This window comes from Phoenix dactylifera, unplaced genomic scaffold, assembly GCF_009389715.1.
Source record: "Phoenix dactylifera cultivar Barhee BC4 unplaced genomic scaffold, palm_55x_up_171113_PBpolish2nd_filt_p 000319F, whole genome shotgun sequence".
In the NCBI taxonomy this organism is placed as follows: domain Eukaryota; kingdom Viridiplantae; phylum Streptophyta; class Magnoliopsida; order Arecales; family Arecaceae; genus Phoenix; species Phoenix dactylifera.
Window position 1 is genome coordinate 229109 of NW_024067788.1, and position 144179 is coordinate 373287.

Genomic DNA, 144179 nt, shown 5'->3' on the forward strand with positions numbered 1-144179 from the left:
TCTTAAATCATTAAGATTAAAAACATATATTTCCAAAATATTATAGCACATTCAGAATCTTTGTAGTTAATATTGAATTTTGGTACAAATTAGAGCAATTTATTATGTACCAATGTTAGGCAAGATGAAGGATAATTCAGAAATAATTCATTCTGCCTAATTTGCAAATTCAGATTATTCTTTTCTTTTATTTTTCAGAATATATTCACTAAAACACATAATTCAAAACATCATGTCACATGCAAAACATAATATGCATTAAGTCATAACATCATGTATTAAAACATTAAGAGCAAGCATGTCAAGGATTAAAATCAATTCTTTTCAAATAAACTCTTCCTATTTATATATAATTCTATACTGATTTTATCCTTAAGGTGTGTTTTCAAGTGATCGAAACTTCATTTGGCTTTTCACAAGTTTCTTATATACTTTCATTTATCTTGTCATTCATTTTCTCATTTTTGAATTTCTTCCTTTAAGCACTCAGTGAACATTCTGATCTTCATTTTTTTTGGTTTTACTTTTCTATGCTCTATACTCTATTTGCTCCATATCCGGTGGAGTTGGAAGGGCACGAGGTACTACCACTAGCCTCCCTCTTATGCCATCCCTAATATGTCCTACACCGAATAGTTGGGTCAAATAGTGCCGGATACTACCACTAGCCTCTCCATTGACACCATCCCTATGATGAGCAATATAGAAAGGTTAAACTGTTCCTTTTTTTAAAAAAAATGTTCACTTCAAACTTTTTCTGTTTACATGTAATTAATTACGGATGTTATCCCTTCCAAAAGAATGCTCACACAAGTCTCACAAATATGCCGAATATATTATGCTTGTTTTGCTTTCCTTAAGATTGGAGTTTTTGCTTTTACTTAGCTTTTACTTCACTTAAATAATGTTTATTTTTTTTCTTTATCTCTCTCTTTTTGTTATTCTCAAGTAATTTACATGAAAGAGCAGAATAAAGAAATAATCTAATATATCATATAGATGTATATCATGCAAACAACATTTTCATTATGCTCAAGGATTCATAGCTTCTCACAAGTTATTTTAAATTAAAATTTTAAGCATTAACTTGTGTATTTCATGGTTATGACATAGGCAAAAATATATTTTAGTTTGGACAAACCATGAAACAATTTCTAAAAGCATAAGTCAATCAATACATATATAGACATGATATCAAGAAATTAATAATTAAAGACTTAATCATGCCACAATAAGATTTAAGTTATTGACTTTGTTCAGCTAATTTATGAGAGAGGTATCTAAAATTACCGATTCATTTTACATTCTTTAAGTCAAATACCTACTAGATTTCGTATGTGTAAACTTTTGGCTGAAGAAGGTCCCCTCTCTTGTTTGCATGTGAATGCTTATTGTATCTTACATGGAGGTGTCCTTCAAGTTGAAATCTTTCATTTTTTTGCTCAAGGATCCTGCATTATTAATAAAATATTTTTCTTTCTTGAAGAAAAGTTATTAGTTTCTTCAAGATGCAAAACATTCAACAACATATTTCTTAACTAGATGACTCAACATAAGATGTGACAATAATTGAATATTGAGTCACTTTACTTAAGAGATTGCCTAAATATAAGCAAACACATGTCACTTGAACTAAAGAGATAGTTTCATTAACCAAGATGGTTCAAGGACAAGCATGTGAGGCAATAGGAAGATTCATCAAGTTCAAATCAATTTCTTATTTTCAGAATCAATTTAGCTTAGATGCTATTTGCTTAAGATAATTATCAATAAGACATGCTAGCTAAGTTTTAATCAAATTATCTTAAACAGTTTTTCTATCAAAATTCAGATTGTTACATAGAATCAAAATGTAAACTATATTTTCAATAAAAGATCTAGTTTTAAATAGTATGAATTGATATTTCTACAACTAGTATCTTTTCATTGAATATTCTATATGCATTGCTTGAAGAGTAATATCCAAAGAAATAATTGTTTTATCAGATTTGGCATATCTTTCATTGTTGAGAACATAACATGTACAACTGAAAAACATGAAAGGGTGCAACATTTGATTTTCCCTTTTTTTTGAGTTCACAAGGGGTTTTCTTCAAAAATAGATCTAATAATAGAAACCTTATAATATGACAAGCTGTAATAATAGCATTAATTAAAATCAATTAAGCAAGTTACTATCACAAAGCATTGTTATTACACAAATTTTTCAAGGGTTCTATTTTTTATTTTTTTATAACCCCTATATGCAATGATGTTCTTGGTGCAAGAACAATTATATTCAATACCATTTTCTGTACAAAACTTATCAACAAATTGGTTTTCAAAGCTATGCCATGAATTTTCATAGTTTGCAAACCTTTTTCATTTGAAACCTTTTGTAAGTTTGTGCCAAAGCAGAAAATATTTTAATTTAAGTGCCAAAAATAAAACCAACGTTAGCTTTAAGAAATCATCCACAATTACAGAATTAAGAAGCTTATCTCCTAGGTTCACTATCTTAGAGATCCAAATAAGTTCTTGTCGAGAATTTTCAAAGACTAAGAGGTGGAAACAATGTTTTCAGATTTAGAAATGATTCTAGTTTGTTTTTCTATATGACATGCATAGCAAACTTTGACCTTGCAGAAATTAATCTAAGTAAGCCAATAACAAGGTCTTTTGAGATGAAGTACATACTAGCATGAGTTGATTTTATATGCCAAAAGTGGTTTCTTTAATCTTGGTATTCAAAGGCATACCAAGTATACATTCTCATGTCTATGATCAATAAAAGATAATGCCATGGATAAAAACTCTCAATCAAGCATATAGAGAATTCATAGAGTTATTCTTAATAAATTGATTAATTATTTAGCAACTTATCCAACAGTAAGTAAAGCATACTATAAAATGAAATGATTTGATTATATTTTTAAAAATATTATCTATATCACAAAATTGATTAATACCTGCAATTCATGTTTTAATCAGATACTAAGGCAAAGAGAATGATGAGATGCAAGGATTACTAATTACATTATTCTTTTTATTTCAATTACTTTTCTTAAGTATATTTTAAGTTTCATTCTTTAATATATGTCTAGAGCATCCAATGTCCAAATTAATATCTTTTGTTGGAGCCTTGAGTGCTAGACACACCTACAGAAAATATTCAGATTTTCAACTTAGGAACCCAAGCTCTTTTGGATCCTTGCAGGTTAGCTATTATTGTTCCTTTTGGAACCCATATTTTCTTAATAGCTATTTTGTCCATAGGCTTGCAGATTTTAGGATTACAAGGAGTGTATTTCTGCATCCTCTTGTTAAATTTAACAAACATAGATTTAACATGAGTAGTAGATAAACCTTCAGTTTTCCGTTTTTGCCTTTTAGGTTCATCAAATTTATAATGTACAGATTTAGAAATAACAGAAGAGATTTTGCTTAGTTTTTGTTCCTGTTTATCAGCATTATAAGAAGAAACTATTTTAATAAACATATTCTTGAAAGATTTTTGGGTGTATCAAGGTTGATATCCCAATCCAACTTTATCAAATTCATCTCTTTGATTATTTATCATTAGGTTCAATTTTTCAGAGCTGAAAGTAAATCTTTCAACAACAGATTTCAATTTGTCAACTTCTTTAGTTAATCTTCTATTATCTTCTGAAAGCAATTCATTATTTTCTTAAGTTTATCATGGCTTTCAGTGAGAAGTTGGTTTTTTTGATTTAGTTCTTTATTTTTCTCAATTAAGATTTTAGTTTCATTAGTATGTTTTTTTTAATTAGTATTTCATAATAATTAGACAGTTTCAGTTTTTTATTTACTAGGATTTTCTTTTCATTCTTCAGGTTCTTATTTTTATAAATGAGTTTCTTATGTTCTTTCATTAGATCAAGAAATGCATCATATAACTCATCAAGTGTAAAATCATTTTCAATTTTATCATATACTTCATATTCAGAAGAGGAGACACTTTGTGTTTCAATACATACCTCATCCTTGTGTGCCACAAGGTATAGGTTTTTAATATCAGCTTGCCTCTCATCTTCTTCAGAGCTAATTTCAGATTCATTAAAAATGTTAGTGCTTTCATATTTAGTCTCTAGCATATTCCATACGTCTTTAGCAGTTATGCAAGCAGATATGCAATTAAACTCATTCTCATCTAATGCACAATATAACAGCTTCATGGATTTTGAATTTTGTTGAGCCATTTGCTTATCATGATTAGTGCTTGTATATGGCCCATTGACTATAATACTCCATAAATCATAGTTATGTGCTTGAATAAAAATGCACATTCCTGCTTTCCAATATGTGTAGTTTATGCCATTAAATAGTGGAGGTCTATCAATTAATTGTCCATCTCCTGAAAAACTATTTTTTGAGTTGTCATGATCTTTGGCTCTTTGATAGTTAGGTCAAAATCACAAGGTAAGAAATTATAGAGCACCTGCTCTGATACCACTTGTTGCCCAAGATGACAACCCAAGAGGGAGGTGAATTCGGTTTTTCTAAATTTTTGGTACTTTAAAAATTTTCTTATTAAGAGCGGTGGAAGGTTTCTTAAGTTACTTGTGCGAACTTATCCTAGAACAAGAATCAAATATAAAACAAGAATAAATACGAGAACAAGCACAACACAAACAAGACAATGTGTAGTAGTTCGGTGCACCCCAAGCACCTACGTCCACTCCCCAAGCCTCTCCTTAGGAATTCACTATAATCTTTTGGATTACAGTTGGATTGTTTTCCGGGCTCATAATCCAAAACCTTTACAATTTAGTTTTCCGAGATCACCAATAACCTATGTTGGTTTTGCGGGCTCACAACAACCTAACCGTTAGTTTTACGGGCTCACCAACAAACCTATACCGTTGGTTTTACGGGCTCACCAACAACCTACACCGTTGGTTTTACGAGCTCACCAACAACCTTACAAAGAAAAATAGAAAGAAAGTTTAAAGCTTCTAAATGAGCAAATAGACAATTATGCACTAAAAGAAGAGATAAGAAAATAATTATCGCTTTGTAGATTCTCTTCTCTTCTTTGCCGAGATTGCTTCACTCTTTAATGTATTGGTTGAGCTCTTGAAGGCACTTGAATTCTGCTCAACATACTTCTTTTGAATTTGGGATGAAGCAAAAAGATGAATCTCTCTAAACTTGGCTTTTCTCTTGAATGCACTTTTTATTCCACCAAGATGCCTTCCCTTGATGAATGGTGGCTCTTAAATACTTCTCCAACCTCCAAATAGTCCTTCTAGCCATTGGATTGAAGAAACTAGCCGTTTATAGCCGTTGGAAGCCCAAAAAATACTTCTGCACAACTAGCCGTTATGCTGTCAATCATGCTCGGGTCGACCTCAATTCTGCTCGGGTTGACTCAAGTCACTATTCATTAATCTGGGGTTGCCCCTCTCAGAAATTCAGAAGCTTGTTTTTATGACTCTTCCGCTGGGGTTGACTCAGGCTTTCTTGGGGTCGACCCATGCTACAGTGGGGTCGACCCAAGCTACAGTGGGGTCGGCCATCTCAGGGATTCCAGAGATATATTTTTTTTGAGTTCTTAACCTGGATCGGCTTATGGTTTCTTGGGGTCGGCTCCACTGGGTCGACTCAAGGTTTCCTGGGTCGGCTCCACCTGGGGTCGGCTCAAGAAAACTTTGGGTTGGCCCTCTCAGTAAATTCCAGAAGGCTGTATTTTCAGATGGCTGGGGTGGGCCCGAGCTTTTCTGGGGTCGGCCCGAGCTTTTAGGGTCGACCCGAGATCTTACCATTTGTGCCAGAATGTGCCAAAGTGTGCCAAATTGTGCCATGGTCGACTCCATCTTCTGGGTCGACTCTAACCCTGTTTTTTGCATCTTTAGGTTAGATCTGTACATTAAACATATAAAGAAGTAACAACATTGCAAATCATTTCTTTCTTCTTAGGATGCTTGGCACATTAAAGTTTAAGCTCATTAAGCATGTAAACAGAGTTAAGCTTCAATCAAAAGAACTTGACTCTAAGGTATATTAAACTCTAAATTAGTTCTTTCCTCAAGTTCTTCCAATATAATTTGTTTTAGATGGTGAAAGTTCATTTAAATATATCAAGCAAAGCGTATCAAGAATGTATCAAATCTTTCTTCCTTACTTACTATGTATTAGATCAATTGAATTGAAAGCATTAGTATTTCCATTTGACCTCAATGGCTTTGTAAACATCAAAATCACACTAGATCCTCACATCTCGATGCATTATTATAGCACTGGCGGCCGTGATTGGCGATGCACGGCCACTCAGGTTGGTAGATGACACACACCAAAAAAAAGAAAAAAAGCCAAACCTTGTCATATGCTACCAAGCTACGCAACCATATCACGTGGCCCAACTGACACAGAATATTATTTTTCTCATCTACCAACCCGAGTGCCATGCATGCATCCTATCACATCCGTCGGTTGCTAGAATAATGCATCGAGGTGCATATTTATAATAAGAACGAGATTACAAAAACTGCAAGCCTGACCACATGATCCACTCACAGAAGCAATAAGGCCTCCCACCCTACCCATTCTCATCTCATTTTAGTTAGCCCATTTGGCAGAGCTTTTGGTGACTAAAAAGCACTTTCCACCCCTCCAAAAGTACTTTTAAATGAAATAGAAGTTTTGATAAAATTTTGAGAAGCTGTTTTAGCTAAGCTAAATAATTTTTGGAAGAAGCTCCATCTCCAAAAAAGCACTTTTAGGCCCCGTTGGAAAACTTTTTTGAGTTATAATTTTTTTTGGACCAAAATACCAATAATAAAATATAATAATTAGAAAAAAATATTGTTGTATAAGACTCTGCAATGTTTTTTATATTTGTCATGCCAAAAATGCTTCCTCAATTTGTTAGCAAATACATGTAAAGTTCTACAGTACTTTAGAAATGTAGTTATCAAATAGCAAACAACTTTTTATAAATGTTCTACTTCAAAAAAGCTCTACTTCCAATTGCTCTATATAGACATAATCTCTACTTCCCCAATCCCCACGTGGATTTTGCGAAAACAATGACTATGCTTAAAGCTCTATGCTGCGTCAACAATGGCTAATTAGACCGTCAACTATGTTAATTCTAGTTTTAATATAGGTAACGTGACATATAGATAGTTGCATTTGTCATTCCTCCAACTACATACTAGTGGCTCACTCAAAGAAATTATTATGAACAACATCGAATGGTGCTCCTTCAGTAACTCTTCCACTATAAATGGAACTTGTCGACAATCTTGAGAAATCCAAGCAAACAAGGAGCTAGTATCAAGGAAGAAGGGTGATGCAGGAGCCCAAGCCCGAGTCATGATGGACGTATGTCGAGTTTGGATCCTTTCTTGGGTGTGCCTGAAAAGACATTGAGTTCATGATTTCCAGTATTTAATTACATTGGATTGAGTCTATTTAATTTGGTATATTAGATCACATTGAGTCCTTTTTAGGTTTATTTGAGTTATTCTTTTGGATTTGTAATTGTTGAATTGTATTTGCTGGATTGAGTCCATGTAATTGAGTTGTAATTGAGTCAACCCAAATCACTTTGTGTGGACCCAATTGAGGATGTGATGATGTGTCCATCCGCATAGGAAAAGTCCTATTCTCATTAGGATCCATGGTGTGAAGAGTCTTAGGTGTGGAGATGTTTATGGGATTGACTATCAAAGTCCTACTTTGATTAGGAGTCTTTACTTGGTTCCTTGACTTGGTCAAATCCTACTTTGGTTAGAAGTCCTTTAGTCCTTAGTGTTTCAGTTTAGTCATAAGTCTTTATCTGAGTTTTTTTCATAAGATTAATTTTCTATTTTGTTCCAACGCCCCATCTATTTAATGGAGGGACGTTGAAGAAAAAAGGTAGAATTAATTTGATTTTCAATTGCTCTTGAGATTGAGAGAGTGAGGCTCTTCTTCCTCTTTTTGGTAAGACTCAAAAGTTCCTTCTTCCTAGGTGAGACCCTGAGGTTCTTCATTGGTAGAAGTTGGAAAGGTGAGACTCCTTCTTCTTCTTCATGCCAACTCCGGATTCTTGTGTGAAGGTAAGACTCTTTCAATCAAATCTAGTTATCTTCTACATCTTTCCTTGCATCCATCATTACCACGCCTTAACTCTAGCCCTAGTCCAATTATTCGCCACTTCCTTAACTTGGCTGCCATCCTTAAAATCCAATCTCTTCATCATCATCATCTTCTTCTTCCTTCATCCTTCTATCAATCAAAACTCTAACTACCACTTAAGAAAACAAAAAGAGAGAGCAAATATCAGCCTTTCCATCTGAGTCCACCACATAAACCCATCTCCGACGGTGTCAAAGGGGTAGAAGAAAAGAAAATAGTTAGTAGTATTCCTCTGTTCTTGTTTCTATTTTGTCTTCTTTCATTGCACTGAAGATGAAGATGAACCATAATTTTTTTTTCTTTTTCTTGGCTTTATTTTATTCTACTGTTTATAATTCTGCCCTCGTCATGTATCAAACTAGTTATAACATAGTAAAAAAGTATTTTGCCCTTTGTTTTTTGACATGTAGTTCAAAGTTATTGAAATTGTTTGAGATGTGAAGGGCGGTTGTTTCATTATGTGCCATTATATTTCTTTTCTAAAAAATTATTTTAAAATATTATATTATACCTGTAAAATAATATAATATAATATAATATATATTATATCATAATACATTGATATTTTAGTTATATAATATCAAATTATATTATATTATTATGATATAATATTAATATTATATAACTATATTAGAATAATATTATATTGCATTTAGTAATATTATATTATATTATATATTTATATATTAATATTATTTATTATGCTTTATTGAATAATTATGTAATATTCTTTATGATTATTTTGTCTTACCAAAAATATTTTTTTTTTGCTAAGACGGAGTGGCCATACCTACGAGTATGGATATACCCAACAAATCAAAAAATAAAATATCTCGGATGTCGGGGGCAATTTCCTATTTCCAACCCCAAGATATTACTAGATGACTGGCTACATAACTAGCCATCCAATCAGCAATCCCCGTTAGCTTCACGGAAATATGCTTAGCCTAGAAGGCCCTTCGTCCCTCACCATTGTCCAGATATCTTGGAACAAAGGGTGGACACAACCATTACCCCCTCGGGCCTTCCAGATCCAACTAATGATCATAGCCGAGTCTCCTTTCATTATAATGGAACTGGCCGTAAAACACACCGACCGTGACGAAGGCCCACTCAGGCGGCCCTCAACTCCGCACCTAGAACTGAAATGTCGAAGAACTGACTGCCCCTGCAGCCACGACCTTGGCAGACGAGTTTCGAATAACAAAATCTGCACCGCTCCACGTACCTCCGTCCAAAACGAACCCATCGAAGTTAATCTTGAGAAAACTCGAGGTGGAGGCTCTCAAGTGAAAAATACCGTATGGAATGCTACCGAAGCAAAATGAAAATTCTAGATGTTCCGAATACTTATTACTAAATACTTATTAAAATTTTTACCAAATACTTATTAAAATTTTATACTATTTTAAATATAATTATCAAACAATAAAATATTTTTTATATTCAACGGTCAGAAGGTTAACTAAGTATATATATATATATATTATATATATATGGATCTCGCTAACCATCGCCCCAGGGCGATAGTTAAGGAATATTAATTAGTCTTTAACTACCTTCACTACTTTTTTTTTCCAAGAAATAAAGTGGAATTTTCATTTAATGTAATATATCCATCCAATTATATTAAATAGAGTGAGAAAATAAAAATAATAATCATAAAAGTAACTAGTTATTAAGAGAGAAAAGAAATACTTCAATCTTTTTTTCATTTCCTACTCTGGCCATTAAGAGAGAATAAAAATGAAATGACAAGGTTCAGTGCATACCACCATGATTGCTTTTGTGCCTACTCTCCTATGGTGACATGATGCTATTTCAGTAATTTTCAATTAACAAATGGAGATACACCATTATAGCTAATAAATACTGTACTAATAACTTTTCCACTTTAAAATTTCAACCAAAAAGCAGAATCAATTAAAATCCAAACATGGACTAGTAAAATTCAACATTTTTATCAACTACTCAAAATGATCAATCTTGAGTTTGAAACCATCAATAAAATCCAATATTATATTTTCTCCCAGCTATTTTTTAAAAGTAATTAATATCCTTAAAACAAGATGAGTTTTGGAAGCAATTAATATTTCTAGAATAAGTTGTCTTTTCAAAGTAATTAATATTTTGGAACACGTTTTTTTTAAAAGCAATTAATATTTTTAATCATGATTATCATTTACCTATATATATATATATTATATATATCCTAAGCAGTTGAAAGGCACCATCACAAGAGGGGGTGGGGGGGGTTATGTGGTATGATAATTAGGCACGTCACGTTAACATTTCATAGCGAGGAAGCATGAGATATAATAATTAGGCATGTCACGTCAATATTTCGGAGGTGAGGAAGCATAAGATATAATAATTAGATATGTCATGTCAATCTGGGGGCAAGGAAGCATGAGGTATAATAATTAGGCATGTCACGTCAACATTCTGGGCGCGAGGGAAGCATGGGTATAATACTTAGGAACGTCCACTACAAAAGAAAGGATATCTGCCGGCGCTTTTTGTGGTCTCTACCGACGCTTTTAAGCATCGGCGAATTTCCAGCCCACGCACCACAAAGCGTGGGTCAGACGTCGGGCAGGTGGGCGTGAGTCGGTTTAACCCGACGCGTCAAAAAAGCGTCGTTGGTCTATGCCGACCGCTTTTAAGCGTTGTTCCGTTTATCATACTCCGACGCTTATAAGCGTCGGCGAGAAGGGTTGGTTACTATGGTTATAGGCCGACGCCTAAAAGCGTCGTTAAAGGTGTGCCAGTTTACGTTCCTGCACCAAATTATGTAGCCCAGAAATTTGAGTATGCAAAAATTACTGCAAAAATCTATTAGTAACCCAGAAGTGCTGAAAAGAGTCTAGACAGTAGGCACGATCTTGTCGATCCTAATCCATCTTCTCCGCAGAGAAAAAATTTAGTAGGTGGCTTATCGTTTACAGCACATATTGATGTCTCTAATATCAAATGTTGCTCATCTCCATTACAAAGGAGGCACTAACCTAGTTTGAGCTGCTCCGATCCCCTTAAAACATATTTTTGCCATAGTTGGTATGATTCTCGAGGACGAAGCTCGATCAAGGCTTATACAAAAGAAGAGGCCAGAGAAGGAGCGTGTTGAGGAAGGAGGAGAAGGAGGAGAACAAGCGAGACGGAGGGAGAGAATGGAGTAGGAGAAACTACCTCGGGCGGAGCGCGCGATGGGGTCGGTCGGTCGACGCCGGAGAGGAGGTAGGCCTTCTGGAACGTGGCCGTTGGCGTCAAGGAAGTCCGACTCGTGGCTTTCAGCCGCCGGAGAGGAGGGAGATGGGGCAGCAGCGCGGAGACGAAGGCAAGGGCAGTGCCGGAGAGAAAAATAAGGGGTATCGGAGTAGCTAGGGCAAGAATGCGGGCTTGGGTCGGGCGCTGCGTTTTAAGGGGCCTTGGCGACGCTTATAAGCGTCGTTTTAGCCTCAAGTCTACGACGACGCGTTTAAGCGTCGTCCAATGCTTCAAATTTCCCACGCTCACCAAGAGCGTCGGAAAAAGTTGGCGCGGGAGCAGGAAATGCCGACGCTTTCCCTTAGCGTCGGCATTTAAGCGTCGGCTTTTCACACTTTTACTGTAGTGGTCACATCAACATTCTATTCTTGGTTCACGGGCCATATAGGCGTGGACATTTATGGCAGGGACGTAGTGATGAGACGTGTATAGACCGGCAACTATGTTAGTTCTATTTTTAATACAAATAAATTGACATATTGCCTGCTGCATGCTTGCGTTAATTTGCCATACCTCCAACTACATAAAAATGGCTCACTTAAAGAAATTATTATTGACAGCATCGTTTGATTCTTTTTTAGTAAATCTTCCACTATAAGTGAAGCTTGCTGGCAATCTTCAGAACTCCAAGCAAACAAGGAGCTAGAATTGAGGGAAGAAGGTGAAGAAAAAAGAAGAAGAAGTTAGTAGTGTTCTTTTGTTCTATTGTTCTATTCGTCTTCTTTTATTGCACCATAGATGATGATGAACCATAATTTTTGCTTCTTTTTTCTTATCATGGCTTTATTTTATTCTACTGCTAATAATTGTGCCCTTATCACCTATCAAACTTGTTATAACATGGTAAAAAGTATTGTGCATAGTTCATCATAGGCTATTAAAATTATTTTAGATGCGACGGGTGGTTCTTTCATTTTGAATTAGTAGGTACAACCTTTGATTAAAAATGTGGAGGCTAAAAATTGGGGAGGGAGGCAATCCAATGCTCCGGACGGTCAACAACTTTGCAGGGAGACAGGTATGGGAGTTTGATCCAAATTTGGGTACGCCCGAGGAGCTTGCTAAGGTTGAGAAGCACGTGAGAACTTCCGCAAGCATCGATTCAAGATGAGACACAATGCAGATCTAATCTTACGAATGCAGGTAATTAAATTTAATTATGATATTAGCTTTTTCATGAAGAACAACATGCGTTACATTTTTAACGGAATATGTATTGTGAGGATCTGCACGGACATATATTTAGTTTCATATTGGCTATACACTAGACAGATCTTAGGTACTTATATAGAGTAAGAAATCTAAATAACATCTTCTAGTTAGTTTTTCGGATGAAGTCCTAGATTGTTACATGTACTATACTTAATCCGATTCGCAGATAATTTTATCATATACTGAAGCGGAGAATTATTGAACATGAGAGGAAAGAAGATAAGAGAAATGGAGTTTCTTTTCTCTCTCCAAATATTTACACTTAGGGAGAGATCAAAATTATGGATTGGAGAGGTGCAGTCAGCTGTGGTGGCTATTTGTTCATGGTGGATGTAGAAGGGCCTCTACAAGTGAGTTCGAAATTTATCAGATGTAGACGAATGTTTCATGCTGTGTGCAAGGGTGAAGTTAGTAGACTTGAAATTTGTCAATTTCCTATGTACAAAACCTGAATAGTTAATACTTTGAAATCTAGCCTTATGAATTAAGTATGAGTTTTAAAGGAAAGCTCAAAATCCAAATACTAACTTAAATAAAACAATTTTATTAAGGAAGTTGTGATCTTGATAAATTCCTATAGTAGGTCAACAAATTATAGGAGTTATTAGCTTATCATAGTCAAAAAAAATCTGGAACTACTAAATGGGCTATTGGCGCCGGACTTCAAAATAATTTTTTGCCAATCTGCATGACATGCATGGAAAGGATTTGTATATATACTACAAATCCTTGAGGGGACTAAAGATAGATTCTATCATGTTGAGAGCTAGCCGTAACCCAAGCTGACCTGAAAACCAGTTGAGATTTCTTCAACCAAAACCTATATCAAGATAAATTGAGATTGCATTGGGTTAGACTAGATTTAGGTCAATTGGGTTGTGTTGGATTATGTAGGTAAAGATCAGACAAAGGTTTCTTTTTTAGGTTAATATTTAAGTTTGGGATGTCCATCGAGTTCATTTACACAGTGTTATAATTTGTTAAGGCTAAATATTTTAGATATATAATATGTGAAGCATAAACAGGAAGTTTTTATTTTATTACATTGGCTGATGTTAGACTAGGTTCAATTGGATCCAACTGGTATTAGCTTAACACTAACCAAATGCAACTTGGGTTAGATTAAGATTATAAGCTAAAGTCCAATCTAAATTCATAAAACTTCGACTCAATGAACAGATTAAGATGGTTGGGTTCAGGTTTAGGCATCTTTGGTCTCTCACCACCAGAAAAAAGATCCTCAACAAAAAGAAAAGATAATAGGGTTCATAGTGGATCAGAGAAGGGTTGGATAATGAATGGTATATTCATATTTTTTATGCATATTCAACATATAAAGATATAATTGGATAGTAGTCAATTTTTATTTTTCTTAATAGATAATAAAATAAGTTGATTATTACTTTGGATACAAATTGAACCTTTTGAGCCAAAGCTTATAAAGATAACTAAGATGCTAACTAGCCTTAGCTCAACAGCTTGGAAGCCCATCTACTTGGAATAGGACCAAGGTCCAAACCCTAGTGGTGGCATCCTCATATTTCTTTTAAAAAAAAGAGACCCCTAAATGATAAATCATAAATGATAAGAAAGTGTCACGATTTAAGCATCTAACTATAATTTCAATGATCACATATGTGGAAGCTTGATTTAGATTACAAAATCTAGATATGTAGATATTTTCAGAAAAGGAGGATCACGAGTATCTTCTACGAAGAATTGATATAATTAGCAACCCTCTCTCTAGTCATTATGAATGTGTCAACTAAAGTGCAACATGTGCAATGTATATACTTTCTAAAAGTTATTTTTAAAAAAGATCATAAATAGTAAATGTCTAAGAAAGGATTTAAATTAAGCCTCATGTATGGAGACTCCAAGAGTTTTTCCTTTTTATAGTAAATAGATGCTAGGCAATCCAACCCATAACATACTTCTCTATGTTTTTGCAGATATTCATGTATCCAAATCCAAATCTAAATAAAAGAATGGCATTCGATTACCTGAATCTGCATATAAAACCTCAAAATTCATATTTGTATTCATATCTGACATTTTTTTTATCATATTCCAGATTATATACAAATCTAATTAGATGTATATTTTTGTTATGTGCGTCCAATCAAGTCCGACTATGTATTTGAACCTAGTTGAATAATTAGTGCTACTAGAACAACTCCACTAAAGAGCTATAGTTTGGACTGCCTTATCTTATCCTCAAACCCCATATATATAGAAGTCTAGTTTGGCTAAAAGTGGAGGATAAAAGTCACTTAATCAGCGGGTTACAGGATAGTAAACATTGGGTTAGCCAAAACTCTCTCATAAATGCACCAACATTGTTTGGTTCAATAAAAAAAAATCCGAATTAGCTGGGTTAAATGGAGTAACTTGGAGAAGAAAAGGAGACTTAGGCCCTGTTTGAGGAAGCTGTTGGCAGTAAAGCTTTTGGAAGTAGAATTGTTGGAAGTAGAGCTGTTTGATGTAGAGCTTTTAGAAAAAGTTATTTACTGTTTGGTAACTACATTTATAAAGTGATGTGACACTTTAACATATGTTTAGTAAACAAACTGAGAAAGTACTTTTGTGTGACAAAATGACCATAAAGGATATTACTAGTATTATACAACAAAGCATAATAAAATATAATATATAGTAATACATAAATATATGATATAGTATAATATTAATGTAATGTAATATAAGATTATTATAATATAGTACAATAACATTGTATACTATAAGATAATTTAATATAATATTAAATTATTTAATATAACATATCAATGTATTATGATATAATATAATATAATATTATATTTATAGTATAATATAATAATAAAATATATAAATATTATAATTATTAGTGTAAATTAATTTTTTACCCTTTTGATGACCATTTATCTCTCTAACAAATTTTTTAGTTAAATGATAAAATTAATTAATAATTACTAATATTTATTTTTATTTATTTATTTATTTAGATCAAATTATTTGCCACTCACTCATTATTTTCCTTTTTATTTATTTATTTTATTCTATTTATTTATTTATTTACTTTATTCTATTTATTTATTTATTTATTTTATTCTATTTATTTATTTATTTATTTATTCATTTATTTATTTGTTCATTTATATACATATTTATTTATGCATTTATTTATTTATTTATTTTTCTTTTCTTTTTCTTTCATTTTCTTCTTTTCTTCTTTTCTTTTTCTTTTCTTTTTTCTTCTCTTCTTCTTGTTCCTTCCTCTCTTCCCTTCTTCTCATTTCTTCTCCTCCGCGAGCCGGCAGCGCCAGAAGGGGATCGGACCGCGGCGACCGCAGGAGGGGGCTCGACAGAAGGGAGCCGAGGCGGCTCGTCCGCCATCACCACAGGCGGACATCGCCGCCCCATAGCTCCACTGCCATGGGGGCTTCCCTGCGGCTGGAATGGCTGCGGCCGGATGGAACGCCGCGGCCGGCTCAGCGGAAGGAAGGCGAAGCAGCTCGCCCCACAGCTTCCTGGTCCCGCGGTTGGGACGCTGCGGTCCGCGGCTGGCGGAGGCCCGGCCACCCCACGACTGAGCCCGGCCGCTCCACGAGCTAGCGCGACCTGCGCCCGTGGCCGGCGTGGTGGCTGCCACCGTGGGCAGCCACGAGCTGCCTCCCAGAACAAAGAAAAAAAAGGAACAGGGGGCAACGACGTTGAGAAGAAGAAGGAGATAGAGAGGGAGAGAGAGAGAGGGAAGGGTGAGAGAGGAAGAGGCAGTGAGATGGAGGATTTTGAGAGAAAAAGGTCTTTTAAATAGGAGTATTTTGGTCAAAAAATAGTTTTACGACAAAGCTGAAAACAACATTTGCGGAAAGCTCCAAAATGGAGCTTCTTCCGAAAAGCTGTTTTCAGCTTTCTGGAAAAGTTAAAACAGCTTTTTGAAATTTTTACTAAACATCCTTTTTTCATCCAAAAGTACTTTTGGATGGCCAGAAAGTATTTTTTGGCCCTCCAAAAGCTTCCCCAAATAGGGCCTAAACTATTTCACCTTTTTTAAGAGTAAGGCCCCAGTTGGTTCCCTCATAAACCAACACAAAGTTTTTTTTTTTTTTTGCTTTTATTCGGCTATACATATGCAGCCACACAACTTTTGGACACCTCAATTATCTTCCAATAATGAGGGTTACCTTTAAACTTTTAGATAAACTAAAAACTATCTCTTTGGTATTTTATTTAACTTTAACGGGGTCAAAACTATTTAGAAAGAAGGGATTGAATAGTTTACGTAGCTAAGAAAGAACAACTATCTCTTGGTTCGAAACTCAAGTTAAGATTATTCCAGTCGAAGATAGCCTGGATTATTCCTAGGTTAAGTGGCATAAAAGGGTTAGGAGGAGAAAAGATAACGCATCTACTGTCTTCCAACATTTCAAAATATCTATTTTGCCTTCTAAAGAGGTGATTTAACCCAAGTGCTGAAGTAAATGTTTAACTAAATAAGGTACAACAAATGGATTAGAAAGCTTTGATTCTGACCTATATCCTAAAGAAATATTGCTTCTAAGATTCCCTTATTCATGTTAATGATCAGTGTTGCTTTATTAAAACTTCAAGCCTAGTGGGATAGAGTGACAAAAATGGAAGAATAAGGATACCATTCTTCAACTTTTTGGATGTTTGACCATTTTGGCTCCTAACTAAATAAAAAACTATTTTGTTACTTTCAGATAGATAGGCTACAAAACCCAAGTCCAGATAATAGTTAGATGAAGATCCATCATAGCTTTGAAGGATCATGTATTGGTTTTAGCTCTAAGAGCTTGGGAGGGGATGCCCCAGGGTTGTCTACAATTAAATCACAATAGTAATGTCACGCCTTCAACCCGAGTTTCACGGCAACCCCTGCACACTTATAGAGAACTCTTCCTACGAGCATGCAAGGCATCTTATCATAATATCATAATCTGCCAGTAAAAATAATTTAAATAATAATATTCAAATTTTAATTAAATAACAGAATTAAAAGTCTTACAAAACTAATAATATTCTAAAATCTTGCATCAACTCTAAAATAAAATTTAGTCTAAATAAAAATATCAAAATCTTATCTCTAATCGCTCTCCCATGATAAATCTCCGAGTCGAGGTAATTCTTCGGATTTATAAAAAATGGTAAGAAATCGTATAATAAGATAGATAGTCTCGTAAGTAATAAATACCTTAACTAGATAATTCATGTAATAATATAAAATATAAATACAAATTATAATGAATCAGTATAAAGACATAATTAATTCTATTTCAAAACACAAATCCATTAAAATCCATATCTTTTAAATGTTTATATACATAATCATAAATCTGATTCAAACAAATCATATTTAGCTCAATAGCCTTAAACTATGACCACACTTATATTTTATGGCTAGGTCAAAATAGAACCACACTTATATCCTGCGGAGTGGGCCAGAATACCATACTTATATCCTACGGAGTGGGCCAAAATACTATATTTATACCTTACAGAGTGGGCTGAAATACTACGTTTATACCTTATGGCAGGGCCAGAAACAGAATCAATGAGCTCAATAATAATCGAAAGTGTCAGTTCATAACTCCTAACTGACAGGGTCCAGAATATTGTTAGGTTGAGAGTTCAAATCTGATACATATCAAAGTTCTTTTAACAAAATAACATATATATCATAATCCAATCAAAATATGCATATGCGATGTAAGATCATTAAGCAATATAATAATAGTCTAGAAAATATTACTCTAAATTACATATCTATTTTTCATTCAAAATACCATCTCATAAAATTCATAAATCACAATAATCAATTAACAATTTCTTTGATGTAAAAATAATATTATACGAATAAAAAATCTAGAAAGGTAGATCATTACTTATTTTGCATGAACAACGAGCAGACAATCCAACTAATTCTGAATCCTCGCTTCAAAATCTAATATCCAAAATTACATTATTATTTTATTAAAATTTAATCATGATTAATTTAAGACTAAAAATTCTAAGTCCCAATACCCTCGTAGGTAGGCTGACTAAGAGGAAGTTTGCGACATCTGGTTGGTCAATCAAAGCGGAATTCATCTCATCCATGCTTAGACTAGAATATAGGTGGTTCAATAGAGATCATGGATGGACTAATCTTATAGTATTTGCAAGGATCAGGGTCGGAGCTGGGTGCTAATCCGATGACCCTAGATCAGGTTTCTTTACTTAGGTTAATCTAGAAATCACTAAGAGTCGTACTTACGGGGTCTAATCAACTCTGGAGAGAGTTTAGATAGAAAGAAAAATAAAAGAGAGAAAGGAATGGGGAAAAGAGAGAAAAGAAAAGGAAGCTTCTCTCTCTCACCAAGGAAGAGGAAGGAAGAGTGTGACTGCTGGTGGTGCCTGGGATTAGGGACCTATGGCCCGGCCACCACAAGTGCATTGGCGGCAAAGCTGGGCGGCTCGGTAGTGCCAAAGATGGTCAAAAATAGGGGTTCCCGGACCCCTTCAAGTCATGAAATAGGGCAAAACTACGGTGGCCAGTATCTCAGGCTCATGACCGTAATTCTATCATGGGGGAGTTACGGAGGAAACCCGCAATGACTGCAGCATCGATGGAGGAACCCGCTGAAAAATAGAAGCAGACAAAGGACCTAGTTTTAACAACAAATAGGAGAAACTAGGGTTGTACCACTTTACGGCCAAAATATCGGCGATCCTCCGTTCCATTCAGAAATCAAGCTTCCAACACATGACCGAAGAAGGGAGAGATGGGCCTAATTAAGTTTGCCAAATTCTTACCCTATGGCTTGCCGAGCTGATGGTGGGGTAGCGGCAACGACATTGGAAGTGGTCGACATTCGGAGAAAAATCAAGGATTCCAACGATATGTTGATCGGGGACTTGGGCTCTCCGATATGGTCGAAGAGAGATGAGGGGGAAGGCTCTAAATAGGAGTCGGGAGAAGACAAAATCTACCCCAGGGTTAGATTCCATCCAATGGGATCAAGAGGAAGAAGACTCCTGATTTAAATAGAGTTGGAGGGGGCCGGAATCCGCCCTTGGGTCGGATTATGTCCGATGGGATTGGAAGGAAGAAGATTCCCATCCGAAGTCTTCTTCCTTTTTCGCACGTGCCAAGCACGTGCAATTTTTTTTTTTCATTTTTGGGCTAAATCTTTTCCAGTTGGGCTGGTCAAATGGACTAGGCCCAATTCACTGAGGACGGGGTTTTACAACCAATGATTTTTCTTTATTCAAATACCATTATATGTTGTAGCTCGTTTTGTCTTACATTTCAAATTCTTAATGAAATGAATGATAGGGGAACCTATTTTCTACTTAGAAAAAGAAAAAACTAATGAATGAGCATAACTAGCTCATCAATACTACCATTAAGAGTCGAGCAAACAAAAGAAAAAAGATAAATGCTATCATTAATAGTCCCAAAATGGTAAAATACAAAAAATTGATCTTAGAATTAGATTAATTGTATATGGATAATGGGAAAAGAATAGAAGAATAAAAATTTGAAATTCAAAAGAAACTACATCAAAATGGGAAGGAGGGAAAGGAAAGAAAGTGGATGAATAAAAAATTTCTTTTCCATGTGGCATTGCAAATTGCCAAATGCTAGTATATTAGCATTGAGCACTTGAATGCAAGTGAGAGTATCTCTATTTGCTAAGAACTGATTATTTAGACACATTGAGTTCATTGGCCTTCTCTCCTCTTAGAAATTAAAATAAATGGGAAAGCATAAAGTAGCCGGAGTTTGGCCAATTTGAATTTTCTTTCATTTTATTATTTTACTTTTTTTTTCCACTTTCCTACTATAAACTTGACATCTTTAAAAATTGAGAGTGTCACATATATGCTGCTGCTTTCCTATTTAATAGAAAATCCTTAACTCCTTAAATTGTAAACCACATATTTATATTGTATATAAAAATGATAGTTCCGAAATCATGAAATCTTCCATCTTAAATTTATTTATCATTTTTCAACGCGAGAATACCCCTCCTATTTATTGTTTTTTAAAAAATATTAATGAACCTATTAGTTTTCTCACCTATTGTTAATTACCACAAGCACTCATTCTAATGCTTTTCCAATCAAGTTAGACCCCTTTTCATAAAACTCTTAAATAGGTTGTATTAATTTGACTCCTAAATAAATTGAACTCTTTGATTCAACTCTAAACAAACTGGACTCTGTTAGCACTTCTCTCCTCTTTTCCTCGAATGTGCATTGCACTTGCCTAGTTACTAGTATATACTAAAACAAGAAATATATTACAATGATATTCTGGCTATGAAAGAGTCAAGTTACAAAAGTGGTGGGCTTGGTCATAGAAAGCCTCTTCCAATAGGTAATAGAGATGTAAGGAGAATATAAAAAAAATGAATTAAAGATGATTCAAAAATTTGGAAATTCGTTTTGAATTGGAATGGGGTTGCCCATATGTTAGCTAGGATAAGTATGTTGCATGTTTCTATTAACGAATGGGTTAGCTCAGTTCATCAGCCACTTAAAATATTGGCCAAACTTCAGCCTAACCTGAATCAGACTCATTTACATGCCTAGCCATAACCAGATTGGGTTCATGTTGGTTGATGATGTTAGTAAAATCAAGAGTGATTTTGTGGTAAGGTTCAGATATTTTTCCTTTTCTCTCTCTATGTGTGTGTCTTTGCAATGTGTTATTTTCATCATCTCCTTTACTCTAAGATTTGATATTTGGTTCTTGATATGCAGTTTGAAAAGGAGAACACAAACAAAGTGACTCTCCCCCAAGTCAAATTAGTGATCATGAAGACATCACAAAGGAGGCAGTGCTGGTAACCTTAAGGAGGGTTATGATTCGTTATTCCACTCTACAAGCTCATGATGGGCATTGGCCCTGTGATTTTTCTGGTCCAACGTTCTCTTTACCTCTTTGGGTAATTTTTGATCTAAAAATTGAGATGATTTTTTCCAATGCTCTATTCAAGCATCTCTTTCCATCTAGACAAAATCACCGAAAAATATAATCTTCTTCTAAGAATTGCTTAATCAGTTTATGAAAATGACTAGCTTTTGTAGTAGTATGGTTGGAGTTAATATTATAATAATTGTTTTATGTATTTTTCATGCAGATTATTAGTTTACATTGCTATTGGGAGGAATTCAATACAGTTTTTTCATCTGAATACCGTAGGGAGATGCTTTCGCTATATGTACAACGTACAGGTATGGATTTTTTTTAATCTGAAACCCTTGAAATTTAACTAAAAAAACAAAGACATAAACTTCCTAAGAATGTTTATATGAATTGTAGAATGAAGATGGAGGATGGGGCCCTTCAATTTGAAGGTACAAGCACCATGCTTGGCACATCCCTGAATTATGTTGCTTTGAGGTTGCTTGGTGAAGAGGCTGAAGGTGGAGATGGGGCGATGCAAAAAGCACGAAAAATGGATACTAGATCATGGTGGTGCAACTGCTACATCAGCATGGGGAAAACTTTTCCTTTCAGTAGGAGATGAGATCTTTACTTTTAGAAAATTCAGTGATTCTAATCACTTGAATATATATTTGATGCCATTGTACTATTATGACTGCAGATGCTTGGAGTATATGAATGGTCTGGCAGCTACCCTTGGGTCCCAGAAGCATTCTTACTCCCATATTTCCTACCATTTCATCCAGGTTCATGTTCCCTTCTTTGTCCAGAAAGAACTCTGCCTTCTTTTTTTTTCTTTTGACAAGGATATAAGAGTAAAAAACATAAATGGATATAATAAATCTATCTTGTCATTTGTCTTCAAAATTTCTATCATAGATGGAATTCCAAAATAACACCCCTGTATTTAATTTATTTTCTTGAACATTACCCAAACTTGGTGCATAAGAAGCGCACTGAAAGCTATAGGAGAGTACCACTGAGGTGGTGGCACAATTGGAACGGGGCGAAGATTCCATCGGAGTGGCCCAGATTCGAAACACGCGGGCGTCGATTAATGCGAGACCGAATGCCCCCCGCCTGGTTTAATCTGGTGGAGTCGCTATCTGGTCCGCTGGTACTTAGGTGGTGCTCACGTGGGCAACCCCACGGATAGGGAGGATATGAGTTAAAACTTGTCTATCCGCATCGAACATTCTCCAGCAGGAAGAGGGCCCAGTGAGGGTTGCTACACGGTGAGGTCTTCCTCTCCCCCCTCTTTCCCTTTTTTTAAGCCAAAAAAAAAAAGAAAGCTATAGGAGAGTTAAAATATATAATCATACATTCAACCACATGTTTATATTTTTGAACTTTTTCCCAAGCTAAAACATAATTCTTTCATTAGTCAAAACCTACTATATCACAGCTCTTGTGATAGGTCAAGGGTAATGCCTGGCCTTTTAAGCTCTGCATTTGGATTTTTTTTCTTTTTTTTGATTTTTGATAAGTCAACTGCAATGGGCTAGAAAAGAACTAAAAAAGCAACCAAACCTACCTTAACCATTAAAGAAAAAAGATACATTATATAAACAACCTCGTAAGACATCTCATAAGATGCCTCTTTATAAATAAAACCTAGAATAACAAACAATATTCCAATAAAACCACATGAATGTAAGCAACTCAACAATTTCACTCCAGTAAATGGTATGTTATTGAACTTTATGCTATCCCTTACATAGCCAAATAAGCCAAATGCTATTATGCTTAATGGGTTAGTTGACATGTGTTGAGCCTCTTCATCAGATGATTATCTTTTTCAGTAGAGTCGAAGTTTTAGATGAAACATCCTATCATAATTTATTAAATAATGGACAAGTCATTGGTTTTTGGAGGCCCTCTTAGGGGAGGCATAGCTTGTAGTATTTTCTACATGAAGGTAACTTCAAGAGGGGAGACAATGATTTTACTTCAAGTTAGCTTGTGACAGTCTTCTTGTAGAATTAGTGTGAAGTCACCACAAAGTTTCCAAGGAGGTATAAGTGGATAACAAATATTACTATTCTTGGATGTAGAGTGATTCTTAGGGTAATGAGCCTTAAGGAGTAGCCAAAGTTGGTTTGTTTAAATAATCTTCTATTTTCATCTATTTTCACCTAGAGCAAAAAGACCAGTTTTAGGCTTAAAACAAGGGAAATGGGAATATATGGATGATTCTTACATGCTTTAAGGAAGAGGGATGTGACTAAGGTGTAACAAGGTTTATATGGAAACTTTTCACCATTTTTCGCATGACTTTTATAAATAGATTCCAGGTTATACCTCTTGGTAAGAAATGAACATAAAACTCTCCTTCTAGCAAACTATAGCAAAATAAGCCATCTATGAAGCTCCAAGATATTTTAGCTGTCACTTGATTGTAAATGTGTATAATCAAATCAAAATCTATGTATATGCACAAACTATGGCTACATTGTTCTTTAAAAGAATACAAATATAGTTAGAGAGTTGCAGTCTTAACCCAAACTTAGAGCCTCTATAAAGAGGAGAGCAACAGCAACCAATTATGATGTCTAATGGGCATAAGGCAAACTAGTTTACTAGAGCTTGCAACTTATTTAACTACTATGGAGTAGATCTTTGAGAAAATTTCTAGGGTTGCTCTAATTTAAGTAATTAAGTTTAGATTTAGCAAAAGAACAAACTATATGTGTAATTCATATGCAATCTATACAAACTCCTCACAAGGCCCAATTATTTCAAGTATGTATTTGTATTGGAATATGGAGATCCATCATTTACGTCATTATTACAAGTATCTATTGGAGAATGTGAGAAAAGGAGGGGAGAACTTAAGGTAACACTAATCAAAGTTGTGTGAAGCTTAAGATAAAACTAGAGGGAGCCCTAAATAGGAACACTTGGTGAAAGATGGATCCAAATACTTGCAAGAAGGCTTGATGTTAATGGTTATGGTCATGACAATGAACTTTTCCAAATGAATTTTTTTAATATTAAAGCAAAGGGAATGGGAATATATAAATGATTCCTACATGCGTTGAGGAAGAGGGATGTAACTAAAGTAAAACCGTAAGGGGTATGAAAGATTTTCACCATTTTTTGCAATCACTTTTATAAATAGATTTTAGGTTAGACCTCTTGATAGAGAATGAACAGAAGTCCTAACTCAAACTTAGGACTTTTATAAAGAGGAGAGTTGCACCAACCAACCAAGATGAGTCCAATTGGCATTAAGCCACTAGTTTGCTAAAGCTTGCAACTTATTTAACTACTATAGAGTAGATCTTTTAAAAGATTTTTAGGGTTGCCCTGATTTAAGTAATTAAGTTTAGAGTTTGCAAAAGTAAAAACTATATATGTAACTAAAATGCAATTATACCAAACTCCTCACAAGACTTAATTATGTCAAGTAGGTATTTGTATTGGAATATGGAGATCCATCATTTAGTAATTATTCAAGTATCTATTGAAAAGAGGAGAGGGCTTAAGGTAACACTGGTGGAAGTTGTGAGAAGAGACAAAATGAAGTCTAAGATAAACTAAAGGGAGTCCTAAATGGGAACTCTAGGTAAAAGATACATAAATCTAAAGAGGGGGATCCAGATAGTTTGCAAAAAGGCTTGATGCTGATGGTATATGAAATAACTTTTTCTTGTGAAAGTTTTAAACTACATTGTGCTAATTAATTTTAAAATATCAAATAGTTTTTGAATTATTGTGTTAATTGATTTTAAAATATCAAATAGTTTTTGAATTCCTTCTTTTATAGTTAAAATATAACCATGTTTATCTCATTTGTACAATCTTTTTCTAAGCATGAAATTTCTTGCTTTTGTTTGCCTTTAGTTGCACCAAAGATTAAAATTAAGGATCATTGAAATATTTCTTTTATATATTGGGCTTGTAGCTTTTGAACAATCTTAGCATTGTATATGATCTTGATTAATAGCCCAAGTGACCTTTTAGGAGGAGGCATACGGAAATATCTCTAATCTTCTTTTTCATAGCTATATAAAAAGTATTTGATTACCTTATGATGATTATCGGAGAACAACAATCTTACCTCATGGACACGACAAGGATATTTGCTAGAGCCGAGTCTATTTTCTTATAGGCAAAGAGGACTATGGAAATTTTATCTTTTTGGAAAAAGAGAGGATATCTTCACTCAGTTTTGGCTATGCTCTTTTGGTCACCTTGCCATTTTGGCATAATTCCCTTATGCCATCTTCAATAATAAATATCATCGATTCTGAGATAGGCCCTTGATGAGTGCAAGATATATTGTTGTTGCAAGTCACTATAAATAACTTCGTTGTTATACTAAGTTAGTCACATAGGGGCTTGGTCACTGTCTTGTTGATAGACATGCTTTAAGACACCTAGGAGACCCTCACATGAACCATTGTAGCATATTCATAAAAAAAGTATGTAGAAATACACACACAACAACTTTGAATTTGAGGAATATTCCATTTTGATTCTATCTATCATTTTTTTCTTTTGAAAATATCCTTATAACTCCCTTAAATACATAAGTAATTTCTATATTATTTTAAAAGTCAAATAATCAAATAATTTGTATATTGTTTTTAAAATTTTATTATTCCCTTTAAAAGCTACTTGCAATGCAAATCTAAAATTTTATATTTATGTTTCTTCACAAATATGTATTCATGCATGTAATTAATCATTATGTGTCTATATTTATATATAATTTACAATGTAATTTATGAAATATTTTTCCTTTTTTTGCAAATGACACCGAGATGCACATAAAAGAGAGAGAGAGAGATAAGATATTAACTAATCGAATATTACAAAATAATTTTGATTTAATGAAAATAAGATCAAAGATATGGAGACTTTTGTACTAATGTTCTAACCTAGATACCTAGGCACTATCTGTGTGATAGGCCAAGTTTCTTTCATAAGGTTGCCTAGCCTATTTAGCAGCTACAACAAAAATTAGAGAGTCTAATGAGAACCATTTCTTTAATTGTAATGGGTAGTTCCCTATCGTAGTGTTAATTAGACCATCTTGCCATATAATAATTTAGATTAAGCCTATGCTCTCACCTTGATGCTCCAACAATCTTATAGACTTTAGAATGACATATAAAATAGTCAAGCTTGATTAGTTCACTCTTTTTTAAAATATAATGAAATACCTCTCAGGTTGTTTCACCAAGCATGCAGACTTAATTGAGCTATCCTTCTTTATTAGGCCCCTCACCCCCTCCCCCGAACAAATTCTAAAGGCAACACCTTGTACTGCTTGATCAAATAGATGAGGAACAACTTAATATCAAAACTTGGAATCTATTTAAAAATCACACAAAAATTTCGGAAGAATATTATCTTCCCAGATATTTAAGGCTAACCCCATAAATGTCTAAGGAGAATTAATAAAAATTATCCCTATTCAAATGTGATCAGTTGTTATTCATAATGTGAAATAACATCAACAATGCAAAAACCAAATTTCATGGGATACGAGCTTCTTGTTTCAATAATCTTAATTTTCTTTACTCTTGATGTCAATTTTTCTTATTGAACTCTCTTTTCTTCTTTGCTCTTGATGTCAAATTTTTTCATCATCTTTTCCCAAAGATAACTTCATGTTTTGATGGTAATGTTGTCTCTAGTCATTGGTTTTATAACATTGATAGTCTAAGCGGCAATAAATGGTATTTAACTTGAGAAATCATAAAATTTGAGGATATAAATATGTAAGTGTGTTGATATGAATTATTCAAAAAATTGTCTATCTCTTTTCTTTGCTCATTCACAAATATGGCCAATATTATCTTTGTCCTTATATATATAGGCTAATAAGTGTAGTCTAATCACCTGATATCCCCTCCCACAGTAGGTTTAGGTCGGATACTAGTACCGAGCAGAGTTCTGCATTAAGCAGCTTGTGCGTGCAGTTTCACAAGTTACTATTAAAAAGACTTGTTCAATTACTATATCCAACCAACCAACCAATAAAAAATTAACACATCCTAAACCTGTTAGTTTTAATTTATTTAACTCACTTCAATCATAACTAAAAGCAACCCAGGCTTTCATTTATAACTTAAAGTCTACTATACATAGCTCAAAAATATAACAAACTTTACATCTATCTCAAGTTACTTTACATTCACACCCTACCTACATGCATAATACAAAGGTTTTTCCTTTCACCTCAGAGGGGCATGGCCAACCTTCTATGGACAAACTTCTAGGATGATGCTGATGCGTACTTTTATAATGTTATGACTCTGCGATCTGCAAAAAAAATTTACAGAAAAAGAGAGGGATGAGACCTAAGTCCCAGTGAGATGGATAAATTATTAACCATGAGGAAATAAGAAGATTTCAGCTGTGATTACTTATTTACATACAATAAATATAACGTGTTTATGCCACATATAAAACATTTGCATTTGATTTTAAAGCACTTAGATTTCAACCACATAAGAAATTTGCTATTTGCCAATAGTACTACAACTAGCAGGAAATAAAGCTGTTGCTTTAAAATAAAGCATTAATAAAATTGCCTTGCTCAAGTCATTTTTCTGGACCGTAGAGTCCACTTTTCTTCGCTGAGGAATTTGATACATAGAACATTCACATAGGTTTTGAAATCATTATGCTTAAAAATAATACATTTGTTGCTCAGTCATATGTATACATAGCTTAAATATTGAAAATCATGGCTCCCGCGAGCCCTACTGCCGGCCACTCGCATGAGGCACCATTCTCATGAGTAGCCCGACAGTCCTATGCATGGTGCTACTGCTATGCCCTCCCGGCATTCCAATTCTGCCCCACTGGCACATATTATTACTACGCCCTCCCAGCATCCCATTTCTGCCCTACTAGGCACATATCATAGCTACACCCTTCCGTCGTCCCATCTCTGTCCTACTGGGCACATATCATAAACTCTGATATGATGTATCCAAGGTAAAAGTGCAAATATTAGTTACTGTAACAGGGTTGGAGTCGACTCTAGAGTTACAGAGGTCAACTCGTGAATTATAGGGGTCAACTCATACTCTGCTGGGTCGACTCCATAATAGCTTGGAGTCAAACTAAAACGACTCTCTAGGCCGAGATAAGGAGTTTTTCAGTCACTTTGGGTTAATCCATTCCCAAACAAGTTCATAAACTTACGAATCAACAAACATGAATTTAAAGTATTTTCAAGTATAGCATATATTTTCCAAATCAGATCATTTATCCACTGATAGAAAGCAATTTAATCATGAGAATTAATACTTCTTATTTCCATTCTGTAGCATATTCATTCTGAATTTGGGGACATAATTCATTTCTGTGGAATTACGAAATAAACTACCATAGTTAAGAAGAAAACCACTCACCTTGTGATGGCTAACGCACCAGCCTAGTGCTTGATACTCCCGGCACGCTTCCGGAACTCTCTTCTCCTCCTAAACAATTAAAAGAGTCGATCAAAATTATAACCTATATGATGCAACATGATTATGCATGTTCCAAAAAGAAATCCAACACCCTCATCTCAACATTCTGATTTTTACCTTGCTTGTCTTGTTTTAGGATAAATAAAACCTCTCAATTCTCAAAGGTTCCCAAGCTTTTATCTCCCTCTTTGATACCCTGGGTTAGGACTAGAAACCTTCTATGTCATCTATTAATTTTCAGCTGCCAAACAACTACTTAAGATCAAAAATAAATCAGAATTCAAATCTCCTGTTTTCAGCTTGTTTTTTTTGTTTCGAGCCAATTAAACCTCTTAATTCCCGGAGGTTCTTAAACAATCAATTCCACCTATTGGGCTCTGTGTTAGGACTAGGAAATCCCTAACACAACCTACAAACTTTCAGCTTTAAATAACAATTTAATCACCTAAACACAAAGAAATCCCATCGCTTCATTCTGCAGAATTTCAGACTGCTTTCAACAACTTCGGAAGCATAGTTCAAATCCTCTTTCATACCTAAAAAATCATCTAAAATAATTAAAATCTTCCTTTATCACCCTCCTATGTGGGACTACAATTAGAATCACTAAAAAGTTTGGAAAACTCACCTGAAATTCGCTGGGAAGCCTGGGTGCACCAGAAATTTCTGTATTTCTATTCTGCAGCCTAACAGCAAGTTGCTCTTTCTCTTTACTTTAAACCTTCTTCCACAAATTATTTGGATTCCCCAAGTAGCTCTCTCTCTTTCCTAGCTTCCTCTCTCCCTCCCTGAAGCTTTTTATGGCCTGATTTGGGCTGGCACCTACAACCAACAACTGAACTTCTCCTAACGGTTGAACAGCAGCAGCCCAAGTTGCTGCCTGCTGAAAACATGCTAGACACCCCCCCGACACGTTAGCTTCCCAGATACCTAACGTGTCAAAAGAGTGGTTCCCAGGGGTTTTAAAAACTAGGTTTCAGGCCACGTCATGCTTCCTACTTTTTACAGAAATTTTGGACAAATCTAGATCTGCAGTTTTCTGTAATGATAGGCTTCCGAGGGACTCACCTAACTTGTTTTGTTTCAGGCTGTAGGCTAATCCATTTGAGCTGAAATTCCAACAGTAAATCCCTCACTCAATGTAGATTATGTGTTTAAAATTTTACTTAGATTCATGGACTATATCCAGAGTTATTGTACTCTAAATCCATGGAACCATAAAATTTTCTATAACAGCTGAAATTCCGACCTTTTTGAATTGATTTCGAATCAAACTTCCTGAAAAATTTCCATCCAATTTGCATCATAAAATTTTGATATTCCCTCACCTTTCATGTGCATTCGGATTCTCATAATAAACTAGGTTAAATCATGAAGATGCTCAATAACTGGTAAAAATTACTTAGCTACCCTAACCCTGTGTCAGGGTGTTACAATATCACTTCTTTCTTCCTTAAGTGTTTATGTACTTGATCAATTGAGTTAATGACATTAGTACTTCCATATGACCTCAATGGTTTTTGTAAATATCAAAATAATACTAGGATCTCAATCTCTCCCTTTTGATGATTACAAAGCATTGAGTGTAAGCAAATTGGCATTCATGTGAAAAGTTAGTTTAACATTCCCAAAGTGCTTTGTGTTTCAGAGTATTAGGATAATATCATGGTAGGCCGTATCAATATAGCAAGTTTGAGCCAAAAACCCCTTATCTTATCCAAATGAATGTCAAAAGAATTTCAACTTTGCTCTCCCTTATTCTTGTGTATCATTAAAAGCAAAAATTTTTAAAAGTTCGCTGCCAAAACAAGAGTTTCATGTTATGTATCGAGGCAAGAAAAATCTCTAGATTATGTGCCAAAGTTTAGATTTTCTTTTTGTACATGTCTTCCCCTTTAGTATATATTATGCCTCTTAGTTTAAGGGTTGATGCTCATATTTTCTCTTCTATACAATCTTCTTATAGTTTGCGAATTTGCTTTCTAGTTTCTCTATTATGTTTTCTTCCCCCTTTTGTCATCATCAAAAAGAACAAATAATAATGAAATGGATAGCAATGTTGGACAATCACAAAGATCATAACTCAAAAGAAAAATATTGTATAACCAAAAGTACAATGTTTCAGGAAAGAAATACAGACAATAAAGAGAGTAACACTACTCAAAACAAATACAAAATCTAGGAGACACTTTAAAAACATACGTTATGATAATGCTTTAAAGTTAATCAGCTTTAACATGATCAATATATTTCAAACTAAGCTAATTTATATTCAATTCAAAACATAAAGCATTATAAGCAACTCAGATATTTCTTTTCCTTTTTGACAACATCAAAAAGGTTGCAAAATAATGAAAATTTAAGCATAAGGCAATATTGCATGTCAAATTATTGCAAGAATATGAATCACGTAACTCAAGGCAATAATGTCAGAGCAAGATAATGAGTATAAATCAGAGCCACTTAAGAGAGTTTCAAATTATGATGAGATCACATTAAATTTGATGATTTAATATTCTTTTAAATTTTTTTACCTCTCTTTCAGAGAAACCTAAAATAATTTCAGGTAACAAATATAATCAAAATCAAGAATGAAAAGTTTGACTTTAAGAATGAGGACATTTGAGATACGAACGAGAAGAGATATCTAAAATATAGATTTCAAAGATAGTTTCAAATCAAATGTAGATGGAATCTTTTTCAAGTTATTTTAAGGAGTATCAAGAATGATATTCAAAGAAAGCACGAATGGAAATCCAACCTCTTTTTTTTTGAAAGATCTTTTAATAACATATGAAAACATTTATTAATTATTTTTTAATTATTAAGTATATAGCCAATATGAGAGCATCTTATTAATTTCAGAGTATAGTATAAGAGCAGATAGAGTTCAAAACTTATATACTTGAAAAATATAAGATCATGTTGAATCATTAATTCTTAATAACTTCAAAGTTCTTTCATGATATAAAAGCATTGGGGAACAGATACCAAAATATGAATTTCATGTAATTTATGATACATCTTAGAGCATATATAAAATTTAAAGCTTTGAAAGTTCTTTTAGACTTCTTTTAAAGACTTTCTTTAAAGATCATAACATTAAATCCAATTAAAATAAATTGGCTCAAGATTGAAACACTAAAGTGCAAGCCAATAAGAACTCATTAGTAGATTCGAAAGTAAATTTCTGATACTAAGACAAATGGAATCCTTTTCAATTAGTTTTCAAAACAAATGATTTACCGATAAAGTATAGATGGAAATCTAACTTTCGAAAGATATTCAATGAAGCATAAAGTCTGATACCACTTGTTGGATCAGGCGCTTACCACCATACCAAAATATGCTAATTGATATTAGTTTTAACCTATTAGACATTAAAACTATACGAAGAGTCTTTTGTCAAATTTACATAGAGTAACCTTTAATGATTTAGCTTTAAAAACATTCAATTCTCTTTCATTTATGTAAGTCTCTTAATATCAATTCATGCTTTATAAGTAAAACAGTTAAATTCAGAAATTGACAAGAATGATCATGAATCAAACATAAGACATTCAAGGTATGCATCAAATGAAAGTGACTTTTGAATAAGATGTAGAATGCAAAGAGATTGAATATCTAAAGCTCCCCCTCAAAAGATGCATTTTTCTTTAAACATTCTTTTTTTTATTGAATTTTATATTTTAATGATAAGCATGAATAAAACTAAAATTCTATGATATCAAGAATGTAGAGTGATTCTAGAGTTTTTTCAAAATTTTATAGCAATCACTCTTTTTAAATCTTTCAAGACAGAACAAGTTGTGCTTTCCTCTTAATTTTTTGAGGAATACTGTACTGAAATATTAATTAGAAAATATTCTTTTTGTTGCCCCAGATAGACAACCCAAGAGGAGGGGGGGGGGGGGTGAATTGGGTTTTTAAAAGAATTTGGCTATTTAAAACGTTGTGGATGACTAATTAATGCTTTACCCCAGATGATTAATTAATTGGCTATGTGCTGTGAATGAAAATGAGAGTAAAGGAAAGAGACAAACAATCACAAACACAAGGATTTTATAGTGGTTCGGAGCTAACCCTTGCTCCTACGTCCACTCTCCCAAGTCTCACTTGGGAATTCACTATAACCCTTGGATTACAGCCGGTTGTTTTACAAGCTCACAACCAAACTTGTTGTTTTACGAGCTCACAACGAACTCGGTCGGTTTTCCCCAGGCTCACCGACTAGAACCACCCCGATTGTTTTCGCGGGATCAACAATCGAACCCTTACACACGTTGGTTTTACACGTCGGCTCACCAAGCCAACCTCAAGACTCTTGATTCAATCCCCCGATTGAATCAAGCAAAGACAAGTTGTAAATAAAAGGGACAAACAGAAAACCAAAGCTTCTCAAAAGCAGATAAGCAACAATATGAACAGAAGAGAAGTTAGAAGCCCTCAAACACGTTTGAGTTGGAGTTGAGTAGGGCTTCTCGAACTTCGAGTCTCCTCTTGAATGTGTGATCGACTGAATGCAGGAGGAGGCTTCCTTAAATGCTGGGAAGAGGAAGTTGGATGGAGTTAATGTGCTCTTCCCTCTTTTTCCGTTGAAGAACAGGTTGCAGAGATTGAATGCTTGATTTCTTTGGAGTGGAATAGTTGTTCTCTGCCTTGCTACAGTCTTCTGTGGCTATTTAAGCATCCCCAGGAAACTAGCCGTTAGAGACCTTTTTCTGCCCGTTCTGCACACTCTGCACACCCTGACAATTGTCCGTTGGTGGGGTTGGAGTCGACTCGCGCGATCAGGAGTCGACTCGCTGTAGCAGGAGTCGACTCAAGCTTTTCTGGAGTCGACTCGCAACTGTTCCGGATTTGAATTAAAGTAGCCTCTTCGACTGGGAGTCGACTCGACTTGTCCCGGAGTCGACTCGCCAACTTCTGGAGCTGACTTGGCATTTTCGGAGTCGGCTCATCCTATGAAGTCCACGGAGCCAATTATTCAACTTGGCCAACTCGAGTCGACTCGACTGTCCTGGGAGTCGACTCGGCGCTCAGAGCCCGAACTTCCGATCTTCTGTCTTTTGGCTCGTCCAGTCTTGGAGTCGACTCGAACTGTTCCGGAGTCGACTCGGCTCTCAGTTTCCGAAACTTAGTCTTCTGTGTTTTTAGTGAAGCGCTGCCTTGGGAGTCGACTCGAGCTGTCTGGGAGTCGACTCGAATCTCAGAGACAGTAAATTGGTCTTCTGTCTTCTTTGGGGTCGCGGTGTCTCGGAGTCGACTCGTGCAATGCGGGGAGTCGACTCGAATCTCAGAGTCCGAAAAACGTTCTCTAACTTTTTCTTGTGTTCCTCTGAGAGTCCGACTCTCACTTTCTTTCGAGTCGACTTGCCAACATCGGAGTCGACTCGCGTTCCACTGGAGTCGACTCGAATCTCAGACCCGGAAAACTGCTCTCTGACTTTTCTGCCTGTGACTTCCTAGGAGTCGACTCATACTACCCTGGAGTCGACTTGGTGAACATCGGAGTCGACTCGCGCAGTTCAGGAAGTCGACTCGCTGACAGGTTTTGAGTTGATGCTTTCTGTTCGTCCTGTCTGTTCTCAGTCGGAGTCGACTCGTACTGATCGGAGTCGACTCGAGCTCGTGCCAGTGAACTTGATACGCTTGGAGTCGATCGTGATACTCTGGAGGTCGACTCGAGTTTCAGACTTTGGTTCAAGCTGACTTCTTTAACTTATCCAAAATATTATGAACCAAGTTCACTGAAACACTTATTGAATTCATTAGTAAACAAGAGATATACTTAAATGCTTTGAGCTCATCAAAATCAAATAGGTTTTTAATCAATCACTCCACAGATCTCCCCCTTGTTTGATGATGACAAACATTGAAGTATATGTAAAGTGGAATTGCTCTCTATAAACAAGGAAGTTAAAATCCATAAATGAATTCAGCATGTCTGGTAATTTTAATTTATTCCCGAAGTTTTGAAAGGTAGGTGAACAATAAATTCCGGAGTTAAACTCCCCCTTTCATTTGGAATATATAAGCCTTTCATATTCATGCAATCAATGGTTTTGGCTTATATATCTGTAATGATTAAGCTTGCCTATAAATTCATGATTCTCCCCCTCAACATATGCCCAATCTTACTTTGTTTTGATGTCATAAGAATTTTTGACTTTTAATGTATTGAATTTTTTGATTTTTAAATTTTTGGTTTTTAGAGGGAAAATCTGTTAATTTGTTCTTGAGTTGGATTCAGCTAATCTCCGAATATCCTTGAAATAGATTCTGGAGATTACTCCATTAGAAGCCCCAAAAGAGAGATAATGAGCCTCGAGGTACCAAATCCACTAAGAATAAATTATGTTTTAATTTTTGATTCTCATTTTGATTTCTTTTATGTTGATTCCATTTACATATCTATTTCAATAATTTCTTCCCCTTTTTGTCATCGTAATCAAAAAGGAAGGTAAGCAGTACACACAATTCAATCATAGATCAAATTGCACAGGAATTGAAGAGAACATGTCTACTCATTGTATTGATTTGTAATGTAAATACATTTGGGAATACAGTAAGTAAAGCAAAAACAATATATGTCAAAAATACAAAATGATATCTAGGGCTTCCTCGAAGAGGATGTGGCTCCCCGAGGCATGCGGTCAGCAAGTGCTTGGGACCGCATTGGTGACGTGCTCTAGCTGGCGGATGATGGCCGAGGTGGCCCTGCTATGCATCGTGTCGAGCTCGGTCACCGACTTCTGAAGTGTGTCCAGCTTGTCGATGAGCACATTCGCCAAGCGCTCTGCCCCCTGAGTCGTGGTGCTCATGTCCTTCCGGATGTCATCGGCGCATCTTCCGAGTGATGCCCGTGACCTCACTCATACTGGAGAACTGAGCCTGGACCAAACTCCGGACATTATAGATCTCTTTCCGTACATGGGCCGTCATGTCAGTCACGGCTGTCAAGGAAGGGACCAACTCAGAAGATGTGGGTGCAGGAGTGGGAGCTGGCACTGAACCTCGGAGCTCCCGAAGCAGATCATCCCGCAGATCTCGGACTATCTCCTGCCGCAGCTCCCGGAGCTGCTCAGGAGCGATGCGGACCTCCATGGGTGGTGGAGCCGAGGAGGAGGGTCCGGCGGAGGTGGTAGGAGCAGAAGTGGATGGAAAGTCCGGTAAAGTTAGGATAGTCAGAATCTGGCTCAGGACTAGGGGATTGTCTGGTGGTCTGTGTGGTGATGGAGGACTTTCCTAACCCATGTCCCCTCTATCTTCCGAAACCCCATCCTGTGTAGGGTCCTCGGACGGCCATTGCGATCAGTCCATCGCAATGCGCGAAAGGTTCCCCCTCAGGATAGGAATCTCGTACTCCACCTAAATCACAGAGTGAATACCAATACCGTAGGGGTAGGGTGAGCCTAGGTCTGTCTAGTGGCTCACACAGGTATCGATAAATGAGTTTGGGGAAGTTGATTGGGGTGTCCTGAAGCATGTAGAACATGAGAGCTAGGTCTCTCTCAGATACAAAATCAAATCTCCCGTCTTAGGGAAGATGGACTAGACAATATACTCAGGAGGATCCGCACCTCAATCGGAAGTGAGCTAGCGATACCTCGTCTAAGGGTGACTGGGGTGGATGCCCTAGAATGGCCGTAAGGGCCTCAACCCTATCCTCGGGGTGTGTGGGAGCCACCCTACTTGTGGAAGGTGGAGGATGTGGGCAATAAGATCCTCCGTAATGAACAGAGGGACACCGGCTACCGTGCCCTCGATACCCCCATCTCCCTGATGGACGGTACCGTAAAACTCTCTAACTAATCCAGGGTAAGTTGGGAGATCTAATGTGAGGAAATACTCTAAGCCCTGGACACACAATCTCTCACCTATGGTGAAACCCTCCCGGGAGAGATAGTCGAAATCGACATATCTCCCGGTGGTGACGGCCTTCCCGGCGCACGGCCTCGCGGGAACCGCCCTCGGCGGAGAACGAGCTGGAGGTTGTTGCCTCGCGGGATCGTGCCGAGCCTTGGAGCGCCTCTCGGGACCGGCCTCGGGTCGGGACCTCTTCCGGACTACGGTTTTACGCGGCATAAGGACCTAGATTGGGAGGAAAACCCTAAGGGACGGTGAAAGGTAGACGGAAAAGGCTTGAGGACGACCGGGGACGACCTAGGAGTCGGCTCTAGGGCTTGTGAACAAGTGGCGGCGGAGAATAGAAGTGTTTTCGAAACGGACAAAGTTAGGCCGTTAAAAAGTCGGATCACCGACTGCGAGTCGACTCCACTGAGTCGCGAGTCGACTCGACCTCGGGTCGACTCCAAAATATGCGCGAGTCGACTCCCCCTCTGCTGCCATCAATCTCGAGTCGACTCCCGCAAATGCGCGAGTCGACTCCCCCTCAGGAGCCGACTCTGAAACATTACTCGAGTCGTCTCTAAACTTTGGCACGCACCTAAAATCACTAAATTATGATCTGATTTGATGATCATTGAAAAGAAACTCTATTTTAACCACAATCTAATCATCAAAATCAACAAATCTAGTGAAAACTACCACTAGGATGGATCAATCACTCCTAATCCTCTCCTAAGCACACTAAACCTCTCTTCACTTAGGGGTTTTGTAAAAAATGTCTGCTAATTGATCATCAGTACAAACAAATTGTAGTGTCACATCACCATTCAGTACATGATCTCTTATGAAGTGATGTCTTATCTCAATGTGTTTAGTTCTTGAATGCTGAATTGGATTTTAGTTAGATTAATGGCACTTGTATTATCACAGTTAATAGGTATTTTATCTTGTTTAATGCCGTAATCTTCTAATTGTTGTTTGATCCACAAGATTTGAGCACAACAACTCCCCGGCTGCAACATATTCAGCTTCAGCAGTAGATAATGCAACCGAGTTTTGTTTCTTGCTAAACCATGAGATTAGGTTTTCTCCTAGAAATTGACAAGACCCGCTGGTACTTTTTCTATCAAGCTTACATCCAGCGAAGTCTGAATCTGTGTATCCTATTAGGTTTAGGCTAGATTCTTTAGAATACCATAACCCTATATTCTTTGTTCCTATTAGGTATTTAAAGATTCTCTTTACTGCAATTAGATGTGATTCCTTAGGATTAGCCTGATATCTAGCACACATGCAAACACTAAACATGATATCAGGTCTACTTGCAGTAAGATACAATAAAGATCCTATCATACCTCTATATACGTTTCTGATCTACAGATTTACCTTGATTCATCTTGTCTAATTTGCATGATGAGCTCATGGGGGTGCTGATTGATTTGTTTCCCTCCATGTCAAACTTCTTGAGCATGCTCCTTGATGTATTTGGCTTGATTGATGAAGATGCCTCCTTCAGATTGTTTGATTTGAAGTCCAAGGAAGTAGTTTAGCTCTCCCATCATGCTCATCTCAAATTCACTCTGCATCAAATCAGCAAATTCTTCGCAGAGGCGATTGTTAGTAGCACCGAAAATGATATCATAACATAAATCTGTGTACTAATAGCATATCTTGATTTTTCTTCTTTAGAAACAGTGTTGTATCTACATTTCCCCTTAGAAAACTCATGTTCTAATAGGAATTTGCTAAGCCTCTCATACCATGCTCTAAGGTGCTTGTTTCAAACCATAAAGTGCTTGTTCAATTATAAACATGATTAGGGTATTGATGATTTTCAAAACCAGGAAGTTGTTCTACATATTACCTCCTCATTAATATGCCCATTTAAAAATGCAACTTTTTACATCCATTTGACAATAATTTTGAAGTCGCTTAGAGCATGCAACATGCGTAGCAGAAAGTGCTAATTGCCTTCCCACACGTCCTAGCTACCGGGGACCACAACGGTCTTCGATCAACCAAAATCTATACCCTTCTTCCTTGATTATAAACCCTTTGCTACTAATCTAAGCCTTATTCCTTATTACCGGTACCATTTTCATCAAGTTTATTTTTATAAATCCCTTTGGTACCTATAATTGAGATATTTCAGGGTAGGTCTTTCAACTAGATTCCATACTTTGTTTCTAGTAAATGTTGGTTTAATTCTTCTTGCACTGCCATCTTATCCAATTTTACATCCTTTTTCAGCATTCTTCTATTGTGTTTGGGCTCACAATTGAGAAACCAAAAAGCTAGATGACTTCATTTAAGTTCCCTAAGGGATGCCCGTAGTCCTAATCAGGTTGAGATGGATCATCTAGTAATTTGAATTCCTTAGGGATGCCCTGTGAGCATACCTCCAAGCTTTAGTTAGTCCATGATCCACAATAGCCTCTTGGCTTGACGATGCACCTTCAATTAATTTTTGATTATCATCTTGTAATGTCATCTCATCTATCTTTTCTTCAAGAATTTCAGCATCATCATCAAAATTAACTCTCTTGCTAGAAGAGATGTCACTAGAATCATCAAATACAACATGTATAGATTCTTCTATAACAAGGATTTTTTATTAAAGACTCTATAGACTTTACTAGTTGTAGAGTAACCTAAGAATATCCCTCATCAGATTTAGAGTCAAATTTACCTAGATTATCTTTCCCATTGTTATGAACAAAACACCTACATCCAAAAACATGAAAGTAGTTTACCTTTGGTTTTCTGTTTTTCCAAAGTTCATAAGGTGTTTTTCTTTATAATGGGTCTCAATAGAACTCTATTTAATATATGACAAGAAGTATTAATGGCTTCTCCCCAAAAATACTTAGGGAGGTTACTTTCACATAACATAGTTCTAGCCATTTTCTTAGAGTTCTATTTTTTCTCTCCACAACTCCATTTTGTTGTGGTGTCCTAGGTGTAGAGAAATTATGGGTTATCCCCTTTTTACTACAAACCATCAAATAACTGATTTTCAAATTCAGTTCCATGGTCACTTCTAATGGCTATGACTGAAGAATCTCTAGCATTTGTTACTTCCTTATGGAACTTTCTAAAAACTGAAAAAGCTTGATCTTTATGTGCTAGGAACATAACCCATGTGTATCTAGAATAATCATCTACAATGACTAGACCATATTTATTTCCACCTAGACTAGTGGTTCTAGTTGGTCCAAATAGGTCCATGTGTAGTAGTTCTAGAGGTCTAGAGGTAGAGACACACTTTATAGATTTAAATGAGTTCCTAGATTGTTTGCCAAATTGACATGCTTCACATATTTTATTCTTTTCAAATTTTAATTTTGGCAAACCTATCACGGAATCTCTTTTAACTAGTTGGTTATTGTGTCCATGCTTGCATGACCTAACTTACGGTGCATAACCAACTAGCATCATTATCCTTAGTTTTATTAACAACTAAACATTGATTATGTTTGGCAAGATCTTCAAGGTCTACAACATACACATTCCCACGTCTAATTCCTTTAAAAACTAAACTATTGTCATTTGGGTTTGTTATAATGCATAGTGATGGTTTAAACATAACATCATAACCTTTATCACATAATTGACTAATGCTTAATAAGTTATGCTTAAGACCATCAACATATCTAACATTATCAATAAAAGTAGAAGGGGTAATTTGAACTTTACCAATACCAATGATGTGACCTTGGTTGTTGTCTCCAAAAGTCACAGCACCTCCCTTCTTAGCTTCAAGGGTGAAAAATTGATCCTTGTCACCCGTCATGTGCCTTGAGCAGCCACTATCCAAGTACCAGCAATTTTTGTTGACCTTGGCTGCAAGACACTCCTACACAAGCGGATCATATAATCTTAGGTACCCAAGTTTTCTTGGGTCCTTCATGGTTAGTCATATTGGTTCCTTTTGGAACCCATACCCTTTTAATTTTTCTTTTAGTTTTTCCTTTCCTATAGTTACATACATTTGCCTTATGTCCTATAGTTCCACAACAAAAGCAGATTACTTTCTTAGTTTTGCTTTCTCCAGCTTTAACAAAGAAGTTACTAAGAAGTTTTTGCTTATTTTTAGGTTTATATCCTAAACCCGCTCTATTGAATACCGCTCGTTGACTATTAAGTATCATATTCAATTTTTCTGAACTATATGTAAATTTTCAACCAAAGGTTTGTATTTTTCAAGTTCTTTAGTTAGTGTTTGATTTTCTGCTTTTAGATCATTTAGTTCTTTTGTGAGATCCTTGTTTAAGATTTGTTTATTTTTTTAGGTTCTAATGTTTCTTTATTCAGCCTTTCATTTTCTTTAGTTAAGATATTAGTCTTTTGAGTTAAGAGTTGGTTGCTTGTCTTAAGTTCTATATTTTCTTTGGTGATTATTCCTTATCCTTAACTAATTTATCGTATTTATGTAGGTATGATTGATTAGCTATTTTTAGTTCTTTATTCTTAAGATTTATGGCCTTATATTCTATCATTAATTCATTAAATGCATCATAAAGTTCATCAAATGTAAAATCTAGATGCGATTCGGACGTTACCCTCATTTTCATTGGCCATGAAGCAGAGATTGGCCTTTTCTTCTTGTTCATCATCCGATGATGATGATGATGAGTCCGAGTCCGATAGGGTGGTGACGAGAGCTTTCTTCTTCTTGTATTTGCTCCCTTTCTTTAGTAAGGGACACTCAGCTCGAATGTGCCCCGGTTTCTTGCACTCATAACACCCAATCCCCTCACTTTTCCTTTCCTTACCTTTATCCTTGCGGTAGGAATTTGAGGGGCCTCTCCTTTGATGATAGGACTTCTTGTGGTTGATGAATTTTCTGAACTTGCGCACAAGAAGAGCCTCACCATCATCTCCCTCAAGCTCTTCTTCTTCACTGCTGCTGCTGCAAGACAAGTCTTTGTTAGATGAAGTAGATTTAAGAGCTATTACCTTTTTCTTATGGGAGGACTCTTCTTCGCTGTGCTGCTTCATTGTTAGCTCGTGGGTCATTAGGGATCCAAGGAGCTCTTCAAGTGGAAGCTTGTTCAAGTCCTTAGCTTCTTGGATTGCCGTCACCTTGGCTTCCCATGACCTTGGTAGACAGCGAAGAATTTTCCTGACAAGATCACTGTTAGTATAATTTTTGCCAAGGCTTTTTAGGCCATTGACAATGTCAGTAAACCTAGTGAACATGCATGTGATTGTTTCATTAGAATCCATTTTAAATAGTTCATACTTATGAACCAAAATATTTATTTTGGATTCTTTGACTTGATTCGTGCCCTCATGGGTCACTTCAAGTCTGTCCCAAATCTCTTTTGCAGAATTGCAAGTTGAGACCCTATTGAATTCATTTCTATCTAAGGCACAGTAAAGCACATTCATAGCTTTAGAATTTAGTTGTGCCTTTCTCATGTCATGCTCATCCCAATCCTTTTCTAGTTTGGGTACAGTGACACCCTCTACATATATGGATGGGATGTATGGCCCATTTACTACAATGGTCTACATCTCATAATCTTGGGCTTGGATGAATATTCTCATCCTAGCCTTCCAATATGAGTAGTCGGATCCATTAAAGAATGGGGGTCTTTGGGTGGACTGACCCTCAATGTGGGAAGATCCAAATGGGGTTGTCATTTTGATCTTTGACTCTTAGGGTAGAAGAGTTTAGGCTCTGATACCACTTGTTGCCCAGATAGACAACCCAAGAGAGGGGGGGGGGTGAATTGGGTTTTAAAAGAATTTGGCTATTTAAAACGTTGTGGATGACTAATTAATGCTTTACCCAGATGATTAATTAATTGCTATGTGCTGTGAATGAAATGAGAGTAAAGAAGAGACAAACATCATAAACACAAGGATTTTATAGTGGTTCGGAGCTAACCCTTGCTCCTACGTCCACTCCCCAAGTCTCACTTGGGAATTCACTATAACCCCTTGGATTACAGCCGGTTGTTTTACAAGCTCACAACCAAACTTGTTGTTTTACGAGCTCACAACGAACTCGGTCGGTTTTCTCAGGCTCACCGACTAGAACCACCCCGATTGTTTTCGCGGGATCACAATCGAACCCTTACACACGTTGGTTTTACACTCGGCTCACCAACCAACCTCAAGACTCTTGATTCAATCCCCCGATTGAATCAAGCAAAGACAAGTTGTAAATAAAAGGGACAAACAGAAAACAAAGCTTCTCAAAAGCAGATAAGCAACAATATGAACAGAAGAGAAGTTAGAAGCCCTCAAACACGTTTGAGTTGGAGTTGAGTAGGGCTTTTCGAACTTCGAGTCTCCTCTTGAATGTGTGATCGACTTGAATGCAGGAGGAGGCTTCCTTAAATGCTGGGAAGAGGAAGTTGGATGGAGTTAATGTTGCTCTTCCCTCTTTTCCGTTGAAGAACAGGTTGCAGAGATTGAATGCTTGATTTCTTTGAGTGGAATAGTTGTTCTCTGCCTTGCTACAGTCTTCTGTGGCTATTTAAGCCATCCCCCACGGAAACTAGCCGTTAGAGACCTTTTTCTGCCCGTTCTGCACACTCTGCACACCCTGACAATATGTCCGTTGGTGGGTTGGAGTCGACTCGCGCGATCAGGAGTCGACTCGGCTGTAGCAGGAGTCGACTCAAGCTTTTCTGGAGTCGACTCGGCAACTGTTCCGGATTTGAATTAAAGTAGCCTCTTCGACTGGGAGTCGACTCGCCAACTTCTGGAGCTGACTTGGCATTTTCGGAGTCGGCTCATCCCATGAAGTCCACGGAGCCAATTTTCAACTTGGCCAACTCGAGTCGACTCGACTGTCCTGGGAGTCGACTCGGCGCTCAGAGCCCGAACTCCCGATCTTTTGTCTTTTGGCTCGTCCAGTCTTGGAGTCGACTCGAACTGTTCCGGAGTTGACTCGGCTCTCAGTTTCCGAAACTTAGTCTTCTGTGTTTTTAGTGAAGCGCTGCCTTGGAGTCGACTCGAGCTGTCTGGGAGTCGACTCGAATCTCAGAGACAGTAAATTGGTCTTCTGTCTTCTTTGGGGTCGCGGTGTCTCGGAGTCGACTCGTGCAATGCGGGAGTCGACTCGAATCTCAGAGTCCGAAAAACGTTCTCTGACTTTTTCCTTGTGTTCCTCTGAGAGTCGACTCTCACTTTCTTTCGAGTCGACTTGCCAACCATCGGAGTCGACTCGCGTTCCACTGGAGTCGACTCGAATCTCAGACCTAAAAACTGCTCTCTGACTTTTCTGCCTGTGACTCCTAGGAGTCGACTCATACTACCCTGGAGTCGACTTGGTGAACATCGGAGTCGACTCGCGCAGTTCAGGAGTCGACTCGCTGACAGGTTTTGAGTTGATGCTTTCTGTTCGTCTGTCTGTTCTCAGTCGGAGTCGACTCGTACTGATCTGGAGTCGACTCGAGCTCGTGCCAGTGAACTTGATACGCTTGGAGTCGACTCGTGATACTCTGGAGTCGACTCGAGTCTCAGACTTTGGTTCAAGCTGACTTCTTAACTTATCCAAAATATTATGAACCAAGTTCACTGAAACACTTAATTGAATTCATTAGTAAACAAGAGATATACTCAAATGCTTTGAGCTCATCAAAATCAAATAGGGTTTTAATCAATCACTCCACACTTTTGAAGCTCAAATCTTTTTCAAAAGCAATTACATTTTTTTTCTTTAAGAATCATTTGAGTGAGTTGAAATATTTCTAGCTTTAGGATCATTCATTCTCCTTTAAAAATAGCCTTTTCTTTTAATGATAGAAGTACTTAATTATGCAGGAGAAAAATATATAGAAGATCATTCAAATGTATATTTATAGAATTCAATAATTTTACAGCAATGTATATATGAAACATAATTTTTTTAATATTATATATTTAAAAATATCTATAGGTAATCAAGATCATTAAAAAATACATCAATTAGATCAATTTTAGTACACTCTATAGATAAAAAATAATATATTTCAGATGCGTATTGGAGCAAACAACCAAGACATCAAAATTAATTCTATTTTTTTTTAAACTGTAGTTTTCATCTAAGAATCATATTAAGTTATTCTCCAAAATGATGCAATCATTGAAGCATATAATAAAAGTTACTAAAATGCAACGATAGAAGCATTTTTCAGTTAAGTTTAAGCATTTATACAAAATCAGATTCTGAATTTCATAAAATTTTTTAAGAAAGTTTTTAAGATTATAATTTGAGATATGTATCTTCTATATTGTAACTCATCTTAAATTATTAAGATTGAAAACACATATTTCAAAAATATTAGAGCACATCCAAAATCTTTATAATTCATATTGAATTTTGGTATAAATTGGAGGATATTATGTACTAATGTTAGGCAAGTTGAAAGATAAATTAGAATCAATTCATTCTGCCTAATTTGCATATTCAGATTATTCTTTCTTTTTATTTTTCAAAAGATACTCACTAAAACAAAATTATTATTCTCTTTTTTTTTGCAAATATATTCAACTTTCAGATTCTAAAAGTGATCATGGATGACAAACCTGAAATTTTTTTCAAAAATGCTTAGAAAAATTCTTACATAGTATCTCAAATATTCAAGCATTGAAACTGATTTAATAAAAAAAAATTTCTAATCAGAACAATAAGAAAATAAATCAATAAATCCAGAAAATAAATATCATTGAGGAGTTTAGAATGCAAGTGAAAACTATTTTTATTAAGCTTCAGAACACAAGTTATTTCGAAAGCAAATGTGAAGTAAAAACTTATGTGCAAGGTTAAAACACATTCCAAATTATGAATATTAAAAAAAACAAAATGATGTTGCTGTTGGTAAAAATATGTTTCAATCAAATTATCTAGGCATGGGGCATTACAAATTCTATTTGAGCAAGATCCTCATTATCTGAATATTGAAAACTCATAATTCAAAACATCATGCCACATGCAAAATATAGTATGTATTAAATCATAACATTATGCGTTAAAGTATTAAGAATAAGCATGTTAAGGATCAAAATCAATTCTTCTCAAATAAAACTCACCCCTGTTTAAATATAATTTAGCACTGATTTTATCCTTAAGGAGTGTTTTCAAGTGATTGACACTTCATTTGTTTTTCACAAATTCTGTTAGTTCCATTTATTCTTACTTTAAGATTATTAATGTGAGCAACAATTCTTCTTATATATATTTTTATTTATCTGTTATTTCCTTGCTCTTTTTATGAACTTTTTTTAAGCAATCAATGAACATTTTAATTTTCTTCATTTGTTCAAGGTTTTACTTTTACTCAGCTTTGACTTCCTCTGAACAATATTTTTCTTTTTTTTATCTCTCTCTTTTTGTTATTTTCAAGTAATTTTCATGAAAGAGCAAAAGAAATAATCTAATATGCTGCATATCATATAAATGTATATCATGCAAACAATATTTTCATTATGCTCAAAGATTCATAGCTTATGACAAGTTATTTTAAATCAAAATTTGAAGCATAAACTTGTGTATTTCATGGTTATGCATCACATAGGCAAAGGTATATTTCAATTTAGGCAAATCATGAAACAATTTTCAAAAGCATAAGTCAATCAATACATATGTAGACATGATATCAAAAAATTAGTAACTAAAGATTTTAATCATGCCACTATAAGATTTAAGTTATGGACTTTGCTCAGCTAATTTACAAGAGAGATATCTAAAATTACTGATTCAAAATACTTATTAGATTTCTTATGTGTAAACTTTTGGCTGAAGAAGATCCTCTCTCTTGGTTGCATGTGAATATTCTATGCATCTTGTGTAGAGGTCCTTCAAGTTGAAATTTTTCATTTTCTTGATTAAGGATCCTGCATTATTAAGAAAATCCTTTTGCTTTCTTGATGGAGAGGTCATCAGTTTTATCAAAATGCATAACATTCATTACAAGAAACTTTTAATTGGATGACTCAATATAATTATAAAACTAATTAAGTATTTAGTCACACTACTTCAAGAAGTTTGCTCAAAACTAAGCACAGATCACTGAGATACACATTAAAAAATCGTTAGACACGAAGATTCGAAGGACAACCATGTGAGCAATAGGAAGGACTCATCAAAGTCAAGTTACTATATCAATTTCTTCGTTTTCAGAGAATTAATTTAGCCTAGATTCTATTTGCTCAAGATAATATATTTAATAAGATATAATTCTTAGTTTTTATATAAAGTATATAGACTTATGTTTAGATAACAGGTTAAGTTTTAATCAAATATCTTAAACAATCGTTTTCTTATCAAAATTCTAATTATGATTCAGCTTTCAATAAATAATCATGTTTTAGTAAAGATAAGTAATCTTCTTTTTAGAGCAAATAGAATTTATTTTGACTTATGAGAGATAGTTCAAAAGAATTAATATTCATTCTTTAAAAGATTTTTTATGATCAGATTAATATTGACGTGTTACAATTAATCAGCAGAATTTAGATAATTGTAGAGAAAGATATTATCATGAATACAATGATTATGCTCAGTGAAACACTTTAAAGATCAGATTATTGATTGGACTTTAAAATAGTCTGAAAATTAGTTGTAAGAGGAAAAAACATTAGATTATTGTAAATACTTTTTAACGTGAGTTTCTCATTAGTGATCATACAGCATTAATCATTTATGAATGAACCAATTTGAGATGATGATGATTTAACCTATGATGCACACATGCGACTTATAGAGCAAATCATAATATATTTCAAATAATCATATTAAGGAATGAATGATGATAATGATAAATTACATTCATACCTTTACAAAAGATGAAATAAGATTTCATCTGTATTATGCTCAATAAGGTTTTAACATTGAAGGCATGAAATCAGCATCAAACATTTATGACTAAAGAGAGAGATTTAGATTTTAAGAAAACTTGAAAGAGTTATAAATATTCATTCATTGTTTTCATATCATCATGCAAGCATTAAAAATTTCATACTAAAGATCGTTGAGGATAAGATGTAACATATGAGGCATTTAAAACTTTTTGATGCAAAGAGTATCGCAATTCATATAGAGAGATAATTTCAATATACGATGTAGAATGTTACACCTATATACTAGATTTAATGAATTAAATTGAGACTCATCCTTAATTATGTGGTCAACGCAACCCATTCGTATGGAAGTTTCATTTGTTCCCATGGTAGTTTGGCACACCTACATCTACATCCTCATATTTTAATTCTGGATACCCAAGCTTGTTTGGGTCTTTGGAGGTTAGTGGCATATGGTTCGTTTATGGAACCCAAATCTATTTAATTATAATAATTTACCATTTTATTTGTTTGTATTGGTACTATAGGTAAAGTTTTTATGTCTATTCTTTTCATATTTGAAATAAGTTTCTTATTTGATGGTTTGCTTGGTGAATTGATAACCTTTTTATTAGGAGTTTATTGTTAAGTAAAGAAGTCCAGTCAAGTCTTGATTTATCAAAGAAGCATGTTGGCTTTCAAACATCGTTTTTAATCTTTTTGAACTTACAGTGGATTTGTTAATAAAAAATTTCAATTGGTTAACATCTTCACTTAAGTTTCGATTTTTTTTAATTAAATTTTAATTTTTTGAATCAATTCTTCTGAATTTAACGTTAAGCGTTTATTCTTAGAATTTAATTTGTCTTTCATTTCAACGGTAGAATTTTTTTCTTCTGACATTTCCAGATTTAGCTTTTTAAGATTTTTGTTTTTCATAGCTAATTTTCTACATTCACCATACAAATCATGAAAGCATTTAATAGTTCATCATAAGAGAATTCTTCTTGAAATTCATTTAATGTAAAATCAGTTTTAGATTTTATCTTATTTTCGTGTGCCATAAAGCGCAAGTTAGTTACCTCTTGTAGTTCTTTGGAGCTGATGTCATCATTGTTACACCTAACTTTTATTTTCTTGCTTGACTCACTCTTGGTCAAGGCTTTCTTGCTTTTTATCTCTTTTTTTCTTTCTTCTTGCTTCCTCTTCATCTTTGTCTTCCGAAAGCTTTTGAATTTTTCGGTATTTGAGGATGGATCCTTGTTTTCATCACTGAATTCTTCATTTATTATTCTTTCTTTCTAATTGAAAGATTCAAAATTCTTTCCTGTAGGTTCACTATTAGTATGTAATTGAAGCACATTTGAGCTAATCTGAAATTTGTTATAAATATTTTTTAAAGTATCCCAGATCTCCTTAGCAGATAAGCATGCAGAGATTTCATTAAATACAGATTCATGGATAGCACAATATAGTATATTTATAGCATTTGCATTCAATTGTGCTAAGTCTTTTTTATTAATAGTTTGAGAGAGTGTGTGAGGACCATTTGTTATGATATTTCATAACTCATAATTTTGTGATTGAACTAAGATTTTTATTCTAGCTTTCTATTGAATATAGTTATTTTCATCAAATAGTGGAGGTTTGTTTGTGGAAAGTTCCTCTATAAATAACACATTATGCGGGGTTGCCATGATCTTTGGCTCTAGTTGGTTAAGACTATAAATAACAAGAGAGCACCTACTTTAATACCACTTGTTGCCCAAGATGACAACCCAAGAGGGAAGGGTGAATTGAGTTTTCTACATTTTATGACTCCAAATTAATTTATAAATGAGTATGCAATTTAACCTATGCAAAAGGTATAAAAGCAGTGGAAGCTAAAGTATTTAAGCTCTAAGTAATCACAAGTAAATCACTTTAAGTAATTAAGCTAGAGCAGCTACACAATGTAATGAAGAAAGTAAAACAGGAAGCACAAGGCAAGACACAATGCAAACATAAGCTCGTATAGTGGTTCGGTGCACTCCAAGGCACCTACGTCTACTTCCTAAGCATCTTCTTGAAAATTCACTATAATCTCTCGAATTACAGTTGGATTGTTTTATCGGGCTCACAATCTAAAAACCTAATAGTTGATTTTACGGGATCACCAACAAGAACCTAACCGTTGGTTTGATGGGCTCACCAACAAACCTACACTGTTGGTTTTACGGGCTCACCATCAATCCTATATTGTTGGTTTTATGGGATCACCAACAAACCTTACAACAAGAATAAGCGAATCAAAGTATAAAGCTCTTTAATGAGCAAATAAACAAATATGCACTAAGGAGAAGAAAAGAGAGATGTTATCGCTTTGAAGGCAATTTTTTTTTTTTCGTTGAGATTGCTTCACTCTTCAATGAATTGGTTGAGCTCTTGAAGGCACTTGAATTCTGCTCAACACACTTCTTTTGGGTTTGAACTTGAAGCAATAAATTAAACTCTCTTGGATTTCCTCTTTCTCTTGAATGCACACTTAGATTCCCACCAAGATAATTTTTTTTGATGAATGGTGGCTCTTAAATACTTCTCCAACCTCTAAATATCAGTTTCTAGCTATTAGATTGAAGAAACTAGCTGTTTATAGTCATTGGAGCCTTAAAAAGTACATCTGTAGAACTAGCAGTTATGCTGTCAGTTGTGCTCGGGTCGACTCGAGCTTGGCTGGGGTCGACTCTGACAGGGAATCCAGAGAGCTAATTTCTGATGTTTCAAGCTGAGGTTGACTCGAATTTTTCTGAGGTCGACTTGAACTTAGCTTGGGTCGACTCAATCTTGACTGGGGTCGACTCTGACAGAAAATCCAGAGAGCTGATTTCTGATGTTCCAAGCTGGGGTCGATTCGAACTTTGTTCGGGTCGACTCGAGCATGGATGGGGTCGACCCGATCTTACTTGGGGTTGACTCTGACAGAAAATCTAGAGAGCAATTTTTGATGAAAATTTGTTGGGGTCGACTCAAGCTACAGTGCTGATTTTTGCAGTCGACCTGAACCTTGTGCCAAGCAAGCCAAATGTGCCAGATGTGCCAGGGTTGACTCCAATTCTTCTGGGGCCGACTCTAACTCTGTGCCAAATGTACCAATGTGTGCCAAGTGTGCCATAGCTGGCCAAATATATCAAAGTCGACTCCAAACTTTCTGGGGTCGACTCTAACCCTAATTTTCTATATCTTAAGGTTAGTTTAGCACATGAACCCAATAAAAGATATTGCAATTAATTTAGGATGCTTGGCATATAAAAGTTTCATCTCTTTGACTAGTAAAAAGATTGAATTGCCCCTTAACAAGAAAACTCTTTTTTTTTGGTGTACCGGCGTCTCACTACAAACCGTGAGAATGCCCAGAATAATCAAAAAGCAAAACACGCTCCAGTGCTGCCGGCACTCGCTCCAATCTCCTCCATAAGATGGCTCCAGAGTGGTGTGCTGCGAATGAGGCGACCCAGTCTGCCGCACTGTTCGCCTCACGAAAGACATGCGTGGCTCAGAAGGAGTCCAACTCTCCCACAAGATGGCAGATATCATAGACAAGAGGGTGCAGATCTGGCCTAACACGCCCACTCCGAATTCAGTTGACCATTGTAGTCGAATCTCCCTCAAGTAGGACCCGCTGAGCGCCCAGATGCCCTCTGGCCTGAACAAGGCCCTCCCATACCGCTCGCAACCCCGCCACTGGGACAGACTCATCAAAGATACGCCGATCTCCAGCCGCAATCAATCTGAAGTCGTGGTCTCTGATCACAAAGCCCACACCGCATCTGCTACCGCCCTCTGAGATGCTACTATCAAAATTCACTTTGAGGAAACCAAGGGGTGGGGGCTCCCAGGATACCATCGGTATCATCGCGTACCTAGACGCTGTAGGAGTCAAAGAGGAATCCCAGATGTCCCTGTCATCTCCAGGTAAACTCACAATTGCAGCACTCACCAGCTTGTATGCCTGTGCCAAGGCTCTATCCACTACTGATCTCGAATAGAATCCTCTACCCTCGAAGATCCTCGCATTTCTGTCTAGCCATATATGATATGCCACATATGCCCATACCACTCCCCTCTCTGCCATATCAAATCTTCGAGCAGAGTCTCTCAGCTATCTCAGAAATATCAGCCGCAAAGTAAATCTCTGCTGCTGGGTCGAAACAATGTCCCAAACCTGAAGAGATCGTGGGCACGTGAACAGTGCATGACCAATCGTCTCCTCCTCCCCTGGACATTCCTCACAATCGCTCGATACGCGAATCCCCCACCGAGCCAATACCCCTCTCGTAGGTAGGATGCCCCATGCCACCCTCCACAGGAAGAGGGCTACCCATGGGTGGACTCGTAATCGCCATATCCAGTGGCCCTTCAAAGTGCGTGTGGGCCCCGGGTCTAGTGTAGTCCGGACGTCACTAGTTGTAGCTCCTGCCCTATCAGTCCGGCTCCATTCCCTCCTATCTGTTGTCCCCTCTATGGGTAGTGGTGTAGCTAGTATCCTCTCAGCGAGGTCATCACCAAACTGCATGTGCTGATCAGCATCCCATCTGCATTCTCCGAGAACCAAAAGATCACAAACTCTACAACCGGCTACTGCCGCTAGGTCGAACATGGTAGGCCATCTGGAAATCGGCAGTCCAGTCATCCAGCGATCCTCAACAACATCTATCCTGCAGCCATCCCCCACTGCCCACGAGATGCAAGGGAGCACCTGCGGGGCTCGTCCACACATCTCACGCCAAATGAAGGAGCACCGGTGCCCAGGTCTGAATGAGTCGCCGACACATCTCTCCCTGTACTTGGCTCTCATCAACCTACTCCATAACCCATCCAGCTCCAGAATAAATCTGGCCACATGCCTAGCTGACAATACTCCCGCCTGGTGATAAGAGAGTGAATGCCCAAGCCCCCACTACTCGTCGGCTGACAGAGAACCTCCCAAGCAAGCAAATGGATGCCACCTCCTCGAGCTCGCCCACCCCAGATAAAACTCCAAAGCAATTGCTCCAATGGCCTCAGCAAAGCCATCGGAACAATTGTATTAGAGAGCAAGTATATGGGAATAGAACTCAACACTGATCTGACTAATGTGACTCTGCCCATCATGGAGAGAGTGCTCGCCTGCTATCCCTCTAGATGCTGACGGATCATCATCTCCACCCCTGAACAATCACTCCTACGCAGCCACCGGCCGGTGATTGGAATCCTCAAGTACCGCATACTGCCAACATGCTCACTGATCCCCAAAATCTCTGAAATGACATCTTTCACCGGAGCCTCAATCTTTGGTGAGTAGCATACCGCCGATTTGGCCAAGTTGACCGCCGATTTCCCCTACGATCCAACGGATCACCTGTGCCGACCTCTTGCTCTATCTAGACATCAAAAAACAATCGTTAGTGAACAACAAGTGGGAGATTTGGAATGTACCTGTCCTCGACCTGTAAGGCTCCAAGGCATGGGACTCAGCAGCATTACAGAGAGCTTTAGATAAGGCGTCCGAGCATAGGATAAACAATAGAGGGGACAATGGACAACCCTGCCGCAGGCCCATTGATGACTCGAAGAAGCACGTAGGCGTGCCATTCACCAAAATGGCAAATGAAGGTGACCGAACACAGCACATAACCCAACTGACTCTACTGACGATGAAAGCCAAAAATCTCCAATGTGCATACTAGAACCGTGCCAGTCCATCCTATCCGTAAGCTCTCTCCATATCTAACTTGATGCCCATCCAATGCAGTGAGGCCTGCCTGAGATCACACTCCTGGGCTATCAGATACCATTATCAGAGATACTGCATCCCCTGATGAAAGCCCCCTGCTCGGGACTAACCAACTCAGCCAATAAACCTCCGACTCTCCTCACTAAAATCTTCGCAATGATTTTGTAGATGGTAGTACAGAGGCTAATGGGGCAATAATGACTCGGTTCTGTGGCATCCTGCCTCTTTAGAATCCGGATGATAAAGGTTCGTTTCCACTCACTAGGAATAGTGGCTGAGCTAAAGCACTGAAGGATAGCCTCAATCACATCCTGTCTGACTATGCGCCAGACCTCTGAAGAAAATAGAAGGAAAGCCATCCAGCGTCTGGAGCCTTATCCCCAACCATGGACCGAAGACTCTCCTAAATCTCTATTGCTGTCACCGGCCTAATTAGCTCAGTGTTCTCCACATCCGTAACTCTCCTTGATGGAACAGGTTGGGCGGGTAGCTCTCCATCCCTGGTCTGCTCTGTCCATCTCGACCTGAAGAACTCCTCCAACACTCTTCTGACCGTGTCTGGATCATCAGTCATCTGGCCACTGCTCTCCTTGATACTATAGACTCTGTTCCGCTGCCGGCAAATGATTGTTGTCTGATGGAAAAATCTAGTAATCGATCTCCCTCCAAAATCCACTAAATCCTCGACTTCTATTTCCTAAAAGTTTCATGCTGCAGCAGAAGGGAATGGTGCCGGGCGAGCTGAGATCTAAGCTCCTCCTGCTCACCCTCGGACAAGCCTCCTTCATCTCTTTGCTGTTTGGATTGCTGCAATAGCTGATTCAGCCACTTCAATCTGCCTAAAGATGTTCCCTACCTCTTTCTTGTTCCACCTCTGCAGTCGCCGTTTAGTCATCTCCAACCTGCATGAGCCCTATAGACAGCATTCCCGCGCACCCGGGATCTGGCCAGGCCTCCCCTCACAAACCTCCCAGGATCGAGGATATGAAAGCCATAGATTCTCGAATCAAAAAGGACCATGTGTATGGATAGTGGGCAGAGGTGCTTACCAACACAGGGCAATGGTCAGACACAATCCGTGGGTAAGATGGCGTACCTTGAAGTCTGGCTAGTCCTGAATACACCCGGCCGTGGCACACACACCGGTCAACCGCATCCCCAAATCCCTGGCGTGGCCCAACCTGTGTTACACCATGTGAATCTTGGTCCCAAGAAGCCCAGATCCACTAATCCATTCCTCCTGATGAAGTTCTGAAACTCCCTCACCTCTAATTTATGTGTGAAGATTGCCCCCCATTTTTTCCATAGGAATGTCAATACAATTAAAGTCACCAGCCACCATAGTTGGATAGCCCTGATGGATCAAGCAGCTTACCTCCTCCGACAACATCCTTCTCTCACAGAAATCCGTGCTCGCATATACTACAGAAAACACCCAAGACTGCCCATTCCTCTCAGATATTACCATCACTACATTCTGTCTGCAAACATTAAAAACATCAATCTTGCAACTATCCAGTTGTCATGTCACAATGATACCGCCCGATAACCCCTGAGATTCAATTGCATGGAATCCCCAAGAGCGGGGTAGTCTCCACTGTGCTTGTTGTAATCCTCTCCTTGAGAATCTAGTCTCTAGGAGTACATAAATGGTTGGCTCATGCATGTGCACTAGCCTTCGAAATGCTGGGCTAAAGGACGGTTTACCCGCCCTCCGACAATTCCATAGAAGAATATTCATAGCAAGGAATTTGAGAGGGGACTGCTTTCCTCTCATTTGGACCCCTCTGCATTTGAAAAGCCCTCCCAGTTCTGGATGGCCTTCTTCAATTTGACCACTAGATTCATATGATCATCTCCCATGTGCACCACCCCTACATTCTGTCCTCCTGCCGCCCCCTGGTCACCACCACATTCCTTCCTGCTTTTCTCCCCCACCAGCCTCTTATTTTGCCATCTCACCTTCCTAGCAACTTGATCACCCTCTAACGGTAAGGTGACTGCCCCCTGATCACACGACCCCTGCTTTCTCTAGGTACCGTCGATGTCCCAACTGAGTCGCACGCCTTGCCCCCGATCGTGCTGTGCTGGTCCACTATCACCATCAACATCCACCTGCCCACGTTCAACACCTGATGTCACCTCCACCCCCCGTCGGCCACTCGGTGCCTTGCCGCGACCTTGGATGGACCCTGGGAGGTTACCACGACCTTGCTTTTTCGGGCTGCCATCGACGTCACCACCAGGCTTCTCACATTCTTGCCCCCGGCCGTGCTATGCAGGTCCTCCATCGCCGCCGGCTCCTCCGTCGCCGCCGGCTCCTCCGTCGCCGCCGGCTCCTCCGTCGCCGCCGGCTCCTTCATTGCCGACAAGAAGGTGGGGGGGAGTTCGGGAGTGGGTTCGGTCAAAACAACCGAACCTTGTCGCTTGGAAACCGAGAGGCCCCTGTTGGTCTCAGTCAGCCAGGTTTAGGATGCGGATCCAGAAACCCGTTCGCCCACCTCCTTTGGGCCTGCATACCCATTAGCTGCTGCTGGGCTTGGGCCCCATTGGGTCAGACCAGGTTCGCTGGGAATCGGGCTCCGCATAGCCCCTTTGGGCCGGTCTCAACCCCACTATCGCTGCGAGCCCAGTCTTGCCGTGACCCTTCATTGGACTATGGGCTGGTTTGCTTGGGCTGGGCTCGCGATTGTACTGCTGCTGGTCCACTCGGCCCTTGCAGCCCATTGTTCGGACCGGACCGAGTCGCCCACAAAGAGTTGGATCAGCTCCAACTCGCAAGTAAAGAATGAATCCACAGAGCATACCTCGACTGGGGAGGCCAAGTCGTCACCGAGATCATCCAGCATCGGCGCTTTCCCCCAGTCCAGCACGGCTACCTTCTGCTGCTCGTCAACCTCCACCACCACCTCGACTGGACTCAGCCTGGTTGACACCTGGTTGTCGTCGAGTGAGCCCTAGGTGGACTCTGCGTTCGACTCGGTGGTTGTCTTCTTCCTTAATTCTGCTCCGGCCGGCTTTGGGTTGTGAGTCCGAATGGTGATCAGCCATGGCCCATAGGACGGCCGGTTGCTCTGGTCGGGGCTCGCATCAGCCGGGCTCATAGCTATTGCCTCCACCCTCTACCCCGTGCACGATCTCCCTCCCGAAAGCCGGAGGCAAGAGGCCACACTTCTCCCTTCCATGACGAAGCACCCACCATAAAGCAGACTCCCGACAGGTTTTCATAGGTGAAACCCTCCCATATCTTTCCCATTTCTCCTTGAAGATAGATCCCGGGCCTCAAGGGTTTTAGGGCATCAATTTATATTTGGACCCTAGCAAACCCTAGCCGCTGTCTGCCATCCGTCGTCGCGTCCGTTGCCAGGGGCATCCGGCCACTCCGGTGATGTCGAGAATCGACTCCCAATCCCAGAACTCGAGTGGAAGCGCCCGCATTTGAACCCATGCCACTACCTTGGTGATCTCGTGGATGCCGGGCACAAAGTCAGGGCGCAGCTCTCCACTGCAAGCAGTTGCCCCGCCACCAACCAAGGGCCGCACCGGAGCACCGCGTCCTCTCCTCTTCCTTCTTGAAACAGACAGCTATGTGCCCTGCTGCCAATGGAAAACCCCTGACCTCATTGTTGATCCGAGCCCTAAACCGGATTTCCTTCACGCTTCGATCATGGGGACCGGGCGCCCAAGGCTCTGGCTAGGAGGGTCGTCGCCGCCGAGGCTCGCCGGACCTTGTTGATCCTCTCCAGCGGCAGCTCCAAAACCTCCTTGAAGATGCTTTGATTTTGCCAGAGTTCCACTTGGGAGATCTCGAATAAGGTCCACTGGGGGTCGCGTGGGGGTGCCTTGACCACCGACGACCACAATGGCTTCTTGGGCACCATCTGTTGCTGTCGATCTCCACGATCTCCATGCTCCCCTTCCATCGTGGCATCCGATGATCCGTTCCCTCGCCGGTCCTCCGCCACTCCGCTGCTTCGCTTCACTCTCGCCGCTTCGTCGATCATCCAGTAATTCTAAACTTCTTCCCTCCCTTCTTTTATGAATGCATATCTTGCTCTCGTAAACACAGCAGCCTGAAATAATATACAATCTATTAGTTACACAAGAAAAACTTCACTCTTAACTTTGTCAAATTGAAATTTAGGCTTTTTCTCAAGTTCTTCTAATAAATTTGTCTTAGATGAGTTCTTGAGAGTTGTTTTAGATATAGAAGAAGAGTGTATATGAATGTGTCGAGAATGTAGAATGCATCGAGAATGTATCGCTTCTTTCTTCTATAAGTGTTTATGTACTTGATCATTGAGTTAATGACATTAATACTTCCATATGACCTCAATGCTTTGTAAACATCAAATAACACTAGGACCTCACAAAACATTATGATGATAAGTCATTAGGTACCGCTTAGATGTATGAAACAAAGAGTAATATATGTGCATACATCTACTCAAGAGAATGCAATGAATATGAAATTCATTTGAAGGTTTATTATGTTTAGCTTGTATATGTTGCTTTGATATGAATGCTCTTTTACCGGATAGTGAGTTTGAAGGAGGCTATAAGGAGAGGGTGTTTCTATTGATTATGTGTATATATATATGTATTTTAATTCCTTTTGAGTTCATATTTTAAATCTTTTACTTTTATTGTTCCTTTAGGATCACATGTGACTTCTATTGTATTGACAAGTATATGCACTTGCAGTCATTACCATTGTACTTTTTGATGGAGCTTTATCACTTGAAAATGCATACAAACTATGAACATATTTATACTCCTAGCTTATCAGCACTTGTGAACATATTTTATTTCCTAATTAGACATTTATTTTTATCAATAATTATTTTTTGATATTTGAAGAAAATATAACCATATTTCTAATTGAACAACAACATTCTCTTCTTTTCTTTCTTTTTCCTGCTTTTCTTTGCCCATGCATATAGTACTAATCATTATATTGTTATTGTGTCATACCTCTTCTCAAGTAGTATGACAATTACATGTAAAGAAACTGGCACATTGGTTGCTTAGTATATTGATGTACCCCCTAATAGTTGTATATTATTTAGAAAATGCAGCCACTAAGAGCATATGGACAATATTTTTAAATTTGCTTCCACCAATACAAATTGCCTGATAGTGATATATAGGACAATGGATGGATTTTAGCATTCATCTTGAAACTAAGACATACTCAGAATTTGACATGTCAAATTTGCTAATGCATCTTAGTTTACTTCAACCATTTATCTATTTAATCTATAGTTATAAATTTTATTCCTCTTGCAGGACGAATGTTCTCTGCTTGCCGAACAGCATATATGGCCATGACATATGTATATGCAAAGCGATTTGTGGTCCAATTACACCAACAATATTATCATTACGGAAGGAGCTTTACACTATTTCCTATGATGTTATAGATTGGAAGCAAACCTATAATCAATACGCTAAAGTTAGTATATTTTTCTTTGTTTTGTTTTCATGTTCTTGGAAAATTGGATTGTTTGTGGATTCCTCCTAACCTATCAATTTGATAAGGCTAACATTTTAATAAATAACTAACTTCTGCATATGAGTGGCTCCTGCATAATTTTTTGTACCAATAGTGTTCGAATTATATAGATATTTAACTCTTGTATATAGGTGAAACCAACAAATTGAAACATTAATCATGTTTCCTAGTTAAGACTATTAGTATAAAAAAAATGACTAAAGAACCATTTAGATAACTCCATAAAAGTTGCCTTTTGACAAGAAAAGATGATATTCTTTAATATGGGTTTAGCATATGCTGCATAGCCTTTATAATCATCTTCGTTATATTATATTAACTTCAATTCAACTGGTTGGCAAATTAATTAGTTATGGGATATTATGCTATACCATAATCATTACCATTTGAGTTCAATAGACTAGAGAAGCAGGTGGTGGCCACTAGTCCAAACTTGGTAAATCTTTTTTGAGTCTAAAATTTAGTTGAGAAAGATTGAGTAGGCTAGATTGTGTATCGTAAATTTGGTTCTGTGTTATATGAAAATCTTATAGTTACTGAAAGAAAATTTTAGAAAGAGCCCTTGATGTTTTGGCTTTTCTGGATAAGAGCTAGCCATTTCTTGAAAGCAAATCAGCCCTTTTGCATGATCTACTTCTTTTCTACTACCCCTTATATTAGTCATAATATGAGAAGATAAGAATTCCAAGATGTTCATATTTCTATTGTTTGAACAAATAAACCATTACAAATGAAAAATTAGATTCCATACAGCCAAGAATATCCTCCATAATCGTATGCATTATAGCAGAATTCTAATATGACAAATTAATTTTTAGTTTGTATTGTTAAATATAAACTAAAATGTTACGTAGATATAAATGTTTCTTTACTTTTCCTTTACAGGAAGATTCATACAACCGCACTCCATTGGTGCAAAATATCCTTTCTATGTTTCTTCATAGGGTTGTTGAACCAATATTCATAAGTTGGCCCGGTAAGAGGTTAAGAGAAAAAGCTCTCAACACTGTCTTGCAACACATTCATTATGAAGATGAAATACTCGGTATATTTGCTTCGGATTTGTTAACAAGGTAAGCACCAAAAAATGGCATCATTTTTTTTTTATCTACTTAAAAGTTCCTATATGTTGCCATGGAAGGCAAAGTGAAGGGGCTCTTCATGTCTATCATGCCAATGACAAAATAATGAGAAATTTATTTGAAGGATCTTTTTTTAGAAATTCACTTAGATTCGTGGAAGTTTTGATTGGGTTTCTGCATGAACCATGCAAACGTTCTCATATGGCTAATATCTCAAGTTGCTGATAATGACCAACATTTGCATCCTTAAATTATTAGATGACAACTTATGATTTATGCAATAGTTTGTGGCTTCAACTTTTATCCACCATTTTTATTTTGAAGAGAAAAGGCACTAGGATATGTAAGGGAACTCCGAAAAGGAGGCGAGAAAGCAAAGTAAGCTATAGGATTACAACTCAAAATTCAAAGTAACGGAGCCAAAAGAATCCAAATTTTTTCTAGACTCTGTAAGTAATTTCTAGTGGCAAGTGACTTCTGGTCGTCAAATAATTAATAACCATCTGAAGCATTTCTGCACACTTGAAAATTTTTTACGAAAGAGAAATGCGACTCTCTCTTCAAACAAATGCATCTACAGACCACCAACAAAAAACAAACTAACACAAGTGAAACCCTTTAGGAATTCTCTTCTTTCTTTAATCCATCATGGAGATAGATATTCTGATGTTAAGTGTAGTGTTCATTTTTAAGAGCAGTGTTCCTTTTTAAGAGTAGTGTTTTTTTTTAAGAATAGGTATGCCTGTTTAAACTTGATGTGCAAGTTTAGGAGTCTCCTCCCCTTATACCTCCTCTTCTCCTGGATGTTTGATCAAATAGTGTTATTACTCTATATCTTGGAGGTTTATTTAAGACTGATAGTGATTTGGAACATAGATTCATGCAGTATTCCGCTCATGTTATTCTTTTGTCCTCCCGATAGTAAATTTCGCTGTCATCTTTTAGTCAGTAATACCTGAAGCTCAATTATGTGTACTCAAGTGAGAATTATACATGCATTCTTAAAAATAATTGATTCAATGCCATATATTAGTAAAAGAGGAACTTCTAGGTAGATGTTTTGGTCGTCATTGTCTCACTGCACACATATTTCTCCCTAGCAACTTATAGTAGATGTAACCTGCCACTTAGCAATACTTTTTAACTTTTTTCCCTATTAAGTTGCCATGTGTGTAAGAATATCAATTTTTTCCACTTACAATAAATTGTATTATATGCACCAATTTATTCAAGAGCAAGAAAAAACAACCTTATAGGGTTTTATTTGTGTTCTTATACCATCATGGAGCTGATAATGCTAAAGTGGACTGCATCTTTAACATACAGCACTAAATATGGTTGCGTGCTGGTTGGAAGGAAATTCAGAGGCATTTAAGAAGCACCTTGCAAGAATTGATGACTACGTATGGGTTGCTGAAGATGGCTTGAAAATCAAGGTTTAGATAATTTTTAATTGAACTTGACTTTTATATGTCCACTCATAAACATAAGTGATAGGCATCATCTCCCTCATGTCTGTTTGCTGAATTTGATTTACTTTATTGTTTGAGAGACTAGTTTTAACATGAACTTGCCTAGTTTGAAATTCTTATGGATTTAAATCTTACAGTTAAGTCATAAATAAAATATAATAGGTTTCACAGAGACTCTTGAGTTTGGGGGTAATGGTTCCAGAGAGTTCATTCAGAGGTCAATAAGCCCTGGTAAACCTGAGGCATCCTCTAATGTATGGTAGGTTATTAATTAGGCTATACATTTCCAAGCTAAGTATCCATGTCAATCTAGGTTAATCATCATATTAAGCAACTGCACCTGTCAAAACACTAGCTTCCTAAGCATACAAGAGCTGAATGCAAGAATCATGCCTATGTTCAAGACTTGGACTCAAATTGCAGTAGACTATTAAATGAGGTAGACTTTTTTAAGATCTACAAGACCTCAATTGTGAATCATGACTCTCAAACTAACAGCTAGGACCAATAGTATTACCTGGATCAATTTTAAGATTTTATGGTAATGTTAACTTCTAAACATTTGGAGAAGATATTACATGGATTGCACTTAAAAGAAAAAAGAAAAAAGAACAAAATAAAAAGGTGGTGGCTTGTAGGACTGTCAAACAAGCAGGCTGTTCACAACCAGCTAATGTTCAGCTAAAAATTTGGGTCAAATTTGGCTAGCTTGGTTAGCAAGTGAGCATAACTAGAGCTAATAGCTCACTCATTCTTAGTTCGATTTATATAAATAATTTATATTAAATTATTTCCATTATTATTATTATCAATATAATAACAAATTTATATTTATTATTATAAATGAACATAATTTATGAATAGTAGAATATATTTCAACTATAAGATTAAAATAATTGAAAAATTAGTTCAAATGAAATAAAATAGAACTTTTACTAGATACCTTAAATGAGTTGTTCATAAAACAGCTTAAGTTCAACTCAGAATTAAATGAGTTGGCTTGAGCTTGACTTGTGATCTAATTGGGGAGAAGAAAATTTTCTTCAACCCACTCAACTTGAATATCTCAAAAGATAACTAGAAGAAGATGGAGAAATCTCGAAGGTAAAGTTTTAAGTCCTCTTTTCTTTCATTGATCCTTCAAAAAAATGAGATACATAGCCTCTATTTATAATGTAAGGTCCGAATTAACATAATTTGGGTCGGATTTCTCTTTCTAATCCTAGTAGAACTCTTTTTTCTAAAATAGACATTTCTAATAGATAAGAGTTAAAAATTTCAAGGAGGTAGATCTCGACTTCTACATCAACTTTACCTTCTGTCGCTTTGTCGAATTCTTATCGAATAGAGAGCTATGCCCGTCTTACTCAAAAATGAAACTTTTAATTTGATCATCATATTTTGGGGTCTAACATTGAAATTTCATCCTAATTCAACCTCCTAGATATAAATCTTGAAAAGATATTCAATTTCAAAAAAAAGATCATCTCAATTGGGCATCGTATACCAAGTTATGGTCTCTGAAAGTTTGGCATGTGATCCAGCTTTTCAATGTGGTGGATCTCACTCCTGAATCCTGTCTAGCTCTGCTTGTATTAGTCAAAGTGGCCTACATCAAGTTTGGTGATCCTCCTAGATCAGATCTCCCCTTTCTTAGGAGATTTAACTCCCGTTAAATCAAAACTAGAGGTGGAGATATGCCTGATTTTCTGTCTCGCAGTTGAACCACCTGGCTTTGCTTGGAGATGGTTTTTGGTTGGATTCTTCTTCACTCTCGAGTCTTAGCAAACCACTAGCTCTGTTCCTTCTTCTGGACTTCGTGGTAGTGACGGTCCTTGCTATCCTTCCTCGTCGATAATGACTATGAAGACTCCTCAATCTTGATCAGAATAGATCGCTCAGCGGAACCAAAGAACGAGAGCTTGGCCTCTCATATGTAGTTTCAGATTTTTGTACCATTATCGCAAACTTATTTCAAGCATTAACAAGTCGCTTCGCTTGGGCAGCAATTGCAGGGTCTATGTTTTCTTGTGTTTTGGAGGCTTTGATCATAACTCCTTTCCATCCTCCATGAATCAATACTTTTTAGACACCGGTAGAAGATTGCATCTCGATCCAAAAGTATGGGCTCCCAAGGATAACCTGGCAAACATCCAAAGGAATAACTTCACAAGTTACCTCGTCGATATACCTCTCAGTTATAGCAAATTTGAAGGTACACTTCTTCGTAATCTTCAATGCGATGTCCTTCTAGATCCAACCAAGAGGGTAAAGGACATGGATGAGGCTTGGTCTGCAATCCTAGCTTTTGAACTTGATTTTCAGAGATGAGATTCTTCTAACTTCTAGGATCTATAATAGCCTTAATGATGTTTTGGTTTCAACTGGATCTTCAAGCAAAAAAGTTTTTCTCACACCTCTAAATCAGCTTCAATAGTTGTTGCGGGTTTCCTCACATCAAGCTCAATTTGGAGTTTGCTTGCTCGAGCTCAGGCCGCTCCTCAAGTAAAGTTTTCAACACTTCTTCTTGGTGTGTCTACAGAAGTCATAATGATTGCAGTAATTTCTTTGAGTCGTGTTAGCTTGCTTCTTGCCCTACTCCTCTTTTGGCTTGATTTTTTGTGGTCTTTCTTAAACTCGTTGCCCTTTTTACCTTCTCTAGGCCGATTCTTCTCCTTAATTCCTATGGCCTTCAAGCTAGCTTCGCTAATATCTTCAACTTTAAAGAGTTTTAGCTTCTTTTGGATGCTCTCATAGAGACCTCCGATGTATTTCATAAAAACTGCATCATCGTCGATGGAGATTCTGAGAGAGATTATTTGCTTGTAAAACTTAAAGGTGTAGTCTTGGATAGACTTGATCATACTTCTATCGTAAGTACTACCACTTGATTCACCAATTCTCTTCGTGGCTAATCGGGTAGAGTTGCTTCTTGAATTGGCTCTTGAATTTGTTCCATGTCAGATTCGAAACATTGTTGTTCCTCATGTATGAATTTCACCAAGTAAGAGCATGGCTTGAAAGCTTAAGACGAGCGAAAGCTACCTTCTAAACGCTTGAGTTCCATAGATTATAAAATATGTCTCTAACTGGTCTAGCCAACTTTAGCTTTTCTGCATCAACTACCCCATCATATACAAGGATCTCGATTCGAGCCTCATCTTTAAACAATTGAAGAGAGATATTTTTCAACCTGTAGGTCGCTTATCCCCATCCTCCTCGCTGGATGGTGGTTCTTCATCTCGAGCCATGGGAGACAGCTTTGCAACAGGAGTTACTGGTGCTTGTGATGAAGGTATCACCAATCTCGAGACGATCTCGGTGAGTTGGGCAATCTTTTTCTCTAATTGTATGAGACATCCTTTTGTCTCATCATCATCCATTAAGGAAGAATTAGCAGCCATACTTATCTTTGTCCTTCGATGTACTTGAAGCACAAATAGTCCTTCTCCTAATTGTTTGTATTGCTCACGTGTTTGGACCATGAATAGAGGCTCCCATAGATATAAAGGATCAAAGCTCTGATACTAACTTGATCCAATTAGGGAGAAGGATGATTTTCTTCAATCTTCTCAATTCGAATCTCTCAAAAGATAACTAGAAGAAGATGGAGAAATCTTGAAAGTAGAGCTCCAAGTCTCCTTTTTTTTATTTATTCTTCAAAAAAAAGGGTACATAGTCTCTATTTATAATGTAAGGTCCTTCCTAATATAATTTGGGTCGGATTTCTCTTTCTAATCCTAGTAGAACTCTTTTTCTAAAATAGATATTTCCAATAGAAAAGAGCTAAAAATTTCGAGGAGGTAGATCTTGACTTCTATATCAACTCTACCTTCTATCGTTCCATCGAATTCTTATCGGACAGAGAGCTATGCCTGTCTAACTCGGAAATGAAACTTTTGATTTGACCATCATATTTTGGGGATTAACGATGGGAATTTTGTTGCCCAAGGTGACAAGCAAGAGGGGGGTGAATTGGTTTCTTCTAAATTTGGTGCTTTAAACGTTTCTTAATTAAGTGCGGTGGAGCTTCCTTAAACATTTGAATGATTTAAACTAGTGCAAAGATAGAAGATGATGCAAGAATAAACGTAAGCACAAGCACAACACAACACAACAATATAGTGGTTCGGTGCTCTCCTTAGCACCTACGTCCATTCCCAAGCGTCCCCTTGGAAATTCACTATAATTCCGCGGATTACAGTTGGATTGTTTTTCGGGCTCACAATCCAAAAACCTTTGTTGGTTTTACGGGCTCACCAACGAACCTATACACTTTGGTTTCCGGGTTCACCAAAAACCTTTGTTGGTTTTATGGGCTTACCAACGAACCTTTACACTTTGGTTTTCCGGATTCACCAAAAACCTTTGTTGGTTTTGCGGGCTAACCAACGAACCTTTACAAAGTGTTTAACAAACAAAAAGAAAAGATTCAAACTCCTAAATGAGCATATGAAACAATATAAACTACAAAGAAGAGTTAGAAAGTATTTATCGCTTTGAAGTGGCTTTGCTCTTCTTTGTCAAGGATGCTTCACTCTTCAAGGGGGATGGAGCTCTTGATGCCTCTTTGAATCTGCTCAATCCCTTTCTTTGATTCTTGAATGAAGTTCTTGATGAAGGAGATTAGGGCACTTTTGTTTTCTTGTGTATTCCTTGATATTCCTTTCAAAAGTTGTTCTCTCTGATGAATAGTGCCCCTTTAAATAGTTTCCAACCTTCCTTGGACAAGCCCCAATGGTCAGATTTGAAAAACTAGCCGTTACTCACCTTGGGAAGGACAAAAAGTACATCTGCAGAACTAGCCGTTACTGTTCAGCCCGTGTTTGGGTCGGCTCAACCTGTCCTTGGGTCGACCCAACTTTGCCTTGGGTCGACTCAAAACATTCCTTGGGTCGACCCTTCAGAGAACACAGAACTTTGATTTCAGCCTTCCTTCACTTGGGTCGACCCATCCTTTCTTTGGGTCGACTCAAAGTCACTTGGGTCGACTCAACTTCTTCTTGGGTCGACCCTCTCAGTAATTTCAGAGAACCATTTTCTGTCTGTCTTTCTGTCTTGCCTTTGGGTCGACCCTCTCAGGGTTTGGGTCGACTCAAGCTTGGGTCGACTCAACCACTGTGTGGGTCGACCCTCTTCAGTAAATCCAGAGAGCATTTTTCTGTTGTGTTTTGAGGTTCTTTGGAGGTTGGGTCGACTCATGCTTACCTTGGGTCGACCCAACTCACTGTTCATTTGTGCCATTTTTGCAGGGTGTGCCAGATGACTTCTTGATGTACCGGGGTCGACCCAATCAACCTGTGGGTCGACTCAAACCACACTTTGCTGCATTCTCAAGGTTAGATTCATCCAAATAAACAAGGCCATTTATCCATTTTCAATTAAACAAATATACTGAGAGTAATGAACTTATAATGAAGTATCAATTTAACTTATAGCATGATCTAGATAATTGCTTGTTAATCATCAAATAACACTATCATCCTCAAATTTCATTCTAATTCAACCTCCTAGTTATAAATCTCGAAAAGATATTCAATTTCAAAAAAAAAAGATCATCTCAATTGGGCATCGTATACCAAGTTATGGTCTCTGAAGTTTGGCATGTGATCCGGCTTTTCATATGGTAGATCTCGCTCCTGAATCTTGTCTAGCCCCGTTTGTATTGGTCAAAGTGGTCCACATCGAGTTTGGTGATCCTCCTAAATCAGGGCTCTCCCTGTTTAGGAGATTCAGCTCTCGCTAAATCAAATCTAGAGGTGGAGAAATGCCTGCTTTTCTATCTTGCAGTTGAACCACCTAGCTTTGCTTGGAGATATTTTCTGGCTGGATTCTCTTTCACTCTCCAGTCTTAGCAAACCACTAGGCTCTGTTCCTTCTTCTGGATTCGTGGTAGTGACGCTTCTTGCTATCCTTCCTCGTTGATGATGCTACGAAGAACTTCTCAATCTTGATCAGGGTAGATTGGTCAATGGAACCAAAGAATGAGAGCCTGGCCTCTATATATAGTATTCGATTTTCGTACCATTACCACGAACTTATTTCAAACATTAGCAAGTCGCGTCGCTTGGGCATCAATTGCAAGGTCTATATTCTCTTGTGTTTTGGAGGCGTTGATCATAGCTCCTTCCCATCCTTTATGAACCGATACTTTTTCAGACGCCGATAGAAATTGCATCTCAATCCCAAGGTATGGACTCCTAAGGATAATCTAGCAAACATCCAAAGGAACAACTTCACAAGTTACCTCATCGATATATCTTTCGATTAAAATGAGCTTGACAACTCAATAAGCAATGAACACTTTACCAAGACTAATCAAGCACTAAGTTAAATAATCATTTACAGAAATAATTATATAGAATTCAATAATTCGAAATCAAATTCAAATATGCAGCATTATCAAAATATTATGCATGTGAAATTCATTTTTTCTCAAAATTCAAATTTCCTTCATAAAGTCATTTTTTAAAAATATCAAGTTCATCTCTTCGCCATGAGCTATGACCATATTTTTCTGTGGCTGGGTCATGAATCATGCATCTTCTTGCGTTGTGTTGTGCATCATCTTGTGGCAAAGCCTTTCGAAATTGTATATCTATTTGCGGTATGTCGTACATCTTCTTGTGACATACCCTTCAGGACTAATCAAGTGCCAATGTTTTAGTCCCCATTGGCTGGATCCTTAAATAACCAATAGTGGCCAGGTTTCATGCATTGCTTGAAAGTTTGCTTTTAATAATAGATATTTTGATATTAGGTTTATTTAAGCTCTTCTACATTAAGTTTGACCATTCTAAGAGACTTCCATCAATGTTAATTTGACCAATTATAAAAGGACTTATTTATTGATTTTAAGTCAAATCTCTATGCATGTTAATCGATACAAGAGAAACCATCTCCCTCAAAATTTACAAAAGGGCTAAAGAAAGAAAGAGAAATATATATTCCTTCAACTTGGACATTCATCCCTTGTATGTAGAATATTTTTGGGACTTGTTAAGTTTGGGGAAAGCATGCCCAGCCCAACCAACAAAATGTCCACCTCAACTTGATTCAATCCTTTAATTAAGATATAGGCTAATCCCAATCCAAAATTTTAAACCCAAGACATTTGATACAATCAAATTAGGTTGGTTGAGTTACGCTAAACCACTACCCAGAAAACCGCGTATAGTGATGGAGATTTCCGTCACTATACCGTATTTCGGTTACTAATACAGAATTTGTGATCAGAGCTCTTGTCACTGAATTGGTTACAAAATACGCGTCACTAAATTCTCAGTGACGGCGGCGATTTCTGTCACTAAATTTCATGACAGAACCATCGTCACTAAGCCTTACAAATTCAAAAATTAAATATTTAAGAAATTACTTATTTTTCGTCACTATCCGGATGCTGAGTTAGTGACGAAGGTAACTTGATCACTATTTTGTCACAGAATTCAGTCACAAGTTTGGTCACTGATCCATCATAAATAGTGACTGATAATGGTCCGTCACTAGTTTTTCCGTCACTATACGCGTGTTTCTGGTAGTGAACCCTATACTATAACTCAACCATAGTTCAAAATTTTAAATCCTAGCTAGATCTATTACGTGCATAACTAAATTGGAATCCAACCCTCTTCTGACATTTTCAACACATATACAAGTCTAGTTCCAATTCAAAATTTTAGACTCAAAAACACAGTTGAAAAGGTTAGACTATATAATTAAATTATGCCTTGCATAGGAGTACTCAATTTTCTTTATTATTTTGTTTTATGTTTTATTTTTAATTTAAATTTATCAAATATATATATATATAATTGCTGATTTGATTGCCTGTTAGTTAATATTTTTGAATTATTATGAATATAATATTATACTTATTGACATTTCTTACTTTTATCATTTCTTTACTTGTAGTGTACCTATTTATTCAAAATTATTTCATATAATTTTCAAAATTTATTTAAATGACTAAAATAATTTATATTTTTATTAGAGTTGGACTATAATGACAATAGGAGCGCAAATAGGTCGGGTCGGCTCATAGTGATCCTGACCCAACCTAGTTCCTTATTTAGATCCAAATTTTGGATCTAGACCCAACGTAATAGAAGATCGGGTTGGGTCGAGTGGGGTCCCCCACTTCAATTTTGACCCAACGGGTCATTCAGGTCGGGTTGGGTCCATGTATAACTCGGACCCAACTCAAAAATCAAAATCGGATCGGATTTGGGTCGGATCTGGTTCGGGTTAACCTATCCATGGCTTCAGAATTTATTTGCACCCTCATGAGCTGCGGCCTATGGGATCAAATAATTTTACAAATTTGGATCGGATCGGGGCGGGGCGGGTTGTAGGATTAAAAATCCAAAATTATCCAAATTTAAATGGGTCGGATCAGGTTGGGGCTGAATTTAGTAAACCCAGGCCCAACCCAGAAAGTGGAACGGGTCCAATTTTAGGACCCGACCTAGCCCCACGGGTCTTCCAAAACGGGTCGAGTTGGGTCTAAGCGGGTCGGGTTGCGCCGGGTCATGGGTTAACCTAACCCATTTGCAGCCTTGCCGACAATACTGGCGGAAATGTTTCTTATTCCTTTCCTAACCAAAGCATGGGTTTATATATAAGTACAACGGATGACAAAATGGTAAGTCTAGTTGTGACAACTATGAAATATTTACAAACATAATCAGAGGAGAATATTCAAAGATAGCACTACTGATTATGGCTTAAGTTGACCCCTGATTGTTGAGATTCCCTTGAATGCCAAGATCATAACTTGATTCTATTCTTGGTTCTAGAGATTTTGTTGATAGAAAATTAAGGGATAATATTCAAAGACAACACTCTGATTATGGCAGATTATAGCTTAAGCTGACCCCTAATTGGTAAGATTATATTTGACCCTCGGTTGCCAAGATCATGGCTAGATTCTATCCTTGATTTCTAAATTCCGTCGGCACTCCCCCTCAGATGCTGGGAAGATAAAGCATCAATTTGCAACTAGCAAATTATATCAACTTCTAGTCATAGCCTTAGTAAATATATCTAGAGTTTGATATTCAGAGCAAACATGAGATAAAATAGCAGTACCTTCTTGTAGAAGTTCCCTTATATAATAGCAATCCACTTCTATGTTCTTAGTACACTATAAAAAACAGGATTGTTGGCTATCTGAATTGTACTAACATTATCAACATAAAGTCTTGCAAAAGTTTTCAAGTGTACCCTAAGATTGGCAAGTAATCTACGAATCCAGATAATTTCAGAGCATGCTATAGACGTAGAACAATATTCCACCTTAGTAGATGATTTGGAAACATGATCCTGCTTCTTACACTCCCAAAATATTAAAGATTCCCCTAAGACCATACACTAAACAATAGTGGAGCGACGAGAATCCGGGCATCTAGCCCAATCAGCATCAACAAACTTAGTGAAAGCGAGGATGAGGAAGGAGATAAGAGTCCATGCCCTGCCCATGAGTGCATTTAGGGTTACGAATTACTCGGTGAAGTGCAGCCAAATGAAGTTGACGGGGGTTGGACACAAATTGGCTTAGGACGTGGACAACGGAGAATATATCTGGCTTTGTCATGGTGAGATATACCAAGATTCCAACCAAGCATCGATAATATGTTGTGTCAGTTAGGATTTCCATCAACCTTTTGTATTTGACATTCATTCCATGGGAGTAAAAACAACTTTGTCATTAATCAGGTGTGCTTCACAAATGCTATCCTTTGTGTACTTGGTTTGGCTCAGTGTGATCCTTTAGAAGTTGACGAAACTTCAGGGGCCAAGAAATAAGTTAATACTCCAAGGTCCTTCATTTGAAAAGTAATTGTTTAAGGCCAAAATACCTGTATCATCACTGTCAGTGATAATTATACCATCGACATGAAGCAATAAAATGATAAAGTTAGCGAGGAGCTGTGAATAAACATTGAGCAGTCATATGAACTTTGGTGAAAACTTGCACTGAATATGGTAGTCTGAAATTTCTCAAACCAAGCTCGAAGAGCTTGTTTCAATCCATACAAAGATTTACGAAGTTGACCAATACGATCAGGATGGGGTAAATGATAACCAGCTGGGGGCTTCATGTATATAGTTTCCTTAGGATCCCCATGAAGAAAAGTGTTCTTAACATCATCCATTTGGTGTAATGGCCAATGATGAACAGTAGCAAGCGCCAGAACTTCGTAATCAATTCCATATTGCTACTCACACATCCCTGCTCAATGAGTCTTGCTTTGTACCTATCAAGCGTCCCATCTGCCTTTAGCTTAATTGAATACACCCTTTTGCTGCCAATAATTTGTCCATTTAGGGTGGTGAACAAAGATCCCAACTATGATTTTCGTCAAGTTCCAGTAGCTCCTCATCCATAGTTTTTCTCGAACACTTGTTCCGTTGCTTGTTTATAGGAGGATGGAATAGGTGTATTGTGTAAAGTAGCAAATAACACTGATGACTTGCCATATCTTTTAGGTGAGTAACCATGCCTTAGGAGGTAGTTCACAAGAAATATTGGGTTCAACTTCAATAACTGGTTAGGGGAAGGCGTAGGTACGACATCCCTGCTCTGCTCATTATTTGAAAGCGATAATATTTTTTACTTATTGTAATTAATATTTTTGAATTATTATAATTATAATATCATACTTATCAACATTTCTTAGTTTTATCATCTCTTTTCTTATAGTGTACTTGTTAATTCAAAACTATTTTCATATATAATTAGTATTTTTTTATTAGAGTTGGACTATACTAATATTATTGGTGGAAACATATATTATTCCTTTCCTAACCCCAGCATGGGTTTATATATAAGTACAAAGGATAACAAAAATGGAAAGTGTGGCTATACAAAAGTGGTAACTGTGGTTGTATAAAAATGGTAATTTTGGTTGCAATAGCACTGCTGTTTATGGCTGACTATAGCTTAAGTTGATCCTTGATTGCTGAGATTATAGTTGACACTTGATTGCCAAGATCATGGCTTGATTCTATCTTGATTCCTATATTTCGTTGACATATACACATTATGTTAACTCATTGAGAATAAAGTTAATGATTTAAAATCATTGATACACCATCCAAGTTGAAAATCCAAATCATCGAACATGATCTATACTAAAAGTATTCCTAGAAATCAAATTATATATTTTAGTGGTCTTCTAAAAACCAAGATTTGTATATTTTATTGGTCTTCGTATATTTTGAGTAGATTTAAATTCATTTGATTTTGATGATTAGATTATAATAAAATAATATATCATGCTATTAAAACCATCTATATTGGTATCCACTTGATGATTATATCAAAGACCACCAAAACATATTTTGAATTTTGGATTCTAGGCTTTTTTTTTGGAGAGGAAAGTTTATATGCATTTTTTTTTAAGTGTAGATCACGTTCAATGTTTTTTAGCTTAACTTTGGATAGTCCATCTTTGATTTTGAATTGTTCGCTTCTTTTTCCAGGAGTTAAGGTGTGTGGTCTAACTATTTTTATTATATTATATTCTTTAACTTTTTGTTGCTAATATTATACATATATGAAAAACTAAAATCTTTACTTTTATTTTTATTTAAACTTAGCTTGTGATAAATTTATGCTGGAGTGTTTCTTTTTACAAGCGTTATTTTGCTGTAGGCTAGTTGATATTATAAATTACATTGGTTGTGTGGGATCACAAATTTTAAGCAAGCTAGTACTAGTTTTTGAAGTCCTTTTTTCAAAATAATATCACTGTTATTCACTTGTATCTTTTAAAATAAAATTACTCCATCAAAAATAAAATATTATTTTTAAATTGAAATTTTCTACATCAAATTTCTCTGAAAAGTAATTATACAATCAAAAACTAATAGTTTCATTCAATGAAACGTGAAAAAAGTAGTATTATTTATTTTACTGTTATTTTTTTGTTGTTAAAACACTATTATAGTAATAGTTATCTTAATATATAAATGATGGTTGTTATAATCATTATAATGGTTAACGATAGTTTAGTAGGGTGAGTTAACCGGATAATGCGATTTTAAAACCTTGATCTGTATTATAATACATAATAATACTTTCACTGAAGATGGGGTGGGAGGCAAGCCCAATTCACAATATTCTCTCTATGTATTTTTTGTGAATATATTATATAATCATAAAAGTGCTACTCTGTTTTTCCATGCAAAGCCACAACGGCCCTTGAAATGACCTAAACTCCACAAGTTGTCTCTTGGGGAAGCTGGTAAAGAAATTTGCACTTCAGAAGAACTTCACAAAGTTCAGGGATGGATTCTGGGAAACATATCTGATTTGTACTAATTCTTTGTAGTTATACTCAGATTTGTCAGTCATTCAATCAATTCACAGCTCCATCTTTGACTTTAGTTGGATTTTACCAATCTTGATCAAATATTTGTTATCTCAAAATCTATTGTAATTGTAGTGTTCATGCTTTGTTTGCCTTGTCAAAATCATCTTAGCCATCATTCACAGCAAGCCGATAGCTAATTGTTTCTAGCTCCAGGGTAGAATTCCTTGATCTATTTACTACATAACTTAGTCCTTAGGATTCATTTTTAATGTTAGACTTTCATCATCAATGTTCCGGAATAATAATCCCACATCAAATAGGTTCATCCAACTAAATACCTGGGTTATTAGATAGGATCTTAACATGGTATCATCAGAGCCCACCGATCCTTCTTACCTATCAAATTCTCCATGCTCCTACTTACTAATCCATGTATTGTTCTAGTTATATGATATAATTTGGGTTAGATTGTCGAACACCAATACATAGACATTTAATTGAATAAGTTATAGCTTCATGGAACATTGTTACTGGTCTTGCTTTGTAAAGTATCATTCATTACAAATAATCAATTCATGATTCATAGCATGAACTACAGGCAGCGGTTGGCAGACAATTATGGGACACACTTTCGGCTGTTCAAGCAATCATTTCTACTGGCCTTTTCTGAAGAATTTGGCCCTACTCTTAAGAAAGCGCATGAATACATAAAAAACTCACAGGTTACTCTCAGTTTATTAGTTTTATTCTGATACGTCGGTCCACTCATGCCGTCTTTGTGCACTTGACCTATTTCTAACTTGTTTTAAAGATTCTTGAGGACTACCCTGGTGATCTCAAGTCAACGTACCGGGATAGATCGAAAGGCACATGGCCCTTCTCAATGGCAGATCAAGGATGGATGGTTTCAGACACCACAGGAGAAGCATTAGTGGTAGCCATTTTAGTGCCCTCATTTATTATTCTCTAGTTAAGATAGTGATATTCTTTTATCTTCTGCAGGCTCTACTCTTATTGTCACAAATGTCTCCAGTGTTGTTGGCGATCCAGTAGATGTGAAACGACTTTATGATGCTGCGGACATCCTTCTTTACCTACAGGTAACTCATGACTGTCCTCTAGAAAACCAAATTGAGTAGCTCTCCTTCAATGCATCACTTATTAAAGCTTCTACACCATTGATCTGATAAGGTAAAGCATGCATTTTTGACATATATAATTGACCTAATGAGTCTTCTAAACATTAATGTCATCCGAAATTATTAAGGTGCATTCGTCCAAGGATAGTTTTCATGATCTATTAGTTATACTGGAGTTTCTACTTCCATCCTATTTATAACATATCTATGACTTTTCTATTGTTGGAGTTGAATTTTGGTGGAAAATAATAATTTCTAAATTTATGCTTGATTTCTCGCAAGCAAAATACTAGCCAAAGAAAAAACCTTGTTGGATGTGATCAAATATTGCAATCATTATTTTATAACCTCTTATTCTTTATAAGAAAGAACAAATTGATATGCTTCTTGATGACTTATAATAATCAGCATATTTGTCCAAATGCAAATAATCAGAATAAGCATTAAAAGAATCTGTTGCAGTATTGTACCTTGTGGAAATAAATTTTGTTTTTATTGTGTAAGAAGAAATTTACTTTGTGGTAAACTTCGTGTACAACATTTATTCTCAGCTACTAGGTGCAAAATTTTACAATAGAGGATTTGAGTATACTTACATGATACACAAGTTATGTGAGGACCCGTGCGGGCGTGTGTTTAGTCCCACATCGGTTATTCGCTGGGTAGATCTTGGGTACTTATACAGGATCAAGGAACCTAAATAATACCTTCCGGCTAGCCATTTTGGGTGAGATCCTGGGTTGTTACAAATGGTATCAGAGCCAGGTTTCAGATTCCTAGGGATTGTGTTTGAAATAGTCAGATGGAGCTTAAGTTTTAGGATCTTTAGGATTCGTCAGAAAGTTTGAGAGATGGGTAGACATTAGGCCATTAGATGAAGGCATTTATTTGCTTTTGTTATTGATAAATTTGAGTTATTTTATCATAATTTTGAAATGCTAAAATTAGACTGCAACCTAATTATGGTCGTAACCAAAGTGTGAATGAGCTACTCTGAGAGTTTTCTTGGTAGAGCAATTTGTATTTCAAGTTATGATTAATTAGATTTTTGACTAAATTAAGTGAAGGAATATTAATCATGAGTTATTATCGTGCAATATAATTATTTTGGAAGTTTAACTTGATATCAGGCACTGTGGATATTGCTTCTAGTTGAAGTTAATTATTTTGGTGGCAAATTAAGACTCATTTATAAAAAGATGTTTAAAGGTTGGACTAGAAAATATTCATTGAAATCTGTATGTGGATCATGCATGGAACTCGTATATAGAAGAAAAATATACTTGGGGATGAGACTTAAGAATTTTTATTGGGCCCTAACCCTTGAGAATTGAAACAATTAAGATTGATATTTTGATGGATCTCAATGTAAAATCATAGAGCTTATATCTTGGAGGAATTTATTGTAATTCTTTGAACCAGATTATTAGATTTTTGTGAGTTAAATATTTATTAATCAAGGCTATGAGTTGATTGTGGATTTTGTATCACCATATGAGAAATGCAAGTGGGATTTCATGAGAGGCTCAAATAAGTTTAGCCTAAAAGAAAAGATTCGGAATGATTGAGTAAGCTCCTGAGTAAGTTAATCTAGAATCTTTTAATTATCAAAGCTTAGAATAAATATCAACTTGTATAATGGAATTGCCAAGGAAAACTAGAATTGGCTTAGTTCAAATTTGGATCTAGAATATGATTACTTGATCATATGATGGTATAAATACGACAACTATCTCAAGGGTTAATCATGACTAGGGTACTTGGGAAGCAAGGATAAAATTTTGCTTGGATATTAAAAAGAAAAAAAAAATGCTGATAATCTGGGATCATTAAGAAAGTTTGGAGAATATTGATCTGAGTTGCGCAGCGGAAATTTGATGGACTGAGTAAATTTAAACTGGTCAAAAATATTGACTGTATTTTGATAACATGTTATGATGAAAGACTGTTGTTCAATAATGAAAGATTTTGTTAATAAGGAAAGGTGAATACTATTGATTCTCAGGTCAATCATGATATGATTATGTTATCTCCTGGATAAACTTTGCTATGTTTGGGTATGCTAAGAAAATAATAATTTGAGCGTATCATGACTCAGGTTAGTTGATTGTTGACCAAATATGGTCTAATTTGTTAAGTATCTGAATAAACCATGCATTATCTGCTCCCATCTTATGATTTATAAGTTTAAGTTAAAAGCTTTGTGGCATATTGAATCATGGTATCAATACTTTACCTTCTCAGACCTGCTCTTGTGATTTGATGCAAATCATTTTTGGGATAGACCGTTGCTATCTAATGATCATCAGTACATGTTCATTTTGTGAATTACATTTCTAGCCATTTAATGATTTGACTCTAAGGTTGGTCATTATCCTTTGAGGGATCAGCACACTACCATGATAAGTGTATGAGATCTATTTCATTTTAAGTTCTATCCCAAACACAACTAATTTTAATCAATCCTGTTGCGAATTGATCCTGATTCGATCTCGAGTGAACGTGGATCAAGATGATAATTTCAATCTGAAATTTTAGTCAGTCTGTTATTTAGTGTTAATCTTACGAGTTTATATGAATTTTTTGATAACTGATTCAAAGTTAACTATCACACTGCTTTTGATCGAGAAGAATGAGATCTTGGATTTATATTACTCAATGAGCTGAGCATATTTAAACTTGAAAGGCATAGATCTCTCAAATTTCGAGGACGAAATTTTTTAAGGGAGAGAGAATGTGAGATACCGGGCTGAAGTCGGCAGCCCCAACCGACTTCAGCCCATTCTCCTTTTGCAAGGGAGCCAAAGAAGGGGATCGCAATCGCGATCCCCGCTCCGGCTTCTTCGGTCGTTGAGGGCGGGGCGTCGCGACCACCCCACGGCCGCATGAGCGGCCGTTGATTTCGCCCCACCGCCATGATTTTCGCGCAGAGAGCCGTTGAAATGGGGTGATAAAACCCCCATCTTCCTCTTCGTAAGAACACCTCCGAGCCCTCCTCCCTCTCATCCGTCTCCTCCTCTTCCTCTTCTTCCTCTTCCTCTCCTCCCTCTGTTCTTGCTCTCGAGTGACCGGCGAGCTCTCCCGGCCGAGTCCGCCAAATCCCTCACGGCCTCCCCTGTCTCTGGATCTACCTTCCTTTCGAAGGTGCGTCGCCGCCGCGTTGAATCGGATCGATGCCTCCCTTGGCCGAGACCACCACACCGTCGATCGCGTGAGCTTCCTCTTCTTGCCTTGATTTATTGCCAAAAATTGATTTTTTTTCTCTTTCTGTTCAGCCCAGCAACCGAGATATCTCGGTTGTTCTTTCCCCGTCGGCCACTACGGCCGCCGGTCATTGTGGGCCGGCTGGCCATCGACCGAGGGGTGGCCTCCGGCCACCCCGCCGCCCCCTTCTCTTCCGCTCTCCCTCGCGGTTTTCCCCTGCCGTGGGGGGGACGTTGGGGAAGAAGAAGGCCCATGTGGGCCGAGCTGGGCCAAGGCCCAGTTCACTGTGGGCCCAACATGGGCCCAGTTGGAACCTGAAAAATAAAAATAAAATAAAATAAAATAAATAAAGATGAAATCCAGTCCAGATCCGAAATCCAGTTCAGATCGAAATCGGAACCCGAACCTGAAACCCGAACCCGTTTAGCCAATAAATGAAATTTTGCAGATAAGCCCTTGACAGTATATTATTTTACAAAAGGGTATTCTGTAACTTATGTTTGGTCCCTATAAGAAAAAAATATTACATAAAGGTCCCAACTATATTTATTTAGTCCACTCAAGCTTTATAGAATAGTACACTGTAAATTAAGTATTAGTCCCTGCAATAAATTTTATTGTATAAATGAACTAATTAGAAGCCAACCTTGGGGGCCCTACTTAGCTGGGTCTATGCGGGCCCATTGGGCTGTGCCTAATATGGGCCTATCGGGCCATGCCATTATGGGCCAACTCTAGGCCCTGTTGGGCCGTGTTCAATAGTATTATTTTTAGATTTTTGCTTAATTCTGATATTAACAAAGAATTAATTAAATTTAAACAGGTGAACTGTTCTGCCTATCTGAAGTAGGAATTAAGCGAGAAGAGGTAAGTAACTTAATACTTCAAGTGTGATTTTCAAATTATTAATAAATAGATTAAATTCTGAAATATGTTTTGTATTTAGTAAAATGGGTCTGGGCATGTTAAATTTCATTTGAAAATTATGCTCTGAAATCCGTAAACTATGACTGGAAAATTTATGAAATCTGTTTTTATATATATGTATTCTCAGCATGGCTATGATCTGTTCTGTTCTGTTCTGGCCCGGCCAATGGGGATTATACGTTGGACCTGTCGACTTGTAATCTATGAGGAACCGGTTTCGACACCGCGCCACCGGTGATTAGAATAGTGGTTTCTGGACACCGGCTGCCATCGGTGGGTAAATATAGTGGATTTGGCCAGCTTTTGGCAACACCGGCTGCCAATCGGTGGATAAAATAGCTGGATTTGTGCACTTTGTGGCAAGACCCATGCCACCTGGGTTACGTGGCCGCTTAGCCTAATCATGTTTGAGATTCTGATATCATAGTTATTTGGAAAAATGATAAATAAGTTTTGAAAACAACAAAAACGATGTTATTTATGATTTATTCCAGACATTATCACTGTATGTTTGATGCTGATATTGTCTGACCCCACTTTTGGGGTTATTTTGTTTGCTTACTGGGCGTAGTGTAGCTCATTATTCTATTTTCTCCATTTTTCAGATCCAGAGGCTTGATCTCACGGGATTGAGGGAGTGCGTTAGATGTTTCCGATGATTCTTCAGTTATTGGCATTTTAGTTAGTTTAGTTGGACATTTTGAATTATGTGGCATATGCTATTTTGAAATTTTGTAAGTCCGCTTTTGAACAATTTAAATAATTATGTCATCTGTTGAATAGCTGTAATCTGTTTTGATATGATCTGCTGCCTTGCACGCCTGTGCGGTCCGCCGTGTGGGCGTGGCGGCATCTGCCGCGCCTCGGGCTCGGGCGTGACAGATTTTAGTGGTATCACGTGGGGGCCACATGAGGGGGGCGTGACATTTGGTATCAGAGCCCGAGGACGGCTCTGTCCGAGTGGTGGGAAGGGTGTTGAGGCCACATAGTCCCACATCGGAAAGACTCGTTCCAGAGCCTGGGCATATGAGGCGGGTGTCTCCAAATCCTGCAGACGCGTTTTGGGTGGAAAACAAAACCGGGGAGGGGTGAAGGACGCTTGCGTGAAGCCCAGAACCGGACAATATCTGGCAGGGGAGCCCCGTGTTCCCCCCTCATATGGCCCCCACGTGGGCACTAGGTGCCTCACGTGCCTCGCGCCAGGCGGGGGCGTGACATTTTGGGTGAGGTCCTGGATTGTTACAAGTGGTATCAGAGCGGACCCGGCCCATAACTTATGTGGACTAGGGGACACTGCAGCACGGATTCATTGGAGTTGACCACGGACCCGATCGTGGTGTTTGTGATTAGATTTGAATGGATTTGAACCCTTAGCCTGACGAGGACGTCAGGGCTTGAACGGGGGGAGTATGTGAGGACCCGTGCGGGCGTGTGTTTAGTCCCACATCGGTTATTCGCTGGGTAAGATCTTGGGTACTTATACAGGATCAAGGAACCTAAATAATACCTTCCGGCTAGCCATTTTGGGGTGAGATCCTGGGTTGTTACAAGTTACCTACCTTACTTGCTAACTAGATACAATGTTCGCCTATCAGTTCGGCATGGTTCTATAAAACTTGTTGGGTCCATCCAGTCTAGCAAATGCATACACACCTGACTTAGTCGTATATAATACATTACAGTATGGGATTAATTTTTATAAATCTAACCTGACCTTGACCTAGAATCGATTTGAGCCCAATAGATTCCCCAATATATCATGTGTAATTTTACTCCTATACACATCACTTTTTTTTTTATAAATTTCATCAATTATAACTTTTTAAGCTATGTTTCAAATAAGCTATTTTGAGGACATGAAGGGGTTTCAGCTAACCAAGTAATGGTATTCGCTTGGGATACAACCCTGATCCAAACCTAATAAGTGCCAATTATGTTACAGAACTTAATACACACGAACTTGACTTGTAAATAGGGTTGTATATTCTCTCCTACCCTAACTTGGTCTCAACCTGATACCTCACGATTGGTGAGTTTTAGACAAAGTTTGGACCCCAGGCCTTCAATAGGTCTGAGTTTAGATTGAGATGTACCCTAACTCAAGCCAACCTGATATCACTTCCTAGCTATCCACATAGGAATTATCCTTTATTAACAATTTCAGTAAATTCACATCAAATTTTAAAGGTTTTCCTCTTCTGTTACAATAGCATATTCAATAGCTCTTAAATATTGTTTGTTCTTGTTGTAGGATAAAAGTGGTGGTTTTGGAAGTTTTGAACGAATAAGAGCCTCTCCGTGGTTGCAGGTTCGTGCTCTTAAATGCATATTCCTTTGCTATTGCTTGTTCTTTTTGTATGGTTCCCCTATGGAGTTATATTTTGAACCTAAAAGGTGCCAATCTCTTGTCTATGTGCATGGTTAAGAGTCAAGTATTGCATATAATATTTATGCTGATCAAGGAACAACAAGCACATTCATACCTCACTTTGTCTATATGTGTTTATGTGTATGTCTATGTGAGAGTTAGAATGCTATTGGCTGATAGTTGTTGTTACTAGTGTCATAGTGGTATAAAACTATATTATTATTCATCCTAAATAAGTTGGACTACACACTTGACATTAAAGCTTAGCTAAAAAATTTAATGATTTCAATATTAATGATTTTGAAAACTTATTTCCTACCAGACATGCTGATTTTTTGGTTTCGGAACTTCAGTTGAGTCTCCTATACCTTGGTCAAATAAAAAGAAATTATGATGAAATGAAAAAATAATGGAGAGCACTGCACAAGCAGAGCATCTACTTTAGTATATATATTAGTATATAACCACGATGCATGCAGTACAGTGTTTCCTCCTTTTCTAACTATTTTGGAAATATAATATAGAATGCAATGAAATATAGTAAATAGAAAGCTTTTTGTTGGTACAATAAATAGAAACAAACTTCAATAGTTAAATTTCTATTGTACTTTAAGCAATGAACTTTAAAATAATGGCTGAGTAGAACTCTCGACATCAGTACTAGCATCATTGATATATACCAGCTTTAACATGATAAATAGAAAACTCTGCATAAGGGCCTCTATGTACATACATCAGTCACTAATATCATCCTCTATGGTTTTTTCCTTTTTCTAAAATAATATATTATTAATACTAACTGCAAAAAAAAAATATTATTTTGAGAAATAAAGAACCATTTTAAATAAGAGCTTATAATCTGAGCCTCATTGAGTATTAATATTGTTCATTATTAATATGCCAATTCTTATTGCGCATTAAGCTCATTGAGCATATCACAAATTCTATGTCATAATATAGACATGACTATGACAATTTAATATGGTATTTGCTTTCATATTTGTAAGTGTATTTGACCAATAATATTAATAGTCATATTATTAGTATCATTTCACATCAAGCTTGATCTTATTTCTTGCTATTTATAATAGATTTTAATATTAATGTTATGACATACTTTCACTATACAAAATTCAAATGCTATATGCATATCTATTGATATAGTAAAAATATACAATAATAAGATCATGATCCAACCTACATATAGTAAGAAATAGAAAAGAATTTCATCTAGAGGATATTTAAATACAATATAACAAAGTCATTAGTGGTTGTACTTTTACTTTTATGTAAGATCATGATCATAAAAATACGAAATATGGGCAGGGTACAGTAATAATAAAAAATATTTTTTATTAATATTAGCATATGTTAAGCAAATATAGTTATTAATAATGTTATTAGTTTCTATATTAATTTAGTAGGACTAATAAAAAGTTTTTAAATTAATATGGTTTAATAAACTAATAAGCTATTTTTAATGATAATCTATTGCTATATTTTGATAAAGAACTATATTAAATAAGAGTTCGACTTATTATCCATGAGGCAAATGGAGAGCTTTACACAAGCAGAGCCTCCATTTTAATATATATATATATATGTGGAGTGATTGATTTTTGATGAGCTCAAAGCATTTGAGTATATCTTATGTTATACTAATGAATTCAATCTAGTATTTCAGGCATATATTTGTATATTTTCAATTAAGTGCCTCAAGCCTTGGTTCAAAATAAGTTGGACAAGTATTGAACCCTATTTGAACCAAGGGTCGATTCTCGAGTCGACTTCGGAAGATTACGAGTCGACTCCAAATAGTTCAGAGTTTCTGGCACGAGCTCGAGTCGACTCCGATACTCTACGAGTCGACTCCAACTAGAACAGAAAGAAAGATACAAAGATGGTTTTCAGACCTTGTCAGCAAGTCGACTCCAAAAGGCTACGAGTTGACTCCGATGCTTGACGAGTCGACTCCCGACAGTTCCGAGTCGACTCCAAGGAGTAACAGACAGAAAGACATAGAAGTATTTTCTAGACCCTGTTACCGAGTCGACTCCAGAAGGATGCGAGTCGACTCCAACGTTTGGCGAGTCGACTCCTAATCATGCCAGAGTCGACTCTCAGAGAAAAGCGGACTGAAAGGCAGAGAACCAAACTCAGTGACCCTGTGAACGAGTCGACTCCGAGAATTTCCGAGTCGAACCCAACAAAGTGCGAGTCGACTCCGAGGCAGCTCAGATCAATAGACAGAGGATCGATTTTTCGGGCTCTGAGAGCCGAGTCGACTCCAAGAGGATCTGAGTCGACTCGAGAGAGAAATACAGAAAAATAGATCTCTAGAATCTTGAGAACGAGCCGTCTCCAAAATGCTGAGTCATCTCCAGATCTTGGCGAGTCGACTCCAGGATTGGACCGAGTCGACTTCAGGTCGGGACGGCACTTTAATTCAAATCCTGAACAGTGGGCGAGTCGTCTCCAGTAAAGCATGAGTCGACTCCAGCAACAGCCGAGTCGACTCCAGATCGAGCGAGTCGACTCCAACCCCAACGGATACATTGTCAGGAGGTGCAGACTGTGTAGAACGGCTACAAATCAGTGTCTAATAGCTATTTTTCAAAAGGAACTATTTAAATAGCCAGAGAAAACAGTAGTAGAGGGCAAGAGAGTTACTCCATCTGTGCATTAAGGCATTTCCAACTACCAAGAGTCCATTGAGAGAAAAGACAAGTAAAAGAAGGAAGAAACGCATTCAATTCATTCCTAAAAAGTTTTTTCTTTGCATTCAAGGCTCTTCTTCTGACATCAAATCTTCAGTGCACTCAAAGAGGAGACTCAGAGTTCGAGAAGCCCTTTCTTCCTCTTCTGAAATCTATTTGAGAGCTTCTAACTTTACTCTATTCATATTGATTCATATTTGCTTTTTAAGAAGCTTTCCTTGTATCTTTTCCCAAACTATTTTCTTACTTGGTTCAATCAGGGGATTGAATCAAGGGTTGTAAGCTTTGTTGGTGAGCCAAAGTTAAAACTAACGGTATAAGAGTTTGATTGTGATCCCGGAAAAACAATCGGATGGTTCTAGTCGGTGAGCCTGTGAAAACCGACCGAGTTCGTTGTGATCTCGCAAAAACAATAAGTTGGGTTGTGAACTTATAAAACAACCGGCTATAATCTAAAGGATTATAGTGAACTCCCAAGTGAAGCTTGGAAAGTGGACGTAGGAGCAAGAGTTGGCTCCGAACCACTATAAAACTTTCTTGTGTTCGCATTGGCTATTTGTCTCTTCCAATCTCCTCGTCAAGTAGCTTAATTAACCTGCCTGCATTAGATTTAATTATCTATTAATCAAGTTTTAATTTGTCAATAATTAATCCAAACCCAATTCACCCCCCCTCTTGGTTGTCTCCTTGGGCAACAAGTGGTATCAGAGCAGGTGCTCTTATATCGATTGGTGTTCCAATCCCCAAAAGAGTAAAAGATTAAAATAACAACCCCTTGTGGATCTTTCCTTAGTAAGGGGCAATCCACCAATAGGCCTCCATTGTTTAATGAAACTAACTACACCCATTGAAAGGCTAAGATGAGGATATTTATCCAAGCCCAAGACTATGATGTTTGGAGCATCATAGTTAATGGACCATATACTCCTTCTATCTATGTAGATAATATCGCCATACCGAAGCTAGAAAAAGATTGGGATGATAACGATAGAAGGAAGGCACAACTAAATGCCAAAGCAATGAATGTACTTTATTGTGCCTTGAATCCTAATGAATTCAATAGAATCTCTACTTGCAATTCTGCAAAAGAGATATGGGATAGACTTGAAGTGACCCACGAGGGCACAATTCAAGTCAAGGAATCTAAAATAAACATGCTGGTTCATAAATATGAACTATTTAAAATGGAGTTTAATGAAACAATCTCTTCCATGTTTACTCGATTTACTGATATTGTCAACGGACTAAAAAGCCTTGGCAAAAGTTATACTAACAGTGATCTTGTTAGAAAAATTTTTTGCTCTTTACCAAGGTCATGGGAAGCCAAAGTCACGGCAATCCAAGAAGCAAGGAACTTGAACAAGCTGCCACTCGAGGAGTTTCTTGGATCCCTAATGACGCATAAGCTCACAATGAAACAACACAGTGAAGAAGAATCCTCACATAAGAAAAAGGTAATGGCCCTCAAATCTACTTCTTCTAACAAGGATCTATCTTGCAGTAGCAACATCGAAGAAGAAGACAATGAGGAAGATGAAGATGAGGCTCTTCTCGTGCGAAAGTTCAGAAGATTCATCAACCGAAAAAAAATCCTTTCATCAGAAGAGAGGTTCCTCAAGTTCCTACAATAAGGATAAAGGTAAGAAAAGAAAAAGTGAGGAAATCGGATGCTATGAATGCAAGAAGCCGGAACAAGAAGAAAAGACCAATCTTTGCTTTATGGCAAATGAAAATGAGGTAACATCTGAAGCTCATTTAGATTTTACTTTTGAAGAATTGTATGATGCCTTTAATGAGCTAATGGATGAGTATAAATCAATAAATCTTAAAAACAACAATTTGAGGCTAACTAATCAATCCTACAGTCATAAAAATGACAATTTGATCATGGAAAAGGATTCCATTGTTAAGGAGAACTTAGAACTTAAAACAAGCAACCAATTGCTAACTCAAAAGAACTGTACCCTAATTAAAGACAAAGAAAGACTAACTAAAAAAATTTCAGAACTTAAAAATAATAATCAAACTCTAAAAGATAACCTTACAAAAGACTTAAGCTTACTAAAAACAGAAAAACTGAACTTAAAAAATTTTTTGTAAAAGCCGGAGAAAGTAAAACTAAAAATGTAACTTGTTTCTGTTGTGGAAAAGTAGGACATAAAGCTAATGTGTGTGACCATAGAAAAATAAAAGCTAAAAAAAAATTAAAAATGTTTGGGTTCCAAAAGGAACCAACAAAGCTAACCTTGAAGGACCCAAGAAAGCTTGGGTACCTAAGACTATATGATTTTCTTGTGTAGAAGTGTCTTGCAGCCAAGCTCAATAAAAACTGTTGGTACTTGGATAGTGGCTGCTCAAGACATATGACAGGTGACAAGGAGCAATTCTTCACCCTAGAACCTAAGAAAGAAGGTGTGGTGACTTTTGGAGATGATAACCAAGGTCACATCATGGGTATTGGTAAGATACAAATCACACCTTCAACCTTTATTGATAATGTTCGGTTTGTAGATGGTCTTAAGCACAACTTACTTAGCATTAGTCAACTATGTGATAAGGGTTTTGATGTATTATTTAAGCCATCTATGTGCATCATAACCAACTCAACTAACAATAGTTTAGTTTTCAAAGGACTAAGACGTGGCAATGTTTATGTAGTAGATCTTGATGATCTTGCTAAAAACAGCCACTGCTTAGTAGCTAATGATTCTAAGCTTAGTGAGGCAAGTTGGTTATGGCATCGTAAATTAGGTCATGCAAGCATGGACACATTATCTAAATTAGTTAAAAGAGATTCCGTGATTGATTTGCCAAAGCTGAAATTTGAGAAAAACAAAATCTGTAAAGCATGTCAATTTGGCAAACAATCTAGAAGCTCTTTTAAGTCCATAAATTGTGTCTCTACAACTAGACCCCTTGAGCTACTTCACATGGACCTTTTTGGACCAACTAGGACCACAAGCCTTGGTGGAAACAAGTATGGACTTGTCATAGTTGATGATTTTTCTTGATACACATGGGTCATGTTTTTAGCTCATAAGGATGAACCATTTTCTGTTTTTAAGAAGTTCCACAAGGAGGTAACAAACACAAAAAATAGTTCAGTTATAGCAATTAGGAGTGATCATGGAACGGAATTTGAAAATCATCTATTTGATGAATTCTGTAGTAAAAAGGGGATAACTCATAATTTCTCTGTACCTAGGACACCACAACAAAATGGAGTTGTGGAAAGAAAGAATAGAACTCTAGAAGAAATGGCTAGGACCATGTTGTGTGAAAGTGACCTCCTAAAGTATTTTTGGGGAGAAGCCATTAACACATCATGTCATATAATAAATAGAGTTCTATTAAGACCAATTATAAAGAAAACACCTTACGAACTTTGGAGAGATAGAAAGCCTAAAGTAAACTACTTTCATGTGTTTGGCTGTAGGTGTTTCATTCATAATAATGGCAAAGATAACTTACAAAAATTTGATTCCAAATCTGATGAGGATATCTTTTTGGGATACTCTATATCAAGTAGGGCATATAGAGTCCTCAACAAAAGAACTCTTATAATTGAAGAATCTATTCATGTTGTTTTTGATGAGATTAATGATGCTTCTTCTAGCAAGAGAGTAGCCTTCGATGATGAAACAGGGATACTTGAGGAAAAGATGGATGACATGACCTTACAAGAGGATGAACCGAAGCAAATTGAAGAGACTTCTACAAGCCAAGAGGTAATTGCTGAACATGGGCTTACAAAGGCTTGGAGGTATGCTCACGGTCGTCCTAAAGAGTTAATCTTAGATGATCCATCTCAACCTATTAGAACTGGAGCCTCTCTTAGATACTTAAATAATCATCTAGTATTTGTTTCACATTTAGAACCTAAAAATATTGAAGAAGCTGAAAATGATCTAAAGTGGATTAATGCTATGCAAGAGGAACTAAACCAATTTACAAGAAACAAAGTATGGAACTTAGTAGAGAGACCCACTGAATATTCAATAATTGGAACTAAATGGATATACAAAAATAAACTTGATGAAAATGGAGTTGTGGTTAGGAACAAGGCTAGACTAGTAGCAAAGGATTATAATCAAGAAGAAGATATAGATTTTGATGAGACGTTTACTCCTGTGGCTAGACTTAAAGCAATTAGACTGTTACTAGCATATGCATGCTTCAAAGATTTCAAATTATTTCAAATGGATGTAAAAAGTGCCTTCCTGAATGGGTATATTAATGAGGAGGTTTATGTAGAACAACCTCTTGGTTTTGAAAATCATCAATACCCCAATTATGTTTATAAACTAAATAAAGCACTTTATGGTCTAAAACAAGCTCCTAGAGCATGGTATGAAAGACTTAGCAAATTTCTATTAGACCATGAATTCTCTAGAGAAAATATTGATACAACCCTATTTTTTAAAAAGGAAAACAAAGATTTGTTAGTAGTGCAGATTTATGTAGATGATATTATTTTCAGTACTACTAACAATCGTCTTTGCAAAGAGTTTGCTGATTTAATGCAGAGTGAATTCGAGATGAGTATGATGGGAGAATTGAACTACTTCCTCGGACTTCAAATCAAACAATCCAAGGAAGGAATTTTCATCAATCAAGCTAAATACATCAAGAAAATGCTAAAGAAGTTTGATATGGATGGAAACAAATCAATTGGCACTCCCATGAGCTCATCATGCAAACTAGACAAAGATGAATCAGGTAAATTAGTAGATTAAAAGCTGTATAGAGGTATGATAGGATCATTATTATATCTTATAGCAAGTAGACCTGATATCATGTTTAGTGTATGCATGTGTGCTAGATATCAATTTAATCCTAAGGAGTCACACCTAATTGCAGTTAAGAGAATTTTTAAATATCTAATAGGAACAAAAAATATAGGTCTATGGTACTCTAAAGAATCAAGCATAAACTTAATAGAGTATACTGATTCTGACTTCGCTGGGTGTAAACTTGATAAAAAAGCACCAGCGGGTCATGTCAATTCTTAGGAGAGAACTTAATCTCATGGTTTAGCAAGAAACAAAACTCGGTTGCACTATCCACGGCGGCAGCCGAATATGTTGCTACCGGGAGTTGTTGTGCTCAAATTTTATGGATCAAGCAACAACTTGAAGATTATGGCATTAAATAAGATAAGATTTCCATATATTGTGATAATACAAGTGCCATAAATCTAACTAAAAATTCAATTCAACACTCAAGAACTAAACATATTGAGATAAGACATCACTTCATAAGAGATCATGTGTTAAATGGTAATGTGATGCTTGAATTTGTTTGTACTAATGATCAACTTGCTGATATCTTCACAAAATCCTTGAGTGAAGATCGATTTTGTATCCTTAGAAGAGGGTTAGGAGTGATTGATCCATTTTTGTGATACTCTCCTATAATTCATTGATTTTGATGATTAGCTTATGTTGGATATAGGATTTCTCATCTATGGTCATCAAATCATTTCTTAAGTTCTAAAGATTTTCATATCTCTCTCCTTTGGCACGGAATTAACTGAGTTTTTGGTTATGTGCCAGAGTTCGAGTCGACTCGAATAGATTTTAGAGTCGGCTCGTGGGCGAGTCGACTTGCGCATGTTTAGGAGTCGACTCGAGGTCGAGTCGACTCGCGCATGTTTAGAAGTCGACTCGAGGTCGGAAATCCGACTTTTAACCCTAAGTGAAATATCCTTTTCTCCACTTCTATTCTCGGCCGCCACTGTTCAAAAATCTAGAATCGTCTCCTACATCGTCCCCGACCATTTTTTCGATCATTTCTTCCTTGTTTTCTTCCGTCCTTCGAGTCCATCCTTCCGTATTAGGTCAAAAATGCCTAGGAAAGCAGTTGTCCCGAGCCGAAAGAGACATCTCTCCGCGAGCGGCATCGAGAGACTGTCCAAGGCGAGAAACGAATCCGTGAAGCCACCACCTTCGGTTCCTTATCCGCTGAGGACGGTTCCCTCGCAACCGTGCGCCGGGAGGGTTTGTCTTTACCGTGAGATGAGTTAACTTTGACTTCCTCTTCCGGGAAGGGTTCAACCTAGGGCATCATCTTAGAGCCCAAAACTTAGAATATTTTTGTTCTCTTGTCCTCCCTACCTACCCAGAGTTAGTTAGAAAATTTTATGGGACCGTCACAAGGGGTGGCGGTTGTGTCCAAGGGGTCATAGCCAATGTCCCCATTCTCATTTCAGAAGATCTCATTGCTAGGGTCCTCCACTTGTCTCGCGATGGAATCGCTCCCACACATCCCACAGACAGGACAGAGGCCCTTACGGTCATTTTAGGAAGACCACCCCAATCCCCCATAGAGGAGGTGTCTGCAAATGAACTTTTGGCTAAAATACGACTCCTCCTGAGCATCATATCTAGGACCCTTTTTCCTAAGACTGGTTGTTTTGACTTTATCTCAGAAAAGGACCTAGCATTGATGTTCTACATTCTATATGACATTTCCCTAAACTTTCCAAAGCTAATCTATAGGTATCTCTGTGAACCCTTAGATAAGCCTAGGCTAAGTCTTCCATACGGTATGCTCTTTACACTTATCTTTAGGGAATTAAAGGTCCCTATCCTTGAGGGAGAACCCACACGCTCCCTCAGGTACACTAATCATATGGGTGAGGAGACTCTTCACAGAATGGGTTTCCATAAAGTAGAGGGTGTCTCGGTTAGGAAAACATTTTCATCCACACCATCTGACCCTACTACTCACCATTCACCTAGCCCTGACCATGACCAGGACCACTACACAGCTCCTACCACTTTTCCATCCACTTTTGGTCCCTCATTTCCAACTGAACCATCCACTTCAGCTGGACCATCTACAGCTCCACCACCTCAGCAGCCCCTAGAGATCAGGATCAGCCCTGAGCAGCTCCGGGAGCTGAGAGATGAGATAGTGATAGAAAGCCGTATGATAGGTGGTAACTATCTTGTACGGTTCGGGGAGCTGAGAGGTGATATAGTGGAGGAGCTGAGAGGTTCACACAGTGCACCCTCCACTGACGTTATTCCCTCCACAGCAGCGATATCCATGATGATAGCAGAACTTAGGGAGAAAATGTCCAACATAAGGAGCCTAGTCCAGGGTCAATACTGGAGCCTTAGAGACATAAAGGAAGACGCAAGGCAGATGCGAGACAGCATCAGAGAAGAGATGGGAAGCCAAAGTCAAGGTGCGGAAAGGCTTGCAAATGCCTTAATCTTCAAGCTTGACACTATTCAGGAGAATGTGACCCAGCTAACTGAGATACAATCTAAGGCTACCTCGGAGATCATCACACAACTAGAGAATATATCTGAGGGGATAAGCTTGGTCATGCGACATACTAGACTGAGTATGGGAGCCACATCCTCCACTACTCGACGACCCTAGTGTATTTTTGATTCTATGATGTACAGTTCCTTGAGGACTTTTTCTGATATGTATTCATTTTTTGTACTTACTATAATGAATAGAGATTTTTCTTCAAAAATCTGTGCAATTTGACTTATTATCTCTTTATGTTTTATGTGCTTTTTGATGTGATGACAAAAAGGGAAAGAAAAATATAAAGGAATATAAACAAAAGAAACATTTTTAAGCAAAAATGTAATTTGTTCTTAATGGATTCAATACCTCGAGGCTGATTATTTCTCTATTGGGGCTCCTCAAGGAGTAATCTCCAGAATCTATTCAAAGAATATTCGGAGATTAGTTGAATCATATTAAAGAACAAATTGTCAGATTTTTGCCTCTCTAATTAAAAGAAATTTAATAAAAAAATCTGAACAAAGTTCGAACAAAAGAGAATGCAAATATTGAAGGGGAGAATCAAAATTATAAGCAATTTATATTGAAAGAATGTTGCCCAGTAGATACAACCCAAGAGGGGGGGTGAATTGGGTCTTTTAAAACTTTTAAGCTACTTCTAACACTTTTCAATTAATTATGCTAAGTTGTATAGTTGCACAGTGAAATTTAAACTTAGCAATAGGTTGATTTATCGATTGAGACTTGATTAAGTAAATTGAATATGCTTGCAACTAAAGGATGCGCGGATAAGAGTTAAGCAGGCAATTTATCTAGATAAGTAAGTGAGCAAGATAGACAATGACAAAAAGCATCACAAACACAACAAACATATAGTGGTTCGGTGCACCCCAGCACCTACATCCACTCCCCAAGACCTCTTGGGAATTTCACTATAATCCTACAGATTACAGCCGGTTGTTTTACAAGCTCACAACCCAACTTGTTGTTTTGCGAGATCACAACGAACTCGGTCGGTTTTCACAGGCTCACCGACTAGAACCTACCGATTGTTTTCACGGGCTCACAATCCAACCCAGTTGGTTTTTCCAAGGCTCACCAACCACAACCTTACAACGATTGTTTTTCGGGTTCACAATCAACCCAGTTGGTTTTCCCCAAAGGCTCACCAACCACAACCTTACAACGTTGGTTTTTCCTTTGGCTCACCAACAAACCTTAACACCGTTGGTTTTTCTTTGGCTCACCAACAAAACTTAACCTCTTGATTCAACCCCTTGATTGAATCAAGTTACAAGATATTAGACTAAGAATTTAAAGCAAGTACTAGCTTCTTAACTAAGCAAATATATCAAATATAAACAAATGGAGTAAAGAGAAGCTCTCAAACGAATTTTGAAGATGAAGGAACTCGGCTTCTTCTTTACTTGACCCTCTTCTGATTTGGCACGAGGTAGAGGATGATTGAGGCAGCACACGGATGGAGAGGAAGCTTTGGGATTCACTAGGATGCTCTTCTTCTCTCTATTTCGCTTTGGATGGCCCTTTTGTGCTTATGGGAGATTTTTCTTGTAATCTCTTTGAAATCTCTTCCCTAAATGTTTTCTCCCACTTCCATTCCGTCTCCCCTAGCTCTCCTCTTGATTTTATAGCTTTACATGTCGTGGAACCAGAAATCTAGCCGTTAGAGACAAAAATAGAGCCGTTGTCCACAGTCTGCAACTCCTGACAAAGTTTCCGTTGGGATCGGAGTCGACTCGCGCGATCTGGAGTCGACTCGACTGTAGCAGGAGTCGACTCATGCTTTTCTGGAGTCGGCTCGGCAACTGTTCCAGATTTGAATTAAAGTGGTCTTCTCGACTGGGAGTCGACTCGACTTAACCCGGAGTCGACTCGCCAAAATCTGGAGCTGACCTTGCACTTTTGGAGTCGGCTCATCCCAAGGAATCCATGGATGCATTTTTCAACTTTGCTTACTCGAGTCGACTCGAAAATTCTGGGAGTCGACTCGGTGCTCAGAGTCCGAACTCCCGAGCTTCTGTCTTTTGGCTCGTGCTGTCTCGGAGTCGACTCGAACTGTCTCGGAGTCGACTCGGCCCTCAGTATCCAAAAAATAGTCTTCTGTCTTTTGGGGTCGCGCTGCCTTGGAGTCGACTCGAACTGTCTTGGAGTCGACTCGCCTCTCAGGGACGAAAATGCCGTCTTCTGTCTTTGGGGTTGCGCTGCCTCGGAGTCGACTCGGATTTTGCGGGAGTCGACTCGGCTCTCAGTGTCTGAAATTGGCTCTCTAACTTTTTGCTTGTTTTCCTCTGGGAGTCGACTCTAGCTTCCTTTGGAGTCGACCTGCCAACCATCGGAGTCGACTCGAGTTCCTCAGGAGTCGACTCGGCTCTCAGGGTCCAAAATAGCTTCTCTGTGTTTCTGCCTTGTTACTCCCTGGAGTCGACTCGTACTATCCAGGAGTCGACTCGAGGACTATTCTTTTGGATTTTCCTTTGAATTTGCTCTTCCAACTTGAGTCCTTTGAACTTGAAACTTGGGTCAATAAATTGTAGCTTTCTTCCAACTTTTCTTGAGAGCTTTGGAGGCCTTCTTGTGTTCTTCCAACTTGCTATATTCCTTGCAAAATAACTATCTTTCTTCTTGCAACACAAACGTTAGTATTTATACTTCAAGGTTTTGTGATCATCAAAATCAATCTTTAAATCAATCTTTGGGTCATCAAAGAATATAAGCCAAACAATTGAGTGTATGCTTTGAAGACTTATTTAATTCCAAATAAAAGGGGGAGCCTTAATTTCAAAGTTTACTGACTCATACTTTTTAATTTTGATACACTAAATGACTAGACATTTGAATTCATTTTGAAACTTTACTCCAAGTCAATTCATGTCTGAGCAATTCACTTTATAAATACTCAATATTTTGTCATCATCAAAAAGGAGGAGATTAAGGAGTGATTGATTTTTGATGAGCTCAAAGCATTTGAATATATCTTATGTTATACTAATGAATTCAATCTAGTATTTCAGGCATATATTTGTATATTTTCAATTAAGTGCCTCAAGCCTTGGTTCAAAATAAGTTGGACAAGTATTGAACCATATTTGAACCAAGGGCTGATTCTCAAGTCGACTCCGGAAGATTACGAGTCGACTCCAAATGGTTCAGAGTTTCTGGCACGAGCTCGAGTCGACTCCGATACTCTACGAGAAAGATGGTTTTCAGACCCTGTCAGCGAGTCGACTCCGACTGAGAACAGAAAGAAAGACAGAAAGATGGTTTTCAGACCCTGTCAGCGAGCCGACTCCAAAAGGCTTCGAGTCGACTCTGATGCTTGACGAGTCGACTTCCGACAGTTTCAAGTCGACTCGAAGGAGTAACAGACAGAAAGACAGAGAAGTATTTTCTAGACCCTGTTACCGAGTCGACTCCAGAAGGATGCAAGTCGACTCCAAAGTTTGGCGAGTCGACTCCTAATCATGCCAGAGTCGACTCTCAGAGAAAAGCGGACTGAAAGGCAGAGAACCAAACTCAGTGACCCTGTGAACGAGTCGACTCCGAGAATTCCAGAGTCGACCCCAAGTTAGCCGAGTCGACCCCAACAAAGTGCGAGTCGACTCCGAGGCAGCTCAGATCAACAGACAGAGGATCGATTTTTCGGGCTCTGAGAGCCGAGTCGACTCCAAGAGGATCCGAGTCGACTCGAGAGATAAATGCAGAAAAATAGATCTCTGAAATCCTGAGAACGAGCCGTCTCCAAAATGCCGAGTCATCTCCAGATCTTGGCGAGTCGACTCCAGGATTGGACCGAGTCGACTTCAGGTCGGGACGGCACTTTAATTCAAATCCTGAACAGTGGGCGAGTCGTCTCCAGTAAAGCATGAGTCGACTCCAGCAACAGCCGAGTCGACTCCAGATCGAGCGAGTCGACTCCAACCCCAACGGATACATTGTCAGGAGGTGCAGACTGTGCAGAACGGCTACAAATCAGTGTCTAATAGCTATTTTTCAAAAGGGACTGTTTAAATAGCTAGAGAAAATAGTAGTAGAGGGCAAGAGAGTTACTCCATCTGTGTATTAAGCCATTTCCAACTACCAAGAGTCCATTGAGAGAAAAGACAAGTAAAAGAAGGAAGAAACGCATTCAATTCATTCCTAAAAGTTTTTTCTTCGCATTCAAGGCTCTTCTTCTGACATTAAATCTTCAGTGCACTCAAAGAGGAGACTCAGAGTTCGAGAAGCCCTTTCTTCCTCTTCTGAAATCTATTTGAGGGCTTCTAACTTTAATCTATTCATATTGATTCATATTTGCTTTTAAGAAGCTTTTCTTGTATCTTTTTCCAAACTATTTTTCTTACTTGGTTCAATCAGGGGATTGAATCAAGGGTTGTAAGCTTTGTTGGTGAGCCAAAGTTAAAACCAGCTGTGTAAGGGTTTGATTGTGATCCCGGAAAAACAATCGGGTGGTTCTAGTCGGTGAGCCTGTGAAAACCGACCGAGTTCGTTGTGATCTCGCAAAAACAATAAGTTGGGTTGCGAACTTGTAAAACAACCGGCTGTAATCCAAGGAATTATAGTGAACTCCCAAGTGAAGCTTGGGGAGTGGACGTAGAAGCAAGGGTTGGCTCCGAATCACTATAAAATTTTTTGTGTTTGCATTGGCTATTTGTCTCTTCCAATCTCCTCGTCAAGTAGCTTAATTAACCTGCCTGCATTAGATTTAATTATCTACTAATCAAGTTTTAATTTGTCAATAATTAATCCAAACCCAATTCACCCCCCCCCCCCCCCTCCCCTCTTGGGTTGTCTCCTTGGGCAATAATATATATATGTATAAGATGTGGGACATTCTAAATTATCGATGATAGAGAAAGGAGGTAGCTAGGACAGTTCATGGTTTGGACTCTCATAGTATAATGGGGGTTCTAGTTTTAGGGCCTCCAAGGTGAATCCGGGCTACAGAGGATCTAGATAGTGAGAGGTAGTTGATAGGGGTGCCAGTCGGATAGCATCCACATTTGGGACTTTCAATAGCAAGAAGAGAAAGAAAAGCAGAGGTTTACCAATTAGGGCACTATATACACTCATGACCTGAATTCATATGTCTACCCTAGCAAGGACTCAAAGTAGTAGAGAATTAATTTGATGTTGCAAAAGATGAAGAAAAAGGACATAGAGAGAGCAATTGCAAAGTCATTCTGCTTAAGCCACACACCTACAAATGTTGCCTCCAACACCTACTACTGCAGCATGATTTGTTCCATCCAGAAAGCTTGTCAAGATATCGATCCTCCAAGATCGAAGGATATATATAGCAAGATTTAATAAGGACAAGAAGGGACTAGAGGAATGAATTTACCTTTCAAAGCAAATGACCCACATATAGGTTGACTATGATGTGTGATGGTTGGATTGGGCCTATCAGGAGAAGAATCATCAATGTTTTGACATACCATGATAAGAAGATATCCTTCTAGAAGTCGATACATCCAACAAAGTGCATAATGCCTGGTACATCTTGAGCTTGATGGAGGAAGTTATTGATCAGATAGGAGAGAAGCATGTCATGCACGTGCTTACAAATAATTGATCATTGTACAAGGCCACTAGAGATATTCTAATGATTAGGAGGTCACATATTGTTTAGACCCCATATGCAGCCCACTATCATATGAAGCCCGTGAGTTCATTAGAACCTTAATTTTTTCCTCTTTACAACTAGTGTTAAAAATACCCAAAAGAAATTAAGTTAAAAAAAAAGTATGAAGCCATTGTTACTGGACATAGTTGAATTTGACCCTACAAAGTCAAGAGTCAAAGGCAATGGAAGAAAATCCAAATTCATTGAAAGATTGTGACCAGATGCAATGTAGATAAGGAGCTAGTTGAGGAAACCACCAAATTCATTTAAAGAATGTGACCAGATGCAAGGGAGATAAGGAGCTAGTCAAGGAAAGCACCATTTCCAGCAAGAGGAGTTCCAACAAAGGGATCACTAAGATCTCAGTCCTTCCTAACTATTTGCTCAACTCTATTAGGAAAGATAAAAACATGGTATTATACTAGTTCAAATTCTTGTACAGAATTATAAAGCAAACATGAATGGAAGTGTTCCCAACATGACTTGCAGGTAATATATGCTAGTTACGTAGAATATAAAAGCGGAACGAATCAAAGTTATTTTGAAGAACGAAATATGAAGAAGAAAAGAAACAGTGTTGTTGGAGGAATACACTCTAGTTAGCTGAATAAAATGTACAAATGGGCTACGTTTTACACGAAATAAAACTAATGGTTACACATGCTGCCCATTGCGTTCCCTCGTTTTTAACTCTTCTTTTTTATTCACATCGAAAAACTTACTCTAAATCTTATCCATGTGTGAGATGACAATCAATTTATTGTTGAGGAAGTATGTAAGTCATACTGTAAATGATTGTGACGGAGCACATGACAAAGCCGCTGCATACTTGGTGTTACCTATTTCCTTGAATGCTAGTCAGGAAACCTTACGACAAATATTATGCACAAACTTAATTTAGATTATACTACGAAACTTAAGTCTTTTGGTTTTCTTTAATTTTGTTTGCTGGAATATGCTTCCAAATTTCATAATCTTCTATTTACAGATATTGAATCCTGACGAAAATATGGCAAACCTTATTCTTGAAATTCCGTAAGATTCTATCACAAATTTTTCTTGAATCATCCTCAAGTCTTTCCTTGTGCTATAAAATTTTTAGGGATATGATTCCCCAAAGTCTTGCTTACAAATACACAATGTTCATGTTGCAGATACGTTGAATGCACTGCATCAGCAGTTAAGGGTCTATCAGTTTTTAAGAAATTGTACCCTGACTATCGCAAACAAGAGATAGAAACATGTATCACAAGAGCTGTAAATGCCATTGAAAAGATGCAAAATCCTGATGGATCCTGGTTTGCTTCCTTATTTCCTATTTTCCATGGGCATTTCATTTCCATATTAAATTATTATTATTATTACTCTTTGTATCTGCATTAATCTTTGTGAGATATTGTGTCATGTTTCCAGTGGTTTGTCTAACTTTGAGAAAAGTGACATGGATTTTTTCCAATAGGTTTGGTTGTTGGGGCATCTGCTTCACCTATGCCACGTGGTTCGGGATAAAGGGGTTGGTAGCTGCAGGGAGGTCCTATGACAATAGCGATTACATCCGTAAAGCTTGTGACTTTCTGTTGTCAAAACAGTTGGCTTCAGGTGGTTGGGGTGAGAGCTATCTATCATGTCGTAACAAGGTAAAGCTTTCAAAAGGTCTAATCTTTTTTCCATTGCTTTTTGTTCTATTTTGATATCAATCTTTTTTTCCTTTTCTGAGGTTTAATATAATTGAGCTATTATTATTAGCCCACTTGTTTGAACATTTTTCTTTTTATATCTGTAGGAGTTTACAACCTTCAAAGGAATCTTATATATACAATATATGTACATACATACATATATTTCCTGTTTTAGGTGGCTCATCAAATGTTAATTTTTCTTGCAACACATAAGTTGGAACTTCGATTTTACAAGACGTCGTGAATAAAAGTGCAAATCATTATTGTAACAACCCAATACCTCATCCAAAAAACTAGCCTAAATATTTTATTTGGTTCCTTGGTCTGGTATAGGTACCCTAGATATACCTAGTATGTCGCTGTTGTGAGACTAAACACATGCCCGCATGGCTCCTCGTATACTTCCTCTATTTAAGCTCTGATATCCTCGGCAGGATAAAGGTCTAAATCTATTCAACTCTAATCACAAGCACTATGATTAGCCCATAGTCAGCCCTAATAGGCTCGAGCAACAATGTCCCTTAGTCCACATAGGCCATGGGCCATATCTGCTCTAATATCATTTGTAACAACTCATGACCTCATCCAGAAAGACTAGCTGCAGGGTATTATTGCATAGTTAATATGGGACTAAATATATGCCCATACGGATTCTCACAATTATCTTTCTTCATCCTCTTATATGATCATTTGTGTTATGTTGTACATTGGTAAGTGTCTAGGATCAATACATCGACATTCACATATAACAACATCTCTAGTATTGTGATCTTTCCGGATGCATATTCATAATCTTTATTTTTTTCATGCAATGCGTCCTTCATATCATTGCCTATGTTCTATCTTTGTGTTTTTTTGGGATCATTGCTAGCTTCCTAATGTAGCATTTATCTAATGAGCTGACAGAATGAAGAACAGAAATCAGCTAGCAATCGGCAATCAACAAATTCCAATTTGGGTTTCACCCAAGTACAGGATCTTAGCATTCTTTTACTCATTTGGAAAGATCTTATTAGTGTTCCTTGGATTATCCATCTTGGCCAAATTCAAATGTTTCAGAGTCAAAAATTGGTTAGAAGGTACAAGAAAAATATGGAGATGGATTTATTATAATGTTTAGGTTTATTCTTGTCAAGAAGTTTCATTTTCAGGGTCCTAGATAAAATAGGATCATGTTAATTCTGCAATTTAGAATAGATTAGGGTTTAGTATTATCGGAGGTGTAGACAAGCTTCCACTATAAGAGCTTTTGGTAGTTTTTTGAGGATTTTGATTTTATTGACCATATGGTGTGGACTTTGCATGTCTTTTCTTATTTCTCTTTTCTCCTCATATTTTGATTTCTTTTTCTTTGTAGCATCACTTAATGGCCCTTCACATTTACTAATGTGATGGAATTAAGTTGAGTTATCTCATGAAGGGGTATCAATTTAATCTAAAATAGTATCCATCTTATAAGAAATTTGTTTTCCTTTCCAAAGATTTAACCCCCTTACTAAATCTTCTCCTACCTATGAAGATTCTAAAAAGTTGCTTCACTTTGAATTTTCATATAAAAATGAAACTTAGTTATGCTAACTTCTATTGATCTATTTTATTTCAACCTTCATCATCGATCATTTGGAGTTTACATAAGAATGATATAGAGAAGGATTTGTTGAAGTTTGCAACAACTCAAATAGAAGCAAAGCTTATGTAAAGCGCCACCTTTTCTTTTACCACTGAAGATAGATTAGAATTTTCATCCTGTTGTAGAGTTGAAAGTACTTTTTCCTCCATAAAAGAGGATGGTGGAATGAGAATGCCATTGAAATTGTGTTAGGTTTGTGGTAGATCACCATTAAGGTACTAAGCAGTTATGAAACAAGGAGTGATATAAATAGTTAGAACTGAAGGTAGCTATGGATATTATTTTTGGTTTCGTTCATTCCTAAAATTTAAATAGTTATAAGGAAAGAAGCGATCCAAATAGTTAGAACTGACGGTTGCCCTAAATTTTTTTTTTTTGGTTTTTCCTTCATACCTAAAATTTTGTTCTCATTCAAGAACCTAAAGCTCTTAAGGATGTCATTGGTGTGAGGAAGGGAGCCTGATTGTTATGGAGATTGGGATGATTATAGATTTAGAATATAAAATTTTGTTCTTCTTTAAGTCTTTCTAGGTATTCCAATCCTTTAGGCTTATGCTCTTTTATTGGGATATAATTCGAGATATGTGCTTGAGTCATTTGAGTTTTATAGCTATATATGGATATGATTATTGGAATTCTTTTACAAGGAAGAACTGCAACATATAGGGAGTAATTTTTATTTAGCCAAGGAAAATGAACATTTGGACACACCCTACTTTATATTATAATTCTCTTGATTGATTTGTATTTGAGATGTGAATTTGACTACAATTCTTTCCACTTTTCTATAGAAATAGAAGTTCAATTGTATGCTACTTTATCTTCCTTGCTATGAATGATTTAGTGCTAATGCTCAAGGTGTGCCTTCTTTATTGTTTTATTAAATGAGTGCAAAAATGACACCATAGATGAGCTAAAGATATGGTTCAAATATTGGTAGATCTGACAAATAAATTGCTTTTGCTTCTTTTTGCATATCCTCCATATACATGAATGCATTAATAAAACTAACATAGGCTGGGCTAAGTAAAGATGTGTTTTTTGAGTGTTATATGTTTGCTTAGTGCAGCTGAAGATTAAAGATAAATTTAGACATCTATACTATTAGACACATTGAACGAATACATAATTCAAACATCGTGTAATGAGGAGGTAAAAGTAAGGTTGTTGGGTTGAATTTGTAGGAAAACATGAAAAATCCTGTAACAACTAAATCAATGGATAGTTATGAGTGGTATTAATAAATAATAAGGTGATCCAAAAAAAATGGTTGATATACTTCGGACATGTGGCAACATTAGTATGTGTTTCTATAGTTAAGATCAAAAAAGACATGGACGATAGGATTGTAAATGCTCTGAGATGCTTTCCATCCCAAAGGGCTGGGTATTGGTTAGAACAATATTAGAGTTTGTTCCATTTAATCCTACCCATTTTGATGCTATTAATTATATTTTTTAAGCTTGCAACTTCAAATTTTTATGTTCAGATTGGTTGCATAAAATGTCTTTTACATTACTTCATTATCATAATTCTATTCATAGGTTTAAATTTAAATAAAGGCTAGAGTTCATTTGAGTTATGATTCGAATATTAATTATTCATGATCGAAGACAAATTGTTATTTTCAACTCCATATATATAACTTTCAACAAATCCTCACCCTTTTGCATATTACTTTGATATATTCCGAATTGTTGGTTTTCATATCTTTAACATTTAAAAATGCTATTAGTTATATGACTAAACTTCATTAGCTAGCTTTACTATTCATAGCCCATAAAATAATATAAATTAGACTACTACTAGTTAAAAAATATTATCTTTTCAACCATAACCTAAATATATTTATCAAAATTGCTTCAACCATATTTGGATAAGAGATTGAATTTTTGACACAGTTTGAGATATTAAAGCTGCATTGGTATCTTTAGATTAGTTCATTTTATCATTTAGTTGTAAACCACTTTTGCTTTTGATATAGGTGTATACAAATCTTAAGGGAAATAGAGCTAATGCAGTGCAAACTGGATGGGCCATGTTGGCGCTTATTGATGCTGGGCAGGTTTGTTTATATAATTTGTACTTAATGTCATATTCAGATAAACTAAGATGATGACACCTCAAATGAAACTATATTTTCCAATATTATATCCTTTTCGACTTTCCTATCCTACTGCAATATTTTGAATCAATTAAAGTTACAGATATGTCATACTTTTTCATGATTATGATCAATATTCCTTATTATAGATATATTATGTTAGCTTTGCTAATCATGTTCCACAGTTGGTTCCTGCCTATGGCCATATCTTTCTTTTTATGTGGCTTCTTAATTGAGAGTCTCTGGCTTTTTTTTTTAAATTAGAACTCCATCAATAGTGGTGATTCATTTACAAAGGAGTTCCCCGATGCATTAAATGATAGAGTATTCTCTTACTATCAAAAAGGGTGAGTTTTGTGCAAAGGTAAGGTTGCTCCATTGTAAATTGGAGGTCATAGATTTGAAATATGAAAATAGCCTCTCTTCATGCAATGGTACATCTACTTATATCTGGCCCCCTCAAACCTTGCAATGTACATCTACTTATATCTCTACTAACTAAATAAGTTCATGAATCCTTACTAAAAGACTAGTTAGATATATGAAAATATGACTTTGCCTGGCTCAAAAAGTATTGATTGGAAATCTATATCTTTTAGGGGTTTTTTTATATCAAATTCTACAATCTTTCATAGTTGTGTATTAATTCCTATATTTTTTATATTTGCATAATATTTCCTATACTCCTATAATTTGTTGCATATAAGTCTTAGGCCCTGTTTGGGAGAGCTTTTGGAGGGCCAGAAAGCACTTTCTGGCCCTCCAAAGTACTTTTAGATGAAAAAACTGTGTTTGGTAAATTTTTCAAAAAGCTGTTTCAGCTTTTGCGGGAAGCTGAAAACAGCTTTTGGGAGGAAGCTCCCAATTTGGAGCTTTTGGAGGAAGCTGTTTCAGCTTTTTCGGGAAAGCTGTATTTTTGACAAAAATGCCCATATTAAATAACATAATTACATAGTTTGTCCCTTTATAAACCTAAAAATCTGCTAGAGCCAAGAACCCTAGCCGTCGGACTCCCTTTCGTAAGAAAAGGTATTTTTCTTTTCAATTTTTGTATGCATCTCTTGAACCACATTTTAGAAGAAAAAAATTTTAATCCCTTTTCCATACCTTCCAAAATCAATCTATTATTTTTTTTTTATCATCAACCTCGCGGCCCACGCTGAGGTCCTCCTCGAGCGTGGACCACGAAGAAGAGCCCTTGGACGGCGAAAAATTATTTTATGGAAAATTATGTAAAATTATTATGGGAAATTATTTTATACTAATAATTATAATATTGTATACCTTTATTTTTGTATTATACTATAAATATAATATCATATTATATTATATCATAATACATTAATATGTTATGTTAAATAATTTAATATTATGTTATATTATGAAAAATTAATTATGATACTAATAATTATAATATTTTACACCTTTTATTTTTGTATTATACTATAAATATAATATCATATTAATATTATATCATAATACATTAATATGTTATGTTAAATAATTTAATATTATGTTATATTATGAAAAATTAATTTATACTAATAATTATAATATTTTATACCTTTATTATTGTATTATACTATAATATTATATTATATTACATTACATTATAATCCATTTATATGTTATTTTAAATAATTTAATATTATGTTATATTATGGAAAATTAATTTATAATAATAATTATAATATTTTATACCTTTATTATTGTATTATACTATAATATTGTATTATATTACATTACACTATAATACATTAATATGTTATTTATATAATTTAATATTATGTTATATTATGAGAAATTATTTATACTAATAACTATAATATTTTAATACTTTTATTATTGTATCTATACTATAAATATAATATATATTACATTATATCATAATACATTAATATGTTATGTTATATTACCAAATATTAATTTACTCTAATAATTATATTATTATTATGCTATATTAACATAATATTATTTTATATTATAATAATATTATACTATATCGTATATTTATGTATTAATTTATGTTATATTTTTATTATGTTCTGTTGTATAGTACTATGCAATATCCTTTATGGTAATTTTGTCATACAAAAGTACTTTCTCAGTTTGTTTACCAAACACAAAACAAAGTACCACAACACTTTACGAATGTAGTTACCAAACAGCAAACGGCTTTTTATAACAGCCTCTACTTCCAACAGCTCTACTTCTAACAGCTCTACTGCCAACAGCTTCCCCAAACAGGACCTTAGTGATCCAGGCTTAAACCGAATATTTTTGGTTTATTCCTCTAGTGTGTGTTAGTTTGCTAAAAGTTTCTACCATGGTTGACTATTTCGCCCATAGAGGGAAGAGAGTGGTGGGGAAAGCGATGAGAGGTGGCGGTGGGGTTGGGGGTGAGGGAGAAGAGGGAGGGGAGTGATAGCAAAAAACATATATAAGTCCCCAATTTCTCTTTGCTTCAGTCCACTTCAAGAGCTTTTTAATCTTTTTCAACTGTAGTAACCTTTATCCTTGGTGGTTGAGAAACACTGGTAGGAATAATTAATATACATAACAAAGCATATAGCGGGGGATCAATATCCAAATATAAAGATTGAAGGGATTGATATGGAAATATGAAAGGTTGTAAGGACTAGTGCCGAAAAGGAGACCATCTTTTTAATGTACTAGCACCATAGTTCCCTTCTACTGCATGGTTTATATATATATTTATATGTACACCCACACACACACACATTTCATTGAATAAGTGGCATGTGAATGTGAAACAGACTGCTTAATATTTGGTTAATTATTTTTGGAGCAGGCTAAAAGAGATCCAATACCTTTACACCGTGCTGCAAAACTGGTTGGATTAATATGCAATTGGAGAGTGGTGAATTTCCACAGGCAAGTAAGTCACCATTACTTATCAGCTAAATAATTATATGGTAATGGTGCCAAACAATTAATTGGTAGCATCTCAAAAAACCAATGTATGCATTTTGATTAAATGGGGCCAAGTGGAAACAATTCAATATCCTTTTGACAATTATGCTTCATGTTTTTCATTCACTAAACTACGAGGGAAAATTGAATGATAGGCTATCTACAATAGGTCTTGATGGCATCATCTGAGATGTCTAAAGACCAAAATCATATTATTTAAATTTGTTCCTACTTGTTAGCTACAAGGACAGAACTTAGAGAGATTTCAACGGCTCTTTTTTAACATTTTGCTTTCATTTCTGATTTTAGAAACATGCAAACCTATTGAATTTTACTTCATAAATGATCCTGAAACTGTATCCTCTGGCTCAATGCATAGTAAGAGGTCTTTTAAAACGATATGAATTTTTCTTTCTAGGCAATTGAAACATAATCAGCCATAATCTTCTACTTGACGGCCCATAACGTGTTCTCTCTCCCTTTGTGCTTTCACTTCTTGTTATCAGTTGGTAATAGTTTATTAGTTGAAGGTGTTTCCTTATGTTTTGACTGCCACCGGCATATTTTAAATCCTTTATACAAAATCTAACTAAATAACTTATTTATGGATCTATATGTACTGAGTGCTCTCCGTCCAATGTGGGGTATATGGCAAAAGAAAAGAAAGTGCTCTCTTTTTGTACTTTGATTCCATCATCCTATTGTGAAACTTTAATATCTCTACATATAGCTTAATATGCCAAGCTAGAAGGGAATAGGATGGTAGAATGATTTCCATCTGTATGTCTTTGATGGAAAGCTCAATAAGCTTGGCGTATGAAAGGAATGTCTGAATTGAAGTTCTGAAATGTCAGGTGAGAATAGTTGCTGTGTTGACTCTCCTCCTCTATATACTGGATATGACCATTCTTTTTAAAGTGCAGGAAATTACAGGGGCTTTGGCAATGCTCTCATGTTCACTTACAGCAACTACAGGAACATTTTTCCAACATGGGCTCTTGGAAAATATTCGACTGAAGTCTTTCTCCATGCCAAGAAATGAAGAGCCTAGACGTCTACTTATATCACTGTTGTTGCCTGGATACTAATAGTAGTTCTCCATGTCGTGTACATCTCCAAATGAAAGAACTATAGTATGCTGGAACAGCCAATAGGCTTTAATTATATTTAAAGTGTGGAATATGCTTGAAAAATCTGCTTGGAAAAAGAAAATATGTAGTCTCTTGCCTGGACCATCCTTCGTTCGTATCGACTCTTTTCCTTTAGAGAAAGAGAAATAAAAATAGAGATATATAGGCAACACAGCTCAGTAAGTAAATCTTACATTACCTTATTGGATCGAGCATAAGTTTTTCCATGTCAATGCATCAATTAATAAAAATAACAATTATTGCCAAATAAAGAATTTCATAGTACATTATTTTTAAAACTAGTGATAAAGAAAAATATGATATTTCCACAAACAAATCTTATGCAGAAAAAATATGATAATTTTAAAAATAAATAAGAAGTGTAAAATCTACTTACTTCTTTCGCCTTAGACCGACAAATGTCGCTAGGTAAATCTGTTAAACCCATTTAAAAATATTAAAAGCAAAATTAATCTCTATTAAATGACTTGAATGGAATTAAAGTAGCAAGAAACAGAGACGCTTAGTTGGACGATGACATTTGACGGTTTTGAGTGGGTTAGGCTTGAGCGACTCGATCAATAAATTATATTGCATTGACTCGATCAGGCTAAGGTCGTCCAACAGAACTCATCATCAATGGATTCTATAGACACTTGACAGGGCTGGCGTGATCGGTCTAGTAGGCGTAGAGCAGTTTAGGGCTCTTTTGAGGGATTAACTCGGGTTTGTAGATCAGGTTGACAGGACCTTGTACTAGGATCTATAAACCTCCTAGAGAAAGAAAGAGGGAGAAGAGAGAAACTAGAGAGTGGAGAGAGAAAATAAGAGAAGAGGGAACTGTTAGGCTCTCTCTCTCTTTTCTTCTTCCCGAGCAATGAGAGGTGCTTTGCTGTAGCAGCGCTCGTTGCCGACAACCCCTAACAGTCGATGACCCATGTGGTGTCGACGACGTGCCACGCTCGACGATAGTTGGCCACAATGGAAGAAAAATAGGAAAAAAATAGGGGAAGCTTGTCCGTGATCCATCGACAATTTGTCAGATCAAGGTGAAGGCAGTGGCCCAAAGACGAAAAAGGAAGAGAGAAAGCTTACCTTGTCTCCGGCGAACTCTTCCGGTTGGATCAACGACAAAAACTATGTAGATTCATTGCGAAATAACAAGAGATCTATACATCTAATGGATGACAAAGGAGAGGAAGAAATGTCCTTTTATCGATAAAAACCAACTTAGAAAAGGTAAGATTCGATCGCCCTCACTCTCCTCCTCCCGATAGAATTGGAGGAAGAAGAGAACTCCTGATCGGAGTCCGATTCTTTCTCTCCATGCGCAGAGGCTGTATGGGCCATTGCTCAATGGGCATGCAGCCCAAATCATGTCCGGGCTGGTCAATGGACCAGCCCTCACATTCTCCCTCCTTAATTCAATGCACTTTCTTGCCAGAAATGTTACGGTTTGTTCTACTGGTATCAGGTGTTATACCTGTACCCTCGGTACCAATATAGAGTCCAGAGACCTTTTCTCGTGCCTAGGTGCAATACCACTTAAACCAGCCGGTATGGGTCTGTACAATATAAATCAGGCAAAACCAATCAGCTTCACCTAGAACAAGCCAATTCAACCCCTGTAATGTATTGAAACTTGATATACTAGTACATTTTCAATATGATATAATATGCTTGGTATCAGGCTCTACAAGTCAGTACGATGAAGCATTGTCTTATCACTTTGATGGAAATCGAAAACCGATATAGCAACTTGACTAAGGGCTCTTTCCTTCTTGGGGTTATCACGGGGGCAAAGTAGTTGGAGCGAATCCTGATGCTTAAATCCCTAATATAAAATCAAGCAAGTTAAGCCACCAAGTTTTGTTGGGAAGAAACAGAACATATATTAAAATTTTATCTAGTTCAAAATTAATGTATTAAAACACGCAAAAAATATCCATTCGTTTTCTTTTATTTGGTGACCAATGCATATCTTATTAAGCTATATAATTGGATCTAAGGATTGTTGTGATAGTACCGGAGTCTGTACCAGTTGTCCGGCGACACAGTTTGGTATGCTCCCATGTTGTTTTGTGCCAAGCTTATACCAACATAGTAGAGAGGGGAAGAGAGAGAGAGAACGGACGAGAAGAAAAGAGGGAGAGAGGGAGAGGGAGAAAAGGAGGTAGAGAGATGGAGAAGGCCCACAGAGGCTGTTGGAGTGCAGCCCGACATGGCAGAGAGGATGGCGAAGAGGGAGAATGAGAGAGAGGAAAAGACAGAAGGGGGAGGGAGGGAGAGGGAGAGGGAGATCGAGGGAGAAAGGGAGAAAGAGAGATGGAGGGTGGCCAATGGCTGGTGGAGGGTCAGGGAGGGATGCGGAGGGGCGGAGGAGGGGCTCCATCCTCTAATTTTTCTGTTTCGTTCGAACAAGAGTGCCAAAGGGAGGCCTCTTAATTTTTTATTTTGAATTATTCAAGTGAAGTTGGCAAGGGGGTTTCCAGCTTCACTTAAATTCTTCAAAATTAAGAAGGCCCCCTCCGAGATATCTTGCCCTTTCTAGCCCTCTATGGCCTCCGCCAGCCATCCGCCACCCTCCCTCTCTCGTCCTCCTTTTCACACTCACTCCCCCCTTCTCTCTCTCTCTTTCCTTCTCCTCTCCCCCTTCTTAACCAGTTTCTCAATTTGAAGGTTGTAATCATCCCGATCCGCTGCTGGTATATCTTGGCACGCCATGAATCAGAAGGTTCAGGATGATTCTGTCAACCTTGATTGGATCTACCTAGATGCCAAAGTAGGATGTAATCTACATCCTCTTTATAAGAAATCCAAGGAAAGAAGTTGACCCCTGGATAATGAAAAAATAAGTCATTGAGTTTTATGCGGACTCAAAGGTGTCTATCATTATTAATTGCTTTCAAGAGAAAGAAAAAAGCTTCAGGCTTGTTCTTAAATTTCTCTTCTCAGATCTTCCAATTTTTGGCTAAGAAACTCCCTAGCGCTAACGGATGAGTACTGCCAAGATTCCTAAAAATTTGAGATTATGTTTTCTGATTTGTTGCAACTTATATTTAAGACCTCATCATATTAGATTTTCACAACAAATATTTATGACTTTCCACATGGGTCTTAGTTGGGTCCGATAAGTGAGTGGTTGAATTGTCTTAGATAAACTTTAGTTCCTAATTTTCATAGATCATAATTGAATCCAAACAAGTTGAATGCATTTTAAGAGTCCTAGATTGCTCATACAATAAATCATCAAAGGCTATAGAAAGGCACTATGGCCGGAAACTAAGAAAGAGTTTTAGTGGTTTTTTGGGTGAAAGAAAAGGATTGAAAGACAAATTTGGCCTATTATTTCCTGTCTAACCCTCTTATCTCTATCTTGTTTCTCTTTTCCCTCTCCTTCCCCTCTAGTTCGTTGTACCACATGTCTTCTCCCCATTTTCCTGCAGTTATTCTTCTTACCTGCGGATTTTCTGCACTACAAAAATCTGTGTTGTTGCAATATTGAAAAGTATAGCTCTGCATTTTATTTCAAATAATTATCTACTACAGAGCATATACATATTTTTATTTCAGAAATATGAAATTATTTTTCTTTCAACTATTTGCCTTCAATTATGACCTGATCAACCCTAGATTCATTTACCTATGTCTCTTTCTTGAAGGCTCAAAACAAAAAGTTTGTGAACCCTATAATTATTTGTAATCACCAAAAGACACCTTTTCTCCCTTATTACCAATAACAAGACAATAAGATGACCTTTTCATCAAAACCCTAATTTTCGATGACATTAAGACCCACTAAAACCTTTATAGGCCATCAAAGGTGTCCCGCATCACCTCTCCTTTCCAAATGTATCCCTTTCATGCTTTAAATTATAGCTCAATATATCGTATAAATGGTTTTCTATTGAAATAGTATAATACCTATACCATTAGTACATACCAAAAATGACAGCATCAAAATTAACCATCAGAACTAGCCGGTATAGTATGTATGATACTCATCGATACACACCATATGGACTGGTACAACCAGTATATGCCAATATCAATGATTTCAGTGTCTTGGCATCCGTAATGCTGGTTTCACATTGAAATGGTACGGTAGCAATGATATTGTCTTGTTCCCATGATTTTTGAATCTGTGATTATATATAATTGTGACTTTCCTAACTAAATCACCCATCACTTTACTATGGCCTGTACAATTTTCAATTTTCAAGTGGCTATGATCCTTGAGCCACCTAGCTCGCCCCCTCATTTCATATAGCTAAATAAACAAAATTTCACTAACACGATCTGCAAACTCATGATAATCAAAAATATTTCATGTCTTACATTATAAAAAGTTATCCATAGAATATTTTTTCCTTAGAGTTTATATAATCAGTTCTAGATCTTTTATATATTTCATGTTCCTAGATGTAGTTTTTCATGTATACAGATTATATTTTGGGAAAATTATCAATTTTCCATGTTAAGGCTTTAATTGTTAAAAACTTATTTGTAGCCTGCCATACATCCAAAAATAACATTAAAAAATTCTCTAGACTTCAAAACTTTGATAAACCAACCATAGTTGCTCCAGAGTGTTGATTCTTACATCCATGTCACTTATGGAGTCGGACCTTGGGCCATCCGATGCCTGCACAAGTAGAATGGGCCCTTGCGTTTTTGGTATGATGATAATGATCTTTGCCAAGGTTTAAAGTCCCAACCCCAATGCAATATAGGTCAGGGATGGGAAAAATTACTATATATCGACGCTTACTATATATGCATAGGCATCCTAATACATACCAGGATTGCATGAAAATCTGCCAAACCAATCAATTCACAAGCAATATCGCTTGGACCACAAAAAACACCTGGCCCACCCTCTTCACTTCTTTACACCTGAATGTAGCGGTGGAGATCTCTAGCTGGGAACAGAGCTTCAAATCCGCCATTTTGCAGTGGAATTGAAAATTTTGGCCCTCAAAAGACAATTCCGCAAGGTCCTTATCCTCTCTCTCTCTCTCTCTCTCTTGGAAAAAAAAAAAACTGGCCCAAAAGTCATGCTTTAATTACTAAACACAGGGAAACTCCATATTTGATCTAATTTTGATTTGCTTCTTGGATTCATTGCTTTTAAACAATGAATCTAGGCTAAAACATAATTTTGGGCATTTTGGGTTTGGCCCCAAAACCTATGCCCAGAAATCTTATTAATCCAAAATTAATCTGCTTATACAGTATTTGTTCAAGTTCATTTTTAGGTAAGATGCAGAGTTGCTTATTCTAAAACCCTGACGAATTAAATTTTTGAGCTATTACTTTACTTTAAAATTAATTTTTCTAAATAATAATTTCGAAAATAATAACCAGGCAAAGTTCAGAAAAAATTGGAAGCATGTTTGCATTTGTGATGTGGCACATTCTACCAGCTTTCACAATATTGGTGTCAATTGGGGTGTGCACAACTTCCACCCAAACCTAGGAGTTAAATAAATTTTAAATCAACATTGCAAAAATAAATCCATTCAGGTTGACTTTTTCCATATGGTGTACGTATAGGGCCTAATATACAAAGTCTTCAATTTAAAATTAAATTTCATTGATTATTTAGATTTCTAAAATTTTTAGATTATTTATAAACATATTAAAATTTTTATAATTTAAAAATATATGATGGACTAACTAATCATAAACTATTTCTTAAGTTAGATAGCATATTTTGTTTGCAATAAACTTTATAAGTTCCATATTTAAAAAAGTGCACAAAGTATTAGATCATTGTACACTAATTATTGAGATAGGTGGTGTATTTTTTTTGAAAACAAATTTAACTTTTATTGATTTTATATAGTCAATACAAAAAATATTTATGTATGAAGTTAAGAAGTAAATCACCAAAAAAAATGGGACGATAGGTCGATGCACATGTACCATAACTTGGGTACACAAGCAAAGTACATGCTCTTTTGCCCTGTTTATAAATAACCTAAAATTTCAGAGAATCAAAACAAAGGTTAAATTAGTTATTGCCCTACCATCCATCATCACATGTCATATATCAAAATTATCAATCACTTGAATGATTTTTATTTGGATCACATGATGGCCAATGAGGGCAATCTACCATAAAGGATAAGGGGTGGGCCGAGCAGCACAAATGGCTATGCAACTATTGCTGATTTACTATCTATAATTGCAAGGCCAATACAACCACATTTGGGATAATTATGACATGACATTTAGAGAGGCCTTACACAAATATTATTTTTGCTTGCAACCAAGTGGTGGCATGACAAAGGAGCACATGGAAACCATTACATCAGATAAACTACATTATCAATGGAAAAAAGGAGATAATAAAATAAAGGGAAAGGGAACAAATTAGAAAAGAAGGTTATTGAAACTATGGCAGTCAAAAGGATGAGCAGTACCTGAGCAAGGATGTGTGGATTTCCAATGACAATTAGCAAGGATCTAGCACGAGTTATGGCAACATTAAACCTTCTAGGATTGCTGAGGAATCCCAAGTTGTGCAGCCGGTCAAATTCATTATGCTTGACAGTTGACCTAACCGTAGATATGAATTATTATTTGCTTTTCCTGCCCCTGAAATTGTTCGACATTCCCAACCTTCAGATCTGGCATTTCAAGCAACTCAAGGGCTTTCTTTAGCTCGAGTACTTGCTGACGATATGGAGCAATAATGCAATAGCAGTCTCATCTATTCAGTATTCCTCGTCAGTTTCCTTATAATCTCTATTACTTTACCAGCCTCAATTCTATTAAACCATGATCTGCCCTCCCTCTCATCACATCCCTGAATTCCAATGAAGAGAATAGGAAAATCTTTGTTGGGAAAGACCCACTGAATCATAAATACTTGATGCTTTTTCCTCTTTACAAGCAATTCAACTCACTCTTGTAGAAAAGCCTTGAAGGGAGCTCCAAGATTGCGGGGGGACAACGGTTAGTTTCTTACCAGCTTTGTCACATAGATCATATTGCCAATATTCATAATATCCACACTCAAAAGCCTTTCCAAGTACGATTTTCCTAAACCGATAACTCTGCATCTTCCCGAATAAACTGTAGGCCCCCCAGCTGCATGGGGTCTCCAGCTAGCACAACGACAGTTCTTGGTACACAAAAGTTCAATATGGGAACCATCGTCTCTGGCTCAGAGGCTTGGCCAGCCTCATTCCAAGAAAATGTGGGAGAAGTGATCTTTGCCGATGCCTTCAGCGTTATACAAGAGATGCACTTCATATAAGTGGATACAATGATCTTGTAGCGCCACAAAGCTCTGAGCGGGAGGGCCTTTTAAAGACCGTATCTTCAAAGAAGCAAAACTGGATAAACTCAGGCTTAACATCTTCATAACGACGGCTGGGGGGCATTTAGCCTAAATATCTCGTTTTCTCGAATGCCAATTCCTTCCCCGTTTGAGCAGCTTTTCCAAGGATATGATCTGCTGCATTATTTGAAGGAGCACAAACAAGAATGCATGCTTTTTGTCCTGGCTTTGTAGAGTTGTAGTATTGCCTCCACCAATGTCATTGTCTTGCCCGTTCCTGGAGGTCCATATATGACATAAGGAGGACCACATTTACAACCAAGTATCATTTCAACTGAACGCACTTGCTCCCTATTTAGAAATCCCTTCCGTGGCATAAAAGATGGATGGTTTAGTCATCCTTCAATGAGACGACTGGCCAGGAAAGAGCAACTCCAGCCTTAATTTTTCTGCAGCAAAAATTGCCTGATACAGCCTCCTCATATTCACTCTGTTGTACTTGAAGCTAACATTGTAGGAGATTCTTATTCCGATGACGCCTGTGTAAGTTCTTATCAAATCTTAAAAATATTGCATCAGCCTCAACTCTGTGAATGTTAACCCTGAAGAAAAACCACCAATTATGTCAAACCAAATATTATAGCCTAGTGAGAGGGCTGGGAGTATTGCACAGTTCATAAAGAGGTAAAACCTGATAAGGACGACGGTCATCATCTGGACTGTCAGTTGCAAGCTGGGAAAATATTATAGTCCCCATAAACCAGTGAAGGCCTTCTCTCAGCCAATCCAGGAAACCTCAAGAGACAAGATCTGGGTTACCTCTCTTTTTCATGGTCATCGCACTCCATGTCATATGCTGTCATTTCTTCTGCAAAAGCAATTAACAGTTAGCAAGGTAACAAAAGGCATCTTTAATCTTGATTACTCTTCTGAGAACAAGATGGTTTTACCTACGTCCAAATAATTCTTCCATGGAAAGCAGGTGTGCTAAAATATCTCGCATTAGTTGTTAATATTCAATCCTTTCGTGACGACTCAGGGACCTGTTGATTTTCAACAATTGCACCAATGTCTTGGCGTATGGCAAATTGAGGAAGTCTATATTGAAATCCCCGTGTATATGCCCGAGGATGGGTGCTGACTTTCCACATACTGGTCGCAATCAAACTTCTTTTTCCGGGTGGAACCTCTTGAATATGGCTTATCAGAAAATAAAGACTGCGAGACTTCATCCTCCCCTAGTAGAAAAGGCCACCCTCTCAATCTTCTCATCACCAAGATCAAAATGGACAACTGTGTATGCGAGCCAATTTCTTTTGGTTTACATGACAGCCAAATTGGTGAGAGTCTGTCCAGGCTGAAGAACCCTATCTTCCAAATATTTCAACCCCGATAAAGCTACATTTCACCTCCTCATCAGCATCATCAGATGGAGGTTCCATCAACAACAGAACATAGCTGTCCTCATGATTTGAAGAGAAGATCCTAACACTCCACAGTTCTCTTGGATCGCTGGTGGCATTCTTAATATTGATTGAATCTGTGTATGCTCCTCCTATGAGAGCAGACGAGGCCTCCCATGAACAAAAGGGAAAGGAATTGTAATTTACGATTAGAACCTTCTTCAAGTGGATTGAAAGAGTGAGGTATTTTCATCCTCAAAATCTTAGGAACACCTACTTTTGGCTTTCTCCGACTACGGAGTATTCTTCATCCCAAGTGTCTTTTCACCAAGAGTACCCATTGTAACAAAGAACCTTCACTTGAGCAGTTGCCTATCCTGCATTGATGCCAAAGGATCATTAGAAATCACCTTTTACCCCTTTCTAACATAAGGACATTGGTAGAAGCAATTATCATCTATTTTATCAAGAAAAAAGGAAATAAGTTTCAGAGCAAAAGATATCACAGGCCAATTAAGGAAAAACCAATTGATAACCATAATTAGAAAAAAGTAATGTTTGTAATGAAAAGGGGTATCTATTACAGTGGCATTGTAACACCATTTCACACAACTGTTTTCCATAGTGAATACGGATAAAAACTGAAAACACCTTGATGATCAATAACAGCATAAGAAAAAATTAACACGTTGACAAAATGGCACGAACACAAGGATATTCAACAATCAATAATATTAATAAATAAATACAATAGTATTCACCAATGTAATGTATGAAACCCCTTCCATCAGTTAATGTAAAAAGAAACCAGATCTATTGTAATGAACAAGAGCATTAATAAGGCACTATTTAAACATATACATGAGGGCACATTTATACGAACCTTAAGCAGAAGTATAATGAGGCCCCACAAATAGATCTGGACTAAAGCAGAAAAAGTCTTCAAGCTCATGGATTCTGCACTCAAGAAGCATATGATAAATGACATATGGGTTCCCTTAACAAGAAAACAACGCAAATAAAACACCTCAACATTTTCTTTTTAAAAAACAAAAGGAAATATTTCAACATTGGGAATCATCAAAATTATTAACACAAGTGTCAGTATCGGAAAATTTTTCATAATGTCATTCAACCATGTTTTAGATTCAGCAAAAAGCCATTCCCCAGAAAAAAATTAGGCAAAAAAAACAATAAGAAGGAAAGCAAAAAAACCTCACCCAAAAATTAGTAACAGCAATAAACTATGCCAGACAACTGACTGTTTAGTTAGATCTACAGCAATAATAGTTATGCCAACAACAGCTGATAATAGTCTGCTAAATTGGGATGCTGCATATTTTCCCCATTCTCATAATCCAAAAGCATAATACATGTGGAGGAATTAAAGAAAAATACTTACTCTTGGATTTGATTGCTTGTCAACTATGTTTCGGAGACCAATAAAAACCAAGGCAAATGTTCTTTAAAAAACTAAACTCCTAAAAAAAAAGAGAGATGAAAACCAACCCAATGCTTAATTCTGGAAAACTACCAAGAATTACAACAATATAAATGCCATAAAAAAAATGTAACATGAAGAACCTACATCTATTTTCCACATGCATTTCAAAAAATAGCTGCATTTGCATAGCTTTCTTTATTTCTTTAAAACCAGATCAAAATACCATAGATTGCAGAAGACAACCTTAACCCAGATCACAATTATTTTTCAGATGATTGAAAACATTCAAAATGAAAGTAACCAAATCATTATATATTTTTGAAAAAATTTTAAAAATTGATATTAATCAACACAATGATACATAATTCAACTAAATCCAGTTCATGAGATTCATAAACAATCACATTTTACAGCTATTTTTCAATCCATAAAATAGCTCTAAATGCCATATATCATAGAAAACAATCTAGCGCAGATTCCGCAAATCTTATCCCTTTTTTTCTTCTGCATTTTGGATTATTGACCACCATTGGAAATCAAAGACAATAAAAAGCATCACAGAATTCATCAAAAATATTAAGAAACCGCACCAGTACCACAAAAATTCCAGAACAGGAAATGCCCAACATAACTCGGGAAAAAGAAAAAAAAAAACACAGTTCCTTTGGATCAAAATCAAAGACAACAGATATCCACGGATAAATCGCCAAATGCCAAAGATTACAAAAGGAAGAACTCTAGACCTGGGTACCAAATCCATCTTTTTACACCCGTTTGAATGATACGAAACCATTTACAACTGGAGATAAACAGAAGTCTTACAAGGGGAATTTCAGAAAAAACTAAAAGATATTTTTCCACAAAACAATCCCCCCCCCCCCCCCCCCCCCCCCCCCCCCCCCCCCCCCCCCCCCCCCCCCCCCCCCCCCCCCCCCCCCCCCCCCCCCCCCCCCCCCCCCCCCCCCCCCCCCCCCCCCCCCCCCCCCCCCCCCCCCCCCCCCCCCCCCCCCCCTCCCCCGCCCCACCCCCCCCCCCCCAAAAAAAAAAAAAATAAAAAAAAAAAAAACCTACATAGATATCTCCATCTATAAGTAAGACAAGTAAGCTCCCAAAGCGATAGATTTAGAGAAAACAGCCTAAAGACAATGGTAAAAAACAAAGCCCAAATTCTCGACACGAGCAATCAACAAATCGTGATTACTTCGAGAATCGAAGAAATAATACCCTCCGATCAAACAAACACAACTGATTCGCTATGCCCGACGGAGACTGGAATCAATCCATCGATGCTAAAGGGAGACGAGCGAAACCTCGTGGCCCAATCTACCGATAAGACGGATCGAAACGACTACTTCCACGGAGATGGGACTTTTGGGGTGGGGGATTTCAAAAGAGCGAAGCCAATGAAACGGAAGAGTAGAGGAGAAAAGCAAGAGAGAGCACACAAAGGGTAGATCCTTTGGGCCCACCCCCCCCCCCCCCCCCCCCCCCCCCCCCCCCCCCCCCCCCCCCCCCCCCCCCCACCCACGTTGCATATCTACACCAATCCGAACACGGAACAGTCAATCCAGTCCTATGCCTGTCTTACATGTGTTTTCCCAGCTGGATCTTCAATTGTCCATTGCATGAAGAGATAATATCACGTAAATTGCACTAGATGACCCTGTAATCTTGCAAGCTACCATTCCTCACATGATACATGACAAAAAAATAAGCATCTAAGTGGATGCGCATAAGAGCTTGTTTATTTACATAACACGACTTTTTTTAAGATAAATGGATTTGGCTAATAATTTAGGAAGACGGCAATGTCCATATGGTGATAGCATCACTATGTGAATCATACCCACGCCCTATGTATTGCAAGCTAGTGCTGCTCTTAAAATTAGCCATGCACAACAATATACGCATATAAACTAGTTTTCGTAAGAGATTGTTTATATGTAAGATCTTTTATGTTTGGATCAATATTTTCAATTTAAAACAAAAAGGAAAAAAAAAATCTAGAGTCGACTTCTTATTGATATATCTTTGGACCCAAAGATGATCAATGATGCAGAGAAGCTTAAACTTAAAATATATATAGATTAAATAATTAAAATATAAATTGAGAAAGAAATATAAAAATGTAGTAATGTTGCCCAACATGACAACCCAAGAAGGGGGGTGAATTGGGTTTTCTAAAAAATTATGTTTCCTAATTTACTTTGAATTGAATGCAGCGGAATGATAAGATGTTATTTACTTAAACTCTAGGCAATTACAAGTAAAGTAGTGGAAGATTAAGCTAGAGCAATTATAATCTATATGAATGGTAAGGATAGAGTGGAAGCTAAGCAAATTCTAAACAATCACTTATAAATCAATAGGAAATAAAGCTAGAGATATTACACAATCAAGTATGAATGTAAGGCATGAAACACAAGAGAAAAGGCATTACAAACACAAAAATGTTATAGTGGTTCGGTGCACCCCAGCACCTACATCCACTCCCCAAGACCTCTTGGGAATTTCACTATAATCCCTCAGACTACAGCCGGTTGTTTTACAAGCTCACAACCTAACTTGTTGTTTTCACGAGATCACAACGAATTCGGTCGGTTTTCACAGGCTCACCGACTAGAACCAACCGATTGTTTTTTCGGGTTCACAATCAAACCCAGTTGGTTTTCTCCGGTTCACCAACCACAACCTTACACCGTTGGTTTTCTCTTTGGCTCACCAACAAACCTTAACCCCTTGATTCAATCCTTTGATTGAGTCAAGTTACAAGATTTAAAATAAGAATTTAAAGCAAATACAAGCTTCTTAAACAAGCAGATATAGTAAATATAAACAAGTAGAGTAAAGAGAAGAAGCTCTCAAACAAATTTTGCAGATGAAGAAACTCGGCTTCTTCTTTACTTGACCCTCTTCTGATTTCACACGAGGTAGAGGATCACTGAGGCAACACACAGTTGGAGAGGAAGCTTTGGGATTCACTCGGATGCTCTTCTTCTCTCTCTTTTGCTTTAAGGCCCTTTTGTGCTTTTGGAAGGTTTCTCTTGAAATCTCTTTGAAAATTCTTCTCTATGTGTTCTCTCCCACTTCCTTTACTTCTCCCATAGCTCTTTCCTTGATTTTATAGCTTTGGATGTCGTGGGAACAAAGATCTAGCTGTTAGAGACAAAAACAGAGCCGTTGGAGTTGAGAAAAAACTAGCTGTTATGCCTCCCAGCGTGTTCGAGTCGACTCGGCTAAAGTAGGAGTCGACTCGGCTAAAGCAGGAGTCGACTCGGCTGGGAGTCGACTCGGCTGGGAGTCGACTCGAGCACTGCAGCGCTGAAAATCAACTCTCTATCTTTTTGTCTGTTCTCAGTCGGAGTCGACTCGCAGAATCCCAGAGTCGACTCGCACTGTTTCTTGAAACTCCAGAGTGCCAGAGTCGACTCTGAACTTCCAGGAGTCGACTCGAGGACTATTCTTTTGAATCTTTGTTTGAATTTGCTCCTCCAACTTGAATCCTTTGAACTTGAAACTTGGACCAATAAAGTATAACTTTCTTTCAACTTTTTGAGAACTTTTGAGGCCTTCTTGTATTTTTCCAACTCGTTATGTTCCTTGCAAAACAAATTATCTTTCTTCTTCCAACACAAATATTAGTAATTATACTTCAAAGTTTTGTGATAATCAAAATCAATCTTTGGGTCATCAATCTCCCCCTTTTGATGATGGCAAAACTTGGAGTATGTGCAATATAAAATTGATTGTGTTCTAGAACTAATGCATAGCTAAGTTGCATGAAGTAGAAAACATATATCTTTAAAATATACTTCATGATAATGCTTTAGATTTAATTAATTTAACATAATCAACACATAAAGCATTATGAGCATATACTCAGATATTTCTCCCCCTTTTTGACAACATCAAAAAGGTTGCAAGATAATGAAACATTAAGCAGAAAGCAGTAAATAATACTCAAATATCTTTTTCTTATTGTACTCTGATTTTCAGTCAATGCATGTCGAATTATTGCACAAATATGAATCATATAACTCAAGGCAATAATGTCAGAATAACATTAATGAGTATAGATCAGAGCCAATTAAGATGATTTCAGAGCAAATTATAATGAGAGCACATCGAATGTGATTCCAAAGATAGTTTTCAAATTAAGTGTAGGTGGAACCTTTTTCAAGTTAATTCAAGAAGTATCAAGACTGATATTCAAAAAAGGCACGAATGGAAATCTAACCCCCTTTTTTTGAAAGATCTTTAATAACAATTATGAAAGCTTGTTCATTTAAGATCTTTTGCCCAATATATTAAATATATAGCAACATGAGAGCAATCTAATCAATTTTTTAGAGTATAATATCAAAACTTATATACTCGAAAAATATAACATCATGTTTGAATTGCAATTTGGTTCATGATTGATGCATAAGATATATTAACCAAATAGCAAGCCTCAAGGTGTATAACATAGATTTTCAGATTTAAATTTTGGATATTTATAATACATATTGGAGAGTATTAGGATCACTTCTCATTTAGTATTCTTTCTCTCGTCTTTAGTTATAGATTTATGCAATTAAGTTCTATATGATCTCTTCCTTTGAAATTTTTTTTCTCCCCCTTAATTGATCATTCCATTTAAGAGCTTAGAATTTGAAAATAATTTTCAATAAAACATTCAAATTGTTAATCTTGAAAATATATTTTTTGACAAATTTCAGCATATTTTCAACTTAACCCATTGAGAGCATATTTGCAAGTATCAAATCATATTCATTTGAAATGCTCTATAAAATTAAACTCAAAGTATAGGCTATATATAATTAAGATAAGTAATGGCAACACAAGGAGGTTCATCAAAATCAATTCATAAAATATTCAAGGTATGCATCATATGATGGTGACTTTTGAATAAGATGCAAAATCTAGAGAGATGATATGTCTAAAGCTCCCCCTCAAAAGATGCATTCTTCTTTAATTATTCTTTTTTTTTTGTTGAATTTCAGATGTTAATGATAAGCATGAATAAAACTGAAATTCTATGATATCAAGAATGTAAAGTGATCTAGAGTTTTTTAAAATTTATAGCAATCACTCTTTTTCATCTTTCAAGAACAAGTTATGCTTCCTCTTAATCTTTGAGAAAATGTACTGAAATATTAATCAAAAAATAATTTATTTGAAGCTCAATTTCTTTCAAAAGCAATTACATTTTCTTTCTTTTAAGAGTCATTTGAGTGAGTTAAAATGTTTCTAGCTTTAGGAGCATTCACTCTTTTAAAAATAGTTTTTTCTTTTAGTGATGGAAGCAACAATCATGCAGAAAGGGATATAGAAGATCATTCAGGTGAATGTTTATAGAATTTAATTTCTTACTCATAGATTCACAGCAATGTATACATGAAATACAATGAATCTTTTTAATATCAAAATAAAGTTATATATTTAGAAACATTTATTCGCAATCAAGATCATTGAAAAATACATCATTTAAACCAATTTTAGTACACTTTAAAGATAAGAAATGATATGTTTCAGATGCGTATCGGAGCAATCAACCAAGGCATCAAAATTAATTCTATTTTTCTTAAATTAAGATTTTTATTTAGAAATTATATTGAGTTATTCTCCTGAATGTTGCGATCATTGAAGCATATAACTAAGGTTATAAAGATGTAACGATATAAGCATTTTTAAATTAAGTTTAAGCTTTTATACAAAATCGGATTCTGAACTTCATAAAGATTTTCAAGGAGGCTTTCAAAGTTATAATTTGAGATATGTATCTTCCACATTGTAGCTCATCTTAAATCATTACGATTGAAAACACATATTTCAAACATATTAGAGCATATTCAGAATCTTTGTATTTAATGTTGAGTTTTGGTACGAATTAGAATATTATGTACCAAAGTTAGGCAAGTTGAAGGATAAAACAAAATCAATTCATTTTTCTTAAATAAAGATATCCTTCTCTTCTCCTTTTTACAAATTTATTCAACTTTCATATTTCAAAGATGATCGTGAATGACAAATCTGAAATTTCTTTTTAATAATACCAAAAAAAATTTATGTAATATTTCAAACATTCAATCAAATTATCCAAGCATGGAGCATCACAAAGTATTGAGAACCCATAATTCAAAACATCATGCCACATGCAAAATATATTATGTGTTAAGTCATGCATTAAAATATTAAGAACAAGCATGTCAAGGATCAAAATCAATTCTTTTCAAATAAACTCTCCCTATTTTAATATAATCTTGCACTGATTTCATCCTTAAGGTGTATTTTCAAGTGATTAAAACTTGACTTGGTTCTTCTTATATACTTTCATTTACTTTGTCATTCATTTTCTCATTTGTTTTGATTTTTTTAACCAATTAACGAACATTTTAATTTTTTTTTCGTTTTTACTTTCTTATGCTCTATACTCTATTTGCTCCCTATCCGGTGGAGTTGGAAGGGGCACGAGGTACTACCACTAGCCTCCCTCTTGTGCCGTTCCTAATATACCCTACACCGAATAGTTGGATCAAATAGTGCCAGGTACTACCACTAGCCTCTCCATTGGCACCATCCCTATGATGAGCAATATAGAAAGGTTAAAATGTTCACTTCAAATTTTCTCTATTTAAGGATAATTAATTATGAATTTTATCCCTTCCAAAAGAATGCTCACACAAGTCTCACAAATGTGCCGAATATATTATGCTTGTTTTGCTTTTTCTTAAGATTGGAGTATTTGCCTTTACTTAAATTTTACTTCCCTTGAATAATGTTTATTTTCTTTTCTTTATCTCTCTTTCTTTTTGTTATTCTCAAATAATTTACATAAAAGAGCAGAATAAAGAAATAATCTTATGTATCATATAGATGTATATCATGCAAACAATATTTTCATTATGCTCAAGGATTCATAGCTTCTCACAAGTTATTTTAAATCAAAATTTTAAGCATAAACTTGTGTATTTCATGGTTATGACATAGGCAAAGATATATTTTAGTTTGGGCAAACCATGAAATAATTTCTAAAAGCATAAGTCAATCAATACATATATAGACATGATATCAAGAGATTGATAATTAAAGACTTTAATCATGCCATAATAAGATTTAAGTTATTGACTTTGTTCAGCTAATTTATGAGAGAGGTATCTAAAACTACCGATTCATTCTGCATTCTTCAAGTCAAATACCTACTAGATTTCTTATGTGTAAAGGGGGCTGAAGAAGGTCTCCTTTCTTGTTTGCATGTGAATGTTTATTGTATCTTATGTGGAGGTATCCTTCAAGTTGAAATCTCTCATTTTCTTGATTAAGGATCGTGCATCATTAACAAAATCTTTTTCTTTCTTGAAAAAAAGTCATTAGTTTCTTCAAGATACAAAACATTCATACAACATATTTTTTAACTAGATGACTCAACATAAGATATGAAAATAATTGAATATTGAGTCACTTTACTCAAGAGATTGCCTAAATATAGGTAAGCACATGTCACTTGAACTAAAGTGATAGTTTCATTAACCAAAATGGTTCAAGGACAAGCATGTGAGATAGTAGGAAGATTCATCAAGGTCAAATCAATTTCTTATTTTTAGAATCAATTTAGCTTAGATTCTATTTGCTTAAGATAATTATCAATAAGACATGCTAGCTAAGTTTTAATCAAATTATCTTAAACAGTTGTTTCTATCACAATTCAAATTATAATTCATTTGTTATCAATAAAATATGATTCATTAGAGTTAGATTGAAGTCTTACACAAGGGCACATAATGAGCATACAATCTGGTCTACTAGCTGTATGATAAAATAATTATTCTATCATACTTCAATACAGCTTTAAAACAATAGATCTACCTAGCTCATCCTTTTCAAATTCTACAAGATGAGGTCATAGACATACCTTCTTCATGCCAATCTTCTATAAGAGTTTTCTTGTGGACTAACTTTGGTCAATGAAGATTCCCTTTCTTGTTTGTCTTAATTTGGAGTTCGAGAAAAAATGTTAATTCATTCATCATACATATTTCAAACTCACCTTGCATGAGCTTAGTAAAATCTTCATATAAATCTTCATTAGTAGAACCAAAAGTGATGTCATCAATGTATACTTTGAGCAAATAAAATATCACAAATTTTTCTTTTTGATGCGTAGATTTATCACTATTACTTTTTATCAAAAAGTTACTCAAGCTTTTATATCATGCTTTTGGTGCTTGTTCCAAATCACATATTGCTTTATCATATTTGTAATGAGTGTTTTCAAATAAGGTGGTTATTTTACATAGATCTCTTTTTTTAATTAAATAACCACATAGGAGTGCATTCTACATATTCATTTGACAGAATATAAAGCTCATAGAGCAAGCAAATGATAATGGTGATCTTTACTTTTAATCATGCAAGAATTTCATCAAGATCTATTTCATCTTTTCTTGATTGAATCTTTTAGTAGTCACCAATTTTTCTTCATTAAGTGCATTTCTGAAGAACTCAATTTGGTTCTAATTATTAACAAGTTTTCAGATTTCATCAGCAAGATTTCAAATTCTATCTCTTTAAAAAAAAATGATTTAGTTTAACTTGACCAATTATAATCTTGTTCATTCTTAAGTGTTTTAGTTTCAGATTGTTATATGTAAGCAAAAAGATTAATCATATACATATCAAATAATCTGATTTTAGTGTCTTGATGAAAGATCATTAGTCTCATAACGAATAAAATGAATTGATATTTCTACAACTAGAATCTTTTCATTGAATATTCTATATGCATTGCTTGATGAATGATATCCAAAGATAGAAATATCTTTATCAGATTTGGCATTATTTTCATAAGAACATATCAAGCATAATATGTACGACTGAAAAATATGAAAGATATGCAATAGTTCATTTTCTATTTTTCAGAAGATCAAAAGGAGTTTTCATCAAGAATAGATCTAATAGAAACCATATGTATGATAAGCAGTGATGATAGCTTTTAACAAAAATTATTTAAATAGATGACTATCATACACCATTGTCTTTTTCATTTTTTCAAGGATTCTATTAACCCTATTTTACTTATGGTGTCCTTGGTGCTGAAATAATTGTATTCAATATTATTTTCTGTATAAACCTTATCAAGATTTTGGTTTTCAACACTGTGCCATGATACTTATCTTTACAGTTTGGAAACCTTTTTTATTTGAAACACTTTTACAAGATTTAGCAAATACAGAAAATACTTCAATTTTATTTGCCAAGAACAAATCCAATGTAAGCTTTTGAAAAACTTAGTGATGGAAACAATATCTTTAGATTTAGAAATTGATTCTTGTTTGTTTTCTTAGTTAACATACATAGCAAACTTTGACCTTTCAGAAGATAATCTAAGTAAGCTAATGACAAGATCTTTCGAGATTAAGTACATACTAGCATGAGTTGATTTTATATGCCAAAAGTGGTTTCTTTACTCTTGGTATTCATAATGCATAAAAATATACCAAGTACACATTCTTATGCCTAAGATCAATAAAAGATAATGCCATGGATAAAAACTCTTAATCAAGCATATAGAGAACTTAAAAAGATATTTTAAGAAAATTGATTAATCATTAAAAAAGTATCCATCAATAAGTAAAGTATAACATAGAAGGATGGAGGAATTTGAATTTATTTCTTCTATTTTAATTGCTTTTCTTGATTATATTTTAAGTTCCATTCTTTAACGTGTGTCTAGAACACCCATTTGTATGAAAGTTCTATTTGTTCTATGGATATCTTCGGACACTTATATTTACATCCTCATATTTTCATTTTGGGTACCCAAGCTTGCTTAGGTCCCGGAGAGTTAGGACATATAGTTCCTTTTGGAATCCAAATCTGTTTAATAGTAATAACTTTACCATTTGATTTAATTGTACTAGAACTATAGGTAAAGTTGTTATGTCCATTCTTTTGATGTTTGAAATACGTTATCCTTTTTGATGATTTGCTTGACGAATTTATAACCTTTTTCTTTAGGGATTCATTGCTAAATGAAGGAGTCAAGCCAAATTTTGATTTATCAAAAACAGCATGTTGGCTTTCAAACATCATTTTTAATCTTTCTGAACTTACAGTGAATTTGTTAATAAAAGATTTTAATTGGTTAATTTCTTCACTTAAGTTTTGATTTTTTAATTAAATTTTGATTTTCTTGAATCAATTGTTCTGAATTTAACCTTAAGCTTTTATTTTCAGAATTTAGTTTGTCTTGTATTTCAGCAATAGAATTTCTTTCTTTTGAAATTTTCAGATTTAGTTTTTTAAGATTTTTATTCTTCTTAGCTAATTTTCTACATTTACCATACAAATCATGAAAAGCATTTAATAATTCATCATAAGAGAATTCTTCTTGAAAAATATTTGATGTAAAAGTAGATTCAGATTTTACCTTATCTTCTTGTGCCATAAAGCACAAGTTAGTTACCTCTTGTAGTTCTTTGGAGCTAATATCATCATTGTTGCTCCTAACTTTCATTTTTTTGCTTGACTCTTTCTTGGTCAAGGCTTTCTTCCTTTTTATCTCTTTCTTCATTTCTTCTTACTTCCTCTTCTTCTTTGTCTTTAGGAAGCTTTTGAATTTTTTTGTTGTTCTTTCTTCCTCGAGTCGACTCGGGTTTACTTGGAGTCGACTCGACTGACTTGAGAGGCGACTCGAGATCTTCGGAAGACGTCTCGTTCTCAGAGACCTAAAAAAAGATTCTCTGTCTTTTGAACTGATCTGCCTCGGAGTCGACTCGGGCTTTGTTGGAGTCGACTCGGCTAACTTGGGGGTCGACTCTGAAATACTTGGAGTCGACTCGTTCACAGGATCTCCAAAACTGAGTCTCTGCCTTTCAGACTGTTTTCCTCTAGGAGTCGACTCGGACAAACTGGGAGCCGACTCGGCTGAGGTGGGAGATTTAACATCTTTCTCTGCAGTCTCACTGTAGTATGTAATTGAAGCACATATGAGCTAATATGAGATTTATCATAAATAATTTCTAAAGTATCCCAGATTTCTTTAGTAGATAAGCATGCAGAAATCTTATTAAATATAGTTTCATGGATAGCACAATATAGTATGTTCATAGCATTAGCATTCAATTGTGCTAAGTCTTTTTCATTAATAGTTTGAGAGAGTGTGTGAAGGTCATTTATTATGATATTCCATAAATCATAGTTTTGTAATAGAATAAAAATGCGCATGCGTGCTTTCCAATGTGTGTAGTTTATGCCATTAAATAGTGGAGGTCTATCAATTAATTGTCCCTCTCCTAGAAAACTATCTATTTGAGTTGTCATGATTTTTGGCTCTTGATCGTGAGATCAACAATTAATCTCAGAGCACCTGCTCTAATACCACTTATTGCCCAAGGTGACAACCCAAGAGGGGGGTGAATTGGGTTTTCTAAAAAATTATGTTTCCTAATTTACTTTGAATTGAATGCAGCGGAATGATAAGATGTTATTTACTTAAGCTCTAGGCAATTACAAGTAAAGTAGTGGAAGATTAAGCTAGAGCAATTATAATCTATGTGAATGGTAAGGATGGAGTGGAAGCTAAGCAAATTCTAAACAATCACTTATAAATCAATAGGAAACAAAGCTAGAGATATTACACAATCAAGTATGAATGTAAGGCATGAAACACAAGAAAAAAGGCATTACAAACACAAAAATGTATAGTGGTTCGGTGCACCCCAGCACCTACATCCACTTCCCAAGACCTCTTGGGAATTTCACTATAATCCCTCAGATTACAGCCGGTTGTTTTACAAGCTCACAACCTAACTTGTTGTTTTCACGAGATCACAACAAACTCGGTCGGTTTTCACAGGCTCACCGACTAGAACCAACCGATTGTTTTTTCGGATTCACAATCAGACCCAGTTGGTTTTCTCCGGTTCACCAACCACAACCTTACACCGTTGGTTTTCTCTTTGGCTCACCAACAAACCTTAACCCCTTGATTCAATCCCTTGATTGAGTCAAGTTACAAGATATTAGAATAAAAATTTAAAGCAAATACAAGCTTCTTAAACAAGCAGATATAGCAAATATAAATAAGTAGAGTAAAGAGAAGAAGCTCTCAAACAAATTTTGTAGATGAAGAAACTCGGCTTCTTCTTTACTTGATCCTCTTCTGATTTCACACGAGGTAGAGGATCACTGAGGCAGCACACAGTTGGAGAGGAAGCTTTAGGATTCACTTGGATGCTCTTCTTCTCTCTCTTTTGCTTTGGATGGCCCTTTTATGCTTTTGGAAGGTTTCTCTTGAAATCTCTTTGAAAATTCTTCTCTATGTATTCTCTCCCACTTTCTTTACTTCTCCCATAGCTCTTTCCTTGATTTTATAGCTTTGGATGTCATGGGAATAAAGATCTAGCCGTTAGAGACAAAAATAGAGCCGTTGGAGTTGAGAAAAAACTAGTTGTTATGCCTCCCAGCGTGCTCGAGTCGACTCGGCTGAAGTAGGAGTCGACTCGGCTGAAGCAGAAGTCGACTCGGCTGGGAGTCGACTCGGCTGGGAGTCGACTCGAGCACTGCAGCGCTGAAAATCAACTCTCTTTCTTTTTGTCTGTTCTCAGTTGGAGTTGACTCGCAGAATCCCGGAGTCGACTTGAGCACTGTTTCTTGAAACTCCAGAGTGTCAGAGTCGACTCTGAACTTCCAGAAGTCGACTCGAGGACTATTCTTTTGAATCTTTTTTTGAATTTGCTCCTCCAACTTGAATTCTTTGAACTTGAAACTTGGGCCAATGAAGTATAACTTTCTTTCAACTTTTTGAGAACTTTTGAGGTCTTCTTGTATTTTTCCAACTCGCTATGTTCCTTGCAAAACAAATTATCTTTCTTCTTCCAACACAAACATTAGTAATTATACTCAAGGTTTTGTGATCATCAAAATAAATCTTTAAATTAATCTTTGGGTCATCAAGTAACATGATTGATGCTGATAGTCAACTTTAAAGACCACGCAATAGCACGTATCTGGTAGAATAGTGATTATGGGTATCGATCCACAGGGATTGGGTACAGTTGTTTTTCTTTTTAAAATAAAATTATTTAAAAGGAAGAGTTTGTGAAGACTATTAAACTAAGCAATGCAATTAAAATGATATCAGTTTAGGAGAAACCTAGGGCAAGAAATTCACCACTAACATCGAAACAAGGGTTATTTGTATTTTAATTTGTTCTTGGATTAACATGCAAATTAGCTACAAGCCTAATAAGCATTCGAATAAAATTTTACAAAAGTAATTTAGGCATAATCCATCTTTAGTTAGCATGAAATGTTTATCCTAATCTAAGGTGGCAGCACATCGCATCTTCCTTAAGCATGGACTATCTTATATTTACTTAGTGATCATGAAGAACAATTGTATAAACATCATATTTAAAATCACAGAATTCAAATATGGAATTAAAGAAATATTCATTAAGATCAAAGAAGTTTATACAATTCCAAGAACATAAATCAAAAATACAAAATCCTTGGCCCTTTGTTAGGGCTGCATCTAGCCCTAGAGAGGAGATTAGCCTTCCATGAAGAGTTGAACAGCTACACTGCAGGGGAACTTTATGATGATTGGTTCCTTCCTCCTTCCTCCCGTCGGCTCCCTCTCAGCACATCATCATCTTTTTCTTTGGGAAATCATTCCCAAAATATCCAAAACTACTCTCTCACCCTTTCCTCTTCTTCCCGTGAGAACTTGGCCTGTCATGAGATGCCCCCAAGGAAGAGACGTCCCCTCCTTTTATAGGCTATAAGCTCCCCCTCTCTCCTCTGTTCTGAATGAAGGATAAGGATAGACCTTTGCCGTTGGCTGAATGCAGGGATTCGCTGGGCTACCATCCGTGAAGCTCGGATGTTTGGAAATCTCAGCTCCAGGTTTGGATGATGCTAAAACGCGTGCGGGCTGTTGGATGAAGAGCTGGATTCGCGTGGAAGGAATTTGTCCGTGAAATTTGGGAAGATGAATCGGAAGCCATGATATGGGAGATCGACTCTGTTCTTTGGATACTTGCAGTTGGCATCTGGATAAGGATCACGCTGAGATGCACGGTCGCGGAAGGAGCTGGGACGTGGAGAAGGCTCTGATCCGGACATTGGGTGTTCCTCTATGGCTGAAGCAGGGGAAGTCGTTTGGATAAGGATGACGGCTTGGGAATGGATGCCAGGGAGATGATCACGGATGCTTCGAGTGGGAAGATTCCTTCGGCTGGGAATAGAAAAAACTCTTTCATGATGCTTGGAATGGCTGGAAAACAGGAAATGATCCATGAGATTCAGCAGCTTGGGTGTTGGATAAAGATAGAAGTTTGTTTTTTTGGCAAGCATCGCGGGAGGAGCTGTTCCGGAAGCTTTGGAGATGAAGACACGGGAGGAATGAGCTGGGAATCCTGTTGGATGTGGGATAGATCACAAACGGAGGATCATGTGGGATGCTATGCATTTGGTTGCTTGATTCGAACGGGAGAACAACCTGTGAAGCTCGGGATTTGACTGGCCACGAGATGAAGATGAATCACAAATATGGTGAGCTGGGACGGACATGGAGGAGATGAGGAGGAAGAAGGATACGGCTGAATGGTGGATTGGAGCGTATCCGGGAGAAGAAGATCACGGAGAAGATGGGATTGATCTCGGTTTGGGAAGCGGCTGAGAAGAAATCTAGGAGGAAGGTAACATAGTTACAACGCGGAGAAACAGGGGATGTTGATGTTCTAATCTAGATTCGGTTCTGGATGAATGTTGGAAAACAGGGGAGGCGTGGAGAAGATAAGGATGCTGGGAGGAATTGGATTCGGCTGGGAGCGCATGGGATCTGGCTTTGGGATGTGGACTAACGGGATGAAGGCTGGAAGTCTGAACAGAGGAGTTTGTTCGTGGACGTGGGGATCTCGGCTGAGAGATGGAATACAATCCATGAACCGAGAGGATCTCGGCTGGGAGGAGCTGGAAGATGTGATCCGGAGGGAGGATATGGCTCACGGGTGAGGATGGATCACAACGGGATGAAGGGTGGATTCTCTTGGATGCAGGGGATGCCGTGAAGCTCGTGGAAGAATGTAGCTGTTCCGCTGGCTTGATCCGAAGAGGAGGAAAGAGGCTGTCACGAATGAGAACAATCCGGAGAAGAAGGGATTTTGATTCTATCTTGGTTCCGAGTGGGCTGAAGAGAGGACTCCGATTGGTTAAAGCAAAAACAGGGGAGGATGACGTGGAAGCTTTGGATGCGGAAGGAAGAGTGACGTGGAACATGGAAGATAATGTGTGGGACTTCACATGTGGATGGCTTGCACGTGAAAGGGTAGCTTCATGCACATGTGGAGGAAAGCAATCCACACATGGAACAGGCTGGGACTAATTCGTGAATGGGACGACTTGACCTGCACATATTAGACTCGACCAATAAAAAATAAAGAAAATCAATCCAACTTGAATAATTTATTTAAAATGAAATGATGAAGGAGAACACATTTTCTTATATTTAAATTTACAAAATATGTGAATTAAAATGATGATAAGTGTTATGAATAAGATATTAATTTATGCATTATTTAGCACTTATCAGATGCATCTAAAGAAATTGCTCGATCAAGGTTGTATGCCCAGCTTAGATCTAGATAGATTTACTAGCATATCGTTTTGAGTTTCAATAAAATTACTGATAACATATATCCAACAATTTTTGCTGTTATTTCAGTGCTTAATTGACATCACTATTGTAGCCACTCTATTTCACTTATCTTCTTTGTATTTATTGAAGGCCTTTACTTCGAACACACCAAACCGTTACTAAATTTATGTCACGAATAAATGGAATCAAAGGTCGAAATTAACTAATTCTAGGCATGCTTTATGTATACGAGTGAAAGTTTTTAGTGGTTGTGATTTTTTGCCATTAAAATATTTTTTAGCATTTGTACAACTCTATAAATACTATCCAACTTTTATATCATATATAATCCAATTGATACAGTATCATTATGGTGTGTCCTACAAAATAAATCTAACAAACTGCTTTGGCAGATTATAGATTTTTTCTATAGAAACAAAATATTGTAGGTTAAATGCATGCAACTTTTTAAATATATTTAATTAAAACTCATATATATATTATTGGTAATTTCAGAATACACTGATTAAACATCGAAAGTTATATTAATTATTGTACAGTTTTGATTATGTTTAATAATCACTCATCCATCATTGTTAGACATCTACATAGGGTTTCACTGACAAAATAGGAACTATTCTACGGGCAAGCTAGAAGCTAGGTTTTCTAATTTTTTCTAAAAATATTTTTTTTGAATTTTCTTGAAATACTACTTTTAAATAATGTTAGTAAAAAATAAATATTACTAAACACCTAATTTTTATCGAAACATTCTTTAAAAGTTAATAAAAGCACTTTATTTAAACAACATGAAATATACTTTTAGTTTATATCCAGCAATTTTTGCTTTCATTTTAGTTTTTAATTGATATTACCGTTGTAGCCACTCTATTTTATCAGTCTTCCTTATATTTACTAAGGCCTTTATTGAACAAACCGTTACTAAATTTATGTCAGGAATAAATGGAGTCAAAGGTCAAAATTAACTAATTCTAGGCATGTCTTTATGTATACGAGTGAAAGTTTTTGGTGGCTGTGATTTCCTAATGTTAAAATATTTTTTAGTACTTATGTAACTTTATAAATACTATCCAACTTTTATATCATATATCCAATTAATATAATATTATGGTGAGTTGTGTGAAATAAATTCTGACAAACTGATTTGGCGGATTATAGGTTTTTTTTTATGAAAACATAATGCATAGTAGGTTAAATGCATGCGACTTTTTAAACATATACTGATTGTATGTGAAAAGTTACAAAATTTATTGTATAGTTCTGATTATGTTTAATAATCACTCATCCATCATTGTTAGGGATCTACATTGGGCTTTGCTGACCAAATACAAACTATTCTAGGAGTAAGCTAGAAGCTAGGTTTTCTAACTTTTTCTAAAAATATATTTTTTGAATTTTCTTGAAATACTACTTTTAAATAATGTCACTCAAAAATAAATATTACAAAACACGTAATTTTTAGCAAAAATATTTCTTTAAAAGTTATGAAAAGTACTTTATTTAAACAACATGAAATATACCTTTAGTTTATATCCAGCAAGTTTTACTTTTGCTTTTATTTCAGTGCTTAATTGATATTACTATAGTAGCCACTCTATTTTATCTATTTTTCTTGTATATACTGAAGGCCTTTACATCAAACAGAACAAACCATTACTAAATTTATGGGAGGTGTCAGTGAAGTTAAAGGTCAAAATTAAGTCTTTATGTACACAGAGTGAAAGTTTTTGGTGGCTGTGATTTTTTAGTGTTAAAATATTTTTTAGTACTTGTGTAACTCTATAAATACTATCCAACTTTTATATCATGTATAATCCAATTAATGCAGTATAATTATGGTGAGTCATGCGAAATAAATTCTGACAAACTGCTTTGGCAGATCATATGTCTCTTTTTTTCTATGGAAACATGATACATTGTAGGTTAAATGCATGCAACTTTTTAAATATATTTTAATTAAAACTCACATATATATATTTTAGTGGTAATTTCAGAATACACTAATTAAATATGGAAAGATATAATATTTATTGTACATTTCTGATTTTGTTTAATAATTACTCATCCATATCATTGTGAGGGATCTACATAGGGTTACACTGACCAAACATGTATTATTATAGGAGCAAGCTAGAAGCTTGGTTTTCTAACTTTTTTTGAAAATATTTTTTGAATTTTCTTGAAATACCTCTTTTTAAATAATGTTACTAAAAAATAAATATTACAAAACACCTATTTTTTAGCAAAAATATTTCTTTAAAAGTTATTAAAAGTACTTTATTTAAATAACATGAAATATACCTTTAGTTTATATCCAGCAATTTTTGCTTTTGCTTTTATTTTAGTGATTAATTGATATTACTATAGTAGCCACTCTATTTTATCTATTTTTCTTGTATATACTGAAGGCCTTTACATCAAACTAAACAAACCGTTACTAAATTTATATGAGGTGTTAGTGGAGTTAAAGGTCAAAATTAAGTCATTATGTATACGAGTGAAAGTTTTTGGTGGCTGTGATTTTCTAATGCTAAAATATTTCTTAGTACTTGTGTAAGTCTATAAATACTATCCAACTTTTATATTTCGTATAATCCAATTAATATAGTATCATTATGGTGAGTCATGCGAAATAAATTCTGACAAACAGCTTTGGTAAATTGTAGGTCTTTTTTTACTATGGAAACATAGTACATTGTAGGTTAAATGCATGTAACTTTTTAAATATGTTTTAATTAGAACTCGCATATATATTTTAGTGGTAATTTCAAAATACACTAATTAAATATGAAAAGTTATAATATTTATTGTATAGTTCTAATTTTGTTTAATAATCACTCATCCATCATTATCGGGGATCTACATAGGGTTACACTCACCAAATGTTTATTATTTTAGGAGCAAGCTAGAAGCTTGGTTTTCTAACTTTTTCTGAAATTATTTTTTGAATTTTCTTGAAAAAACATCTTTTTAAATAATGTTACTAAAAAATAATTATTACCAAACACCTAATTTTTAGCAAAAATATTTCTTTAAAAGTTATTAAAAGTACTTTATTTAAACAACATGAAATATACCTTTATTTTATATCCAGCAATTTTTGCTTTTATTTCAGTGCTTAGTTGATATTACTATTGTAGCCACCCTATTTATCAGTCTTCCTTGTATTTACTAACTTCCTCGTATTTACTAAGGCCTTTACTGAACAAACCGTTACTAAATTTATGTGAGGAATAAATGGAGTCAAAGGTCAAAATTAACTAATTCTAGGCATGTCTTTATGTATACGAGTGAAAGTTTTTGATGACTGTGCGTGGTGTTAAAATATTTTTTAGTACTTGTGTAACTCTATAAATACTATCCAACTTTTATATCATGTATAATCTAATTAATACAATATCATAATGGTGAGTGTGTGAAATTAATTCTGACAAACTTCTTTGGCCGATGATAGGTCTTTTTTTTATGGAAACATAACACATTGTAGGTTAAATGTGTGCAACTTTTTAAACATACTTTAATTAAAACTCATATATGCTTTGGTGATAATTTCAGAATACACTGATTAAATGTGGAAAGTTACAATATTTAGTACAGTTCTGATTATGTTTAATAATCACTCATCCTTCATTGTTAGGGATCTGCATAGAGTTTCGCTGACCAAATGCAAACTTTTCTAGGAGCAAGCCAGAAGCTAAGTTTTCTAACTTTTTTTGAAAATATTTTTTTCAATTTTTTTGAAATACTACTTTTAAATAATGTTACTACGAAACACCTTATTTTTATGAGAAATATTTCTTTAAAAGTTATTAAAAGTATATTTAAACAACATGAAATATACCTTTAGTTTATATCTAGCAATTTTTGTTTTTATTTCAGTGCTTAATTGATACTACTATAGTAGCCACTCTATTTTATCCGTGTTCATTACTCTATTTTATAGTGAAGGCCTTTACTTCAAACAGAACAAATCATTACTAAATTTATGTCAGGTGTCAATGGAGTTAAATGTCAAAATTAACTAATTCTAGGCATGTCTTTATGTATACAAGTGAAAGTTTTTGGTGGTTGTGATTTCCTGGTGTTAAAAATATTTTTTAGTATTTATGCGACTCTATAAATACTGTCCAATTTTTATATCATATATAATCCAATTAATATAGTACCATTACGGTGAGTCATGCGAAATAAATTCTGACAAACTGCTTTGGCAGATTATAGGTCTTTTTTTTCCTATAGTAACATAATACATTGTTGGTTAAATACATGCAACTTTTTAAATATATTTTAATTAAAACGCACATATATATTTTAGTGGTAATTTCAGAATACACTGATTAAATATGGAAAGTTATAATATTTATTGTACAATTCTGATTTTGTTTAATAATCACTCATCCCTCATTGTTAGGGATCTACATAGGATTACGTTTACGAAATGCGTATTATTCTAGGAGCAAACTAGAAGCTAGGTTTTCTAACTTTTTCTAAAAATATTTTTTTTTGAATTTTCTTGAAATACCTCTTTTTAAATAATGTTACTAAAAAAATTACTAAACACCTAATTTTTAGCAAAAATATTTCTTTAAAAGTTATTAAAAGTACTTTATTTAAATGACATGAAATATACTTTTATTTTATATCCAGTGATTTTGGCTTTTATTTCCGTGCTTAATTGATATTACCAGGAGTTAATGGAGTTAAAGGTCAAACTTAACTAATTCTAGGCATGTCTTTACATATACGAGTGAAAATTTTTTGGTGGCTATGATTTTCTAGTATTAAAATATTTTTTAGTATTTGTGTGACTCTATAAATACTATCCAACTTTTATCATGTATAATCCAATTAATACAGTATCATTATGGTGAGTCATGCAAAATAAATTCTGACAAACTGCTTATAGGTCTTTTTTTTAAAGAAATAAATTCTGACAATTAATACAGATTATAGGTCTTTTTTTTTCTATGGAAACATATCACTACAAAAGAAAGGATATGTCTCGGCGTTTTGTTTGATCTTTACCGATGCTTTTAAGTGTCGGTAGATTTCCTTCCAATGCCCCCCAAAGCATGGATAAGACGTCGGGTAGGTGGGGGTGGGCTCAGTTTATGCCGACGCTTCAAGAAAGCATCGGCCATGTATGCCGACGCTTTTAAGCATCGTTCATCTTCGAGATAACCGACGCTTAAAAACATCGGCCAACTTGGACTGACGCTTCAAACGGTGGGTTTCTGTCGGACTAGGCCGACGCTTAAAAGCGTCGGCTTATGGGTTTTTGCCTGATGCTATAAAGCGCCGTTAAAAGCATGTCAGATTCCGTGCCACTTGCTATTGCCGATGCTTAAAAGCATCGGCAATATGAATTTTTTTAAGAAAAAAAATTCGTAAAAGCAATTTTAATACCCTGTATACATTAAATTCCAAGAAAACAAATACACTAAATCACATAGATAACAAAATGCAGATCACAAATAAGAACTTTTTATTCAAAATATTCATATTATCATATTTGATTACATTGTACTTCAAAAACACACTAAAAACATACATCTCAAATTTCTAAGTAAACAATTTACGATGTATCAAGGGTCGATGGCATCATCATCTCTACGAGTAGATAAAGTATCAGCAACCTACAAGAAAAAAATACTTTAGAAACTAAGAATACGAAAGTCATCACGCTCATACAAGAATACATTATAATTACGTAAAATATTCATATAGATTTAGTTATGTACCGGAAGAGCAAATCTCTGCAAAAAAGATGAAATATGGTCAAACTAATCCTGCAAATATTGTATCTTCAACTCTTGGCTTTGCTTCAACTCCACCATATCAGTCATATGACTCTGCCTCATCTCCTTTATCCTTGTCTCATATGACTGCTTTTTCTGTGCCATCTCTGCCTTCAAACTACAAACCTCTGCAGTGCTAGTACCTTGTCTGGCATCTTGGGTATATTGGCTCACTGCAGATAGCTGAGTGGGGGTAACTTTGACACTGTAATCCCTCATGCGACCATAACATTCTGGGCCTATCAATTCGGCATAGACCTAAGCCTCGACGCGACTGGCCGCGTCGGATGATGATGACTCCCCGACGCACTCTGAAATAAGAATTGTAACTCTTTCCTATATCTCTCTCAAAAAAAAAAAATTCACATTAATATTTTAAAAGAAGTAAAATTAATAAAAAAATAAAAAATGAATACCTACAACTATATCTCTCGACTCGTTCCGGACAAAGCTGTCATCTTGGTGAGCGTGGGTTATCTTATAAAACTCTACCTCACCAGGCTCCCTTCCATGCTCTACTATCTACACTTACGGAAAGTATATTGGCAAACTATATATCATAATACGTGCTATATGTTAGTAGAGTTTCAAATAGTTTCAAAAGAACTTACGAATTCATTTCTACATCTCGCATAACTCTTCAAGCCTGAAGTGTGAGGAACTGCTTGAGATGCTCATGCAGCTCTACCAATATTAGAATATGTCTGCCAAAATAAAAGCACACAGTATAATATGATTCAATGTATATATTTGCAATCTATATTAATAATAAAGATAATATAAGATATTGAAACAATATACGTGACCTGTTCTCTTTCAGAAAATCAGTAGTGAACAAACTTCCTCCACTGCTGAGGGTATACATCAGGAGGAGTCACATGAGCAACCTCCTCCTCTGTCATACCCTCGCGCTTGAAGTCTGCCTTCAATTTTGCTTTATATTCTTTCCATTTGCGGTTGAGGAACTTTAGCACCCAATCATGGCTCTCCGGAGGGAGTACAAACTTATCCTACAACAAGATACAGAATGTTATAATAATATTAAACCTTAAAATTAAAATTATGGTAGTAAGCAAACTAACATACAGGAGGTGTCAAATAAAAAGAACAAATTCAATTCATTACCTGTATAAGTCTAAGAAGCTCAACCTTACACGAAGGAAGCATGTCATTCCACTTCATATAGTTGAGCGGACACAGCTGACCCTTGTGTGCAACCGTTCCTAAAAGGCTTGATAGAAGACTTCTAGCTCTACTGATAGGCTGCCCCAATTCATTGCATCGGATGATGATCTTCTTATCCGGAGGAAGCTTCCACACATCCTTTGCTTGAGTGGGTCCCCGTCTCGTCCTCACCGTCCCTTATCCATCTATTAAAATTAAATAAAATATGCCAGTTGAAGACAAATATGAACATAAAATATGAACTTTAAATCGAATTAGGATCCGGAGCTCATCCTCTGGACAATCAGCAGGAGGGTCATGCTAAGATCTTGACTCGTGCTGCTGGTGCTCATATGGCTGCTGGGACTGCAGAGACTGATTAGAAATAGATCCCACCTGAGAATGCTGGAACTCCACATCTCTAAATCGTCTCCCTCGAGACATATTGTTATCTGGTATGCACAAAAAAGAATCAATATTAGTTAAATAATAAATTTATACTAAAAATATCATTAGCAAGCATATGGAAAACATCATGCAAATGCTTACAATTAACTAAAAATGCATTTTTGAAGAGACTTTAGCAGCTCAGAGCAGTCAAGCCAACTTCTATTACCTAATGGAAAAAGAAGAAGAAATTGAAGGAGTTACTTTAAAGAGAAATGGCTATCATCACCCAAAAAATTGTTTTCTCAAGTCTCCCTTGATGTCAGGTTCATTTCATTAAATCTTAAATTTTGTCATGCATTGCATCAAGGTCAAGTAATTCTATTTCCGGAAGCAAAATATTTACAACCCTAGTTTGATCTGTGGCAAAATTTAATAGACTGAAGAAGTGCTAAGGAGCTGTTAAGTTATTTTTTAATCTTTAATCACCACCCACAGATTGAACTAGATGAAAACTGGGAGTTGCACTTGTCTCCCTCCAATCACAAAACTCATTCAGACTTCAAAGCATTCCCCAAAGCCAAGAGTGAAATAATTTGGCCTCAGGAATTTTTGGCAGCATAGTCAAAATTACATTGCATTGACCAGCACATTTTTGGCAGCATAGTCAAGAATTTAAGTTTCAAACCGAGAATATCTACAATTCTTGGAGCATTAAGAACCCCATCCATTACCATAAGAGCTGCAATTCTTGGAGCTACAATTCTCTCTGTGTGTGTGTGTGTGTGTGTGTGTGTGTGTGTGATGGGAAAACTATGGATGAGCTTTATAAATAAAACTTCAACCAAATGCAGATCTATATTGTCATTCAATCCATGGTAGTTCCTTACATGGATCAAATGGGCATGACATCCGATCCAACCTAGTAGTAAGCTCCGCCAAAAGCAACCAAAATATTCCTTGGTGAATCGGGCGAAAACTTGAACTACGCACATACATACTTTTAAAAAAAGGTCTCTTTCAATCTGGCTAAGGCCTTTCAGTGTCCACCCTAATATTATCGCCTGGACAATTAGACATCCAACCCGTAATCGCAACGACCCAATTGCAAGAGCGGAGCTCTGCTGATAAGAAGATCGTCGAACCCTCCCAGAACCAAAAAGAAAGACCCAACGAGGTGGATCGAAAGGACGATCCTAACTACTGCCCGTATCACCGATACGTACACCACCCTCTAGGTGGATTTTAAAAACCCCACGAATTAAGTCAAAACGGCCATGACAACAAAAGGAGGATCCAGAAATTCGAATCTTACACCCTTCAGTAGAAATTAAAAGATGTAGGTGGTGGCTCCCTGCAATAGCTAGATGATCTTGGCTTCCTGAAGCATATACATTTATGATCATCCAATTTCTTGCTCAGTAAATTGTGGCTGGGTGAGACCACAGATAATGCACCACTGAACCTTGAAGAGTCTATTGAATATCTTTTACTGTTCCATGCTTGCTTCTTCTTTACTTGAAATAATCAAATAAATCTGACATGAATGGAATTTTCCAGTTGACCAATTGAACTGCATATGCAGCTAGTCTCCTACACATCCATTTAAATCCATGTGCTGGCTGCTGTATGGGTCATATTTAGATAATAAGAACTAGATCTATCAAAACTTTAAGTTACCTGGCACAAAGATATTTTGTATATCAGTCTGCAAATTAGGAGACTTCTTGATCCCTTCAGTTATTCCTTGCATGTAACTTTTAAGGTAAAACTTATTAGGAAAAGGAAAGGAAAACCCATGCAGAATTCATTTAACTGATTAGATAAAGGTGTAAGGGGGGTCTAAGCTTGTTTGGAAGCAAGGGTCAGACCTCACTTAATAGCAAAACTCATCTATTCAGTATTTACAAAGATAGCTAAAAGTACAGGTAATCAAGGAAATATATCTTATTAAGGGCATAATGGCATGTTCAACACCTGGGAAATTTTGTTAAAAATTTGAAATCTATGCTAGATGTTCCAAATGGAAGACAAATCCTCTCCAAAAAAAAAAGATAGGAAAATAAGAATGTCTCGTAACAAAATAAAGATGTCAAACAATTGATATATCTGCACAGAAGAATAAAGGAAAGATACTTTAAAACCTAGAGTATATGACTAAGCACAGAAGAATAAAGGAAAGATACTGCATTACCTCGAGCAGAGGCGGACCTCGATCGATCCTTGCTTCGGGCCGGTCGGTTGATGCCGGTCTCCGAAGAGGAGGGCTATCGTGAAGTTCGATCGAGGCAACGAACACACAACGAAGAGGAGGAGGAGAAGGAGGAGAACAAGCGAGAAGGAGGGAGAGGAGGGAGGAGGAGAAAAATACCTAAGCCAGAAGGGGTTGGGGTCGGTCGGTCGACGTCAGGGAGGAGGAAGGAGAAGAGGATGTAGGAGTCGGACAGTCCGTGCCGGAGAGGAGGAAGATGGGGGCTAAGGCAGCGCCAGAGAGGAGGAAGACGAGGGCCAGGGCAGCGCCGGAGAGGAGAATGAGGGGGCTCAGGGAGTAGTTAGGGCAAATATGCGAGCTCGGGATCGGCCGCTGGGTTTGGAGGGGGCTTTGCCTTCGCCGACGCTTATAAGCGCCGTTTTAGGCTTGACCTTCAACGACGCTTATAAGTGTTGTCTTAGGCGACAAAAACGATGCTTCAAAGCGTCGTTTAGTTGGGGGCTTACAACAACGCTTTTAAGCGTCGTCCACTATTTCAAATTACCGACACTCATTAAAAGCATCGGCAAAATTTGGCGCGGGAGCAAAACTTACCGACGCTTCTTCCTAGCGTCGGCTTTTTCCTTTTTTTCCTGTAGTGATAATACATTGTAGGTTAATTGCATGCAACTTTTTAAATATATTTTAGTAAAAACTTATATATATTTTAGAGGTAATTTCAGAATACACAGATTAAATATGGAAAGTTATAATATTTATTACACAGTTCTGATTATATTTAATAATCACTCATTCATCATTATCAGGGATCTACGTAGGGTTTTACTGACCAAATGCGAACTATTCTATGAGCAAGCTAGAGTCTAAGTTTTCTAACTTTTTCTAAAAATATTTTTTGAATTTTCTCGAAATACTACTTTTAAATAATGTTACTAAAAAAAATATATTACCAAGCACCTAATTCTTAGCAGCAAAAAATTCTTTAAAAATTATTAAAAGTATTTTATTTAAACAACACGAAATATACCTTTAGGTTTGTTGGTTAACATTCCTCTCCTCAATGCTTGTTACGGTCTTTAAATTTTATTAGAAAATTTAACATCCAGTCCTCTCTTTGGGTCTTCATCCAGTCCCACCACTCCATCCAAGGAATAGTGTAATTCTGAACCCCCATCTCGCAACAAATCTAATCATTGCATATTTTTTTTTCTTGAACAACAGTGTCAAAATATTTAACTCCAACTTTCTTTTGGATTTTTATTCAATAGAAAAAGTCATATTATGATACATATACCCAACTTCTTTCTCTTGGATCCTTCCCTTAGAGAAAGAGATTCCAATCCATAGGAGAATCACAACTCAAACCTCGTTCAGCAACCATGCAAATCCCAAACAATTAGGTTAAATAAATAAAAATCTCACCAAAGCCCATATCCTTACGTTGACAAGGGAAAATATTAACAATGTATTTCAAGATTAACAAACGCACCTACAAGCAAGGATAACTAAGTCAAAATAATTTAGAATTAGGATTAAAGATAAAAGGGAATAATTAGATAAATTATTGAATTGAAGAATACTCAAATTCATAACCTCTTGAAAACCTAAGTTTTTATATCATGTTAACTAATTAATTGACCCCAACAACTTAATTTGTTAGAGAAAGTGTCAACAATGTATATCAGATTTAACAAATCTTAGACCAAAACTATTGACAAGCACAAATACTTAGCGGCTAAATCTGTAGGTCCTAAACTCCAAAGATCCAAACCTAAGATAATAGAGTTTGAACTAGTCTTGGCTTATGATATCCATGAAGATGAAATATTTATCAATTTGGTTCTAACCTTGGATTGGTTCGATTATAGCTTGTCTTATTCTAGTGCTATAGTGGATATAAGGGTTGCGGAGCTGGGAAATACTAAGAAAGAACGAAACCAGATTTCATAAAAAGAAATAAAGTTTTCTTAGGAGACTTTTGTCTCTGCATTGATCAGAACAATAAAAAAAAGAAAAAGAACTCAGGATTCATGACAATCCTTTAGAGTAATTGAGTACAAATTGATGGATTCTGCACCATGTTTTCAATTATAGATTTATGATGATGGGCCGTTCATAGATTAGTTATACTAATATGTACGTCAAGTTCACTTAATAATGACCAAGTCCAATCCAGTTATTTCCATTTTCTAAATATGTTTATGAAAAAGTATAGTATTAATATCATGGTATGCTGTATATACGGATCCAGATGGTACATGATGTACTATACCGTATTGGTTTGGTACCAGTAACACGATACAGAGGACATTACCAA

At 36.4% G+C, this 144179-nt stretch overlaps 2 pseudogenes; one reads left to right on the forward strand and one right to left on the reverse strand.

Moving 5' to 3' along the window:
* Positions 1-11885: 11885 nt before the first annotated feature.
* On the forward strand, positions 11886-106454 carry LOC103715695 (annotated as a pseudogene).
* A 1644-nt stretch (positions 106455-108098) lies between these two features.
* Positions 108099-115436, reverse strand: LOC103697145 (annotated as a pseudogene).
* Between the last annotated feature and the right edge of the window lie 28743 nt (positions 115437-144179).